This window comes from Podarcis filfolensis, assembly GCF_964270895.1.
Source record: "Podarcis filfolensis genome assembly, chromosome: 13".
NCBI classification, from domain to species: domain Eukaryota; kingdom Metazoa; phylum Chordata; class Lepidosauria; order Squamata; family Lacertidae; genus Podarcis; species Podarcis filfolensis.
Window position 1 is genome coordinate 4,104,583 of NC_139615.1, and position 133,926 is coordinate 4,238,508.

General features: G+C 47.5%; 4 protein-coding genes and 1 long non-coding RNA gene across 9 annotated transcripts; 3 read left to right on the top strand and 2 right to left on the bottom strand.

The window, feature by feature from the left end:
* The first annotated feature begins 10,648 nt into the window (after window positions 1-10,648).
* Window positions 10,649-30,028, top strand: TNFSF12 (TNF superfamily member 12). 2 transcript variants are annotated; one of them, XM_083581208.1, is made up of 7 exons: window positions 10,649-11,088; window positions 17,766-17,804; window positions 20,000-20,084; window positions 23,732-23,794; window positions 24,427-24,462; window positions 26,546-26,670; window positions 28,466-30,028. In XM_083581208.1, exons 1-7 carry the CDS (start codon window positions 10,912-10,914, stop codon window positions 28,715-28,717), a joined length of 777 nt encoding a protein of 258 aa, XP_083437334.1. In that variant the 5' UTR covers window positions 10,649-10,911; the 3' UTR covers window positions 28,718-30,028. The 2 variants fall into 2 exon arrangements, with proteins under 2 accessions (XP_083437334.1, XP_083437335.1); XM_083581209.1 differs by lacking the exon at window positions 10,649-11,088 and adding an exon at window positions 14,193-16,584.
* A 3,427-nt stretch (window positions 30,029-33,455) lies between these two features.
* Window positions 33,456-57,479, top strand: TNFSF13 (TNF superfamily member 13). Of its 3 annotated transcripts, none has more exons than XM_083581224.1 (7): window positions 33,456-33,778; window positions 39,572-40,771; window positions 45,787-45,889; window positions 49,773-49,820; window positions 52,953-53,071; window positions 55,063-55,204; window positions 57,172-57,479. In XM_083581224.1, exons 2-7 carry the CDS (start codon window positions 40,538-40,540, stop codon window positions 57,279-57,281), a joined length of 756 nt encoding a protein of 251 aa, XP_083437350.1. In that variant the 5' UTR covers window positions 33,456-33,778; window positions 39,572-40,537; the 3' UTR covers window positions 57,282-57,479. The 3 variants fall into 3 exon arrangements, with proteins under 3 accessions (XP_083437350.1, XP_083437351.1, XP_083437352.1); XM_083581225.1 differs by lacking the exon at window positions 33,456-33,778 and having other exon boundaries at window positions 39,435-40,771; window positions 57,172-57,284; window positions 57,315-57,479; XM_083581226.1 differs by lacking the exon at window positions 33,456-33,778 and having other exon boundaries at window positions 39,456-40,059.
* Window positions 57,480-57,818: 339 nt separating this feature from the next.
* LOC310747019 lies at window positions 57,819-60,507 on the bottom strand. The gene is made up of 3 exons (XR_014540841.1): window positions 59,417-60,507; window positions 58,155-58,472; window positions 57,819-58,026 (listed from the first exon to the last, which is right to left on the bottom strand). It is a non-coding gene; the product is annotated as an uncharacterized lncRNA (long non-coding RNA).
* A 10,558-nt stretch (window positions 60,508-71,065) lies between these two features.
* LOC310746987 (thialysine N-epsilon-acetyltransferase-like) lies at window positions 71,066-82,511 on the bottom strand. The gene is made up of 6 exons (XM_083581273.1): window positions 82,189-82,511; window positions 80,045-80,096; window positions 76,572-76,655; window positions 75,374-75,475; window positions 73,006-73,046; window positions 71,066-71,441 (listed from the first exon to the last, which is right to left on the bottom strand). The coding sequence occupies exons 1-6, from the start codon at window positions 82,249-82,251 to the stop codon at window positions 71,265-71,267; spliced, it is 519 nt and encodes a 172-aa protein (XP_083437399.1). The 5' UTR covers window positions 82,252-82,511; the 3' UTR covers window positions 71,066-71,264.
* Window positions 82,512-85,464: 2,953 nt separating this feature from the next.
* WRAP53 (WD repeat containing antisense to TP53) lies at window positions 85,465-109,155 on the top strand. 2 transcript variants are annotated; one of them, XM_083581043.1, is made up of 11 exons: window positions 85,465-85,566; window positions 88,512-88,973; window positions 90,927-91,025; window positions 94,101-94,209; window positions 97,226-97,314; window positions 99,446-99,536; window positions 101,060-101,192; window positions 103,115-103,323; window positions 104,684-104,787; window positions 105,297-105,449; window positions 108,218-109,155. In XM_083581043.1, exons 2-11 carry the CDS (start codon window positions 88,696-88,698, stop codon window positions 108,414-108,416), a joined length of 1,464 nt encoding a protein of 487 aa, XP_083437169.1. In that variant the 5' UTR covers window positions 85,465-85,566; window positions 88,512-88,695; the 3' UTR covers window positions 108,417-109,155. The 2 variants fall into 2 exon arrangements, with proteins under 2 accessions (XP_083437169.1, XP_083437170.1); XM_083581044.1 differs by having other exon boundaries at window positions 85,474-85,661.
* Window positions 109,156-133,926: the final 24,771 nt, after the last annotated feature.

Sequence of the window (133,926 nt, forward strand, 5' to 3'; positions counted from 1 at the left end):
CGACAATAGCTGCCAGGATGCTCATAGCAAAAAACAGGAAGGGGGTGGGGAGTCTCATCAATAAAAGAATGGCAAATTAAACTTTGTGAATATATAAATTTGGCAATATTCACAGCATTCTTAAGGGGGCAATCGGACCAAAAATTAGCAAAAGAATGGGATTGTGTTAAAGAATATACGAAAAAACATTGTTCTGGAGTAAGTATATCGGTATGAAATGAATGAAGCTTTGCAGGGTTAAAGAAACTCAGGAATGGTGCAAAAGGTATAGACACAACAGTTCAGAAAGATTAAAAATTTTGAGGTCTCAAAACAGAGGAAGGAAGTCAATATGTGTATATGTACGTAAAGATTATTATGATGGCATGATTTTCTCTGTAGGTGTGTGGGTTTTTTGCTTTGTTTTTGTTTTGTTTTTATTTTATTTTTGTAAGTTTTGTAATTTTGCATTGGGGAAAAATTTATTTTTTTAAAAAAGGACACAGGTCTATAAAAAAATCTCGCTTTGGAGCGTGCCAAGCAAAACACTCCACAGAGACCGTTTGGCCGCAGTGCTATGGACCGAGACTATCTGGGGGATAGTCTCCCCGAGGCAGATTGAAGTTTGGTAATGTATATACTGCTTGCTGTTCGGAATAAAACCTGTAACCTTCTCACCACTTGCGTTAGTATTGCTTCTGAATCTTAATTTTAAAAGAACCATCTTGCATTCAGCAAGACACATGGCAATCCATGCTGCAAGCTGGCGTAACAGCCACCAAGTTAAGGCAGGTTTTTAAAGAGGAGGTTATTCACCAGCGACAAGATTTGCCTGTGTTTTGCCTCGCTGGTCACGGCGACTCTTGAATCAGCCTCCAGGATCAAATGCACCGTTCCTCTAGATTCCAGTTGTTAGAGCAGCAGACCTCCTTTTGCCTTAACAGTAGAATATCACGGAAATTCAGTGAAGCATGGAAAGATTTAGGACGGAAAGGAAGGAAAGACTTCTTCACGTTGTTGTTTAGTCGTTTAGTCATGTCCGACTCTTCGTGACCCCCTGGACCAGAGCACGCCAGGCACTCCTGTCTTCCACTGCCTCCTGCAGTTTGGTCAGACTCATGCTGGTAGCTTCGAGAACACTGTCCCACCATCTCGTCCTCCGTCGTCCCCTTCTCCTTGGGCCCTCCATCTTTCCCAACATCAGCGTCTTTTCCAGGGACTCGACTCTTCTCATGAGGTGGCCAAAGTCTTGGAGCCTCAGCTTCACAATCTGTCCTTCCAGTGAGCACTCAGGGCTGATTTCCTTCAGAATGGAGAAGCAGGCGTCTTTTAATTTTGTGGCTGCTGTCACCATCTGCAGTGATCATGGAGCCCAAGAAAGTAAATCTCTCACTGCCTCCATTTCTTCCCCTTCTATTTGCCAGGAGGTGATGGGCCCAGTGGCCATGATCTTCATTTTTTTGATGTTGAGCTTCAGACCATATTTTGCGCTCTCCTCTTTCACCCTCATTAAAAGGTTCTTTAATTCCTCCTCACTTTCTGCCATCAAGGTTGTGTCATCTGCATATCTGAGGTTGTTGATATTTCTTCCGGCAATCTTAATTCCGGTTTGGGATTCATCCAGTCCAGCTTTCACATAGCAAATAGTTAAAACAAGAGGCAGGGGTGGCCACCCAACTTGGGACAGCTTTAAAAGAGGAAGAAGCAATTCTAGGCATATGGCAACCTTTAAAAAAAAACCACAGTCCTTTTTGTTGGGGATAATTCAGAATGAAATCCCCAGGTGTCAGAAAAGGTTATTTATGTATGCAACAACTGCGGCCCGTGTTTTGTTAGGCCAAAAATGGAAAACGAGCGAGGTTCCAACTGAAGTTGACAGAATATGCACAACTCACAGACTTAACCTATAGAATAAGAGAGCAAGAAGAACAGACATTTAAAGAAGATTCGGAAACGTTTGTAGAACATATGGGAAATCTGTACAATCTTGCTTCTCTGATCATATCTTCCAATAACCATCCATATTCTTTTTCTAGTTGTATATTAAGGTTACCAGTTTCCCCCCCCTAATGAATCCAGGGACACACTTCAACTTCTTATTAAATAGATAGATTTTGTCAGGGGACTGATTTGTAAATCCGGGGACTGTCCCCCGGGAAATGGGGACGTCTGGTAACCTTATTGTATATCCACTAGTCCCAGCTGGAAGAGTTCTAGTTTCCATTGAACATTAACCTTCAAAATCTCCTGTGTCCAATATTTTTTAGCTTTGTGTCCAATATTTTTTAGCTTTTTTATCCTTCTAAAGGTAAAGGGACCGCTGACCATTAGGTCCAGTCGTGGCCGACTCTGGGGTTGCGGCGCTCATCTCACTTTATTGGCCGAGGGAGCCGGCGTACAGCTTCCGGGTCATGTGGCCAGCATGACTAAGCCGCGTCTGGCGAACCAGAGCAGCGCATGGAAACACCGTTTACCTTCCCGCCGGAGCGGTACCTATTTATCTACTTGCACCTCGAAGTGCTTTCGAACTGCTAGGTGGGCAGGAGCAGGGACAGAGAAACAGAAGCTCACCCTGTCACGGGGATTTGAACCGCCAACCTTCTGATCGACAAGTCCTAGGCTCTGTGGTTTAACCCACAGCGCCACCCGCGTCCCTTTATCCTTCTACCAAGCGTTATAAAATGACCGTGTGGCTTTCCTGGTGCCACTGGACTCCCAGTCCCATCAACCCCGGCCAACAGGGGCCAGTGGCCGACAATGATGGGAGTTGTACCTGAAGAGCCACAGATTCCCTCTCCCTCCCACTTCTGCACTTTGAATAGAGGAGGGAAAACTGTTACAGTCCAAAATATGATTCCAGGCCTACCTGCTGTGGCATATAGGATATTTTTTAGGTTTTAGCATTCCAGTTGAGTTGTGTGGGGGGGGGGTTTGGGGGGTGTCCTCAGCTCCTGTTCTCCTGTGATTTATTTTATTTATTTGTTTGTTTGTTTATTTGTTTGTTTGTACCCCACCCATATGGCTGTGTTTCCCCAGCCACTCTGGGCGGCTTCCAACAAAGATTTAAAATACATCAAAATGTCACACATTAAAAACTTCCCTGAATAATGTGCCCCCCTCCCCAAAAAACCCCAGGCTGTTGCAAAACGCACAGCTGGCATTTCTCTAGTCTTTTTCCGACGATTTGCTTCCACAATGTCCTATTTTAAGGCTCCCGGCTCGAGAGGTCAGTGTACGCAACAGTTAACTCGTGATCGGCCTAAAAGTAGAGAGGGGGAGCATATGCGCTGCATCTCTTGAGATCATCCCTGTTCCGAGGAAGAGGGAAGTGTTTTGGGGAAAGTGGGTGGCATGGCATGCATATTGCTGACCTGGCGACCAAGAAGCGGAACTATCTCTCGTGTTCTGGAGGAGGGCGGTCAAGTCTTCCCCGTTTTCCTTGAAATGTCTCCCTGGAGTGCTGTACAGTGGTACCTTGGGTTAAGAACTTCATTCGTTCCAGAGGTCTTGATATGTGATATTTGTTATAATTGTGGAAAACCCAATAATTAAAAATAAATAATTAAAGAAGAAGAATTCAGGTCCAGAAGTAACATAGAAGAACTGGAGGCGGCTGCAGGTTCTTTTTGAGAAAAGGATGAGACGAACTCAAGTATGGGGTATAAAGCAGGCGAGGCAATCGTTCTATATAAAGGATGGTTTCTATGAGGTCAAAGGGCCCACAAAAGGAAGAGGCTGCTTGTTGCCTCTCTGTGTGAGTCTCTGCTCCTTCCCATCAGCCTGTGCCGCTGAGCGTGGCGAATTTCCCTTCATCCCTATGCTGGGGGAGATTGGAGCATCTCTTTAACTCCTGGCCCAGAGAGGCAGAGTCGTGCGCTTTGCACCTCTTTGCAAGCCGATTCCTCCGGGCTTGTCTCCTCCTAACATGCTTGTTCTGTTTAGGAGTTTGCTGTAACATCACACACACACAAGAGTTGGCAGCCTTTAAAAGCGAGTTGAACACCTTCAGTGCAGAAGGCTAATCCATGATGGAGCCTTCAAAGTCAGGAGCAGTCTATCCAGGAACACAATTTAGCATGGGGTGGCTTTTTCTGCTCAGTCTTCTGCCCCAAACCATTATTGTTGCTCTGATCACAGGACACTCCGCCTGAAATCCGGCGATCAGATTCCTTCTCCTTGTTTTCAAAGCCCCCCTGCTCAACATGACCCTCTTATAATCCCCAATTATAATAATTATAATAATTATAATTTTTATTATTGGTTTTGGGCTGGGTTGCCATCAGTATGCCAATGACACCCAACTCTATCTGTTGATGGATGGCCATCCCGACTCGGCCCCAGACACACTGACCAGATGTTTGGAAGCTGTGGCTGGATGGTTACGTGGGAGCCGGTTGAAGCTAAATCCTTCGAAGACAGAGGTCCTGTGGCTGGGACGGGACGATATGGGATTGGGGGGGGCAACTCCCATCTCTTGCGGGGGCGCGATTAGTGCCAGCACCGTCCGTTAAGAGTTTGGGTGTAATCTTCGACACCTCCCTTTCCATGGAGGTGCAGATTGCAGCTATAACAAAAGCGGCATTTTTCCATCTCCGCCAAGCTAAGCAGTTGGCTCCTTACCTCTCTCGCCCTGACCTAGCCACTGTGATCCACGCGACGGTCACCTCCAGACTGGATTATTGTAACTCGCTCTACGTGGGGCTGCCCTTGAGACTGACCCAGAAACTCCAGCGGGTGCAGAATGCTGCAGCAAGACTCCTTACGGGGTCTTCGCTGCGAGATCACATTCATCCGGTGCTATACCAGCTGCACTGGCTCTCGGTGGAGTACAGGATCAGGTTTAAGGTGCTGGTTTTAACCTTTAAAGCCCTATACGGCCTAGGACCCTCGTACCTATGGGACCGCCTCTCCTGGTATGCCCCACAGAGAAACTTACGGTCTTCAAATAAAAACATCTTGAAGGTCCCAGGCCACAGAGAAGTTAGGCTGGCCTAAACCAGAGCCAGGGCTTTTTCGGTTGTGGCTCCGATCTGGTGGAACACTCTGTCCCAAGAGACTAGGGCCCTGCGGGACTTGACATCTTTCCGCAGGGCCTGCAAGACAGAGCTGTTCCACCAGGCCTTTGGCCAGGGCACAGCCTGACTCCCTCCCTCGGCAATCTTCGCGGAGCTCTGGCCCAATGGTTGCCAGTGGCTTGATTTGAATTAATTTTATAATGAATGGTTTTAGAGTGTTGTTTGTGCTGTACTTTTGTACTGTTTTATTGTTGTTAGCCGCCCTGAGCCCGGCTTCGGCTGGGGAGGGCGGGATATAAATAAAAATTATTATTATTATTATTATTATTATTATTATTATTATTATTATTACTATTTATACACTGCCCTCCCCAACCAAGGCCAGGCTCAGGGTGGCTAACAAGCAATAATAAAAACAAGTTGAATGAATACAACTTAAAAACAATATTAAAATACAATTAAAATATTGAAACATTAAAATATTAAAATGCAGCCTCATCACAGGAGGAGAAAGGAAAAAGGAAAAAGAAAGAGGGGGAGGAAATCAATTTGGCTCCAAGCCAAAGGCCAGGTGGAACAACTCTGTCTTACAGGCCCTGTGGAAAGAAATCAGCTCCTGCAAGGCCCTGGTCTCATGAGACAGAGCGTTCCACCATGTCGGGGCCAGTGTTAAAAAGGCCCTGGCTCTGGTTGAGGCTAATCTGACTTCCTTAGGGCCCGGGACCTCTAGGGTGTTGCTATTTATGGACCTTGAGGCTCTCCATGGGGCAGACCGGGAGAGGCGGTCCCGTAGGTACAAGGGTCCTAGGCTGTAAAGGGCTTTAAAGGTCAAAACCAGCACCTTAAATCTGACCCCGTACTCCACCGGGAGCCAGTGCAGCTGGAAAAGCACTGGGTGAATATGCTCCCCTGGCAGAGACCCCGTGAGGAGCCTCGCTGCAGCATTCTGCACCCGCTGGAGTTTCTGGGACAGCTTCAAGGGCAGCCCCGCATAGAGCAAATTACAGTAGCCAAGCCTGGAGGTGACCGTCGCATGGATTACTGTGGCCAGGTCGGGGCGGGAAAGGGACTTGTGGACATCCATGGGCAACAACTCTCTAACCATTGAGCATTCTGGCTGCGGCTGGTGGCTGCAGAAGTCCATCAAATGGTCTATCACTCCAGCCTCCCCTGTTGAACTGCGGATTGTAAGCTCCTGAGGGCAGAGTCCTTTTGTACTCTGAAATGCTCTCGTGCCCAATGATCTCCTTTCTCCATTCAGGTTGCAAGAAAGGCGACTAAATGACAGGAAGACCTTTGACTCAATGTGACTAAATGACAGGAATGGATTTGTAAACTAAACGAATATTTAATATCGGCAAAATCAACTGCTGTAATAAGAAATCAGTCGAATCCAAAATGTAAAAAGGAGTGGATATGTTTTGATGAATATGTGGCAAAATATTGCTTAAAAAAAGATACGCTAATATGCCTAGATTAAAATGTGAAGTGATGGATGGAAGAACAATTAGTAAGGAAAGATAATAAGAATATATAGATGATTTGAGAAGGTTGTAGAATGCAAAGATTATTGTAAATTTTATAGTGTGGAGGAAATCGAGTGGAGGCGGAGGGAAGTGGGAGGAAGGAGAAAAGAATAATATGATGATAATAATAATAATAATTTATTATTTGTACCCCGCCCATCTGGCTGGGTTTCCCCAGCCACTCTGGGCGGCTTCCATAGAAACCAAGAATACACTAAAATATCACACATTAAAAACTTCCCTGAACAGGGAAGTTTTTAATGTGTGATATATGATGGACTGAGGAAATGGAAATGTATGGGGGGGATGGGGAGGAAATGGTGTTGGCTTTGGTACATCTGTATTGTAATGCAATATGTGAAAAACAATTTTTAAAAATTGGGGGGGAAATCAGCACTAAAAAAAAAAAAGGGAACACCTGAAAGACCTTTTCTGCCAGTTAAGATCTCCTGGACAGTGGAGCAAATGGTCCTGGGAGGTTTTTAAGCAGAGGTTTGTCTGCCCATCTGTCATGGATGGTCTGGTTGAGATTCCTGCATTGCACAGGTTTGGACTAGATGACCCTGGGTGTCCCAACTCTGTGCAATCATAATATTGGGCTGCATGGTGTGCCTTTTTTGCAAGTTGCATCCTGGGCCAAATGAACTTAGTCCTGATGCATCAGGGGGTCTGCGGGTGCGATGGGAAGAGGTTTTTGTTTTTGCATTTCCTTAACAATAAATAAGCACTTGTTGTTGCTGTTTAGTCGTTTAGTTGTGTCCGACTCTTCGTGACCCCCTGGACCAGAGCACGCCAGGCACTCCTGTCTTCCACTGCCTCCCGCAGTTTGGTCAGACTCATGTCCGTAGCTTCGAGAACACTGTCCCACCATCTCGTCCTCCGTCATCCCCTTCTCCTTGCGCCCTCCATCTTTCCCAACATCAGGGTCTTTTCGAGGGAGTCTTCTCTTCTCATGAGGTGGCCAAAGTCTTGGAGCCTCAGCTTCAGGATCTGTCCTTCCAGTGAGCACTCAGGGCTGATTTCCTTAAGAATGGAGAGGTTTGATCTTCTTGCAGTCCATGGGACTCTCAAAAGTCTCCTCCAGCACCAGAATTCAAAAGCATCCATTCTTTGGCCATCAGCCTTCTTTATGGTCCAGCTCTCACTTCCATACATCACTACTGGGAAAACCAGAGCTTTCACTATAGGGACCTTTGTTGACAAGGTGATGTCTCTGCTTTTTTAGATGCTGTCTAGGTTTGTCATTGCTTTCCTCCCAAGAAGCAGGCATCTTTTAATTTCATGGCTGCTGTCACCATCTGCAGTGATCATGGAGCCCAAGAAAGTAAAATCTCTCACTGCCTCCATTTCTTCCCCTTCTATTTGCCAGGAGGTGATGGGACCAGCGGCCATGATCTTCGTTTTTTTGAATAAATAAGCACCCCCTCCCCCAAATTGTTGGATTGAAGCTTTGGAGAAAACCTCGATAATCCTTGTTTGCATCTCGGGAGGGTGGGGGGCGTTTGCATTTTGCAAAAAATCAACATCAATGTTAAGGGAGCAGTGGAATTAAAAAAAAAAACATGAAATAAAAATTTAAAAATCTGCTGCGTTGGCCGGGAATCGAACCCGGGTCAACTGCTTGGAAGGCAGCTATGCTCACCACTATACCACCAACGCTTGCTGGGATTAAGTAAGCTGCCGGGAGCCAGAAATGGAAGGATCGCCTGTGCTTTTCTCCTTTCCATTTTTTCCCTTTTGCAGAAGAGGAAAAGAATGCGGCGGGGGTGGAGGGAGGAGGAGCCAGCCAGGAAAACAGCGAGCTGCGTTTTTTCCCCATCCCAAGCCTGGGAAGCGCCGCCGACTCAGCAAAACCCTGCGAAAAACATCTGGCAGCGGTGGGATTCGAACCCACGTCCCCGGAGAGACTGGAGCCTAAATCCAGCGCCTTAGACCGCTCGGCCACGCTACCTTCAGTGGTGGGTGGGGGGAGGGCAAAGGGAGACGAAACCACAAAAGCGGTTTTGAAAAAAGGAGGAGATGCACCTAAGCACGTGTGAACACGCCGACACGTGTTGACCCCCGGATGTCCCCGCTCTTTCCAGACAGAGATGCCGTGCGAGGAAAGCGGACTCACTTCCTTCTGGTTTGCACGCTGTGCAAAGGAGAAGCTGCGGGGTTTTTTGTTAAATAACCATTTGCAACATCCGGAGCAAAAGACATTTTTTTGCAAGCTCGCTTTGCACGGGATGTCTCCGTCTTTTTGCTGGAGTCGGCGGGCAGAAGTGAAAGCAGGAAATTGCCTGCTTTATTTTATTTTATTTTGCCCCTTTTCCAACTGGGATCTCTCTCCTGGGTTGATGGTCGTCTGAACGGAGCCGCTGCATGACCCGGGTTCGGTTCATGCTAGCGCAGGAATTGTGCATAAAAAATAATCCCAAAATAAAAGCATTTTTAAAAAATGAATTTTTTTTTCCGCGCTGTCCGCCCGCAGAGAAAGATTCAACCGAGAAGTAGGATAATTGTAACATTTGTAACTCCAAACTCCAAATCCTCACTTCGCAGGATGTATAGGAAAGTGACGCAATCGGGTTCCTATCACGACCTTTCATTCCCCTCTGACATCACTGTTGACAGCCTCCCCCCAATGCCACACACGTGTGTGTGTGTACACACGAGATGACACATGATAACACTTCCTGCATGGGACGGACTGTATTCCTCGAAAGCTATTGCCACCACTAAGCAGTTCCGCCTTCAAGGTGTTACAAGACTCCTCGCTGTTTCCGAGGTGACCCGTGCTTTATTCCGCGACGTTCACACGCCCAAAGCTAACACGTGTCGACGCCTCAACTTTAAACCTATACCTTGAAAAGAAGTGGAGCGGGAAAAGGCTCGATCGTTGATTCCCAAGTCCTGCGAGATCGCCCGCTTGGGCAGAAACTCGGGTTTGTTGAATTGACGTCCCACCCCGGCCGCTAAAAAAAACAAAACCCGTAACGTGTGAAGCTACATCCTCGCAAACCACCCCCAGGCAATCTAAGTACGTGTTGGGTAGAGGTGACGGAGTTACACACAACCAAGAGGGCGACACTCGCGCACGCGATCTCCTTCTTCGGGATGCGTTAACCTGCGGAACTCCCTGCTACGTGGTCCCCAGCAGCTCATTCCAGCCCGTCAGCTTCGGCTATCCAGAAGCTGCCAAGCTCTATAATGAATCGAAAAAAAATGTTGAAATATACATTTATAAAGAAACCAGAGGCCTTTCTTCTTGGAATAACAGATTTAGAATTGCCCGAGAAAGATGTTCAATTCTTTTTGTATGCCACAACTGCTGCCCGTATTTTGTTAGCTAAAAAGTGGAAAACCCAAGAATTACCAACGATAGAAGAATGGCAGAGGAAGATGATGGATTTTTCGGAGCTAGACGACCTAACCCGAAGAGTCCGCGACCAGGAGGAGGAGGAGTATCAGGAAGAGTGGGTTAAATTTAATGATTACTTAGTTAAATACGTTAAGTTAAATTAACTGAAAACAGTTTGCAGATACTTAATTGGCTTAGGAGTTTATTTATGTTAAGTGTCGAATTAATATGTTTCATTTCATAATGTGAAGATCTAAGGATGTTAATGTTTAAGTTAAATTTGATAAGAACCGTGATTTGGAAAACCGTTAAAAGGACATGCAATGAAATTCAACCAAGGGGAAGCGAGGAAGTCACTGAACAATGTTAATCAGTGTAATTTTCCATAAGGCTATGACTGATGTTTGTTTGTCTTATGTGTTTGTTTGTTTGTTTATAATGTTGTGAAAACCAATAAAAACTTTTTTGAAAAGGAAAAAAAGAGGGCGACACTCGCGCGCGCGCTCTCCTTCTTCGGGACGCGTTAACCTACGGAACTCCATGCTGCGTGATCAATCCAGCAGATCAATCCAGCCCGGCAGCTTCTATCCAAAAGCTGCCAAGCTGGGCCGGAAAAAAGCAGCCAGGCAGGAAGTCAATAGTTCTCCACCAGCATCACCGGCCCCTGGGCTTCGTCTCCATTCCCTAAGATAGATTGCCACCGAAGCTGGAGGCTCTACTTTGCGCGCTTGGAGTAGGCGGCGGCCGCGGCTTCCTGTGCCGGCGCCCCCGGCCGGGCCTGCTCCGCCCTCGGCGCGCCGCAGCTCCGGCGGGCGTTTCCTGTCCGGATGCTGCTGTTTTGGTGCTGCTGCTCCGCCTCGGCCTCTCGCCGCCGGGGCTGCTGCTGGCAGGCGGCCGAGCGCGGCCTCCCCTCGACGGCCTCGCTGTTGCTGCAGCCGCCGCCGCCGCCGCCTCCTGCTCGTTCTCCGGCGCCGCCTCTCCGTGCCCGGTCGCTTCCGCGCTTGCAGTCGCCGTTCGCCGGCCTGGTCCGCTCTCTCCTGCCCCGGCCATGGGGAGGCGCCGCCGGGCCCGGGAGCCGCCCGCCCGCCTGGTGCTGCTGGCGCTGGCGCTGGCCTCCGGCTCGGCGTTGCTGCTGGCCTCGCTCAGCCTCCTGCTGGCCGCCTGGCCCCGATCCAGCGCCCGCGCCGCCCAGCAAGAAGCGCCGCCCGCCGCCGCGGTGCCACAGGTGAGGGGCGCACGGCGAGCGCGCAAGGCTCCAAGCCGCGCGTAATGCCAGCGAGGCGCACGGAAAGGTCCTTGGGGAGGAGGAGGGGGGACCCAACTCGGGACCCCCCAGATCGCAGAGTTGCAAAGAGATTCGCACCGAGGGCGGCGAGGCGGACGGGCGGGGAGTAGCGGGAGGGAAGGCACCCTTAGGTGCAGCCACCAGCACCCATCAGGCGCAGCCAGGGCTGGGCGAAAGCAGCGCAGGGCGTGCGTCCGGGAGGGCTGAGGAATGCGCTCCGCTGTGCGCACTTTAAGTCGGCGATAATCCGGCCACCTGCTGTAAACGCAGGAGACCCGAGGCAGAGGGGAGGGGCGCCTGCCTTGGAAGATGCATATCTGCCAACAACACACACACACACACACACGTGTGACACTTTGGAGGTGAGCAGATTTATGGTTGCAGGAACTTTATCAGGCGCACAAAGAGTGATTCTGAACAGGCATTGCAGAGGGTTGAGGTGGATGATCTTTGGAAATCCCTTCCAGCTCTACAGTCCTGTATATAAATAAATGGAAGGGAGGAGGGAGATTGTAAACAGTGAGGCCAAGAGGCCGAGCGAGGCAAGAGCTCAAACGCAAAGCTCAAATATGCCCAAGATAAGCATTTGACAGCGAGCGATAAGGCACAACCTTATTAGCTTTGCCCAGCTATTTCCAATCCTGTCGTGGGAGAGGAAGAAATTAACTCAGTGGGTACCAAACTTTTGGGGGGACCATTGCTCCCCCCAACTCTGCAATTCTCAGATTCCAAACAGCAACGATTAATTGCTACCCAATTAAAACTCTTGAACTGCGGTGATTAATTTGACCCAGCAATTCCAGCTTGTGGAAGTCATTTACAACTCCGGTGCCCCACGCCTGCCCCCTTTGCCCCTTGGCAATCCCACTGCTGCCCGCCCGGGGGATGCTGCCTATTTTGGGAGGCCCAGCACTAACTGATTCCTCTGGAAATGGTGCAGGAGGCTGTCTGCACCTCCAGGGTCAGAGCAGAACAATGGGCATAAGATCTAGACCAGCCTTTGCCAACCGGGTGCCCTCCAGATGGGTCGGGGCTACGACTCCCCTCTGGAGGGTGCCCGGTTGGCAGAGCAGGCTGGTCTGTACCCAGCCAGTAAAGAGTGCAAAGATCTGCATTGCTGGGAAACATTCCTAGACCCCTGAGGCAAAGCACACTGTTTGCCGCCTTGCGGGCGTGCAGCACTTGACCACAGACCGCCACATGCCTGCCAACCCCTGCTGAGCCCTGGGCTGTGGGAAGAAGCCCAGTAGTTATTATGGTCTGCAGAGTGGGCATAACACTTCCTCCAAGTCCTTTAAATAGCTCTAAGTGGGTCATGTTCCCGCACCTTTCAGCAACCGCGGCGCGGCAGGCAGGAATTCAACCGGTGTAGCCTCTTCTCAGCACGCTGGTGCGTTGGGGAGAGAAACCGGGTGAAAGCAGGCGACCCCCTTTAACATACCATGCTTGAAACAACAGATGCATTTACTTAGAGAGGCAGGGTGGGGTAGTGGTTAGAGTACTGGACTAGGGCCTGGGAGAGACCAGGGTTCCAGATGCTAATCTTGACGCCTCTCATTTGTCTTTCCCTGTGCAAATGGCTCTGTTTTAATGCTGCCTTTCTCGCTCCTGCATGGCTGCGCTCAGGAGGGGTTTGCCGCAGATAAAACCTGAGGCCGCCCCAGCTGCCGGGCGCGAGGATGGGTTCGGATTCGGGTGGGGAGAGGTCACCCGAGAGAGATCTCCCCGCCCCCAGCCCGCCTTTCAGGTGGGGAAAGCGGAGAGCCTTCACAGCTTGGCCAAGCCCACCCAAGTGACTCAGTCGTTGGCCCGAGATTCGAACCTGGATCTTGCCAGAACTGCATGCTCTGAAAGCCTCTGCTTTTTCTCTGAGTGGATCTCTTTGAGGCAGCCTGGATTCTTTGACGACCTTGTGCCCTCCAGATGGTTCTGCCATGTACTAGTAATAAAACAGCCAGGCTGGGTTGGAGCAGCGGTTTTGGGGAAATGGACCCTTTTATTTGGAGCCGAAACCCCCAAATGAGTGGGGTGTGACGTGTGGTTCAGAGGTGAAGCCTCTGGTGCACCTTTTTCCCACCCCACCCGCTGGACCCACCCGCCCAACAGCTGGGCTGGCCCCCCTGAGGCTGGAGGCCGGCCTGTCCTGGCTGCCTCTCCGTAGCAACCTCCCGATCTTTCCCTTCCCAGGCCTTTGCAAATAAAAACAAAAAGCCATCGCTGAGTGCTCCCATCTGTTAGATTCGAACGAGGCCCAGTAGAGTCCTCAAAAACACACAGGCTGTGCTAAAGCCCCAGGATTCCTTTGCAGCCCTCCCACCTGTCTGCACATGCAAATAGCCTGGCTGCAGGATCAGACCCGTCTGGTCCAGCCCCCTGTTCTCACAGAGGCCAACCAGATGCCCCTTGTGGGAAACCCACAAAGCAGGATTCGAACTCTCTTCCCTCCTGTGGTTTCCAGCAACTAGTATGCCAAACAATTGCTGCATTCTACGATGGGCCCAGAAGCCCCCCAACCCCCTAGCCTTCCCCTCCTCCATGAATTTGCCCGGTCCTCTTTTTAAATCCATCCAAGTTACAAGAACTGATATTACGACGAAACATCAGGAAGAACTTTGGGACAGCAAGAGCCATTTAACGGTGGGATGCATTCACTCGCAATGTGGTGGGCTGTCTCCTTCCTTGGCGGTTTTTAAGCAGAGGTTGGGCGGCCATCTGCCATGGATGCTTTAGTTGAGATTCCTGCATCGCAGGGCGTTGGACTTGCAATAAACGAAAATCTGCGCTTATTCCCTTATGGGGGACATGAGAGCCCTTATAGAGTCCTTTGCAGGTTCTCCATCAGTCGGAGAAAATAACAGACGCCAGCCAGAGAATATCGAGAAGCAAAGCAGCTCATAAGCCTGATCTTTATTGATCTCTTGCAACAGGGTGCCCCCCTCACACGCAGGAAAGGAGGAGGACCCAGAACCAAGGTGTACCTGCCCTTATATAGACAGTTTAAATTGCCTGTCCTGGAGTCCAAGACCACCCCCAGAAATATCATACCTACATCACAGAAGAGGCGGTCTACAACAGAAATCTGAGTGCGTTGTTTACCTCCTGTCTGACAGGTCACCTGTTAATGCTCACTTGATTGGATACCCTGGGGAGCCTGGCCAGTCTTTTGTAATGATAAATACTTAGTTCCTGAGCCAGGTCACAGACTCACACCCTATTCATACACAGACATACCCTTAAGACAGGATTTGTGAAGGAAAAGACAATGGGGAGGCTTTTCCATTTTCCTTGACATTGCAGAGAAATCATTTGGTCAGTTTGGGAGTCAAAATGGTTTCCAGGCTGTTTTCCTGTGCTGCTTCAGACATGTGGTTTATATATTTATGTACGTGTTTGCTTGGTACATTTATTATATATATAAGACCTTAATTTTTATATTTCAGACTAGATGACCCTCGGGGTCCCTTTCCAACTCTCCGATTCTCCCGATTCTAAGTTGGTGGCCATCCCTGCCTCTTGGAATCCCAATAGTTTAACTGTCCTGATGATAAAAGGAGCACCTCAAATGCATTGTTTAATGTTTTCTCTTCTGTATGTGATGGCAAACGAGAGAGAGCTTCTGAGCATGCGCAGAGTTGTTTTACTTTAAAATAGAGCAATTGCGTCTTGCTCATCCTCCGCCCATGAGACGGGGACGGACGGACGGACGGACATTCTTCTCCAGGTCAAAGGTCACATCCTACGAAGTCTCATCTGGGAGTACTTTGCAAGAATGACCTCCTCAGTTAATGCAGTTGACTGGTTCTTTGGGAACTTTTCTTTTTTCTAATGGGATGAAGATGAATCTACATTCTGAAAATTACCATAAGAGACAGGTTTGCGTGGATGCGATAAGAAAACATACATTTCGCACAGTGCTTGTCTTTTCTGTGGTTTTTTTCTAGCCATACTGGACCAGAAATGTTCTAACTGACTGATGAAGGACACTGCTGCTTTTGGCCCTAAGATTCCCTCGGGCAAATCGTGGCATTGGCACTTGCAAGGGTATCTCTGAGCATGCTCTGAGTGCTGCGTGGCGACAGGTGTGGGCTGTGCACAACCCCGCTTCAGAAATTTGGAGTGCCGCCAAAGCTAGCCCTACTCAGGGTAAAATTAACAGGCCTTCCTGAGTTGTTGTTGTTGTTGTTTAGTCGTGTCCGCCTCTTCGTGACCCCCTGGACCAGAGCACGCCAGGCACTCCTGTCTTCCACTGCCTCCCGCAGTTTGGTCAAACTCATGCTGGTAGCTTCGAGAACACTGTCCCACCATCTCGTCCTCCGTCGTCCCCTTCTCCTTGTGCCCTCCATCTTTCCCAAGATCAGGGTCTTTTCCAGGGAGTCTTCTCTTCTCATGAGGTGGCCAAAGTCTTGGAGCCTCAGCTTCAGGATCCGTCCTTCCAGTGAGCACTCGGCTGATTTCCTTCAGAATGGAGAGGTTTGATCTTCTTGCAGTCCATGGGACTCTCAAGAGTCTCCTCCAGCACCAGAATTCAAAAGCATCCATTCTTCAGCGATCAGCTTTTTAAGATGCGGTCTAGGTTTGTCATTGCTTTTCTCCCACGAAGCAGGTGTCTTTTAATTTCATGACTGCTGTCACCATCTGCAATGATCATGGAGCCCAAGAAAGTAAAATCTCTCACTGCCTCCATTTCTTCCCCTTCTATTTGCCAGGAGGTGATGGGCCCAGTGGCCATGATCTTCATTTTTTTGATGTTGAGCTTCAGACCATATTTTGTGCTCTCTCCTTTCACCCTCATTAAAAGGTTTTTTAATTCCTCCTCACTTTCTGCCGTCAAGCTTGTGTCATCTGCATATCTGAGGTTGTTGATATTTCTTCCGGCAATCTTAATTCCGGCTTGGGATTCATCCAGCCCAGCCTTTCGCATGATGGATTCTGCATATAAGTTAAATAACCAGGGAGACAATATACAGCCTTGCCGAACTCCTTTCCCAATTTTGAACCAATCAGTTGTTCCATATCCAGTTCTAACTGTAGCTTCTTGTTCCACATAGAGATTTCTCAAGAGACAGATGAGGTGATCAGGCACTCCCATTTCTTTAAATTTGAGCGTGTCTGTTCTGCAGATTCTACAGCACTGCGCTCAATATCAGATGGTTTCCTATGTTCCTGAAATGGTGACTGGCCGTTCTCACACCTCCTCTCCCCCAAATGTACTCCCCACCCTGCTATTTCCCCCCTTCCTAATGTTCCCCTTGACAGCAGAGAGGAGGATCAGAAATGCTACTTTTAAGAAAGGCGTTAGCAGCCGGGATGTTGGGAGAGACGTGTTTTCTGGGTTTCCGGGGCAACCATCTCCAGGCTGAACTCCCTGCTCTCCAAAAAAAAGTACATCTCAGGGTTGCATTTTTGAACACTTCCCAAAACCGTCCTCTCCCACAGGTACGGAGCAATAAATCAGCCTGGAACTTTGCATCGCTATCTTCTTAACATCCCTGAGTTAAATCTGCAGAGTTATATATTGAAATAAAAAAAATTAATGTTCATAAATGCACCAAACAAGCACGTGCATATGTCTGGAAAAGCACAGGAAGACCGCCCTGAAACCATTTTGACTCCCCAACTGACCAAATGTTTTCTCTGCAAGGAGGGAGGGGGTGAGGCAACCTTCCCATCGTCTCAGGAATTGGGTAATCACCATCTCAAAGGAATGGGCAGACTAGCAGGAAAGGCAATCAGGTAAGGCATTATCAGATAACCTGGCAGACAGGGTAAAAAACAAGGCACTCGGATTTCTGTTGTAGACCGCCTTTTCTGTGATGTAGGTATGATGTTTGTGGGGGGTGGTCTTGGGTTGCACCCCTTCTGTGATGTATGGAGGGGTGGTCTTGAGCTCCAGGGCGGGCAATTTAAATGTCTATATAAGTGTGGGCACACCTTGGTTCTGGGTCCTCCTCCTTTCCTGTGTGTGAGGGGAGCAACAGTTCAATAAAGATCAGGCTTACGAACTGCTTTGCTTCTCAATATTCTCTGGTTGGCCTTCGTTCTTTTCTCTGACCAATGGAGAACCTGCAAAGGACTCACCCCCAGACACATCATACCTACATCACAGAAAGGGCGGTCTACAGCAGAAATCTGAGTGCGTTGTTTACCTCCTGTCTGGCAGGTTACCTGTTAATGGTCACTTGATTGGATAGCCTGGGGAGCCTGGCCAGTCTTTTGTAATGATAAATACTTTGTTCCTGAGCCAGGTCACAGGCTCACCCTTTTCATACACAGACATACCCTTAAGACAGGATTTGTGAGCAAAAAGACATTGGGGAGGCTCCCCCACCTCCTCCCTCCTTGCAGAAAAAATGTTTGGTCAGTTTGGACTTCAGGTTACAGACTCCGCTAACCCAGAAATACTACCTCGGGTTAAGAACTTTGCTTCAGGATGAGAACAGAAATCGTGCTCCGGTGGCGCGGCAGCAGCGGAAGGCCCCCTTAGCTAAAGTGGTGCTTCAGGTTAAGAACAGACCTCCGGAACGAATTAACCTGAGGTACCACTGTGTGTGTGTGTGTGTGTGTGTGTGTGTGACCTTAAATTTTTTATTTCACTTTTCTTTCTCTTTGGTCCTCAGGAGCTGCTGTCCGAAGATGACGCCGAAGAGCTGGACCCGGTATGTGGCTCTCTCGCAGGGGTCTGACCCAGTTGAACCTGCACGAGGGGTGTATGTTTGTTTGTCCGTTTCGTTTTGGAACAGCTCTGGAGCAGGGTTTCCAGAAAACCCCTTCTCCTCTGCAGCGGTTTCTGCCGGAAAACAGATTGTCTAAGGCCATGGGGAGGAACCAGGGGCCCTCTCTGGATATTTTCTGGAAAAGACTCCAGCTACCATCACCCTCCACCATGGGCCACGCCAGCTGGGGATGAAGGGAAATGGAGTCCAAGAACATCTGGGGGTCCCTGGTACAAGGGAACAGAGCCTGGCTGGATCAGGCCATGGTCCCACTTAGTCCAGCATCCCATTCTCACAGCGGCCACCCGGATGCCCCAAATGGGAAACCCACCAGCAGGATCCGACCCAAGAGCCCTCTCCCCTCTTGCGATTCGCAGAAATTGGTATTCAGAGAACTAATAATAATAATAATAATAATAATAATAATAATAATAATAATGCCATCCATTTGGGTGGCTTCCAGGAAAATATAAAAACGCAAGAGAACATCAAACATCAAATACTTACTGTCTCCGACCGTGGAGGCAGAGAACATCCATCCTGGCTAGTAATAATAATAAATTTTTATTTACCGTATTTTTCGCTCTATAAGACGCACCAGACCACAAGACGCACCTAGTTTTTGGAGGAGGAAAACGAGAAAAAAAATTTCTGAATCTCAGAAGCCAGAACAGCAAGAGGGATCGCTGCGCAGTGAAAGCAGCGATCCCTCTTGCTGTTCTGGCTTCTGGGATAGCTGTGCAGCCTGCATTCGCTCCATAAGACGCGCACACATTTCCCCTTACTTTTTAGGAGGGAAAAAGTGAGTCTTATAGAGCAAAAAATACGGTATACCCCGCCCTTCCTGGTTCAGGAAACCAGGCTCAGGGCGGCTAACAACAAATTTAAAACACTTAACTGATGCTACAAAAAAACCCAGCATAAAATACAGTATAAAGCGTAAATAACCATAAAATCAAAAATCAATTTAGTAGCTCTTTCCTCCGCCGTGAATTTATTGAAACCTCCTTTTTGCTGCCTCAAGTGGCAGGGAGTTCCATAGTTCAGCTACGCCTGAATCTTTCAACATTCAGTGTTGTTGGGTGTTCACGAATTCTCGCGTCATGGGAGAGGGGGGGAAGGATTCCTCTATCCCGTTTCTACGTTTTATAAACTCCTGTTGTGTCTCCTTTTCCTTGCCTTTTCCGCAAGCTGAAAATGCCCAAACTCTGTAACCTTTATTTGTGGGACAGCTGCTCCAACCCCTCGGTCATTTTGGACACCCTTTTCCCTGCCCCTCTCCCAACTCTACAGTAGCAGGTGGATGGATGGATTGCGCTGGGGTGAGGGTGCTGATTTTGGAAAAGAAAATGTTTGATCCAAATATTACCTGGTAATGGGACAGCATGCTGATGCCTCAGGTGAGCCTGGCACTGCCATCCTTTAGGGATTTGCTTTTTACAGAGAACCCAGATGCAGTGGTACCTTGGTTCTCAAACTTCATCCGTTCCAAAACCAAAGCGTTCCAAAACCAAGGCACGCTTTCCCATAGAAAGTAACGCAAAACGGATTAATCCGCTCCAGACTTTTAAAAACAACCCCTAAGACAGCAATTTAACATGAATTTTACTATCTAATGAGACCATCAATCCATAAAATGAAAGCAATAGTCAATGTACTGTACTATAAAATAAATAAGACAGTATTGTAGGTGATAAATATTTAAATAATTTTGTTCCCCTTACCTGCACAGATGATGGTCATTGTTTGGATGGGGGGCTTTTATCCATTTCCACAGTCACACAACCAGTCAATCAGTAGCTGAACTGGGTTCCACACAGTCACAAAAAACTAATTAACCGAAAAAACCTCAAAAACGCAAAATAAATAGCAAAACCAAAAGTGCCAAACTTAATCCGTTCCGAAAGTCCGTTTGACTTTCGAACTGTTTGAAAACCAAGGCGCGGCTTCTGATTGGTGCAGGCGCCCCGGAAATGATAGCCAACAGCCGCATCGGACGTTCCGCTTCCGAAAAACGTTTGAAAACCGGAACACTTAATTCTGGGTTTTTGGAGTTTGAGAAGCAAAGCTTTTGAGAATCAAGGTACCTGTAATTTCGCCTGCCCTCTGTGTCTTGCATTGTCCCTCTCTCCCTCTAGGTGGTGCTGTCTACCGGCTGGAGCAGCCAAGGCAAGTTCCTGCACCATTTTGCCCAGCAGGGGGCGCTGCGGCAGAGGAGACAGGGTGAGTGTCTCCCTCAATGGAGTGGACGGGGAGGGGAGCAGGCGAGGCACCTGATAGGCCAGGGAATGTGGCAGTTGTACAGGTGAAACTCGAAGAATTAGAATATTGTGGAAAAGTTCGTTTATTTCAGTAATTCAACTTAAAAGGCGAAACTAATATATGATATAGACTCGTGACATGCAAAGCGAGGTATGTCAAGCCTTTATTTGTTATAATTGTGATGATCATGGCATGTTGTTGTTGTTTAGTCGTTTAGTCGTGTCCGCCTTTTCGTGACCCACTGGACCAGAGCACGCCAGGCACTCCTGTCTTCCATTGCCTCCCACAGTTTGGTCAGACTCATGTTTGTAGCTTCGAGAACACTGTCCCACCATCTCGTCCTCTGTCGTTCCCTTCTCCTTGTGCCCTCCATCTTTCCCAACATCAGGGTCTTTTCCAGGGAGTCTTCGCTTCTCTTTTTTTTTTTTAATAATTTTTTATTAAAGGTTTTTATAATAATAACAAACATATAACAAATACATAAACAGACAAAAACAAAAACAAAACAAAAAAACATGTACCATTTCATGTCTTAATTTCTTATACCTTTCTTCCCCGACTTCCTCATGCCTCCCTTTTCTGTATTCCAAATTCTTATCAATTACTCAGCAAATCTTCCCTTATTTTAATTTAAATTTAATCTAATCTTCCTTATTCTCCTTGTCTTAACCCTTGCTAATAGTAACCGTTTACTTTCCAGTCCAACATCATTCTAACTTTCATTAATTTTGTAGTATTTCTTTAAATAGTCCTTGAACTTTTTCCATTCTTCTTGCGCTGCTTCTCTTCCCTGGTTTCGGATCCTGCTCGTCATTTCTGCCAGGCCCATGTAGTCTATCACCTTCATCTGCCATTCTTCCAGTGTGGGTAGTTCTTGTGTCTTCCAGTACTTCGCAATAAGTATTCTAGCTGCTGTTGTAGCGTACAAAAAGAAAGTTATGTCCGTCTTTAACACCCCCTGTCCGACAATACCCAAGAGAAAGGCCTCTGGTTTCTTGGAGAAAGTATATTTAAAAACCTTTTTAAGTTCATTATAGATCATTTCCCAGAATGCCTTAATCTTCGGGCACGTCCACCAAAGGTGAAAGAATGTACCTTCCTTTTCTTTACATTTCCAACATTTATTATCAGGCAAATGGTAAATCTTTGCAAGCTTGACTGGGGTTATGTACCACCTATATATCATTTTCATAATGTTTTCTCTTAGAGCATTACATGCCGTAAATTTCATCCCGGTGGTCCACAACTTTTCCCAATCAGCAAACAAAATATTATGACCAATGTCCTGAGCCCATTTAATCATAGCTGATTTAACCGTTTCATCTTGTGTATTCCATTTCAGCAACAAGTTGTACATTTTTGACAAATTCTTAGTACTGGGTTCTAACAATTCTGTCTCCAATTTTGATTTTTCCACCTGGAAGCCAATTTTACTGTCCAATTTAAACGCTTCATTTATTTGATGATAGTGCAGCCAATCTCTCACCTTCCCTTTTAATTTCTCAAAACTCTGCAATCTCAATTTATCCCCTTCCTTTTCCAAAATTTCCCAGTATCTTGGCCACTTCGACTCCATGTTTAACTTTTTAACTGCCTTAGCTTCCATTGGCGACAGCCACCTTGGAGTTTTATTTTCCAGCAGATCTTTATATCTAATCCAAACATTTAATAGTGCTTTTCTGACAATATGGTTTTTAAAACTTTTGTGTGCTTTAACCTTGTCATACCACAAATATGCATGCCACCCAAAAATGTTATTAAAACCTTCCAAATCCAAAATGTCTGTGTTTTCAAGAAGTAGCCATTCTTTCAGCCAGCAGAAAGCTGCCGCTTCATAATAGAGTTTAAAGTCTGGCAGGGCAAACCCCCCTCTTTCCTCAGGGAGTCTTCTCTTCTCATGAGGTGGCCAAAGTCTTGGAGCCTCAGCTTCAGGATCTGTCCTTCCAGGGAGCACTCAGGGCTGATTTCCTTCAGAATGGATCAGTTTGATCTTCTTGCAGTCCATGGGACTCTCAAGAGTCTCCTCCAGCACCAGAATTCAAAAGCATCCATTCTTCGGCGATCAGCCTTCTTTATGGTCCAGCTCTCACTTCCATACATCACTACTGGGAAAACCATGGCTTTTACTATACGGACCTTTGTTGGCAAGGTGATGTCTCTGCTTTTTAAGATGCTGTCTAGGTTTGTCATTGCTTTTCTCCCAAGAAGCAGGCATCTTTTAATTTCGTGGCTGCTGTCACCATCTGCAGTGATCATGGAGCCCAAGAAAGTCAAATCTCTCACTGCCTCCATTTCTTCCCCTTCTATTTGCCAGGAGGTGATGGGCCCAGTGGCCATGATTTTCCTTTTTTTGATGTTGAGCTTCAGACCATATTTTGCACTCTCCTCTTTCACCCTCATTAAAAGGTTCTTTAATTCCTCCTCGCTTTCTGCCATCAAGGTTGTGTCATCTGCATATCTGATGAAAACCCCAAATTAACAATCTCAGAAAATTAGAATATTAAATGAAATCAGCAAAACAAGGGCTGCAAATAGAGCAATATTGGACCTCTGAGAAGTAGAAGCATGCACATGTACTCAGTACTAGGTTTGGGCCCCTTTTGCATCAATTACTGCCTCAATGCGGCATGGCATGGATGCTATCAGCCTGTGGCGCTGCTGAGGTGTTATGGAAGACCAGGATGCTTCAATAGCAGCCTTCAGCTCTTCTGCATTGCTCGGTCTCATGTCTCTCATCTTTCTCTTGGCAATGCCCCATAGATTCTCTATGGGGTTCAGGTCAGGCGAGTTTGCTGGCCAATCAAGCACAGTAGTCCCATGGACATTGAACCAGGTTTTGGTACTTTTGGCAGTGTGGGCAGGTGCCAAAGTCCTGCTGGAAAATGACGTCAGCATCCCCATAAAGCTTGTCTGCGGAAGGAAGTATGAAGTGCTCCAAAATCTCCTAGTAGACAGCTGCGTTGACCCTGGACTTAATGGAGCACAGTGACTAACACCAGCTGATGACATGGCTCCCCAAATCTCTTTTCTGATGAGAGCAGCTTTTGCATCTCATTTTGAAACCAAGGATCTAGAGTCTGGAGGAAGAACGGGGAGGCACACAACTAATCCAGAATGCGGCAGCTAGACTGGTGACTGGGAGCGGCCGCCGAGACCACATAACACCGGTCTTGAAAGACCTACATTGGCTCCCAGTATGTTTCCGAGCACAATTCAAAGTATTGGTGCTGACCTTGAAAGCCCTAAATGGCCTCGGTCCAGAAGGAGTGTCTCCACCCCCATTGTTCAGCCTGGACACTGAGGTCCAGCTCCGAGGGCCTTCCCTCCCTGCGAGAAGCCAAGTTACAGGGAACCAGGCAGAGGGCCTTCTCGGTGGTGGCACCCGCCCTGTGAAACACGCTCCCAACAGATGTCAAGGAAACAAACAGCTATCTGACTTTTAGAAGACATCTGAAGGCAGCCCTCTTTAGGGAAGCTAATGTTTAATAGGTTATTGTATTTTAGTGTTTTGTTGGAAGCTGCCCAGAGTGGCTGGGGAAACCCAGCCAGATGGGCGGGGTATAAATAATAAATTATTATTATTATTATTATTTCTCCCCATTTCACAGCTGCCAAAGGCAAGCGTTCCCGGCCTCGGAGACCCAGCAGTGTCTCAGCTGCGCACTACGAAGGTGAGAGAACGTGTGGCATGCTCCCTTGCGCCTTGCGCCCAGATCTGGCCCCACACAGCCCACCTGTCGGGGGAAGAAAGTGGGGACCCTTTCCACAGCCCCCCCTGCTTTTATTTCATAGAATCATAGAATCATAGAATCATAGAGTTGGAAGAGACCACAAGGGCCATCGAGTCCAACCCCCTGCCAAGCAGGAAACACCATCAGAGCACTCCTGACATCTGGTTGTCAAGCCTCTGCTTAAAGACCTCCAAAGAAGGAGACTCCACCACACTCCTTGGCAGCAAATTCCACTGTCAAACAGCTCTTACTGTCAGGAAGTTCTTCCTAATGTTTAGGTGGAATCTTCTTTCTTGTAGTTTGGATCCATTGCTCCGTGTCCGCTTCTCTGGAGCAGCAGAAAACAACCTTTCTCCCTCCTCTATGTGACATCCTTTTATATATTTGAACATGGCTATCATATCACCCCTTAACCTCCTCTTCTCCATTTGGAAGGGACTGCTTTGGGTTTTTTGGGGGGGGTCTTCTTTCTCGCCAAACGGTGCTTCTCGCACCCTCAGGAACCCACTCACGGTCCCCTAGAGAACCCAGGAGTCCTGCCTGACCCCCGTCTTTTATTTTTATTATTTCAGTGCATCCCACCGAAGGACGAGCTGGGATTCAGGCAGGTAACACTTCTTGGGCTGGGGCTTCTGTAATGGCTGGGAGGGGAGAAGAGGGGAAGGCTTCTGAGACCCTGTCTGCACCCTAATAATAATAATAATAATAATAATAATAATAATAATAATAATAATTTTATTTATACCCCACCCTTCCTGGTTCAAAAACCAGGCTCAGAGTGGCTAACAACAACTTTAAAACACTTAATTATAAAAGCAGCATAAAATACAGTATAAAAACATGAATTAACAATAAAATTCAAAAATCAGGGCTAGCTGGCTGAATTGGTCCTACTTGGGCCAGCGAGGAGGCCAGGGGAGAATTAGCTGTGGGGTCTCAGAGTGGGTGATCTTCATAAAAAGGGGAGGAGGAGGGAAGAGTAGGGAAATAAAAGATCAGGCTGAATTCAAATTAAAGGCCAGGCGGAATAGCTCTGTCTTACAGGCCCGGCGGAAGGAGGTTAAATCCTGCAGGGCCCTGGTCTCCTGGGACAGAGCATTCCACCAGGTCGGAGCCATCACTGAGAAGGCCCTGGCCCTGGGGGAGGATAGTCTGACTTCCTTAGGGACCTCTAAACTATGATTATTCATGGACCTTAAGGTCCTCTGCAGGGCAAACCAGGAGAGACCGTCCCGTAGATACGAGGACACTAAGCAGGCCACTTTAAACAGTCATGGCTTCCCCCAAGGGATTCTGGGAGCTGTAGTTTGATAAGGGTGCCGAGAGTCGATGGAAGACCCCCTATTTTCCCCTCACAGAGCTACAGTTCCCCGAGTAGTTTAACAACCAATCCCTCTTCGCAGGGAATTCTGGGAAACGTAGGTCAGGGAGTGGAATGGGGCCTCCTCTCGGCGCCATAACAAACTACAGCTCCCAGAATCCTTCGGGGGAAGCCAGGGGTGTTTAATTAATGTGGTACGATACTGCTTTAAACGTGTAGTGAAAATGGGGCCTAGGTAATATTTCAACAGGACTTCCAAAGTGGGGATTTTTATCCCGGGATACATCTGCATCAAGTGGGATTGTACCACATTAAACCGTCAAGGTTTCCCCCCTCCCAAGGGAACCCTGGGAACTGTAGTTTGCTAAGGGTGCGGAGAGTTGATAGGAGACCCTGTTCCCCTCGCAGAGCTATAATTCCCTGGGAAGAGGGATTAACTGTTAAACCTCTCTGAGAATTGTATCTCAGCGCCTTTGGCAAACTACAACTCCCAGGGTTCTGTGGGGGAAGCCACGGGCGTTCAGAGGGGTATCAAGGCACTTTAAATGTACGGCTGTGAATGTGTGTGTGTGTAGTTTTTTTAATATCCACAAATATTTTACTGTATTTTCGCTCCATAAGACGCACCTAGTTTTTGGAGGAGGAAAACAAGAAAAAATATATATTCTGAATGAAACAGTGGGTGTATGATTTTTGCGGTTCATTCTGTGGCCACAGACATGTGATCTGATGGTGAATTTGGGGTGACCCAATGCAAAAATCCTGAGGATCCACGTGGATCCGTTCTCATTTTTTATATATGCAGTTGTTAAAAAAGGTAAAGGGACCCCTGACCATTAGGTCCAGTCGTGGCCGACTGGGGTTGCAGCGCTCATCTCGCTTTATTGGCCGAGGGAGCTGGCATACAGCTTCCGGGTCATCTGGTCAGCATGACTAAGCCGCTTCTGGCGAACCAGAGCAGTGCACGGAAACACCATTTACCTTCCCGCCGGAGTGGTACCTATTTATCTACTTGCACTTTGTGCTTTTGAACTGCTAGGTTGGCAGGAGCAGGGACTGAGCAACGGGAGCTCACCCCGTCATTGCGGGGATTCGAACCGCCGACCTTCTGATCGGCAAGTCCTAGGCTCTGTGGTTTAACCCACAGCGCCACCCGCGTCCCTATATGCAGTTGTTACATACATACATATACACGTATGTGTGTGTGTATGGCACCATTCACATAACAAAAACTACTGTAGATATTTTATCAAAATTTTCAAAAGCGGGACCCCGCTGGGAAATCTAACCAAAGGGGGGTAATTTGGAGAGATGCTTTTCCAGCCACAAACTCCTCAACCGTTTCCTTCTCCCCCCACCCTGCCCCATAGATGCCGACGGGACCATCCGCGGGTGGGTGGAAGCTAAACTCAACACGACGAGTCCCCTCCGTTACGACAGCAGCCGGGGCGAGTTCAGGGTGGCCAAGAGGGGCCTGTATTACCTATACTGCCAGGTGAGGGCTTGAAAAGGTAATCTGGGGCCAGGGAGGGGCCAGGTGGTTTTTGGGTTCTTGGGGGGGGAGGAAGCGGAGACTTGTGGGTAAAAAGAGCAAGGCATCCTGGGAAATGATGAACTTTGGTTCTTGGGGGGGTGGGGAGACGGAGAAAGAACATTTCCCAAAGTTTTCGGTATTGATCTCCCGGGGTCGGTGGGGCTGCGTAGAGGTGAATAAAGGTCTAGAGGCCAAAAGGGGGTTTACGAGACTCAGCAATAAAGGGCACGAGCATGTACAGAGTGCCCCTGTCTGGCCAACCCTCCATATCCCATCTCTTTAGGTGAGATAAAAATATCATTATTTTGACCTATTGCACTTCCTTTTTTAAATACACATTTTATTATTGATAGCTAACGGTGACGAGTGATTAATGTGAATTCTAAATACAGTTGTCATTTTTCCCGTCAAGGCCCTATTTCATCATGTGTTTCCTGGCGACTTTCCGCACAGCTAAATAAAATGACTTTTATTTTTAGTGCTCTGTCGGCGCTAGATCGAGGCAACCCATCCCCAAGTGAGAAAAATAAATGAGCTTTGAAAGAACTACTTTAAAAAAAAGAAAAGCTTTCTCCAACCTAGGTTGCTCTGGATATTTTGGACTATAATTCCCATCAGCGGGTCCAAAGAGCAGCCCGGGTTAGAGAAGGCTGACTTTAAAGTACAGTGGTACCTCGGGTTACATACGCTTCAGGTTACAGACTCCGCTAACCCAGAAATAGTGCTTCAGGTTAAGAACTTTGCTTCAGGATGAGAACAGAAATTGTGTTCCAGCAGCACAGCAGCAGCAGGAGGCCCCATTAGCTAAAGTGGTGCTTCAGGTTAAGAACGGTTTCAGGTTAAGAACGGACCTCCGGAACAAATTAAGTACTTAACCCGAGTTACCACTGTGCTGACATTTCTTGACTTCTTTCTGGTTGCGAGTTCGGACTGCGAGCAAGGATTTGGATTGGGGCTGGTGACAGGTGTAGGTTAAGCCGATCAAGGGGTTAGCTGAACTCAGAGGTTTGGGAAACAACAACAACAACAACAATTTATTATTTATACCCCGCCCATCTGGCTGAGTTTCCCCAGCCACTCTGGGTGGCTCCCAATCGAGTGTTAAAAACAATACAGCATTAAATTTCAAAAACTTCCCTAAACAGGGCTGCCGTCAAATGTCTTTTAAAGATAAGATAGCTGCTTATTTCCTTCACATCTGAAGGGAGGGCGTTCCACAGGGCAGGTGCCACCACCGAGAAGGCCCTCTGCCTGGTTCCCTGTAACCTCACTTCTCGCAGGGAGGGAACCGCCAGAAGGCCCTCGGAGCTGGACCTCAGTGTCCGGGCAGAACAATGGGGATGGAGACGCTCCTTCAGGTATACAGGACTGAGGCCGTTTAGGGCTTTAAAGGTCAGCACCAACACTTTGAATCGTGCTTGGAAACGTACTGGGAGCCAATGCAGATCTCTCAGAACCGGTGTTATGTGGTCCCGGCGGCCGCTCCCAGTCCCCAGTCTGGCTGCCACATTCTGGATTAATTGCAGTTTCCGGGTCACCTTCAAAAGTAGCCCCACGTAGAGCGCATTGCAGTAGTCCAAGCGAGAGATAACCAGAGCATGCGCCACTCTGGCAAGAGTTCAGGCAGCTGCCTGCGAGGGATTCTTTAGCTGAGATTCCTGCATTGCAGGGGGGGTTGGGCTGGATGGCCTTTGGGGGTCCCAGACAATTCTGCGATTCTGAGCTTATTCTCCGTGTCCCCCGTCCCCCTTGCCAGGTCCATTTCAACGAAGGGAAGACCATCTACATGAAGCTGGACATCATGTTGGACGGTGAGCTGGCCCTGCGCTGCCTGGAGCAGTTCCCCCCCACCAGCTCCGGGCCCCAGGACCCCGAACTTCGCGTCTGCCAGGTCTCCGGCCTGGTCCTGCTCCGGCCCGACGAGTCCATCCGGGTCCGCACCATTGCCAACGTCCGCCTCAAGGCTGACCGTTACCTCACCTACTTCGGTCTCTTCCAAGTCCACTGAGACGAGGGGCGCTGGGGATCCGTCGAGAGGGAGGAGCTGGATGGTGCGCCCTCGCCCTTCGGGGAGCCGGATGTGGGGGTTCGGAGAGGAAGGGGGCAGGAACCACTACGGACTCGATTCCTGCGTTGTGCGGGGTTGGACTGGATAACCCTTGGGGTCCCTTCCACTTCTATTGGACTAGGACTCCCTGCGTTCCGTCTTCCGGCCTTCCTGGCTCCCAGATCGGAGCAGCGCCGACAATTCGTTCCCCCTCCGCTCCCGATCTGGAACTTCCTGTTTTGGTCCCGCTAAAAACGCCTCGGTCCATTTTTGCGGGGCGGAAAAGCTGCTCACCCCGCTGCGGCCAGAAGGCGCCTTGCCACCCGTCCCAGGCTTGGTATCCCGTCGTTGCGAACAGGTGGGCCTCCGCCATTGCGATTTGTGATTCCTGCGTCGCATTGCCGGGGTTGGTCTGGATGACCCTTGGGGTCCCTTCCAACTCGATGAAAACAGAAGCCACAAACCAAAAAAAGAGAAAGGAAAGAGGAACTGGTTCATCTGCATGGGCTCCCTAGACGGTCGCTGCCTTTCCTTCTGGGAATTGTATTTTTCGCTGCTACACTTCTGCCTCTGCCGGGATCTGTGCCTTCCTAAATTTACGACGCCTCGTGTTTCCTACGTTATTTTGCTTTGTTTTCCGTTTCGTTTTCCAATTTTGTTTCTTGGAAGCTGCTGGGTGTTTGCCGTGGGTTGGGCTAGACGCCCCCCCAAAAAACTCTGCAATTCTACGATTGTTTCAAAAGCCGTCCTGCTAGCACGGAGAGAAATAGACGCTGCTGAGGACCCTGCCAGCTTCAGCCCTTCTGACATATATACTGCTTCATGCCATGCGCAGTATATAACGCAAAGTTTAGAGGCACATCTTGTACATAGAGACTGCAGTTCGGGCAGCGGCCAGCAGGAGGCGACAAAGACACCCACAGGAACAGGAAGCGGCCTGCTTTGATGGATCCCGCCCATTCCAGCCAGTCGAGGGCCAATGGGATTCAAAGAAGCTTCCCATTGGCCGCGGAGAGCAAAAGGGGATTTTTCAAAGGACAACGCATAGGCTGACGTCTCTGTCCCTGCAGATAGATAGATATACAGTATAATCTCTGCTAGCCAGTGCCGGACTTGGATAGGGGAGGAGGGTCTGTTCCTGATGGACGGGAAGAGATGCTGCTGTTACATTACCTGTTCATACCTGGGGCAGTGGGAGGGGCTGGGGTTTTAATGACCTGTTAATAACAGAAGAAAAGCCTTCTTTTTAAAAAAATAACATGAACATGTTTATTTCCTTTTCAGTCGCAAAGTGGGGCACACAAACACGCATAGCTTAGTTCTCAGACCTTACCCCCCAGGCCAAAGTCCGTTTCGGGGACCTAATCCCGCCCTGTGGCTGTTTATTTCCTGGGGTAGGTAAAACCCTAAAAAAAGTTCCAACAACTCCAATCTTAAAAAAAAGGCCAACAGCTTTGGTTGGCCCTCTGGTCAGCCCTCACGGCCCTTCACTTCATCAAATCTGGCCCTCTTTGAAAAAAGTTTGGACACCACTCAAATAGGATGAGGTTGTTCCAAATGCCTCAGACCCACACGATTTGGAGCTTCCGAGTGCTATGGAGCAAGGGCAGAGGGCATTGCAGGGGATTGGGCTAGATGGCGCTTGGGTACCCTCCTAACGCTGCAATTCCATGTCGCCGCCTCATTACAGAGCCCCACATTTTAGGGGGGCAACAGGGAGGATTCATGGCTGATTGTCTCCAGTCGTCCGCAAGGGATTCCCACGCAGCAGGGTTGATGTTTCCGGCCTTGGTTGTCGAATTTGCAGACCTATTTGCAACGTGGAGTTGGCCTGGCAACAGGCCTGGTGTCTGAAGCCAGCTCTCCACAGAGCACATCGGTGGGGATCTTGCCATCTTCCATTCTGTAGGAACATGCTGAGAACATGGGTTCAGGAGAACACACTGAAATAAAAAAATTAAGGTTGTATATAAACCACAAGTCTGAAGGAGCACAGGAAAACAGCCCGGAAACCATTTTGACTCCCAAACTGACCAAATGTTTTCTCTGCAAGGTCAGGGAAAATTGAAAAGCCTCCCCATTGTCTTTTCCTTCACAAATCCTGTCTTAAGGGTATGTCTGTGTATGAATAGGGTAAGCCTGTGACCCGGCTCAGGAACTGAGTATTTATCATTAGAAAAGACTGGCCAGGCTCCCCAGGGTATCCAATCAAGTGAGCATTAACAGGTAACCTGCCAGACAGGAGGTAAACAACACACTCAGATTTCTGTTGTAGACCACCCTTTCTGCGATGTATGTATGATGTTTCTGGGGGTGGTCTTGGACTCCAGGGTGGGCAATTTAAAATGTCTATATAAGGGCAGGCACACCTTTGTTCGGGGTCCTCCTCCTTCTCCTGCGTGTGAAGGGGGCACCCTGTTGCAAGAGATCAATAAAGATCTAGCTGCTTTGCTTCTCAATATTCTCTGGTTGGCCTCTATTCTTTTCTCTGACCGATGGAGAACCTGCAAAGGACTCTATAAGGGCTCTTGTGTCCCCCATAAGGGAATAAGGGCAGATTTACCGGTACGTTTATTACAACACCTTTCTTTGTGACTCTTTCTTTGAGGCTCTGTCCTGCCAGGTGACGCCTCTTTGCTTTGTTGTTAAACTGCCCCGATGGTGATGGCAGTTTGGAGGATGGCGAAGGGGTGGAATACCCTATCTTTGTTCCACAAGTGGGGGGAAAGAAACTCTTGCAGATAAACCTGAGTGCGTTATTTACTCTTGTTAAAAGAAAAAACTGCCCCTTTCCCTTATGGGGTATTCCGGAGCCCATATAGAGTCCTTAAGTGGGTTACCTATCAGTAGGAGAAAATAGCAGAGGCCAACCAGAGTATATTGAGAAGCAAAGCAGCTAGTAAGCCTGATCTTTATTCAAGGAACTGTTGCAACAGGTTCCTCACTCAGGAGGAGAACCCAGAACAATGGTGCACAAGCCTTTATATAGACTCTAGAAATTGCCCACCCTGTAGCCCAAGACATCATGCATACATCACAGAAGGAAGCGGTCTACAGCAGAAATCTTGTCTGCCAGGAGACCTAATAATGGTCACTGACTGCATTACCAGGGCAGCCTGGCCATTCTTTTGTGGTGGTTAATACTTTAGTTCCTGAGTCCAGGTCACAGGCTCACACTATTCCTACACAAATACGCCCTTAAGACAGGATTTGAAAGCGAAAAGACAACGGGAAGGCTTTTCCCATTTGCCTCTCTTACTGCAGAGGAATGTCTGAGGTCACTGGGAGAGTCCAAATGGTTCAGGATTGCTCCCCCGTACCATTTCAGACACATGGTTCATATATTTAGATATGTGCGCATTTATGAATATTTATTCTATATTTGAGACCTTATAATTCTTGTAACACTCTACAGCGAGCTCAGCCGTCTTGTTGTTTGTTGTTGTTTAGTCATTTAGTCGTGTCCGACTCTTCGTGACCCCATGGACCAAAACACGCCAGGCACTCCTGTCTTCCACTGCCTCCCGCAGTTTGGTCAAACTCATGCTGGTAGCTTCGAGAACACTGTCCCACCATCTCGTCCTCTGTCGTCCCCTTCTCCTTGTGCCCTCCATTTTTCCCAGCATCAGGGTCTTTTCCAGGGAGTCTTCTCTTCTCATGAGGTGGCCAAAGTCTTGGAGCCTCAGCTTCAGGATCTGTCCTTCCAGGGAGCACTCAGGGCTGATTTCCTTCAGAATGGATTGGTTTGATCTTCTTGCAGTCCATGGGACTCTCAAGAGTCTCCTCCAGCACCAGAATTCAAAAGCATCCGTTCTCCGGCGATCAGCCTTCTTTATGGTCCAGCTCTCACTTCCATACATCACTTCTGGGAAAACCAGAGCTTTAAATATACGGACCTTTGTTGGCAAGGTGATGTCTCTGCTTTTTAAGCCCTCTACTCACCTGCAAAGGCTGTGAGGAGACTTACGCACAGCACAACAGCCTTGCAAGGAAGGCCAGCGGCTTCCCAAACCATGGCAATTGCTGTCATCACCACCACCCTGATTAAGTTCTACAACTCCCTGCCCCGGGTGCGTTCTGGGAGGCCAAAGCAATCATTTCTGAAGGGGCCGCCCTGCAAGGGGTTGGAGCAGAGGGCCCCAATCCCTTCCAGCTCTACCTGCTGTGAAACCGAGACACCTCGCTCACTCTGCCCTTATCAGCCAGGTTCCTCTCAGTTTATCAGGGACCAGAAGGCTTGCAGCAGCCAGCTGACTTCCCCACTCCTGGGGTCCATCGCAGCCCTGCAAAGCCCCCTCTTCCACCCCAAAAGGATGCCCCCAGGAGATTGCAAGGATCCAGACCCCAACAGCCAAATGGCAACGGTGTTTTATTAAGAACAGAAAAGGGAAGGTAAAGAAAGGAGAGAACAAAGCGGCAAATCAGTATGTTCAAAAACAAAAGGGACTCTCCAAGATAAGTCTCTCTTATCTTAAACAAACAGGCTTCCTTATGAGTAACGCAGGGTAGGTAGGTAATGAGTCGCTGGGTTTGTTTTATTTTTTTATGATAATTTTTATTAATTTTAACATATAAATTATAATACATACCACAAAACTTCACCACTTATACAATCTTTTTTAGACTTCCATCGGCACCTCTGATGATCCACCATTTTAACCACTTTTTATGCATTTCTTAAATTCATATTGCCTTTAATTATCTTAACTAACCATCCTCCCCTTTAGCCATTTTTGCAACAGTTCCAGTAATTCACCTCACAAAACTTCTTGCAAACCTACAAACGTAGTCTGATCATCACGATTACTTTTCAAATAGTCTGTAAATTTACACCAGTCTTCTGTGAATTTCTGGTCCCGCAGATTTCGAATCCTTCCTGTTAATTTATCTAGTTCTGCATAGTCCAGAGTTGCTGGGTTTTTTAATGGTTGATAAGGGACTGCTGGACTGCTTAAAGGTCTCCTGCCCAGGCTGGGTTGAGTGGCAATACCTTTGCAGGAATTGGGCAGCGAGGAATGTCTGGCACGTGGCGGTCCAAGCTTGGGGATCTGGGAGCGCTGGGGACTGAGATCTCTTGGCAAACCCCTGTAATCTCGCAAACCTGAGCCAGGGGGAAGCAGTCCCACCCCCTGCCGTGCCAGAACCAAGCCCACCATTTATCCCATAACAAAGAACCAAGCATCTGGGATTCGGTGCCAAGTTGATTCCCAGAAGCCACACCAGGATAAACGCATTGTTTTATTGAGGAGGTTGTAAAGGTAAGATCTCGGTGCCAAGCTCGTTCGCATCCGTCTCGAGAGACAATGGAGTGCGCCTCTGGGGGTGAAGTCAAACAAGCAGCCCCAAAGTGACTTTCCGGGGCCCCAAGCCTGGGCATTGTGGCTGGAGATCCTGGGCTGCCCAGATGGCAAGACCCCCATCTCTGCCCTACTGATGGCATCCAAAGGAAAGCAGAGCAAGACGTTTGGCACCAGCTTGGCTTGGAATTGCCGGAAGGAGGCGTACAAGGTGTCATCCAACCGCCTTAGGGGCTCCGCTTTGGATTTGTGTAGGGTTTACGTGGGTGGCGCTGTGGTCTAAACCACAGAGCCTAGGGCTTGCCGATCAGAAGGTCAGCGGTTCGAATCCCCGCAATGACGGGGTGAGCTCCCGTTGCTCGGTCCCTGCTCCTGCCAACCTAGCAGTTCGAAAGCATGTCAAAGTGCAAGTAGATAAATAGGTACCGCTCCGGCGGGAAGGTAAATGGCGTTTCCGTGCGCTGCTCTGGTTCGCCAGAAGCGGCTTAGTCATGCTGGCCACATGACCCGGAAGCTGTATGCCGGCTCCCTCGGCTAATAAAGCGAGATGAGCGCCGCAACCCCAGAGTCGGCCACAGCTGGACCTAATGGTCAGGGGTCCCTTTACCTTTAGCTAGCAGGTAAAGGTACGACCTAGCAGGATTGGTTTTTTTCCTGCTCACCAATCACCCAGCATCCTTCAAAGCCAGTGTGCTGTAGTGGTTAAGAGTGGTGGACTCGTAATCTGGTGACTGGGTTCGCTTCCCTGCTCCTCCACATGCAGCTGCTGGGGGACCTTGGGCCAGTCACACTTCTCTGAAGTCTCTCAGCCCCACTCACCTCACAGAGTGTTTGTTGTGGGGAAGGAAGGGAAAGGAGAATGTTAGCCGCTTTGAGACTCCTTCAGGTAGTGATAAAGCGGGATATCAAATCCAAACTCTTCTTCACAGCAAAGGAACTCCTTGGGGTGGGGTTAAGGCTGTTTCCGGTCAAAGGAGCTGTCCCGGGAGAATCCTTTACAGCTGCACGGGCACCGTAAATTTCAAGCACACTCCACACACAAAATACTGGGAGCTGTAGTTTAAGGTGCTGGGAATCGTAGTGTAGCACCCTGCTTGTGGTTAACGCTTAGCTGGAATGAAATATTCAACGCAGCAATAGAGAAATTAAAATAATAATTTATTTGTCAGACAAATAAAAGAGAGACACAGTGGTATATGGTTACCAAAGCTCTGCCCACTCCAGCCCTGATGGTCAGCACTTATATTTCCTCAGCCCAGCCCCCTTGCTCCTCCTTTGGCTGCCTCTGTCCAATCAGCCTGGTTGAAATTCCTATTGGCTGTTTGCTAGAACCAATCATAAAAGATACACCCATTTCCTATTGCCTTTTATGGGAGACAAAGAGCTATATTTCCTTCTATCTATAAATGGCAAATAAGTAGTCATATATCTTAGATTAACATTATTATACCTTAATTATTATACCTTAATTAACATTTCACCTTTTGCCCTATTGCCCTATTCACTGCAAAACAGATGGCTAAAACAGATGGTGCATGGTTTTTTTAATTTTTATCTTAAAAGGACCTTGGGTTCTCCTCTCACACATTATCAATGAAATATCTCCTTCTTTGGAGGTCTTTAAGCAGAGGCTTGACAACCATATGTCAGGAGTGCTCTGATGGTGTTTCCTGCTTGGCAGGGGGTTGGACTCGATGGCCCTTGTGGTCTCTTCCAACTCTATGATTCTATGATTCTATGAAATAAGAATCTAACATTTCTTACTTTCTAAATCTTTTGCATAATTACATTTAAGCCAATATATTTCATACATTAACATATATAGCTTTTTAGAAGGAAAGGAAAGGCCTTTTCAAAGTAAAAAAGGAACTTAATAAAAACAGTTTTGAAAGCAACCCCTTAGATCTACACCCCCCCTTTCAAGCCAGCTGCTGTTTCTATTAGCTCTTTCCCTTTTAACCTTAGGAAGATGTGGCTCAAGTTTAATGGGAGGCACAATAATTATTACTATTTACCAATTCTTAATTGTGTTTTTGTAGCTTGATTGTATTCTATAATTTGTATGGTCAGTGTGACCTTTTGCTCCCAGCCTGTAATTTCCTTTTACAACCCTGAAATACTGCTATAGATCAATGGGGCCGTTGAACAGGAAGATAAACAGCTGCCAGAGTATTCAGCCACCTGCTTTATGCCTGGCATGAGAGATACAAACATTTGCAAATATATTTTTTAAGCTCATTTTAAAATACAGATCTTGATCAGATGCCTCATAATACAGATCTTGATCAGATGCCTCAGTAGCTCTGCAAGGAGTCAAGTGAAGCGCCCGCAATTCTTTGCAGGCGAGTGTGGTTTGTGTGCTCTTAAGGGGTGGCATCTACGCAGCAAATTCAGAAGCTTTCATTAGGCATCCTGTCTGGGTCCGTGAGTAGAAGAAAAAGGCTGAGGATCTCAAGGGTCAAAGGCCGAGATGGAAAGAGGGCGCCTTCAGCCTTTGCCAAATCCTGAGCAGCGATGGTGCTAGGTGCACCTCTGAGGGGAGGGAGTTTCGAAGCTTAGGAGCCACCACTGAGAAGGCCCTGTCTTGGCATGCCGTACATTTAAGGAGAATGTTATGAAAATGGCGCACAGGTGGTATTTAACACCAGTTAAACTGGCCAAAATGTATAGAACAAAAAATGAATGTTGGAAATGTAAGGAAAAGAAAGATACTTTTCTGGTGGACACACAAAGAGGTAAAAGCTTTCTGGGAAATATATATAATATAATGAGCTAAAGAAAACACTTTTGTTAAAAAAACCAGAAGCTTTTTTACTGGGGATAGTGGGTAGAGAGGTACTGGCAAACTGGCGAAACTGACCGGAAGAATCCGGAACCAGCGAGACCAAGCATTCCAAAAGGACTGGAACAAATTTATATTATGTATTTTTTTCTTTTTTTATTAAAGATTTTCTTTCTTTCTTTATATTATATGTGAAAGACAACTGTCAGCAATTACCATCACTAGCAGGGTTATCTGAAGATTTGTAAGATGAAATTGCTACCTATCCAGGGTTGAGTAATATAATATTTTCGGTAGCGATATAACAAGGATAGGAAACAAAGCGAAATGTAAAGATGCCAAGTTTAATTTTGTAAACCGTCATACAAGAGGGAGGGAGGGAGGGAAGCCGCCAGGCTCAGTTGAGCCAAAAAGATAAAATAAGAGGAGACGGTGTTACATAATGTGATTACAGTATATGCAAAACCAAGAATTATTTTATTTTATTTTTTAAGAGAAGGCCCTGTTCTGAGCTGCAGCTACCAAGAGGGCCTCTTTTGCTGATCTTTGCACCCAATGGGTCTGTAGGTCTTGCCGCCCCGGAGGCTACCTTTCCTTTCCCTTTCCTCTTTCATCGCCACTGGATTTTCTGCCCGCCTACTAATAGGCGTTTATTAATTGCATCTGTGCCCAGCCCTTCATGGGGCAACGTTCACCCTGCCCCTCCCCACCCACCTTATCCCTTACATTGAGCCTCTCGCTCTCTCATAGTCCGCATTCAAACCCCACATTCGGTGCCTTTAAACGCCACAAAGAATCGTGGGAGTTGTAGTTTCAGGAGGGCGCTGAGAATTGGGAGAAAACCCTTTCCCCTCCCCTCACAGCTCCTAGAGTTCCCTGGGAATGGACTGTTAAAACAGCCATGGCTCCCCCCCCCCCCCGCCAAGGTGTTAAGTTGTGGGCGAACATGTCAGACGACACAGTGATTCTTCTTTTTTTTTTAATAAATGTTTATTAAAATTTTCCATCTTAGTAAAAAAAATCAAAAAAAGAAAGAACAAAATAAATAAATAAATTAAAAAACACATAAAGTTTACAATCCGTATTTTCAATGACATATTTCCCTGACTTCCCCGCACCTCCCCTTCTTATATTCCAATTCAAATTGTTAGTTCAACAAGTTCTTATCCCCAATTTTTAACCTTTTTATATTTAGTTCATTTTAAAGAAAAAACCAATTTTCACTTATAAACATCCATATTTATACATCAGTACTCATTCTTAAAACCTTTTTCTAAAGTCAACCCAAACTCCCTTCCACGAATTCCCCAATTTTCTTACCAATAACAAAACAAAATAAAAAACCAGATTATAATTATACACCCTTTGGATTCCCAAACCCCACCACCTCCTTTCCCGGTTTCGATCCCCAACAGATGTCCATCAGTCTTAATCTACTATCAGCCTGGAGACCTCACATCCACGACACAGCGATTCTTTAAACAGCTCTTCTTTATTCAGATGCCAGAACAGAACTAGGCTGAGGAGCTCAGTCACCCTGCTTATATAGAGCTCCAGAACAATGCAACTGTTGCCATTTTCTAAAACTATCCAATCACTGAACGTCACTTTTCGATCCTTCATTTGCATATAAAACTATCCAATCACTGAACGTCACTTTTCGATCCTTCATTTGCATAACTATCTACAGTATCCCCCTGCTGGCCCAGGGTGAGAACTTCAGTACATAACACAAGGAATCCTGGGAGTCGTAGTTTTGCTGAGGGCGCTGGAGTTTTTCGGAGACTCCCGTCGTTCCCCCTCACAGTTCCTGGAGAAGAGGGACTTGTTGTCAAACCGCTCTGGGAATTGTAGCTCTGTGAGGGGAAGCTGGGGGTGCCCATGTACCCTTAGGAGGCTTTGCCCTCGGGTGGGGAAAATATTGCGCCCGGGAAAGGGAGATGGGAGTCAACAGACACTCAAGGAATAGTTCCGGAGAAAAAGCTTTTATTTCTACCATCCATGAACTGGTAGAAGGAGCAAGTGTGATAACTCACAAAAAGCATGCACGAGTTCACAGTCATGTGCACAAGCATATACCGTATTTTTCGCTCTATAACGCGCACCAGACCGTAACACGCACGTAGTTTTTAGAGGAGGAAAACAAGAAAAAGAATATTCTAAACGAAATAGTGGATATATGATTTTTGTGGTTCATGCTGTGGCCACAGACATGTGATCTGACAGTGAGTTTGGAGTAGCCCAATGCAAAAATCCTGAGGATCCATGTGGATCCATGCTTTGTAACCACGGAGGAGGGAAGGAAGGGGAACCATGGATTCTCTGCTCACGACTGCAGCAGATCCCCCCCGCCACCCGCCACACGCACAGACATTTCCCCTTACTTTCTAGGAGGAAAAAAGTGAGTGTTATGGTGCAAAAAATACGGTATGCGCTTCCAGTTCCCTCCCCCTTTCTCCTCCTTCTTCCAGAGTCCTGCCTCGAGTTCCTCTGAGCATGAACAGAAAGCTCCTGTCTTGGGACTCTTGGACTCTTGGCGCCCTTCCCAGGAAGAGGGAATGAAAGCGGTTAAGCATGTCCAGAGATGTTGCAACTAGAGTGAGATAAGATTCGTTTCTCAGGTCTGAGTATTCTTGGCATTGACAGAGGCTATTCATTAGCCTTTAAAAGGAACATTTTGCCTATGCACAGCATCTTGTGATAGAGCAGAGAAAAGCTGTTTTGGATTTTTAGAAGACAAAAGGAATTCTGGACAGTTTTGAAGCCTGGTGTGATTATTGAAGCCTGGGGTGATTTCACAGACAGGATTTGGGTATTCTGTCCCTTCACCCTCTAACTTCAGGAAACTACAGTTCCCAATACTAGCCGTGAAGGCTTCAGGTGGCACCACAGCGCTTTAAAGGCATGGTGCCAATGTGGCCTATCTTGCAGGTTTGCCGTGAGGCTCCTTGCAAAGAAAAGGAGTCCCTTTGAGAAACTGGCATGGGAGGGTGCCAAGCAGTGCCAACATGCTACCCTACTCTGAGATCTGGGTGCTGGACGACCTAGAGAGAGCTGCCTCTTGGCCTCTCTCCACGCTGGGCGCCGAAGGCAGCAGTCTGTGAGCCTGCTTCCTCAAAATCTTGCACAACCCTCTCGGCTGTTCTTGGCACGGGTTCAGATCCCGCCCGGCGGAACAAGAGGCAGAGACGGCCAAAGCCAGATGCATGCCAGCGCTGCCGGAGGTAGGGAGACTGGGTGTGGGTGTGGAGGATTGGCACCCCGTCGCCTTGAGCACCCAGTGGACGCCGGGCACAGGGAGGGCTGGCTTTTGAGGGTGCCCAGAATTCGGGTATCAGATGGGCAGAGGCTGAGTTTCAGCTGAACGGGCAGCAGGTGTCCTTTGGGGACGAAGAACCTAGGGCAGACCGGGGGGGTATATTGTGTTTGGAGGGCATGCAATGGGGATGTTTTCGTGCCCAGGGGACCCTGGCCAGCAAAAAGGGTCTCCTTAAGAGGAGGGGTGGTTTTTGTGTGTTTTTCCCCAAAGGCCAGCCCAGGTTCTCCAAGGAAAGGAGCAGTAGAGGGTGCAGATTTCCTGGGTTCTGCCCCTGAGAATTGCGGCTCTGGGGCGCCTGAAGTCAAGGGGGTCACCAATTTTGGACCTGCCAGGCCATTTTTGAAGAGCAGGGACGGTCCGGCTGTATATCCAGGCCCCCCCATATGGCAAAGACAAGGTCGCAGCGAGGGTCCTCTGAACAGCACCCCTCTCTGCCCGCCGCGGTCTGGGTGGGTGGGTGCTCCCTGGGGGTGGGCTTCCTGGCCTGCCTGCTCGCTTTGATCTGCACCCAATGGCGCCTGGAAACTCTGCGCGGAGAACTGTCACAGCTGCGAGGGGAGGTGCGACCCGCCATTCACGGGACAGTGGGGGGCCAAGACGCCCCCAGGCCATGCCAGGTAAGCGGGAGTCGAGACGGGCGCAGGGGGGAGCCTGAAAGGGGCACAGCAAGAAGGGAGGTGGTGGGTGGGTACTGCCACGAGGGGAAATGGACTCTGATGGAAGGGACCTGGGAGTCATCTAGTCCAACCCCCTTTCAATGCAGGGATCTTTTTGCCCAATGTGAGATTCGAACCCACAACCTGTCCTGTGCTCCACCGAGCGAGCTCTCCCCGGGATCTGCTCATATTTTCAGCTTGAGGAGCAAACTTCTCAGTGCCTGGGAAACCGCCAAGGAGCAAAGAGCATGGGCAGAGTGCCTTCCCCACACCATGGTTTGGTTTTGTCGGTTTGTTTCTGACCTAAATGTCTGGGCGAGAGGCGAGGCCCGCGGAAGGTCAGAAGCGATGTGATATTTGAATTCTGGAGAGCTCTGTCGTTTCGAGCGTGTTGCCAAGGTTGTGGGTTTGATTCCTCCATATTCCTGCCTGGCAGGGGGTTGGACTAGATGACCGCCAGGGTCCCCTTCCAACTCTACAATTCGGTGATTTCTGCCAGAATCGGTTAAGGCAGAGCATCTTAACAGGATGAGGGCAAGAGGGATTCCTGCTTGATAGCAGGAGGAAGGAGATTGAAAAAGCTTGGGAAATGTTTATTGAGTATACGGGGGGGGGGGAATTGTGTACACCGGAAAACGTTGGCAGTGTTAAGATAAATCCAACAGTGTAATTAAGTTTAGGTGGCTGAAATAATGGAATACTGAATGGTTTAGTTTTTGTAAAATATGCAGGGGTTTATGATATGCAAAACGAACCACGGAAAGAGAAGAAGGGAAGTCGCTGGTATTATCAGGATGTTAAAATGAGTGTTTTAAATTTAATAACATTTTGATATAATAAAAGAGAGAATGGAAAAGCTCTGTGTTACAATGGCCTTGTGCGATTTTGGGAACTTCAGAGTTCCCAAAATGGCGTGGATTTATTGAATTGGGGTTTTAAAAACCTTCCCCAAAACAGTCCTTTCCCTCCTGTTCCCTCCCCCCCCCCCGCCCCCGCAAACTAAATTTCTTTCTTTTTCCAAGCAAAAGCTTACATTTTTTTCTGGTGGGGTTTTCCTCAAATCCCAACTGGGCGCAAATCCAGTCTGGGCAGGAAAGAAGGCAGAGATTCCCAGAAACTGTGCAATTTCAAAAAATCCAAACTTTTTTCAAAGAGGGCCAAATTTGATGAACTAAAGGGCCGTGAGGGCCGACCAAAGTTGTTAACCTTTTTTACGGATTGAAGTTGTTGTTGAGCTTTTTTTAGGCTTTCACCCCAAAGTTCTTAAGCTTTTTTAAGGATTGAAGCTGTTCTTGAGGTTTTTTAGGATTTTGCCCCAAAGTTGTTTAAGTTTTTTTAGGATTTTAACCCAGGAAACAAACTGCTGCAATGGCTGGATTAAATCGACCGGCAGGCCGATTTAAGCCCCCAGAACGGACTTTCGACATGCCTGATTCTGGGGAAAGGAAGAGAGAAGATAGAATAATCCTCCAGGAATATGTCAATTATAGGAACAGCTGTTAACGTCAGAAGTAAATAAAAGAGGGAAAGATCCCTCTGAGCATGTGCAGAGTCAAGCCTTCAGTTCTTTCTTCCAAGCTGCTTTCCTCACAAGCTGTAGGTTGCCTGCCTCCTAATATGTGTGCGTGGGTGAGGAGAATGCACTCTGCACATGCTCAAGGCCACTGTTGTTGTTCTGTCACATATTTCAAGATTAGGTTTGGGGCTTGGCCTCCGTGTCTGACACTGACTGCAAACTTGCGGAGAGGACCCAGGAGTCCGGTCTTCCAGTCACCTCCCCACTCGCCCACTAGATTCTCCTCCGGGAGGCAGAGATGAGGAATTTTATCCATTCTGTTTCTCTCAGTTTTTCACGTTTCAAGTCTTAAGTTCCATTCCCTCATCCGTCTGCAGCTTATTTATTTTAGTCCTCGTGGAGATTCATCAAGAATTACAACTATGCTGTTGTTACTATTATTGTTATTCCTGTCATTTATTCCTATTATTAACTAGCTGCCCTTCACCTTAAGGTCCCAGGGTGGCTCACAACATTAGAAACAGTTTAAATAATCGCAAAAATAAGGTAGGTCGTAAAAATATACGCCTCAAGTGCCAAGAGAAGTCCGGACAAAGGGGTGTAAATTTCTCCCGATATTCTTCCATGCATTTTTTGCTTGTGATTCTCACCAAATTATACCTGTTTTTACGCACCCTTTACCCCAGCAGATGCATTTTTGCAAAGATTCCCTTGGGCTAGGAGAACAGCTCTGCAAAATTTGGAGAGGCCCGAATTTCAGAGAGTTTGCATATTGTTGCAGAAAGTACAGATGGGGTAGGCTTGCCTTCTCACCCCATCCCTTATCGCATCTTACCTCCTTCCCTTTTGAACTTCCTGTTCCCTAGTTCGTTGGAAAAAGGGGGAATAAACACACACACACACACACAACACATTATCTGTGTGAAGACGGAAGCAGGTGTTCTCGTAACCTGAAGGCTACAAGTCCCCGGTTGCCTCTCCCTCCGTCCTGAGACCAGGAAACTGCCTCCTCTAAAGCAGGTTGCCAACTTCCCCCGACTGGTCCTGCTGCTGCGCTCTTATCCAAACCCCGACACGCAGAAATTAAGCCGATTCACCTGCCTTTCCATCATCTTCACGCCTGGGAAAATTGCACAAGCCATTTTCCTTTGCACGTCAGAGAACTGTGCTGCTCAAAAGCACAGGAGCATAGCCGGTGAAGCCAGGCAGGAAGCTGGCAACCCTTCTCTCAAGCGAGTCTGCAGACCTAGGATTGCCAAATGTCCTCTTTTTCACGACGAGCGTCGTCGCTGCGGTCCATAGTTAAAAGTAGAAGTTGGCAAATGTGTCCTCTTTTTTGCTCTTCGAAACATGGCGGCCGCTTTTTAAAATGTGCTTTTAAAAGCCTTGTTTTGTTGCTGTGGGGAAGGAAGAAAGAAAGGCCGCAGACAGACAGAGGCTTATTGTAGGATCAGCGTTGCTCATGCACAGTGTTTTTCTTTCGTTTCGCCTTTGTTGCTCTCAAGATGCCAGCCTGTGCTTTTTATTTACCATCATCCGGATTTCCTCCTGCTGCGGGAAAACCCTTTATTTAAAAAAAAAAACAATAGGTTACACATCCACAGTCACCGCCGATGTGGAAGCAGTAATGTTGGCGCTTTTGTGGTGGGGACGAGTTGGGGCTGTTTGTTGTGTGTGTGGAGTAGGGTTGCCAGTTCAGGAGCATCGCAAGACTTTGAGATGTCAGGTCCCTAAACTGCCCCTGGTGATATCATGGGGGGGGGGGGGTAGCCTTTGGAGACGGAGGTTAATTGGGAGAGGATCCCCGAAGAGTGTCTTTGTAAAAACTGGCATACTACAGAAGAAAACACACAATCCAGCTGGGGGGAAGACAACACCCACTCTGCAAAATTTAATTAGCTCCCAAAGGCTACGGTTCGGTTTCTTAAAGCCAGTTTTTAAGACCTGTTTTAAAATTAGAAAGGGTTTGCCTTCTCTCGCCTGGGTATTTTATTTTATTTTTGTGCGGGGGAATGGATGGACTGCTGAAAAAAGCCAATAAGATTGCCAAGTCAGGACAGAGCATCCCAGACCCTGAAATTTCAGGGCCCAAAACTGATCAATAGGGCAAGTCCTGGAGATGGAGGTTAATTGGGAAGGAGGGCAGACCTGCCCAGAATGCCTGTACAGTGGTACCTCGGTTTAAGAGCAGCCTTGTTTACGTACTATTCGGTTTACGAACTCCGCAAAACCGGAAGTAGTGTCCCGGTTTGTGAACTTTACCTTGGTCTAAGAATGGAAGCCGAACGATGGAAGGGCGCTGGCGGCTGGAGGCCTCGTTAGGGAAAGCGCACCTCAGTTTAAGAACGGTTTCGGTTTAAGAACGGACTTCCAGAATGGATTAAGTTTGTAAACCGAAGTACCACTGTACAGATTGTGAACGGGATCCGTTCTGGAGGCCCGTTTGCAACATAAAAAGAACTCAAACCACAGCGGCGTGTCTGTGCACACGCTGGTTGTGATTCGCCACTTCTGCGCATGCATGTGACGTCATTTTGTGCGTCTTCCGGGTTTCCACGGGATGTATCCTGAAAGAACGTAACATGAAGAGGACGTAACATGAGGTATGACTGTAATATAATTTCATTCCTGGCTGAAACTTGCAAGATGCGTGCATGTTGTTGTTGTTTAGTCGTTCAGTTGTGTCCGACTCTTCGTGACCCCCTGGACCAGAGCACACCAGGCACTCCTGTCTTCCACTGCCTCCCGCAGCTTGGTCAAACTCATGCTGGTAGCTTCGAGAACACTGTCCCACCATCTCGTCCTCCGTTGTCCCCTTCTCCTTGTGCCCTCCATCTTTCCCAACATCAGGGTCTTTTCCAGGGAGACTTCTCTTCTCATGAGGTGGCCAAAGTACTGGAGCCTCAGCTTCAGGATCTGTCCTCCCAGTGAGCACTCAGGGCTGATTTCCTTCCGAATGGAGAGGTTTGATCTTCTTGCAGTCCATGGGACTCTCAAGAGTCTCCTCCAGCACCAGAATTCAAAAGCATCCATTCTTCGGCCATCAGCCTTCTTTATGGTCCAGCTCTCACTTCCATACATCACTACTGGGAAAAGCATAGCTTTAACTATACGGACCTTTGTTGGCAAGGTGATGTCTCTGCTAATTATAATTATAATTATAATTATAATTACCACTACACACCTGGAGATTGACGCCTGCCCCCTGGAGGCAGCCAGGCAAACCTGGTGATGTCATGTCAGACCTGGAGGTCCCTATTGTGGTGACATTTCGGTGGGTGGCACCCGTTGCTACTCCCCTCTTTCCACTTGCTCCTCACCTGAACACAACCACACCCTTTGCTTCCAAAGGCCGAAAAGGACACGGCCGAGGGAACTGACGGGATGGTTGAAGGCAAAACAGCACTCTTTTTAAGCCAAACACCCAAGTTAAGGCCATTCCTCTCTGGTCTGGTTTCAGAGTCCTGGAAATCTTCCGGAGAGGTCTCCCACACATCTGGAAAGGAGGAGGCGAGGGCAAAGGGATACTGGAAGAACCTCCCAGGACTCGCCGCGTCCCTGCAGTAAGTAGGCCATTGTGAGATTTCCCTCCTCTGAAACCATGCCCTATGGAGGAAAGCAGAAGAAGCCGGAACTCGTGTGCCATTCCGGTGCATATCGCTCAAAATAAAGCTTTGGGATGGTAATTTCTCTGGGCGCAGGAACAGTCACTCCCTCTTCCCTCTCCACAAAAAAATAAAAACCTTCAGGGAGCAGAGAGCATAACCTGCCTGTGCACTGTATCAGTTGAATGCCTGCCTCTTGCTCTGCTATTAAAAGCCCAGGAGCTCCCCCAAGGGGGAAAAGGTGGCAATCAAAAGCCTAATGATGACATAAAGGTAAAGGGATCCCTGACCATTAGGTCCAGTCATGGCCAACTCTGGGGTTGTGGCACTCATCTCGCTTTATTGTCCGAGGGAGCTGGCGTACAGCTTCCGGGTCATGTGGCCAGCATGACTAAGCCGCTTCTGGCGAACCAGAGCAGTGCACAGAAACACCGTTTACCTTTCCACTGGAGTGGTACCTATTTATCTACTTGCACTTTGAAGTGCTTTCGAACTGCTAGCTTGGCAGGAGCAGGGACTGAGCAATGGGAGCTCACCCCATCGCGGGGATTCGAACCGCCGACCTTCTGATTGGCAAGTCCTAGGCTCTGTGGTTTAACCCACAGCGCCATCTGCGTCCCAAGTATCTGGGTAGGTTTGTGCAAATGAAAATGTTCTTGACAGGCTCTGACAAGGGTACCGTGAAGGTGCCTATCAAGGGGCAGGGAGTTCCAAAGTCCTGCCGCGCTGGGAGTTCGAGTTCTTACGAACACAGCAGCGGTGCAGTAAGGAACTGTGAATATTCATGCTGTTGCAAATACTAAATTCGCATTGGAGAGGGAAATGATAAGAGGGACGTGATGGGGAAGACGGGAAGTGACCTTACGCTGTGTCAGGCCCTCTAGCAGTTCTCCAAAATTCTGGATTAGGGGACATGGCCAGCAGTTATTCTGTCGCTGAGTTATGACCCTACTGCTATAAGGGGAAGAAACTGCTCTCTTTCCCTTATGGGGTATTCCGGAGCCCGTATAGAGTCCTTAAGTGGGTTCCCTATCGGTAGGAGAAAACAACAGAGGCCAACCAGAGTATATTGAGAAGCAAAGTGGCTAGTAAGCCTGATCTTTATTCAAGGAACTGTTGCAATAGGGTCCCTACTCACCACACGCAGGAGAGAGGAGAACCCTAAACAGTGGTGTGCATGTCCTTATATAGACACTTGAAATTGCCCACCCTGTAGCCCAGGACCACCCCCCAAAACATCATGCATACATCACAGAAGGAGGCGGTCTACAGCAGAAATCCTGTCTGCCAGAATACCTGATAATGGTCACTGATTGCATTACCTGGGCAGCCTGGCCATTCTTTTGTGGTGGTTAATACTTTGGTTCCTGAGTCCAGGTCAGAGGCTCAACCTATTCATACACAAATGCGCCCTTCAGACGGGATTTGCAAGCGAAAAGACAACGGGAAGCCCCCGTTTGCCTCCCTTACTGCAGAGGAATATTTGAGGTCACTTTGGGAGAGTCCAAATGGCTCCAGGATTGCTCCCTCTTACTATTTCAGGCCAATAATAATAATAATAATTTTTATTTATACCCCGCCCTGACCCAGCCAAGACCGGGCTCAGGGCGGCTAACACCAGATATAAAAACAATTGATTGAAATACAACTTAATAACTTGATTCCAAGCCAAAGGACAGGCGGAACAGCTCTGTCTTACAGGCCCTGTGGAAAGAAATCAGATCCTGCAGGGCCCTGGTGTCATGAGACAGAGCGTTCCACCAGGCCGGGGCCAGTGTTGAAAAGGCCCTGGCTCTGGTTGAGGCTAATCTGACTTCCTATGGGCCCGGGACCTCTAGGGTGTTGCTATTTATGGACCTTAAGGTCCTCCGTGGGGCATACCGGGAGAGGCAGTCCCGTAGGTATGAGGTTCGTATATTTAGCTATGTGTGCATTTATGAATATTTACTCTATATCTGAGACTTTAAAATTCTTATAATACTTCCTTCGGGCCCACAGCGCACTCTCCCAGCTTTTACAGACACCTGTGTGCAGGAACACAGTGAGGGTCACAGCTGGCTAGACGGGTGGGCAAGCTGGGTCTCCCCCTTCCTGTTTCTTGCTCTCGGCCCCACAGAGCGAGGAGAGGAAGGATGGAGAGGAAGTTGGAGGGGAAGTGAAAGTGATATTTAAATTAAACAGTAGAATATGCAAAGCCAGCTCTTTGATCCAGAGCCCCCTCCTGAAGATACATGGCCATAGCTGTCAACTTTTCCCTTTTCTTGCGAGGAATCCTATTCGGAATAAGGGAATTTCCCTTAAAAAAAGGGAAACGTTGACAGCTATGTACATGGCTAAGCAGAGAGAGGGCCTTCCTGGCTACAGGGCCCTGGATGTTGTGCAGAGATTTCCGCTCCATGCCAAATTTGGTGTATTTTTGGCCCCGGCTATGATAGCATGGCAGTGTTCGCACTTTGGAACTCCCTGTTACTTGAAATCAAGCGCTCTGTTAGAAAGATGCTGGAATGAAGTTATATGGCTTTAGCAGAAATGTTACAAAGAATTAAGGACAAATAGATTGTTAATGGATTAAAGGGAAAAATAAGGTTAGAATGTGTTAAGAGAAATTACAGGACAGAAAACTGAGGAAGGTGGAAAGGATTTGCTGAAACAGTTAATTGAAGTGGAATACAAAAAAGGGAGGTGTGAGGAGGTCGCTGAAACAAGTGAATGAAAGATAAGATATTGAAATTATTGGATGTGTTTTTAATTGTCTTTTGTTTTGTTAAGATTAGTGTATATGTAGTGTTTTTGTTTCTGTATTGTATTGTATTGTTTTGTTAATTTTTTTTCTTTTTTTGTAATCTTTAAACTCTTAATAAATATTATTTTTTTAAAAAAGAAGAAATCAAGCGCTCTGTTTGGCGCCTGCTAAAAACATTCTCATCTAGACAAACTTGCCCAGATGCTTAGAAGGCGGAGGTGATTTTAATCTGTTTTAGCATTATGGCTTCTGTGTCCTTTACGGTTGCAATCTTTTCGTAAACTGCTTCGACGTATGTGGTTATTTTTCCTTACAATCAAGCGGCGTGTACATTTTGCCCTGTATACCTGAAAGAGCGGGTGGCACTGTGGGTTAAACCACAGAGCCTAGGGCTTGCCGATCAGAAGGTCGGCGGTTCGAATCCCTGTGACGGGGTGAGCTCCCGTTGCTCGGTCCCTGCTCCTGCCAACCTAGCAGTTCAAAAGCACGTCAAAGTGCAAGTAGATAAATAGGTACCACTCTGGCGGGAAGGTAAACGGCGTTTCCGTGCGCTGCTCTGGTTCGCCAGAAGCAGCTTAGTCATGCTGGCCACATGACCCGGAAGCTGGACGCTGGCTCCCTCGGCCAATAAAGTGAGATGAGCGCCGCAACCCCAGAGTCGGTCACGACTGGACCTAATGGTCAGGGGTCCCTTTACCTTTTACCTGAAAGAGCACCTCTGCCTCCATCGTTTTGCCCGGACACTGAGGTCCAGCTCCGAGGGCCTTCTGGCGGTTCCCTCCCTGCGAGAAGTGAAGTTACGGGGAACCAGGCAGAGGGCCTTCTCGGTGGTGGTGCCCTCCCGTCAGATGTCAAGGAGATAAATAAACAGACCTGTCTGTAGACATTTGAAGGCAGCCTTGTACGGAGAAGATTTTAATTTTTGATGCTTTATTGTGTTTTTAAAGTTTGCTGGAAGCTGCCCGGAATGGCTAGGGAAAACCCAGTCAGATGGGCGGCATATAAATAGTAAAAATGTTTATTATTATTATTATTATTATTATTACTATTATTATTATTATTATTATTATTATTATTATTATTATTATTACCTGCCAGGAAAGCAGTCCGTCCTGCATTTGGCTCCCCTCCGACAGTCCAACAGTGGTGAGTTTTGGTCTCTCTCTTCCATGGAGCTGTGTGGCTTTCTCATTCAATCTTCTGACTGTTGTTAAGATCTGTGTGGAATGTGTGTCTGCCCCTGTGTATTGTTCTAAACAAAATCAATCTGCCCCTTTCCCCTTATGGGTTATTCAAGAGCCCGTATAGAGTCCTTACGTGGGTTCCCTATTGGTAGGAGAAAATAACAGAGGCCACCCAGAGAATATTGAGAAGCAAAGCAGCTAGTTAGCCTGATCTTTATTGATCTGTTGCAACAGGGTGCTCCCCTCACATGCCGGAAAGGAGTAGGACCTCGAACAATGGTGCGCAAGGCCTTATTTAGACATTTTAAATTCACTGCCCTGGAGCTCTAGACCACCTCTCCATACATCATACCTACATCACAGAAAAGGCGGTCTACAGCAGAAATCTGAGTGTGTTGTTTACCTCCTGTCTGGCAAGTTACCTGTTAATGCTCATTTGATTGGATACCCAGGGGAGCCTGGCCAGTCTTTTGTAATGATAAATACTTAGTTCCTGAGCCAGGTCACAGGCTCACCCTATTCAAACACAGATAGACATACCCTTAAGACAGGATTTGTGAAGGAAAAGGCAATGGGGAGCTTTTCCATTTTCCTTTGACCTTGCAGAGAAAACATTTGGTCAGTTTGGGAATCAAAAATGGTTTCAGGTTGGTCTTCCTGTGCTATGTACGTGCTTGGTTGGTACATTTATGAACATTTATTATACATCTAAGACTTTAAAATTCTTATCACAGTATAAAACTGTGCAGTCCTCTCCAATTCCTTCCTCTCTCGTTTTCTTTTAATGACATGAGACTGCAGAAATCCGCCATCCTTAACTTTTAAAATCCCCGAAAATGCATTCTCTATCGCCATCACCCTCACAGTTCAAAAACACTGATCCGTTGTTTATAATTATTTCCTGGCTCAGCTGCTGCAATTCTCCTTCCAGGTTTCTTATTTGTTGCATTCGTGATCGTTTTGTACTTGTGCGCTGTTCCGCTTCCAAGACTCTATGAGCCTGCAAAAGATTTGGGGTGGACTGGCTGCTTCATTTACGACCATCATATGCTGAAATTCCTTTAACTTTTCATGCCATTTTTGTTAGAGCATCACGCAAGAGTTGCTCTCTAAATGGCACTCACGTGGCATCCCAGAACAATTAATAAATTTGAATAATGGATGGATGGTCCCGTATAAATCCACCACAGATGCATGGAGAAACTGCAGGAGATAGTGTTGGCAAGAGATGAAGTTCTAGGTGGAACAGACAAAATAAAAACTGTCAAATCATTGGGTTTGGCTGGCAATAACGTTCAAAGACCTCAAACGTGAAATTGATGGTCTTCAAACAAAAAATATGTAACGTCTCCCTCTGATTAGCCTGGAAGTAGCTAATGTAACACCAATTATTATTATTATTATTATTATTATTATTATTAATAATAATAATAATAATAATTTATACCCCACCCATCTGGCTGGGTTTCCCCAGCCACTCTGGGCAGATTCCAACAAAATATTAAAATACAATAGTCCATCAGATATTAAAAGCTTCCCTAAAAAAAGATCGAGAGGCAAATTACAGGCGTGCTAGCGTAACATGGTGGAAAGTATTGTTAAATATCTTACCGATCAGCTGCTTCCTTTCAACACTCCCTTCCCTCTTGTTTGCCTTAGTGTCTGTTCCTTAGCTGGAGCAGTTTTTGCTCCTCCTTTTCTTCCAATTTCTCTCCTTGTTGCTTTAGTCTTCCTGTCTCCTCTCCTTGCAAGTTCGCTGTCTTTACCTCCCCCCTCCCAGGCAGCCTCCTTTATTGCTAGCGTCCCTTATCTCGCTCCCGATCACTTGCCGATCAGCGGCTTCCTTTCAACACCCCCTTCCCTCTTTCTAAAACAAAACAAAACAAAACATGATCTGCTTTTCGCCCCTGGGCAATTCGGCTCCAGGGACCACACATTTGCTCCATAAGACGTACAGACATTTCCCCTTACTTTTTAGGAAGAAAAAAGTGTATCTTATGGAGCGAAAAATACGGTATTTTGTGTGGAGGGGGAAGCTTTCCCAATAGTCCTTTTCACTTGCAAAACCCTTCAAATCCTGTGTAAATAGATGAATGGGGTAGGTCTGTCGAGAAATACTTTTTTACCTTTTCAAAAGAATGGCCAGGATAAAGCAATCGGCACTGATGATCAAGTATCTCTCAAATTTATTGTTGTAGACTGTTTCTTTTCTGTGACATAATGATGCTTTTTCTGTGATCTTTGGCTAAGGGGTTGGGGCAATTTCTGAAGCTTTTAAGGGTGGTTACACAGCTTTTGTTCTGTGTTAAGTTGTGGGCGAACATATCAGACGACACAGCGATTCTTCAAACAGCTCTTGTTTATTCAAAGGCCAGAACAGAACAACGTAACTGTAGCAACTTTCTAAAACTATCCAATCACTGAACGTCACTTTCGATCCTTCATTTGCATAACTACAGTGGCGTAGCGTGGGGGGTGCAGGGGGGGCCGGCCGCACCGGGCGCAACATCTGGGGTTAGGGCAAATCCACGGGTTAGGGGGCGCAAATTACTTGCCTTGCCCCGGGTGCTGACAACCCACGCTACACCACTGCATAACTATCTACAGTATCCCCCTGCTGGCCCAGGGTGAGAACTTCAGTACATAACATTCTGGGTCCTCACCTCCTTGCAAAGAGGGGGGGACTCTGTTGCAACAGAAAACAAAAATATGCCTCATATTTTACTAGTTCCTGCCTCCAGCTATTCTTCTCTGATTGACAACGAACAGGGGATCTCCTTGATGGAGAGATGGGCTATAAAAACCAACCCCATTCCCCCCCCCACCTAATTTCAGAGGATGGGGCAAGGGAACGACCAGACAGGGGTAATGCCCCACTTGGAAAAGAAGGGGTGGTGCGCTTGTGTTAAAGATTTAGTTTATGGGGACAGCTTTACCCTTTGAATGTCTGCCTGGCTTGGGAAGCGACCCAGGAGTCGTGCGTAAAGGAAAACAAAAGGTTGGCAACTCATTTGGGGGGGGGGATGGACTGCCACGGGTGAGTTTTAAATGGGACGGCAGTGTAATAATCTTTTTCCTGTCGCCCGCATTTTAGAAGATGGATTTGCCACAGAAATATGGTGGGAGCCTTTCCTCCAGCAAGGCCGAGCCCTGGAGCTCAGCGGACGGGACGTGGTGGTGAGACACATGGGGCTTTACTTCGTTTACAGCCAGGTAAGAGGGCAGGGCAGGATCCTGACCCTAGTTTGCCAGTGGTGGGGGCCACCCGGATTACGTAGGGCTGGGAAGGAGGAGGTCTCATCACAACACACAAATGCACCCTCTTCTACTGGGCTGTGGTACGTGGCTCAGTGACCGAACCATCATTTCAGTCCCCGGTGGCATTTCATAGAATCGTAGACTTGCAACATTGGAAAGGACCACGAGGGTCATCCAGTCCAACCCCCTGCCATGCAGGAATATTTTGCCCAACGTGGGATTCAAACCCACAACCTTGAGATTCAGAGTCTCAAACTCTAAGGACTGAGCTATCTACTGACGGAGCTGCAACCCTGGAGAGTCGCTGCCATCCAGTCAGTTTAGACCAGGAGCAGGGTTCGGATCCCTGCGTAGCCATGAAGCTTCCTGGGTGGTCGGGTCAGTTGCCAATTCTTTGTTGTTGTTGAGTCGTTTAGTCGTGTCCGACTCTTCGTGGCCCCCTGGACCAGAGCACGCCAGGCCCTCCTGTCTTCCACTGCCTCCTGCAGTTTGGTCAAACTCATGCTGGTAGCTTCGAGAACACTGTCCCACCATCTCGTCCTCTGTCGTCCCCTTCTCCTTGTGCCCTCCATCTTTCCCAACATCAGGGTCTTTTCCAGGGACTCTTCTCTTCTCATGAGGTGGCCAAAGTCTTGGAGCCTCAGCTTCAGGATCTATCCTTCCAGTGAGCACTCAGGGCTGATTTTCTTCAGAATGGATGCGTTTAATCTTCTTGCAGTCCATGGGACTCTCAAGAGTCTCCTCCAGCACCAGAATTCAAAAGCACCCATTCTTCGGCAATCAGCCTTCTTGATGGTCCAGCTCTCACTTTCGTACATCACTACTGGGAAAACCATAGCTTTAACTATACGGACCTTTGTTGCCAGAGCTTTCCAAACTTTTCATGCTGGTGGCACACTTTTTAGACATGCATCATTTTGCAACATAGTAATTCAGTTTCACTAGCAAACCAGAGGTTAGACGAACGCCTTTCCAGCCCCGGGAGGAATGCAGGGAAAGTTGGTGTTACAGGTCCACACCCTGCAGCCGACACAATCGCGTGTTGCGACACACAGATTTGGAAAGCACTGTGTTAGCCCAACCTTCCTCGCAAGGTTGTTGTGAGGGGGAACTGGGGGGGGGGGAGGAGAACCAGGTACCCCACCTTGGAAGATAAAGGTGTTCTATAACTGAAATCAATAAGGAAATCGATAAAATTTGTCTTCTTCTTCTTCTTTGGCGATCACTCGTAGCCGAGTAAGATTGTCTTCCATAAACACGGTTTTCACAATGACATGATTTTCACCACTCGACAGCTTCAAGAAAAATGCAGAGAGCAAAACCAACCCCTGTGTATGGCGTTAATTGACCTGACGAAGGCTTTTGACACTGTATATCGTAATGCCCTTCTGTCCTTCTGAAAACTGGATAAAAATTGTACACATGTGTTGGGAAGACATTTTTTAAAAAATCATTTTTATTGATTTTCCAGTAAAAACAGCCAATCAACATATCCACATCATAATCCAATTAAAAACAAGAAACTAAAATTTAAAAAGACCAAATTGTAATTATTAATTTTTCTGGGCTCCTGATAGTCTGGACCTCTGAAGCATATCTCCAAACCTTCAGTCGTGCCTCTTCTTTTTCGTATTTTCCGCCTTCTGATCTTAACACTTTAAAGTTCTCCTTCGCTGGCTATGCGATTCTCAATCGTGTCAAAAATCATATGTCCTTTCATCCACCGAACACAGCTTTATTTGTAAATATATGTGTGTTGGGAAGAAATTTGTCCCAGCCTTTTAAGGCTGACGGCACCACACAGACGCTGCGGGAAATATTTGTGCGTGGGGAGAGCGATGTTGAGCACCCTTCAGGAAGTGTCCGGATTACACCCCGCTGCCTTTTTCCCTTCTTCGCCGCTGGGCCAGCGAAACCGACCCACACACCCCTTTTCTTCCCCCTAGGTGCTGTTCCATGACCCCACCTTTACTATGGGGCAGGTGCTGTGGCGGAAAACTCCCGGGAAGCCCGGCCAAATCCTGTTCCGCTGCGTCCAGAGCATGCCCCCAAACCCAGAAAAGGCCTTCAACAGCTGCTATAGTGGAGGTGAGAGGAGAATCAGACCTGGCTGGCGGGAGGGAGAGCTGCTATCCAGGACTCCTGGGTTCCCTTGAAAGGGGAGCGGGATTTGGGTTGGGGTGTTGGCGTCAAATGGTCTTGGGTTGCCACCTCTCTCCTGGGCAGAAATCCCCCCCCCCAGCATTTTCTGGGGCTTCACCTGTTGAACCTCAGCAAGTCAGTCAGCTGTCAAAGGCCAGACTGGGGACCGGGGGGGGGGGGTAACCTTTGTGTATTCCACAGGGCTTTATGGTACTCAAGAACATTGTTATAGGGGGGAAACTGCTCCCTTTCATTTATGGGGTATTTCGGAGCCCTCCTATTGGTAGGAGGAAATAACAGAGGCCAACCAGAGTATACTGGGAAGCAAAGCGGCTAGTAAGCCTGATCTTTTTTAACTGTTGCAAAGGGGTCCCCACTCAGCACACGCAGGAGGGAGGAGGGACCCCGAACAATGGTGTGCAAGCACTTATATAGACTCTAGAAATTGCCCACCCTGTAGCCCAAGACCACCCCACAAAACATCATATATGCATCACAGAAGGAGGCGGTCTTCAGCAGAAATCCTGTCTGACAGGGTACCTGATAATGGGCCCTGATTGCTTTACCTGGGCAGCCTGGCCTTTCTTTTGTGACGGTTAAAACTTTAGCTCCTGAATCCAGGTCCCAGGCTCACTCTATTCATACACAAATATGCCCTTAAGACAGGATTTGTGAGCCAAAAAGACAATGGGAAGGCTGTCCCCATTTGCCTCCCTTACTGCAGAGGAATATTTGAGGTCATTGGGAGAGTCAAAATGGCTTCAGGATTGCTCTCTGATACTATTTCAGACACATGGTTTATATACTTATGTATGTGTTTGCCTCATACATTTATGAACATTTAATTTATATTTGAGACCTTAGAGTTCTTATAACAAAGGGGAGTGGGATTTGGTGAGGACACATGGGGTGTTGGCGTTGAACGGTTTCAAGTTGCCCCCTCTCTCCTGGGCAGAAACCCCACCTGGCATCTTCTTGCTGGGCCGGAGCTTCACATGTTGAACCTCGGCAAGTTAGCTGTCAAAGGCCAGACTGGGGACGGGGTGGGGGGTGGGAAGCAGGGGCAACCTTTGTATATTCCACGGGAATTAATGACGCTCTGTCTCGCCAGAGTGGCGCATGCTCTGGTTATCTCCCGCTTGGACTACTGCCATGCGCTCTACGTGGGGCTACCTTTGAAGGTGACCCGGAAACTACAACTAATCCAGAATGCGGCAGCTAGACTGGGGACTGGAAGTGGCTGCCGAGACCACATAACACCAGTCCTGAAAGACCTACATTGGCTCCCAGTACGTTTCTGAGCACAATTCAAAGTGTTGGTGCTGACCTTTAAAGTCCTTAAGCGGCCCAGTAGACCTGAAGGAGCGTCTCCACCCCCATCGTTCTGCCCGGACATTGAGGTCCAGCTCCGAGGGCCTTCTGGCGGTTCCCTTGCTGTGAGAAGCAAAGCTACAGGGAACCAGGCAGAGGGCCTTCTCGGTGGTGGCACCGGCCCTGTGGAACGCCCTCCCACCAGATGTCAGAGATAAACAACTACCGTACTTGACATTTTGAAGACATCTGAAGGCAGACCTGTTCAGGGAAGTTTTTAACGTGTGACATTTTAATGTATTTCTAATCTTTGTTGGAAGCCACCCAGAGTGGCTGGGGAAACCCAGCCAGATGGGCGGGGTACAAATAAATAATAATAATAATAATAATTATCATTATTAATATTGTTATTATCATTATTATTACTCAAATTGAAATACTCCAAAGCCCCTATTCCTACCAATCCTGCAAGACAATTTGCTAGCGTCAAATTCAGCAGGATGAGGTCCTGTCAGGTGCCAGGGGAACCAGAGGCCCTTGAGAGGAAGGGGTTTCTGCCCTGCTGTATCTCTGCCTGACCCTCCTCGTCCTCCTCCTCTTAGGGGTTTTCCACCTGCAGCCTGGAGACCGGCTGAACCTCCGCATCCCTCGTTTCAACGCATCCTTTGACCTGACTGCCCACGGGACCTTCCTGGGGTTTCTCCGTCTATAGTGGTCTTCTCGGGGGGCCCCGCCGTGAGAGACTTCGGGGCCAGAGTGTCAGTCAGCCAGAGTCAAAGACTTCTACGTTCTGCTCCGAACTTTGAGGGTCTGATGGGGAAGATGCTCTGGGGACCAGGGGGATGAGCTGGTATTTGCTGCAGGAAACGAGGTAAAGAGCTTAGGCCAAGCTGAGCTGCTTGAGAACGTCTCTGACTGTTATGTACTGAGTTGAATAGGATCCAAACTGCAGCAGTCTGATTGGTCCTAGAACAATAGGATCCAAAAGGCAGCAGTCTGATTGGTCCTAGAACAATGCAGCAGTATGATTGGTTGGCAGGAACCACCCAATCATGCTCCAGATAGAAGTGAATCCGCAACCTGATTGGCTTACAGTAGAATTCCGGAATTAGCCAATCATGTGCAGCCCATTGTGTAAATAATGTATATAAAGCAGATGCTTTGAGGGGACTTTCATTCATTCCTCCTCACCACTATGAGCTGAATAAAGAGCATGAAATCACTTTGCAACTCTGAGTATATTTCACTGACCCTCCTTTTTCCAAGATGCCAGAGTCTTTCCTGGCCCTCAGTGAGAGCACACAAGGCCCCCGGGATTATAAGAGCAACAGCATGTTCTTTCGTGGCCGGGAAGGGTTTGCCATCCTGGCATTTGCCAAGGACAAAAATGGATTTTCCCGAGCCCTTATGGTCGCTACTTCGAGCTTGGGAGGATAAAATACCCAGTACAGTGTTACCTCGGGTTACATACGCTTCAAGTTACATACGCTTCAGGTTACAGACTCTGCTTACCCAGAAATAGTACCTCGGGTTAAGAACTTTGCTTCAGGATGAAAACAGAAATCGTGCTCTGGTACAGTGGTACCTCGGGTTACATACGCTTCAAGTTACATACGCTTCAGGTTACAGACTCTGCTTACCCAGAAATAGTACCTCGGGTTAAGAACTTTGCTTCAGGATGAGAACAGAAATCGTGCTCCGGTGGCGCAGCGGCAGCAGGAGGCCCCATTAGCTAAAGTGGTGCTTCAGGTTATGAACAGTTTCAGGTTAAAAACGGACCTCCGGAACGAATTATGTACTTAACCAGAGGTACCACTGTATCTATTACGCAGCAGCATAAAGACCTTAATGCCTTGGCTCCACTGGAACGCACTTTCTATAAACACCGTTTTCATTGGGACACCTTTTCAGACATTTTTTAAAAAAAATAGTATTTATTACTTTTCCAACAATTTAAACATTACAGACATTACAAAACAAAATAGAAAATACAATACAATACAAAAACACCACATAACACTAACATATTAAACTAACACAACGAAATAAAAACAATTTACAACACATCATACAATTTCATCATCCTATCCTTCATTCGCTTATTTCAACGACCTCCTCACACCTCCCTTTTTGTATTCCACTTCTGTTAATTGTTTCAGCAATTCCTTTCCATCTTCCTCTGTTTTCTATCCTATAATTAACATATTCTAACCTTATTTTTGCTTTTAATACTCTAATAATCTATTTATACTTAATTCCTTATAACATTTCTACTACAGCCATATAACTTCATTCCCACGTTTTTCTAACATTCATTAATTTTAAAATATTTCTGTAAATAGTCTTTAAACTTTTTCCAACCTTCTTCCACCGACTCTTCTCCCTGGTCTCGGATTCTGCCAGTCATTTCCGCCAGTTCCATATAGTCCATCAACTTCATCTGCCATTCTTCCCAGGTGGGTAAATCTTGTGCCTTCCAATACTTCACTATAAGTATTCTTGCTGCTGTTGTTGCATACATAAAAAAAGTTCTATCCTTCTTTGGCACCAGTTGGCCGACCATGCCCAGGAGAAAGGCCTCTGGTTTCTTCAGGAAGGTATATTTGAATACCTTTTTCATTTCGTTATAAATCATCTCCCAGAATGTCTTAATCTTTGGGCATGTCCACCAAAGGTGAAAGAATGTACCTTCAGTCTCATTACATTTCCAACATTTATTTTCGGGCAAATGGTAAATTTTTGCAAGCTTGACTGGTGTCATGTACCACCTATAAATCATTTTCATTCAATTTTCTCTTAGGGCATTACATGCCGTGAATTTCATACCTGTGGTCCATAACTGTTCACCTTTTCAGACATTTGGACGGCGTATACTGTCTTGTAAACTAAGATGGATATACAGTCATACCTCAGGTTACAGACGCTTCGGGTTGCGCGATTTCAGGTTGCGCGCCGTGCCGAACCCGGAAGTACTGGAACGGGTTACTTCTGGGTTTTGGCGTTTGTGCAGAAGTGCCGAATCGCAACCCGCGCGTGTGCAGACGTGGCACTGCAGGTTGCGGACGCTGCGGGTTGCGAAGATGCTTCCCACACAGATCATGTTCGCAACCCGAGTGTCCACTGTACTGCAATGTTGGTTATTGTTCTGTTAAAAGTAAACTTACAGAGGGTTGTTTTCCCCCTCCCTCCCCCCCCTTTTCCCCGCCAAATAATTTTTTCAATTAAAGTATGATTTCAAAGCACATGCAAACGGCGTCCTCCGTGTTTTGGACTACAATTCCCATCATCCTGAGCGAGCGCAGCCCAACTCCCTGGCTCTGATGGGTTTTGTAGTCCAAAACATGGCAAGCACCAGCTTGGTGAAGGCTGATTTAAGAACATAAGAACAGCCTGCTAGATCAGTCCAGTGCAGGACCTGAACACTGATACGGAAGGGGGGAGCATGTCTTCTTCACCCCTTCCGCCGGTCCCCAGAGGGTCCGAGACGATGACCTCAAGGGCACCCGGCCCTACATGGACCCCTCAGCCCCCACACTGTTACACCAGCACCACATTTTACCCCAAGCCCCATAAATAAAAGTGCCTTTCTCCCTTCCCTACGCCCATTCGCTACATTGGTAAACCGTGTGTACTAATGTTTTGCATCTCTTGAATGTTCTACCCAATCAGAACCATGTACTGAGGACTAAAATCTATAAAAATCCATAGAAAATCAACCATAGCACCGATTTTCTTGCTTTTGGTGCCAATCTGCTTAATTTCCCTAGGACTCCATGACACCTTCACTGTCCACCATAATCCCTCAAGTGAGGTGTCACGTACACACAGGAAGACCCTAATCCCGTCAAATCACTCTGCCAAGCCTTTCCTCTAGGCAGGGCCAGGTGGCAGACTATGCATACCTGGACCATTGTCCTTTCATCACCCGTACTCAGGATGTACTTTGTTGTTGTTGTTGTTGTTTAGTCGTGTCCGACTCTTTGTGACCCCCTGGACCAGAGCATGCCAGGGACTCCTGTCTTCCACTGCCTCCCGCAGTTTGGTCAAACTCATGCTGGTCTCTTCGAGAACACTGTCCCACCATCTCGTCCTCTGTCGTCCCCTTCTCCTTGTGTCCTCCATCTTTCCCAACATCAGGGTCTTTTCCAGGGAGTCTCCTCTTCTCCTGAGGTGGCCAAAGTATTGGAGCCTCAGCTTCACGATCTGTCCTTCCAGTGAGCACTCAGGGCTGATTTCCTTAAGAATGGATACGTTTGATCTTCTTGCAGTCCATGGGACTCTCAAGAATCTCCTCCAGCACCAGAATTCAAAAGCATCCATTCTTCGGCAATCAGCCTTCTTTATGGTCCAGCTCTCACTTCCATACATCACTACTGGGAAAACCATGGCTTTTACTATACGGACCTTTGTTGGCAAGGTGATGTCTCTGCTTTTTAAGATGTTGTCTAGGTTTGCCATTGCCTTTCTCCCAAGGAGCAGGCATCTTTTAATTTTGTGACTGCTGTCACCATCTGCAGTGATCATCTGCAGTAAGTACAGGATGTACTTATCTGTGCATATCTCCAGCTCTGCATATTCCCCCCTCCCTCCTCCATATGTTAATCCTGTGTAACCCAACCTCTTCTTAATGTATTCATGATGTAACCGTGATGTATTTTGCACTGTATCCTGGGACATGGAGGGAACCCCTTCCTCGGGGTTCAATCTCGCCTTGAACCTGTTGCGCAATAAACTTGGATATTCTGCATCTTGCTCCTGTCTCCGGCTGAGCTCATTTTCCTCCGCAGGGACCCGCGGACTTAGTCCGACGAGCTGGGTGGCAGAGCAGCCTCGCACCCAGATTTTACCGTCACACAGCAATTGATATTCAGAAGCGACTGCAGAGAACATAGGCATGTTGGCTAGTTGCCAGCCATAGCTCTCTCCTCCTCCAGGAATTTGTCCCATCCTCTTTCAAAGCTGCAGCAGGGAGTTCCACAATTCTGCTACGCACTGCATTTAAGGCCAAAGCACTGTCCTTTTAAGACCTACACTCGTTGGCCAAAATTGTGGAAACCTTTTTGGAGAAAGTCTTTTTCCGAAGTTTGATGGCTCATAACGCCACTTTCTTTTGGAGTAATACCATCAAATGATATATCAGTGGAAAGATAATTTAATGAAGAGTGTAGTGCAACAAAGTGTGTTCAATTATCTGTATCCTATCAAACGTTATAGCCAAATAACCAGAAAAAGGAGAGTTTAGAGAGCCAATCAGGTGTAATCTTGTTTTGGCAATCATGGCTCATAACACCACTTTTTTGGGAGCAATACCATAAAATTATATATCAGCGGAAAGATAATTTAATGAAGAATGTAATGCAGTATCTTTTATGATGGATTATTTATTACAACAAGTTTGCTACTCTGTCCTCCCCGCTAGCAGTTCCTTGTATTTGGAACAGCAATGAGGAGTTTAAGATTTCCCAACGCTTTGTTTTCTGTTTCGCAAGTACACTGGTAACCATAAACAGCTGCCAATTGCAAATAGGCAAAAACTTGGCAGTTTCAGCAATATTTTTTTTGCTTTGTTTACTAAATACAATGCTAGATTAAGCCACTATCTAGCGCACCAGACAATTTTAGTGATTTGCATAGGAACATTTTATGGGGGGAATACAATTCAGAGTTTTCAAGAAAACCCACATCACTGATCATGAGCTAGTGGTGCAGCCCTTTCTCCTAGGACAGAAACAGAAAGGGCTGCAACAGGTGAGTTTTACCTGCCACACACCTGGGTGGGGGGGGGAGGCCGGGGTTTGCCACTTTGCCTCTGCTTCCTGTGATGCAATTGCCTTTGTAGAAAAATGCTGTGGAGTTGCTCCTTCGCCCCAGTTTGGAATATTCTTCTGCAGGAAACAACAGTCTTGTAAGCTGAGAAGGTGTCCGTGTAATTGTACTATTGTGAAATAGTATTTTATAAGGCCGTTTTTTGCCAGAATCCAATTTTGGAGGGAGCTGTTTCCAGTCTGTTGTGGTTTAAACTATTGTAATATTCTATTTGATTAAATCTTTTATTGTAGGCCTCCTTGGGAACTTATTTGTGGGACAGGGGGACAACTTTTAAAATATAAGAAATGCTGGATGAAGGGGAGGGATATGGTCTTGAACCCAGACTCTGTGGCCTTACAGCAGGAAGCTCTGAGTAACAGGGAACAGCACTTGGTGCAAGCTCAGATATGCTCTCGCTTTGTTGCTCCAGTGGAGGAAAGTCTATAATGATGATGATGATGATGATGATGATTTATTTATACCCCGTCCATCTGGCTGGGTTTCCCCAGCCACTCTGGGCGGCTTCCAGCAAAATATTAAAATACTTTCATTCTCTAAATGCTAAATGTCATCCAAAGAAACGGATAGGCCGTAGACTCAGGGCAAACAAAGGGAATATTATTCGAGGCACAATTGACTCAATGAATCCGTTGTCCTAAGATGCGGTTATGGCTTTCAGTGCAAATCAGCTTCAAGCAAAGGCTTCACATTCATGGGTGGCTATTAGCTATGACAGATTAAGGCTCTTCATCCCAGGTTAACGTTCCCACTTGGCAGAGACCTTGCTGACCCCAGAAAAGCATGAACAGGATTGATCCGCAGAGGAGAACCCCACGCCCCTTCTGAATAGCGGAGGCTATTCTGCGTGTGGGTATGCAGCCTTAAAAAGAAAAGGCAAGCCTGGTGGATCAGGCCCATCTAGTCCAGCATCCTGTCCCTGCAGGATACCCCAAAAGGGAAACCAGCAAGCAGTGCTGGATTTCTGTATAGGCTAAGTAGGCTGAAGGGACGCGGGTGGCGCTGTGGGTTAAACCACAGAGCCTAGGACTTGCCGATCAGAAGGTCGGCGGTTCAAATCCCCGCGACGGGGTGAGCTCCCTTTGCTCAGTCCCTGCTCCTGCCAACCTAGCAGTTCAAAAGCACGTCAAAGTGCAAGTAGATAAATAGGTACCGCTCCGGCAAGAAGGTAAATGGCGTTTCCGTGCGCTGCTCTGGTTCGCCAGAAGCGGCTTAGTCATGCTGCCACATGACCCGGAAGCTGTACGCCAGCTCCCTCGGCCAGTAAAGCGAGATGAGCACCGCAACCCGAGAGTCGGTCATGACTGGACCTAACGGTCAGGGGTCCCTTTACCTTTAAGTTGGCTGAAGTCTAGGGCCTTAGATGTACTTTCTTCAAGAGATAAGTTTAGGATAAAATCCTTTATTCCTATATTAGATGCATGTGAAGCCAATTTAAAAATAAGTACTGTGTACAGTGATGTTGCACAATTGTTTTTCCATTCTTGCTATTCTGATAGCTTCTAAGCAAGAAATTCAGCAAGGTGTTAAACTGTTGACGGAAGCATACCCAGAAGATATTGACCTGAAACTTATTGATGAACTTTTGCACTTTCACCTGTACATAAAGACTTACAGCAGAGCACTCTCTTGTCTCCTACAGACCTTTATCAAATGATATACAAGGGAAAAATCAGATGGCCTTTACTATTGTGGAAGCAATTGTGCGGCTGTTTCTTAGCTTTATGGTCATTAACTGCTCGGGAGAGAGGAGTTTTTCAAGACTCAAAAGAATTAAAAATGAATTAAGGGCCACAATGTCTCAAGAGAGGTTGTCTGCACTGAGCACTGTGTACAGTGGTACCTTTGTTTACAACCATTATCCGTTCCGGAGGTCCAGTTGTAAACCAAAACAGGTTGTAACCCAAGGCGCGCTTTCGCCAATGGGGCCTAAAAAAAAATCAGGGTTTTAATAAAAAAAAAGAGGGTTGTAATCGCAAAAAAGGGACACACACTTCCAGGTTTGACGTGGTTGTAATCCAAAATGGTTGCAAACCAAGGTACAGTGAAAGTGACAAACTTAAGACAAACAAATTTTGATGAAGTTGTCCGATGTCCTTCAGAGGAGAAATTGGGAATTGCAGAATTTTTAAATATCTGTTGTCATCCTTGGCTTCACTCAATTTTGTTTATAACTGTTAAGTTGTGGGTGAACATATCAGACGACACAGCGATTCTCCAAACAGCTCTTGTTTATTCACAGGTCAGAACAGAACTGAACTGAAGGGTTCAGCCAGCCTGCTTATACAGAGCTCCAGTACAACGTAACTGTAACAACTTTCAGTAACTATCCAATCACTGAACGTCACTTTCGATCCCTTATTTGCATATGTGGACTTGAGTGAAAACTATCTGCAGTATCCCCCTGCTGGCCCAGGGTGAGAACTTCAGTACATAACAATAACACTCTTCCATTTTCTTCTAGTCGTGAGGGTGGGGGGTTGGGAGGGGCCTCACAAGTGGAGTAGCCAAGGGCCACTCTTCATCAAAATCCGGCCCTGCCCCGATCACAAGAGCCCTCTGCCCTCCTGTGGTTGCCAGCAATTGGTGTTCAGGTGCATTTGGTGTTCAGATGGTGCCAAAGCATCGCCATTGTGGCTGGAAACCGTTTTCCTCCACTGCTCTTTTAAAGCCACCCAGGTTGGTGGCCATCGCTCCGTTCTCTCCTGAGGCGGGGAGTTCCGTAGTTCTAACCACGCGCTGCTCAAATAAGCACATCCTTCCGTTTATCTGCCCTGAACCTTCCAACATTCAGCTTCGCCGGCTGTCTGCATGTTCTGTTGTTGCGAGAGACGGAGGAGAAACTTTTCTCTAAACACTTCCTCTGTGTCGGGTATAATTTTATGAACTACTTTCTAGAATAAAAGGAGCTCAGGGATTTTAAATATAGATATGGTTTTCCCAGTAGTGATGTATGGAAGTGAGAGCTGGACCATCAAGAAGGCTGATCGCCAAAGAATGGATGCTTTTGAATTATGGTGCTGGAGGAAACTCTTGAGAGTCCCATGGACCGCAAGAAGATCAAACCTCTCCATTCTTAAGGAAACCAGCCCTGAGTGCTCACTGGAAGGACAGATCCTGAAGCTGAGGCTCCAAGACTTTGGCCACCTCATGAGAAGAGAGGACTCCCTGGAAAAGACCCTGATCTTGGGAAAGATGGAGGGAACTAGGAGAAGGGGACGACAGAGGACGAGATGGTGGGACAGTGTTCTCGAAGCTACCAGCATGACTCTGACCAAACTGCGGGAGTCTGTGGAAGACAGGAGTGCCAGGCGTGCTCTAGTCCAGGGGGTCACGAAGAGGCGGACATGACTAGATGACTAAACAACAACAATAACAAATATACAGTGGTACCTCGGGTTAAATGCACTTCAGGTTACAAACTCTGCTAACCCAGAAATAGTGCTTCAGGTTAAGAACTTTGCTTCAGGATGAGAACAGAAATCGTGCTCCGACGGGGCGGCAGCAGGAGGCCCCATTAGCTAAAGTGGTGCTTCAGGTTAAGAACAGTTTCAGGTTAAGAACGGACCTCCGGAACAAATTAAGCACTTAACCCAAGGTACCACTGTATATATGAGTGTGTCTTTTGTTTCTCAATTTGATCCTTTTTACTGGCTTGCTTTAATGTGCTGCAAACCGCTTTGAGATTTTATTTTCTGAAAAATATAAAGAAATGAATTGAACCACAGAAACTTTACTAATTATTAGCACCCCATTTCTCGTTGCCAGCGCCAACCCGGTGCAATGCTTAGGGAAGCTTTTAATGTTTGATGTATTACGGTTACAGATAGGTAGCTGTGTTGGTCTGCCATAGTCAAAACAAAACAAAATTTTTCCTTCCAGTAGCACCTTAAAGACCAACTAAGTTAGTTCTTGGTAATAGCTTTCGTGTGCATGCACACCTCTTCAGGTATCTGAAGAAGTATGCAGGCACACGAAAGCTCATACCAAGAACTAACTTAGTTGGTCTTTAAGGTGCTACTGGAAGGAAAAAAAATTTCTTGTTTTGATGTATTATGGTATTTTAATATTTTGTTGGAAGCCACCCAGAGTGGCTGGGGAAGCCCAGCCAGATGGGCGGGGTAAAAATAAATTATTATTAATAATAATAATAATAATAATAATAATAATAATAATGTACTAAGCAGTATTTAAAGCTGTAAACAAAACACAAAACCAATTTGAACACAAAATACCCCCAAAGCAGAAAGAAAATAGAGCCCAATTTAAAAAATAACCCCTTTCCAGCAAAGGGGTGAGGAACCACAATGGCTGACCCCTGTTGGAGACAGAATACTGGGCTGCGCCAAAGGAGGCGTCTGAAACAGGATCTCGCGGGACTTGAGGCTATAATATCGCGCGACTGGAGGCAGGCGTGAAGCGTTCGGCGAGATCGGACGTCGCGCTCTCGCGAGATCCGAGCAGAAACAAGCGGAGAGGTCGCGCAACCCGCCGCCGCGGGATAAGAACATAGAGTTACAAAAAGGGTAGAGCAGCGTGCTTCCTTTTTTTTTTAAAATCGGAGCTTCCGGGTTCCTTCCGACCCTGTTTTGATTTTGTGTTAAAAAAGAAACCTTGGAAGAAGAAACATACAAGAAGAGTTTGGAAAACAGGACTGGATGGGATTCAGACGTTGATTTGGGTCGTTCCAGAAGTAGAAGGGGGGAGGGCGCACCCCAACAAAATTATGATTGTGATAAAGTTGTACTGCAAAGATCAAAGACAAATTTTGTGGGCATCAGTGAACAGAATAATTGGGAATAAGGTTTCAGATTTACGCCCTGCGAATTCCTTGTGAAATATACTCAGAGTCGCAAAGTGATTTCATGCTCTTTATTCAGCTCATAGTGGTGAGGAGGAATGAATCAAAGTCCCCTCAAAGTATCTGCTGTATATACATTATTTACACAACGGGCTGCACATGATTGGCTAATTCCGGAATTCTCCTGTAGGCCAATCAGGTTGTGGATTCACTTCTATCTGGAGCATGATTGGGTGGTTCCTGCCAACCAATCATACTGCTGCATTGTTCTAGGACCAATCAGACTGCTGCATTCTGAATCCTATTGTTCTAGGACCAATCAGACTGCTGCCTTTTGGATCCTATTGTTCTAGGACCAATCAGACTGCTGCCTTTTGGATCCTATTGTTCTAGGACCAATCAGACTGCTGCAGTTTGGATCCTATTCAACTCAGTACATAACACCTTGCTTTGACAGGGCAAGAAGAACCGTAGTTTTATGATAGATCTCGTGGAAACTCTCAGCACCCTTAGCAAACTACAGTTCCCAGGATCCTTTAGGGGGAGCTGTGCCTCTCAAAGTGGGGCAGGAGTGCTTCAAATGCATGGTGCAGATGGGACTGTAAAGGTAAAGGTAAAGGGACCCCTGACCATTAGGTCCAGTTGTGGCCGACTCTGGGGTTGCGGCGCTCATCTCGCTTTACTGGCCGAGGGAGCCGGCATACAGCTTCCGGGTCATGTGGCCAGCAGGACTAAGCCGCTTCTGGCGAACCAGAGCAGCGCACGGAAACGCCGTTTACCTTCCCGCCGGAGTGGTACCTATTTATCTACTTGCACTTTGACGTGCTTTCGAACTGCTAGGTTGGCAGGAGCAGGGACCAAGCAACAGGAGCTCACCCCGTCGTGGGGATTCGAACCGCCGACCTTCTGAACGGCAAGTCCTAGGCTCTGTGGTTTAACCCACAGCGCCACCCGCGTCCCCAGATGGGACCTTAGGGCTCAGGAAATACATTTGGTTCCTCTAAGATGGCGGGGAGGAATGCCATTTGAAGTAACAGAAGGGACTTTCTTTCACGTGTGGTGGGATTGTAAAATTATAAAGAAATATTGGGAAATGATTTACAGTGAAATGAAGATGATGTTTAAAATAGCCTTTGTTAAAAAAAACCCAGAAGCTTTCCTATTAGGTATTACAGGAACGGACATACCAAGATCACGAAAGAACTTATTTATGTGTGCAACTACGGCCGCACGGACACTGTTAGCACAACATTGGAAAGAAGAAGGCGTCCCATTCAAAGAAGATTGGTAAGTTAAATTAATGGAATATGCTGAAATGGCAAAACTGACAATGAAACTAAGAGGAAGAGCCGACAACGAATTTAAAGAATAATGGGAGATGTTTATTGCATATACGATACGATAATCTTTTATTGTCATTGTCCCCTACAGAACAACGAAATTGAAAAAAATCTACATCAGACATTCAAAAACCAACAAGCCTGCTATCCCAACTATCCCAGCCTGGTTAACCCCCTAAAAACTCTGATAACCCATAATATATGCCCACAGAGACTACCTTACACTGCGTTTAAAACCAAAATCACATTTGGATAGAAACTGTTTCTCAGGCGGCTAGTCCTAGTCTTTATAACCCTGTACGTTCTTCCAGAAGGCAGAAGCGGAAAGAGATCATTTCTGGGTTGCGCACTATCCTGCGGTATCTCTGCAGCTTTCTTATGGCACCTGGAAGCATAGATTTGATCCAAGGTGGGAAGAGTGCACCCAATTATCTTTCTCTCTCTCTCTATATATATATCTACATATCTATAGATCTATCTATATCTATATCTATATCTATAAACAGAAGCATTGTCCCAGGTTAATACATTAGCAGCGTGTTAGGACTAATTGTAATTTGGATATTGTCAGGGAATCAGGAGCAGGAGCACTGGGGAGAGAGGAATTGGAGAGCGAAGGGGAAGAATCCGAGGGAAGCGTAGGGGACTATGACAGTGGCCCGAGAGATTCCATGAGCTTCTCCAGCGAATCAGAAGATTCCCAGAAGGGGGCTCCGATGATCAGGGCAAGGGGGGTCCCAGGGGGGACGCACCAGAAACAAGGAGCCAGAGGGGAACCCCAAAGCAGCAGTGGAGGATCGGGACCAGTTTCCCCACCAGAGCGTAGTGGGGGGGAAGAGTCACATGTGTCAGGGCCAGCGTCTCCTCCAGAGGGGAGGGAGAGTAAGTCAGGGCTGACCACGCCTCCATCGGAGAGTGGGGGAATAGAGGGGAGGTCAGTTGCAGCTAGCCCACCCGAAGGGGGAAGCAGTGACAGCAGCAGTGAAACGGTTAGGAGGAAAACTGCTGGCTGGGCGCGCGCGCCAAGTTCAAATGTACAGGCGCGCGGGACAGCAGGAGACCCGGATGGGGAACCAGCTCCTAAAGCCCGCCGGAGGGAGGGAGACGGCTCAGGAGAATCAGCGGGAGAAGAGGCTAGAAAGGACGAGACCCCGGCAGGCAGGCGGACCCAGAGGAGGAAAGAGCAGCGGAAAAGGTGGAGCAAGGCGAGGGTCTTAAATTGGTGTACAGGGGGAGGAGATTCAGAAGGGTCATCAGCGGTCTGACAGTTGAGACGTAGAGCTGCGCGCTGCGGCTCTGGAAGTGAAACTGAACTTCAATAAAGACTTTTGTATTTAACAACAAAGCAGCGTTGGTCCTTTGTGAGCTGGGACCTTGGGCAGCTCTGACACATATGAATGTACAATAGTTAATTTATATGGTTTTAAAATCGAACAATGGACATGTGGTATGTTGAGTAATAACGGGACCTAGGAAGGGACTAGGAAGGGAAGCCAACTTGATTTGTTTTGGATTTGTATTGTTGTTTTTATATATGTTATTTTTGGAAAATCAAGAAAAGATTATCAAGAAAAGCAGGATTTGCGGGGACAGAAGAAAGCCTAAGGAACCAGGACTCCGGGGTTCCTGAGAGAGACAGACAGGGGTTCGGGGTATAGCACAACCTTCATCCACCAGGCGCCCTCCAGATGCTTTGGACTACAACTCCCATTATCCTGAGTGTTATGTACTGAGTTGAATAGGATCCAAAATGCAGCAGTCTGATTGGTCCCAGAACGATAGGATTCAGAATGCAGCAGTCTGATTGGTCCCAGAACGATAGGATTCAGAATGCAGCAGTCTGATTGGTCCCGGAACAATAGGATTCAGAATGCAGCAGTCTGATTGGTCCCAGAACAATAGGATCCAGAATGCAGCAGTCTGATTGGTCCTAGAACGATAGGATCCAAAATGCAGCAGTCTGATTGATCCTAGAACAATAGGATTCAGAATGCAGCAGTCTGATTGGTCCTAGAACAATAGGATTCAGAATGCAGCAGTCTGATTGGTCCCAGAACAATAGGATTCAGAATGCAGCAGTCTGATTGGTCCTAGAACAATAGGATTCAGAATGCAGCAGTCTGATTGGTCCCAGAACGATAGGATTCAGAATGCAGCAGTCTGATTGATCCTAGAACAATAGGATCCAGAATGCAGCAGTCTGATTGGTCCCAGAACAATAGGATCCAAAATGCAGCAGTCTGATTGATCCTAGAACAATAGGATTCAGAATGCAGCAGTCTGATTGGTCCTAGAATGCAGCAGTATGATTGGTCTGCAGGAGCCACCCAATCCAGCTCCAGATGGAAGTGAATCCACAACCTGATTGGCCTACAGGAGAATTCCAGAATTAGCCAATCGCGTGCAGCCCATTGTGTAAATAATGTATACGAAGCAGATACTTTGGGGGAACTTTGATTCCTCCTCACCACTATGAACTGAATAAAGAGCATGAAATCCACTCTTGACTCCGAGTATATTTCACTGAGCAAGCACAGCCAAGCTCCCTGGGTCTAATGGGAGTTGTAGTCCAAAATTCCCAGAGGGCGCCTGGCTTGGTGAAGGTCCGTCCAGCAGGAATGGGCTAAACCTTTGCCAAAATGGCCTCTAGGGCTTGGAGCCAGGGGCATGAAAAGGAATCCTGAATAATTTTCTGGGCCCAACAATTACTGCCATTCTATCTCGGCTGCTATTTCCTCGCTTGCTGCGCTAGCTTCTGGACATGCGCTCCTTCGATGTGGCAGAGGTGCCAGTGGTCCTGATTTGTGACGTTCACGGCTCCCAACTTGGCGTAGAAATCCATCGCCGGCTGGTTCCACCGGGCACAGATGAAGCGGAATTCGGAACACCCTTTCTCCAACGCAATCTGAGGGGATGGGGGCGGAATTGGAGGCTGTTATTTATTAATTTTATTTCATAAAAATTTTCCATACCTCTTCATTGGGGGGGGGGGCTGAAAGCAGTTTACAAAAAAAAAATAATAATAAAGGATAAAAGCAAGAAAAACAAGTGAAATCTGCAACTCAACTTTAAAACACATGGCGGTTAAAATCCTAAAAGCAGATTAGCATCATCTCAGCCTTCTAAGGTATAAACAGGAATAAAACTGTCCTTTATCAAAAGATCTTAGGCAACGTACAACCTTAAGAACATCTGCCTCAAAGAATTTTGGGTACGGTAGTTACAATCCCTGGGACCTTTACGATACGATAATCTTTATTGTCATTGTCCCATACAGAACAACGAAATTGAAAAAATCTACATCAGACATTCAAAAACCAACAAGCCTGCTATCCCAGCTATCCCAGCCTGGTTAACCCCCTAAAAACTCTGATACCCCATAATTAAATACAATATACTCCTACAGAGACTACCTTACACTGCGTTTAAAACCAAAATCGCATTTGGATAGAAACTGTTTCTCAGATGGCTAGTCCTAGTCTTTATAACCCTGTCCCTTCTTCCAGAAGGCAGAAGCTGAAAGAGATCATTTCCGGGGTGCGCACTATCCTGCGCTATCTCTGCAGCTTTCTTATGGCACCTGGAAGCATAGATTTGATCCAAGGTGGGAAGAGTGCACCCAGTTATTCACTCCGCAGTCTTTACAACCCTGGACAGCATTGTTTTTTCCCTGACCGTGCAGCTCCCAAACCACACACGCAGACCGTAAGTTAATACACTCTCAACAGTACAATGGTAAAATGCCATCAAACGACAGCGGCTAAATAATTCTTTCAGCAGAGAAATGGGCTTTGAATAATAATAATAATAATAATAATAATAATAATAATAATAATAATTTATTATTTATACTCTGCCCATCTGGCTGGGTTTCCCCAGCCACTCTGGGCGGCTTCCAACAAAACACTAAAATACAATAACCTATTAAACATTAAAAGCTTCCCTAAACAGGGTTGCCTTCAGATGTCTTCTAAAAGTCTGGTAGTTGTTCTTCTCTTTGACACCTGGTGGGAGGGTGTTCCACAGGGCGGGTGCCACCACCGAGAAGGCCCTCTGCCTGGTTCCCTGTAACCTCACTTCTCGCAATGAGGGAGCCGCCAGAAGGCCCTCGGAGCTGGACCTCAGTGTCCGGCCTGGACGATGGGGGTGGAGACGCTCCTTCAGGTCTACTGGGCCTTTGAGGGCTTTAAAGGTCAACACCAACACTTTGAATTGTGCTCGGAAACGTACTGAGACGGTCTCAGCCTGACCTACCTTGCAGGGTTGTTGCAAGGATACGATGAAGAGGAGGGGGGGAACTATGTACACCACCTTGAGCTCCTTGGACGAGGAGGTGTGGTATAAATGTAAGAAACGGATAAATAGTCCATTCACACTCTGGCCTGGTTCAGTCGGGGGTGGCTAGCCAGGCTCCTTCCCAACAACAGCAACACACAGACACACCCACACCCACCCCTGTTCAGCCTCACCTTTGCCACTTTATTCATTAAACTCGTGCCAATGCCTTTGCCTGGTTGGGAAAATGGGGAAAAATGAATGAACAAGTTAATCACACTTAATTTTTAGCTGTGGACATTCTGAACTAGGGTTTGAGAGTTTTCTTGGTTTAAAAAGATCTGCTTGTGTGATGGCCTGGGACTCAGGCTCGGAGCCAGAGGAGTCTCAGTCCGCACCGGAGCCTTTGCCCCAGGTGGCATCTGAACCAAGCCTGGGGCCTGATCCTGAAGAGCCCCAGTCTGCACAGGTTCCCCTGCAACAAGCACCAGCTGGGCCGAGTCAGGGGCCTGAGCCTGCCCTGGATCCAGATGTGGGGATAACCTCGTTGCCTCCAGCTGGGCCATCACTTACAGCTACTCCACTACCAGTTCGGTCAGGGGAGGCTGAGGCGGCCCCTGGGTCTAGTAACCCACAGACGCCTCCTGAGCTGCAGAGACTGAGGTCGGAGAGAAGGAGAGACCTGAGTACTCGCAGGAGGAGTGCTCACCTTCGGGCGAGACAGGGAGGCGAATCACCGGGGGATCAGGACCGGCCGTTACCCCGACAGAGATAAAAGGCTGCTGGACCCCACCCCAGGTTGCAGGAGCAACGTTGCTGTATGCTAGATCCTGCCTGAGATCCTGTACCTGCCCTTGCCTGGTCTCCTGCCTTGGCTCTGTCGGACTGATTCCCAGCGGAACCTTTGGATTCTGAACTGGTCCTGGACTGCATTTCACAGGTTACCAGCACAGCTTGGTTCAGTTAATATTGCCTATATATATATATAGGTAAAGGGACCCCTGACCATTAGGTCCAGTCGTGACTGACTCTGGGGTTGCGGCGCTCATCTCGCTTTATTGGCCGAGGGAGCCGGCGTACAGCTTCCGGGTCGTGTGGCCAGCATGACTAAGCCGCTTCTGGCGAACCAGAGCAGCGCACGGAAACGCCGTTTACCTTCCCACTGGAGCAGTACCTATTTATCTACTTGCATTTTGACGTGCTTTCGAACTGCTAGGTTGGCAGGAGCAGGGACTGAGTAACAGGAGCTCACCCCGTCGCGGAGATTCGAACCGCCAACCTTCTGATCGGCAAGTCCTAGGCTTTGTGGTTTAACCCACAGCGCCACCCGCGTCCGGGTTTCGCCGTGGACGCATGCGCAGACGCTCAAAATGATGTCACACGAATGCGTGGAAGCACCAAAAAGCAACCCGCAGACGCGCGGACACATGTTGCATTCGATTCAGGACTTTTAAAAAAATGCAGTTGCAGTGTGAGCCCTTTTTTTAGTCTGAGGGCGAGATTCCCATGCGCACAACCTTCTGGGGGCCACTTACCAGAGAAGGGCAGGGCCAGAGGCAAAACTGGGTGAAAAAACTGTTGCAGGAATTTATGTATGAGGACCCTGTTGCAACAGCTTTAATAAAGATCAGGCTTACTAGCTGCTTTGCTTCTCAATATTCTCTGGTTGGCCTCTGTTATTTTCTCCTACCGATAGGGAACCCACTTAAGGACTCTATACAGGCTCTTGGATACCCCATAAGGAGAGAAGGGCAGATTTTCTTTACAACAGAACTGACTCTTATCTTGACAGTATGGCAGGCAACTATCCAGACACTTTATTGCAACTGCAACAACCACATCCCCAACAGTCAGACCATAGCTGTCAACTTACAGATTTGAAAATAAGGGACCAGCAGCCTCGAAAATAAGGGATCAGCAGCCAAAATAAGGGATTTTCTGGGCAAAGGTATGTTCAACTTCTGAGCCCCTCTGAGCCAAAGACAGAAAGCCCAGCCAGCAGCCAAACGAAGCCTCAAGCGGTGGTTCCCAAAGCGCAGCAACCCAGCAAAGGGGATACAGCAAGGAAAACCACCGTCACCTCTCCGCTGGGAAGCGCTGAGCAAAGGCGAGTCCCCAGGCAACGCGGCCGATTTGATTGGCACAAGGCATGCAAGCTCCACCCCCCAGTCATTCTTAGACTCCTTATTGGGTGAGCAACGCAGCCAAGCAACACAGTTGGAGCCTCCCTCCTCCCTGGCCGGCAGGGAGGGAGGGAGAGGAGCTGCTTCCTTTGAAACCCGGGAAATTTAAGGGACATCATCAATAAGGGACAGCAGCGGGACACAGCGCTGGGATAAGGGACTATCCCGCCAAATAAGGGACGGTTGACAGCTATGAGTCAGGCCCATCCAGCAAACCCATAAAATGGACCCAAAAAAGGCTATGAAGTTTTTCCCGCTTATCTGCCCTCCGATCCTTCACTATTCCTCATCCTAGTTTACTGATTATTGTCTGTGCACTCAGTGAGAAGGGAGGGGGTGCACTCTGCACATGCTCAGAGGCACCCAACTTCCTGAGTACCTCGGAATTCCGGCACAACGTAGAGATCTTCGCCGAAGAGGATTCCGCCGTGCCACGTGCAGTAGGACAGGTAATGGAACTGGTACCCGACTATTGTGCGACCTGGAGAGCAAGGAGGAGGAGCAAAATTAAAAAGCATATTAAAAGGGAATGGGCTGGGCGGTAATTCCCAACACCAGCGGAAGCCCAAATTCAGCATCAGTTCACCTCCAGTTTTATGATTACCATATTTTTCCGTCTATAAGACACCCCCTGTTTTTTGGGATCCTGATTTAAGAAAATGGGATGGCCCTGTGTATAAGACGCCCCCAAATTTTGGACATTATTTTTTAGGGGAAAAACCTAGTCTTATACAGTGGATGCTCGGGTTGCGAACGTGATCCGATGCACGTTCGTAACCCGCAGCGCCCACAACCTGCAGTGGCGCATCTGTGCAAGTGCGGGTTGCGATTTGGCATTTCTGCGCATGTGTGAGCGCCGAAACCCAGAAGTAACCCGTTCTGGTACTTCCGGGTTTCGGTGGTCCGCAACCTGATAAAACGCGACCTGAAGCGTCTGTAACCCGAGGTATGACTGTATACGGAAAAATACAGTAGTTTTTGTTTTTATTTTTATTTATTAATTAAATTTGTATATCACCCTTCATCTGTAGATCTCAGGGCATCAAAATACAAGATAAAAACAGAAAATACATACATAAGAAAAACAAGAACAAACCAAACCAATAATCTGAACCTCCCACAAACCCATTTAAAATGATATTATGGGATGTTAACCAGCCAAAGGCCAGGTTGACTTAAAAACAAGATCAAAACACAACATTAAAATGCAGCCTCATTTCAGTAGAAACTCAAATCAAAAACTTTTTGGGAATGAAAACGTCAAATCATCAACAATGGCCCTCTCTTCCTCCACGAATTTGCCTAATTCTCTTTTAAAGACATCCGGCTTAGTGGCCGTCTCCACCTCCCTTCACCCCGCAGCGTATCGCGTAATAAATCGACAACCCCGACAGTCGTTCCTCATCTTGATAATCATCCCAGTTTTGTATTTCTGTCCCTTACCTGCCGAGCTATATATATAGCCAGCTTCCTTGGCTTTCCCCACCCACTAGGCAATGCTGCTCCACTTTCCCGCCCACACTATAAAGAAGTTTAGCAGTTTCCCTTGCAAGGCTCAGTCCGCCTCTTTTGCTTACCATCTTTGCTCTTCTGTTCCGGGGGCAGCTCAGCTACGAGGCACCCAAAGGTGGAATCTTTCTCAAACCCATCTTTTCTGAGAACTAGGAAGAAAAGGACAGATTTATTTAAAACACTGTTATGATTCATTGGGCTATAGACATTGGTCATAATATACAAAAAATTATGGAACAGGGAATAAAATTTACTGCATGTAGTGCATTGAAAGAAAACATTATGAAAATGATGGTGGTATATAGAAGGATAGATAGTAAATAAAAGGAAGGAACTTTTTATCACATGTGGTGGGAATGTAAAAAAGTGAAAAGCTTCTGGGAAATGATATATAATGAGATGAAAAAGATTTTGAAATATACATTTATTAAGAAACCAGAAGCATTTTTACTTGGCATTGTAGGAGATGATATTAATAGACCGACAAAAGAAGAATGGAGGATGAAGTTGATGGACTATGCAGAATTACGGTAGATAAATTAACAGGAAGGATTCGAAACCTGCGGGATCAGAGATTCTTAGAAGACTGGAATAAATATATGAACTTTTTGAAAAGTAATTGTGATGAACAGACTATGCTAGTAGGACTGCAAGAAGTTTTGAAAGGTGGACTATTTGAAATACTGCAAGAATGACTGTGAAAAGAATTATTAGTTAAGGACAATTAAATGTAATATAGAAATTAAGAACTGCAGAATAAGTGATAAAGAACGGAAAATCACCAGAGGTGGTGACGGAAGTCTATAATATTGTTTAAGATGAGAAGATATGTTGTATAACTGTTGGAACTGATATGTTTAAAAATGAATGAAAAGAAAAGAAAAGAAAATGATGGTGGTATATAGGTATAGAACACCAGCGAAATTAGCCAAAATGTGTAAAATAGATAATAAATGTTGGAAATGTAAAGAAAAAGAAGGTACCTTTTACCATATGTAGTGGGAATGTAAGAAAGTGAAAGACTCCTGGGAAATGATTTATAATGAGGTGGAAAAAATGTTGAAATATACATTTGTTAAAAAAACCCAGAAGCCCTTCTATTGGGTATTGTGGGTACAGAAATTCATAAGAACAATAAAAAACCTGTTTTTATATGCGATAACTGCAGCAAGGACACTATTAGCCCAAAGATGGAAACAAGAAGACATACTGTCAGGGAACTGCCATCGGAACTAGAGGAGGAGGCGAGGCTCCACAGCGATGCTGGAGAGGGGCCAAGCAGGGAGAGAGGCAGGTCTCCGGTGGGGGAAGAAAATCAGCGCTACACCAGGGATAGAGGGGGGCCAATGGGGGAAGCAGAGAGCAGGCTCCGGGACTCTTCACTGGACACCAGCGGGGAGAGCACAGGTCCTCCGCTACCCACGCCCTCCCTGTGCAGAAGACTTCCGCGCAGGGAGAGTAGGAGGAGACTGGGCGTCAAACAACTTTTATGTTGGAAAAGGTTTAAGAAACGCCCACTGACGGATTCTGCCAGCGACTGAACAGCCACGGAGTGGATGGCTGTCCAGCGAGAAATGGTTTAACCAGCCAACCTAGCCCAGAGCGGCGGCAACTTACGCACAAGCAACCCCTAAAGCCATTATACATACCAACTAAAGAAGAGTAGCAAGAGAAATTGATGAACTATGCCAAGATGGCGAGACTAACAGGGAAAATTGAGAACCAGCAGGACCAGACTTTCCTAAAGGAATGGAAGAAATTTTTGACATATCTGGAAAGCGATTGTAATCAATTGACATCGCTTGTAGGGTTAAAATAAGTTTTGCAAAGAGTAATTTATAAATTATTGTGAAGAGAATTAAGAATAGATGTATTGGAAATCTGAGTTTATAGCAATAACTATAGTAACAAAATGCATAATTTGTTGTTGTTGAGTCGTTTAGTCGTGTCCGCCTCCTCGTGACCCCCTGGACCAGAGCACGCCAGGCACTCCTGTCTTCCACTGCCTCCCGCAGTTTGGTCAAACTCATGCTGGTCCCTTCGAGAACACTGTCCCACCATCTCGTCCTCTGTCGTCCCCTTCTCCTTGGGCCCTCCATCTTTCCCAACATCAGGGTCTTTTCCAGGGAGTCTTCTCTTCTCACGAGGTGGCCAAAGTCTTGGAGCCTCAGCTTCAGGATCTGTCCTTCCAGTGAGCACTCAGGGCTGATTTCCTTCAGAATGGAGAGGTTTGATCTTCTTGCAGTCCATGGGACTCTCAAGAGTCTCCTCCAGCACCATAATTCAAAAGCATCCATTCTTCGGCGATCAGGCTTCTTTATGGTCCAGCTCTCACTTCCATACATCGCTACTGGGAAAACCACAGCTTTAACTTTTACCTCGGTCTAAGAACAGAATCTGCACGGTGGAAGGGCACCAGCAGCGGGAGGCCTCATTAGGGAAAGCGCGCCTCGGTTTAAGAACGGTTTCGGTTTAAGAACAGACTTTCAGAATGGATTAAGTTCATAAACTGAGGTACCACTGTAGACAGACAGACAGACGATAGATAGATCAATAGATCGATAGATTGATATTTGTTATGGAGATCGGGGTGAACCACATCCCAGTTTGTGACAGCCATTTTGCTTTCTACTAGAATCCGAAGGTCTTGCAAAAGGCAAAATTCAGAAACAGGGGGAAGGCTGAGAATCCTACAGGCATCCCATTTATAGAGCATTTATCTTGATTTGTTGGCAGGGAGGTTAGACGGCGGTTCATCAAAGCGAATCTTATCTCATTCTTTCCCACTGCATTTTCCCATCACTTTCCTTATTGCAAAAAAACCACCCCTCTGATCTTTCGGGGGGAATCTCCACCCCAAAACAGTGACAGTCTGGAAGCACCTAGGGCTGCTGTCAAGGAGGGTGTGGGGAAAGATGCCATCCCTCAAGGTTACAGGGCAGTGTGCCAGCTGCAATCCATTTAAATACGAAACGCTGCCATCATCAGTTCCCATCATTCCTGACCACTGGTCCTGTTAGCTAGGGATGATGGGAGTTGTAGTCCAAAAGTGGCTGGAGAACCAAGTTTGGAAAACCCTGGGCTAAATACAGTGGTACCTCGCAAGACGAATGCCTCGTAAGACGAAAAACTCGCAAGACGAAAGAGTTTTTCGTTTTTTGAGTTGCTTCGCAAGACAAATTTCCCTATGGGCTTGCTTCGCAAGACGAAAACGTCTTGCAAGTTTGTTTCCTTTTTGATTTTCAATGCATTCCTATGGGAATCCGTGCTTCGCAAGACGAAAAATTCGCAAGACGAAAAAACTCGCAGAACGAATTAATTTCGTCTTGCGAGGTACCACTGTAATGACTCATTGCTGAAAACCTGAGTGATCTCTTCCGGCAGAAAATGAAAACCGAGAACTCAGCGGAGCGATGTATTACTTGGTATCTTTGTAAGCATTTATTTTCAACTCTTTTAAGACTGTTCTGCAGTAAAGCTTTGAAAACAAAACAAAACAAAACACAAAACGCTGCCATCGCCGCATAATTTTCCTTACGTTCTGGGGTGGTTGTCAGCTGGTCCAAAGCTTTGTGGAAAGCTGCCGATTCCTGGAAGAAGCAAAATGTTGTGTATGAGTCATGCAAGACCCTTGGATTACAATGCCAGCCCCATCGTAGGGACATAGGAAACTGACTTCTACTGACTCCGACCATTGGTCCATCCAGCCCAGCATTGCCTACACTGAATGGCAGTAGCATCTCTCCAGGATTTCAGACCCGAGGAGCCATGCCTGCCTTCCGAGTGTGGCATAGTGGTTACTGCATTGGCCTAGGACCCGGGAGAGCAGGGTTCAAATCCTCCACTCAGCCAGTCGCAGTCTCCTTAGCCTAGCCCAGGCATAGGCAAACTCTGGCCCTCCAGATGTTTTGGGACTACAACTCCCATCAGCCCTAGCTAACAGGACCAGTGGTCAGGGATGATGGGAGTTGTAGTCCCAAAACCTCTGGAGGGCTGAGTTTGCCTGTGCCTGGCCTAGCCTACCTCACAAGGTTGTTGTGAGCATGAAATGGGGGCGGGGAGAGAACTATCTACAATGCCTTGAGATCCTGGGAAGATCAAAGCGGTCAGTAAATGTGATACATGAATAAATAGCAAATGTTCACCACCTTGAGCGGGTGGAATGCAAAGTTAATAAACGAATGGTTTGTTTATCTTGAGAGACAATGGAGGCATACAAGGCCTCATCCAATCCTCTTAGGGACTCCGCTCCAGATTTGTGTAGGGTTTAGTCCTGAGCCTTTTTTTCTTCTGTGTGATGGCCTGGAACTCGAACTCGGAGCCAGAGGAGTCTCAGTCCACACCGGATCCTTTGCCCCAGGCAGCAGCTGAACCAAGTCTGGGGCCTGATCCTGAAGAGCCCCGGTCTGCACAGGTTCCCCTGCAACAAGCACCAGCTGGGCCGAGTCAGGGGCCTGAGCCTGCCCTGGATCCAGATGCGGGGATGACCTCGTTGCCTCCAGCTGGACCATCACTTACAGCTGCTCCCCTACCAGTTGGGTCAGGGGAGGCTGAGGCGGCCTCTGGGTCTAGTAACCCACCGAAGTCTCCCGAGCTGCAGAGACTGAGGTCCGAGAGAAGGAGAGACCTGAGTACTCGCAGGAGGAGTGCTCACCTTCGGGCGAGACAGGGAGGTGAGTCGCCGGGGGATCAGGACCGGCTGCTACTCCGACAGAGATAAAAGGCTGTCGGACCCCGGCCCAGGTTGCGGGAGCAACGTTGCTGTTTGCCAGAACCTGCCTGAGACCCTGTGCCTGACCTTGCCTGGTTTCCTGCCTTGGCTCTGTTGGACTGACTCCTCGCAGAACCCTTGGATACGGGACCGGACCTGGACTGTGTTGTTCAGGTTACCCCCGGGCCCAGCATATCCTGAAGATATCCGGCAAGGCAGAGGAAGTTGAGGATCAGAGTTTTACTTCTCCAAGATGGGCTCCTTTCCCAGGTGGATAAGCCCCATTTGCCCCTCATTCCCTCTCGACCGTTAGACCCACTCCTGGTCTCGTCTGCTCCATCTTCTAGAGTCTGTCCTCACAGGCAGAGGATGTCCCTAACTCCCCGAGGGTTTGAGACCCACCGGCTCCCCTCGCCTGGTTCAGCCGGCCGGTTGAAGCCGTTCCCGGTGTGTGGCCGCTGTTGCACGCCGACAGCTTCTCGGAGCCGCAGGAGAGAGCTGAGCGCAGGATGGGGTCCAGAGGTGGACATACCACCCCAGAAGGAGCATGACGTGTCCCTCAACAGAGGTACTGTATTTTTTTCTCTATAAGACTCACTTTTCCCTCCTAAAAAGTAAGGGGAAATGTGTGTGCGTCTTATGGAACGAATGCAGGCTGCGCAGCTATCACAGAAGCCAGAACAGCAAGAGGGATTGCTGCTTTCACTGCACAGCGATCCCTCTTGCTGTTCTGGCTTCTGAGATTCAGAATGTTTTTTTTCTTGTCTTCCTCCTCCAAAAACTAGGTGCTTCTTGTGGTCTGGTGCGTCTTATAGAGCGAAAAATACGGTAATTTCCCTTTCCCGAATGCCCCGTACACCCCAACCATAAATGGGGTGGGGAGAAATCCAGCTCTGGGTTTAAGGCACTCCCTGTACCCAAATCTCCTGCTTTCTAGGTGCTCTCCTGCCCCCCACCCCCAAATCTCTTACCCTAATAAGTCGCATGATGGCCTTAAGGTCTCCTGCGACCCAGGGGCGTATAATGTAACTCATGCTGGCTCCTCCGAGATCCTTGCTCTCTGCTCTCCTGGCCTGGACTCTGATCTACTGAAGCGATGGTCTCTCTTTTTTTCTGCTTCGCTGGATTTGACAACGGGAGGGGTCCCTCCCTCCCCCCAAGGCTATGGGTCACTAGGCCATCTCAATTTGCTGACGCTCAGCTGTTTTCTTGGGGAGCTGTGCCGGTTTGCAAACCCTGACCCATAAACAGGCAACAAGGTTCTTCCCCCCCTGGTGAAAATTAACTTCTTTTGGCACGAGTTTGCATCACTTTCACCGCTGCCTTGAAGCAGTCTTGACCCAAGCAGGGCTGAGCTATGGGCAAGCAACCCAGGAGGTCACTTAGGGTGAGGGTTTCGGTCGAAGGGTGGCCCCCTTTAGATGGGAGGGGGGCGTCGCATACCAGCCATGGGCAAGGACAGATAGGAAGGTGGGCAGAGGTTACATTCCGGACATGCAAAAGGCAGAGATTTCTGGACATCCTGTTAACGGAAAAATCCGAGGGCTCCCTTGGACAAAAAACAAAGACACCGACCAGGATTACTTGGAGCAAAACAGTAGGCTTGGCCTTTATTGATCTGTTGCAACAGGGTGCTCCCCTCACCTGCAGGAGAGAGGAGGGACCCATAAAAATGGTGTGCAAGGCCTTATAAAGACTTTTGAAATTGCCACCCTGTAGATCAAGACCACCCCCAGAAACATCATACATACATCACAGAAGGGGTGTAACCTAAGACCACCCCTCAGATACATCATACCTACATCACAGAAAAGGCGGTCTAAAACAGAAATTTTAATATTGTTTTTCTCCTGTTGTTGTTTATCTCCTGTCTGGCAGGTAGCCTGGCCAGTCTTTTGTAATGATAAATACTTAGTTCCTGGGCCAGGTCACAGGCTCACACCCTATTCAAACACAGACATACCCTTAAGACAGGATTTGTGAAGGAAAAGACAATGGGGAGGCTTTTCCAGTTTGACCTTGCAGAGAAAACATTGGCTCAGTTTAGGAATCAAAATGGTTCCAGGTTGGCCTTCCTGTGCTGATCTATGTATGTGCTTGGTTGGTACACTTATGAACATTACCATATATCTAAGACCATAAAATTCCTGTCAGAATCCCACAACCCTCTCCTGCCATGCAAGCAAGTGGCGTTTTCTCAGCGTTCGAAAAGAGCAAGTTGTGTTGCTCGACGGGTGGAAATGGCACTTCTGCCAGGAAACCCCTTTGGCAAGCCGGCAAAATGGGGCATCATAATCGAGTTTTAGAGTTGGAAGGGATAAAACATCAAATATTTAAAAATTCCCTAAATGGCTCGGTCCCATCTCCTAATCCGAAGTAGGAACAACGTACTACTGTGTTGTAAACAAAAATTGCCCTTTTTTCCCTTATGGGGTATCCAAGAGCCCATATAGAGTCCTTACGTAGGTTCCCTATTGGTAGAAGAAAATAACAGAGGCCAACCAGAGAATATTGAGAAGCAAAGCAGCTAGTAAGCCTGATCTTTATTGATCTGTTGCAACAGGGTGCTCCCCTCACCCGCAGGAAAGGAGGAGGAACCCAGAACAATGGCGCGCAAGGCCTTATAAAGACTTTTGAAATTCCCACCCTGTAGATCAAGACCACCCCCAGAAACATCATACATACATCACAGAAGGGGTGTAGCTCAAGACCACCACCCCAGATACATCACACCTATCACAGAAAAGGCGGTCTAAAACAGAAATTTGAATGTTTTGCAGGTTATCTGATTGCCTTTCCTGATAGTCTGTCATTAAAATGCTGATTAGTCAATTCCTGAGACAATGGGAAGGCTCCCTCACCCCCTCCCTCCTTGAAGGGAAAACATTTGGTCAGTTTGGGAATCAAAAATGGTTCCAGGTCGGTCTTCCTGGGCTGATCTATGTATGTGCTTGGTTGGTACACTTATGAACATTGTTGTTGTTGTTTAGTCGTTTATTCGTGTCCGACTCTTCGTGAGCCCATGGACCAGAGCATGCCAGACACTCCTGTCTTCCACAGACTCCCGCAGTTTGGTCAAACTCATGCTGGTAGCTTCGAGAACCCTGTCCCACCATCTCGTCCTCCGTCGTCCCCTTCTCCTTGGGCCCTCCATCTTTCCCAACAGCAGGGCCTTTTCCAGGGAGTCTTCTCTTCTCATGAGGTGGCCAAAGTCTTGGAGCCTCAGCTTCAGGATCTGTCCTTCCAGTGAGCACTCAGGGCTGATTTCCTTCAGAATGGAGAGGTTTGATCTTCTTGCAGTCCATGGGACTCTCCAGAGTCTCCTCCAGCACCAGAATTCAAAAGCATCCATTCTTCGGCGATCAGCCTTCTTTATGGTCCAGCTCTCACTTCCATACATCACTACTGGGAAAACCAGAGCTTTAACTATACGGACCTTTGTTGGCAAGGTGATGTCTCTACTTTTTAAGATGCTATCTAGGTTGGTCATTGCTTTCCTCCCAAGAAGCAGGCGTCTCTTAATTTCGTGGCTGCTGTCACCATCTGCAGTGATCATGGAGCCCAAGAAAGTAAAATCTCTCACTGCCTCCATTTCTTCCCCTTCTATTTGCCAGGAGGTGATGGGTCCAGTGGCCATGATCTTCCTTTTTTTGATGTTGAGCTTCAGACCATATTTTGCGCTCTCCTCTTTCACCCTCACTAAAAGCTTCTTTGATTCCTCCTCACTTTCTGCCATCAAGGTTGTGTCATCTGCATATCTGAGGTTGTTGATATTTCTTCCGGCAATCTTAATTCCTGCTTGGGATTCATCCAGCCCAGCCTTTTGCATGATAAATTCTGCATATACACACACACACACACACACACACACACACACATAATATAATATATATTATGAACATTACCTAAGACCTCAAAATTCCTATCACAACTGCAAGGTTGTTGTAAGCCACCCTGTTAGCCACAGACTTCCTTTTTTCATTTTCCATTTCGCATTGCCCTTGGGCCGACCTCGGCACCCTCCTCCTCCCGCCACCTTTTTTGTTCGGGACGGGGAGAGCGGACACGCGACTGCCCATTCACACGCCTCTGGCAAAACTCGCGGGTTCCATTCCCACCCACCCCGCCTACCCCGTTGCAAACCCGGAACTTCCCCCTCCAACCACCGAGGCGCCGCGCGCCGCTCTAACGGCTTTTCGTATCTCTATGGGTAGGATGGTGGGGGAGCGTCTCGCGAGAGGGAGCCCGAGCCTTCCAGCTCTCGCGAGACGCGAGTGGGCGGAGCCGGCGGGGTGTCATGGCCGCCTCCAGTGGCTGCCCATGAGTTGCTGTTGGGGAGCTGCTGGGAGGTAAAGGGGTGCTCCTGTTCTCTGGGCGGGGGGAGATGGGGGGGCTTTTTTCTGTGGTTGCAGCCCCCACCCTCCAGCCCCTCCCCTTAAAATAGGTAATTTATTTACTTTTATTTATTGCGGCTGCACTTTGTATTTGTTTTTTTTAAAAATATAATTTTTATTAATTTTCCATTTTATAATATATAATCACATCATTATTCTCCACTTTCTGGCTCTCTAGAGCCTGTCGACTTCCTTCCCTCCCGCCTCGTGGCTTCCAAAATTGACCTTTCTATCATAGCATTTAATACGTTTTAATTAAACTCTTAATTAATTTTAATTAAACTCGTTGCAAGGTACCTCAAGATTTAAATAAACGTGAAAAGGAAGATGATTTCTCATTGCAAGTCTTCAGGCAACCCTAAGCCATGTTAATGGCTTACAATGTTTTTTCAAATACTGGATAAATTATTCCAATCTTTTTGGAATACTTGATCGTGCTGGTTTTTGATTTTTTTCCCGTCAGCTTCACCACTTCTGCAAAGTCCATCATTTTCGTCGTCTTCTCTTCTGTTGCACCTGTACTTTGGAACTCCCTGCCTGTTGACATCTAGAGTTCGCTGTTCTCTTTTTAAAAAAGCCCAAAACGTTCTCGTTTTCACTTTCGTATGTTTCAAAGTACGTCTGTGATCTTTCCTTCCCACAATTTTATTGCTCTTTTTGTGAAGCAGTTTGAGGTTTGTTCGTTTCACTTTCTTGGATTTTATCACTTTTTGTGAATGGCTTTGAAGTTTGTTTTCTTTCATTACAATTGATACATCATTATTGTCCGTTTCCTTTCAACGCCACTTTCTCTTTTTATGTGTGTGTGTGTGGGGGGGGAAATCTCAGAGCGGTTTGCTAGCCTTTTATATATTAAATTTGTATACCGCCTCAGGGTGGGTCAGAACATTAAAAATACAAAATAAAAACACAGAGCCCACATTAAAAAATCCATGTAAAACAACCCAGAATAAAACATCACAGAAGAAAGTCAAATATAAAGTAAGCAACATAATTAGCGGAAAACTGAAATATTCTCTTGAAAGATTTCAAAATAAAACAAGCAGCATAGTTAACAAAAAAAGTTATCATAAAAACATTACAAAGGAGGTCGAGTACAGAATGCGCATTTAATGCAGCAAAGTTAACAAAAAATTATCATAAATGTTTCAAAAGAAAACATTACTAAAGGAAGTCTAATATAAAATGCACATTTAAAACAGCATATGTAGCAGAAGAATGAAAAATTAATATTATGAATATTATGAAATAAATAATATTCCAGCTTTTCTGCTCGGAATATGTAGTTCTCCATGTCATTTAATCCCCAACAACAACCCTGGGGGGGGGGTAAGTTAGGAGGAGAGAGGCAGTGACTCAGTGAGGTGCTTCATGTAGCAGAGTGGGGGAATTTGAACCCTGGTCTCTCTCCTAGGTCCTAGTTCAGCACTCTTAACAACTAGCCCACCACTGGCTTTCTTTGCAGTTATTATTTACAGCACCCTCAGTGGGCCTGGGGAGCAACAGGAGTACAAGGGAGGCAGGTCTCCCCCACCCCCAAGTAGCTTAAATGCTAAAACTTAGCACACGGTGACTTTAAAAAACCTGCGGGAAACTGTTCTGTTCCTTCAATCTTACTGCAGCAATTAAGAGTACATCTTCCACAATACAGCTATCTGATTCCTGATTTTGATGTTTTTTGTTTGGCTTTATGTGTAAATCTTGTAACCCAATCTGGTATTTTTTCTATGAATAGAGGTATATGCTAATTCACAGCTAATTCTCCCCTGGTCTCCTCGCTGGCCCAAATAGGACTAATTCATCCAGCTAGCCCTGGTGATCATCTAATGTTTATTGGATGGATTTCCCCCCTAAATTGATTTTTGAATTCTGAATTTATTATTCACGTTTTATAATGTATTTTATGCTGTTTTTTGTTGCACCAATTAAGTGTTTTAAATCTGTGGTTAGCCGCCCTGAACTGGGAAGGACGGGGTATAAAGAAAAATTTATTATGATTATTAATTATTATTTTTATCCATAAAATAACAAAAAGCACCTTGAGCTTGGCCCAGCAGAAAATTGATTCCTGAGTGCTAGAAGTCTACTCCCACCCCTTGCCGAAAAAGCTTTCCCCGCCCCCAGATTCATTCCCCTGAGGACGTGCTTGTGTTTCTCTTAGTCATGAGGTGGGTTAAAAAAAATTTAAAATGCCTGGCAGGGAACCTGTGCCAATTGGAAATCCTACTCAACAGTTCCCTTTCATGTGGACTAGCAACTTGATTTTGTTTTGTTACTTTTGAAAGAAAAGCTGAGACTGGCAGGCTACCGTATTCTGTGGTTGCTGCAGAATACGTTCAGTCCTAATGATGGCTGGAATATTTGGGTATCAGTCTGGGCTATAGCTGTCAACCGTCCCTTATTTGGCAGGAAACTCCCTTATCCCAGCGCCGTGTCCCGCTGCTGTCCCTTATTGATGATGTCCCTTAAATTTCCCAGGTTTCAAAGGAAGCAGTTCCTCTCCCTCCCTCCCTCCCTGCCGGCCAGGGAGGAGGGAGGCTCCAACTGGGTTGCTTGGCTGCGTTGCTCACCCAATAAGGAGTCTGAGAACGACTGGGGGGTGGAGCTTGCATGCCTTGTGCCCATCAAATCGGCCGCGTTGCCTGGGGACTCGCCTTTGCTCAGCGCTTCCCAGCGGAGAGGGGACGGTGGTTTTCCTTGCTGCATCCCCTTTGCCGGGTTGCTGCGCTGTGGGAACCACCGCTTGAGGCTTCATTTGGCTGCTGGTTGACTAAAATCCCTTATTTTGGCTGCTGATCCCTTATTTTTGAGGCTGCTGGTCCCTTATTTTCAAATCTGTAAGTTGACAGCTATGGTCTGGGCATTCTTATTTATTTTGCAACTTTTTCCTTTCCGTGCAGAATCCTTCCTCCCTCTCGGCAACCTCCACCTCCTTACGCTGGGATGAATGAAGCACCCGGCGCTGCGGTACACTCAAGCTTTCCCTGGTGGTCTGGCTTACATAAACACTGTCCTCTTAGTATTAGTAGTAGCGGTGGTGCCTCTTAGGAGCAGGGCGTAAGGAGACACTCCGAGGTTTGTGTGATGGATGCCAAGCCGCCCCTTGACCATCAGGTTGTGCTGGAGCTGGGGCAGCCAGACGACAGCAAGGTGGACCCTGGGGCCATCTCTGGACCTGCGGCGAAGGTGCCAAGGCTAAATGGGAGCCAGGAAGACGAGGGGGCTGCTCCAGAGGCAGTTCCTGGGCCCAAACCCCTGAAGGAAGAACCTGAGATCGGGGACACAGCGCATCACCTCAAGGAAGAAAAGGAGGAAGACGCGATTGATGGAGGAGAAATGTTGGCAGAGGAAGGAGAGTATTAGTGAGTGTCTGGTGTTGCCTTGCAGGCAGATGGGTGGAGGTCCAGCTCAGATGGGTCCTTTGCCCAGTTCAGGGAGGGGAAATAATAATAATAATAATAATAATAATAATAATAATAATAATAATAATTTATTTATATCCCGCCCTCCCCAGCCAAAGCTGGGCTCAGAGCGGCTATCATCAAATATATAACACATTAACATAAAATCAGACAATCAATTAAAATACATCCTCAAATCAGATCAGGATCAGAATAAAATCCAATTAGATGGCAACCCGCAGATTAGGGTTGGGGACCTGAAATGCTCACCAGGCCCAGCTGTTTGTGCTGAACTTGTATGGGCCTGTGAGAAAAATTGGGAGGCCACTTTCATGCAAGTTCTTATGAAAGGGGGGAGGGAGTCAGACTGAACCCCAACGAAAGGCCTGGCGGAACAGCTCCGTCTTGCAGGCCCTGCGGAAAGATGTCAAGTCCCGCAGGGCCCTCGTCTCTTGGGACAGAGCGTTCCACCAGATCGGGGCCACGGCTGAAAAGGCCCTGGCTCTGGTTGAGGCCAGCCTAACCTCTCTGTGGCCTGGGACCTTCAGGATGTTTTTGTATGCAGACCGTAAGTTCCTCTGTGGGACATACCAGGAGAGGCGGTCCCGTAGGTACGAGGGTCCTAGGCCGTATAGGGCTTTAAAGGTTAAAACCAGCACCTTAAACCTGATCCTGTACTCCACCGGGAGCCAGTGCAGCTGGTATATAGCTGGTATAGAAAGATGATTTTTTAAATTACTGATTTAATATTTGTGTTCCGCTTTCCCAACAACAAATGTTGAGCTCAAAGCATCTCACAATAATCACAATAGCTTCTTCTTCTTTTTTAAAATGCATTTGCTATACTATTAAACACAGCATTGGCTAAATGCACTTAAAGGCATGAGCTGCCAGCGTGGCTTCTCTCACCAAAATTGCTTAGAAAAGTGCCTGCACATTTTGTTTCATAACTTTCTTTGTTTTACTTGAAAAAAGAAGTAAACTTAGCCTTTGCTCTCTTGCAGGCATGAGCCCTAGTGCATTTGCTCTTTTTGCACTGTTATAAATCTGGCCGTGCAAATAAAAGCAGGTTCAGTTGCATAATCCAAGATCACTTAAGGATTTACACAGTTCAGGCCCGCAGGCTCTCACTCCTTAACATTACAAACAGGATGCTTAACTTCAGTTTACTTGTACTCAGTTTGCCACACTAGTTGTGGTGTTTAACGCACAAGGCCAGAACAATAGCAGCTCCTGGGAAACCACAGAAGCCAGCTTCACGGACCTTTAAGTTACGCAGGTTTAGGAATTCCATCGCCTTTACACATGCGTAGAAATTAAGCCGCATGGTAAGAAGGGTTGCAACGGCCTTGTCGGAAGAGCAAAAGTAGCGTCGTAGGTACAGCCTTGAGTGAAAACAAGGCCATAGATTCATCTATCAGTGCTAGAAAAATCCCTCACTCATCTTCACAGGCAGCTTGAAACCCTTACACCATCCTTTCATTCACTGTTCTCTTCAAACTTACTCTTACTGCTTATTCCACTGTGTATATCGATACTTTGATCCACCACAAATTGCAGGGGGGCTGGATTTCAGAGTTCTCTTTCTGAGGGTGAGGTGCCAGCGTGTCTGAGCGAAGGGGGTGGTCTCCTGTATCTATTATTATTATTATTATTATTATTATTATTATTAGGGATAGGGATTAGGGAGCTGCCCAGAGTGACAGGGGAAACCCAGCCAGATGGGCGGGGTATAATTAATTAATTATTATTATTATTATTATTATTATTATTGCAGTATTCCTATAGAAGCTCCTGCCCTTCCTTTCGGGTTGGATCCTGGGAGGGGAATGGGATGTTAGCAAGCTTCGTAAGGGGGTGGTTGGGTGTTCCTGGCTTAGCACAGCGTGACTTTCCTTTTCCTTCCCCTTCTAGCTTCCCGACCTACGATTTTTCGCAGGCCCCCAAACCTCTGACAGGCTCCTGGGTGGAGTACAGCCACATACCGGAGAATTTCCTTAAAGGCTGCAAATGGTGAGTGGACTGGAATCGTAGAACTGTAGACTTGGAAGGGACCCCTAGGGTCATCTAGTCCAACCCCCCGAATCGCAGCTGAAGAACCCCTGACCGATGGCCGTCCAACCTCTGCTTAAAAACCTCCAAGTAAGGAGAGTCCACAACCTCCGGGGGGAGAGCGTTTTCACTGTTGAGCAGCTCTCACAGTCAGAAAGTTCTTCCTGGTGTTCAAGTCAGAATTTCCGTTTCTTGCCACCCAGTTCTTCTGATTTCCTGGCTTTTGTAAGGAGCAAAAGCACGCACTGCTCCCTTCGCTCTCCGCCTTCGTCACTGGCAAATGTTGAAGCTGAACTACAGTTGTCCAGAATAGTTGGATTTTGGGACACTCCCATCACATGTGGAGGTATGTGCCTGTTGAGGTGCACCCTCTCCAGCATTTTGGTGAGGTTCCTGGGCGTATTAGCGCTAGTTTTCTTGGTGTTAGGTACCACCTGTAGGTGATTTTCAGAGTGAGTTCTTTTCTTTTTGTTGATATGGATTTAAAGGGGGGTTTAGACCACATTCTGGTCTATTGAATGGGGTTAACCTCGTAGCCTATGTCATCCTCCCATTGTTTTTTGATTGTGTCTAGAGAGTTTGTGAGATTTTGTAGTAATATTTTGTATATTGCGGATACCATCCCTTTACCGTGTCCTTTTGTTGTTAGGAGGTTTTCGAAGGTTGTCAGGGGCCTAGCTGCTGCTGATTTTACTACTGGATTGTTTAAGAGGGCATGTAATTGGTGATGCGCTAACCAGGGCATTTGGGTGTCTTCTAGTTTGTCTTGAATTTCTTGTGTTGACAAAGGTTTGTTATTTTTATAGAAGTCTACTATAGAAGTCTGTTAGATGATATATACGCGGGTGGCGCTGTGGGTTAAACCACAGAGCCCAGGGATTGCCGATCAGAAGGTCGGCAGTTCGAATCTCCGCGACGGCGTGCGCTCCCGTTGCTCGGTCTCTGCTCCTGCCAACCTAGCAGTTCGAAAGCACGTCAAAGTGCAGGTAGATCAATAGGTACCGCTCTGGCGGGAAGGTAAACGGCGTTTCCGTGCGCTGCTCTGGTTCGCCAGAAACGGCTTAGTCCTGCTGGCCACGTGACCCAGAAGCTGTACGCCGGCTCCCTCGGCCAATAAAGCGAGATGAGCGCCACAATCCCAGAGTCGGTCACGACTGGACCTAATGGTCAGGGGTCCCTTTACCTTTACCTATTAGATGATATAAGCCTTTGGTTTGCCAGGTTTTTATCTGGAGGTTTTGTGCTGCGTGATGGAATAATGGGTGGTACACCAGGGGAATTAGTGGGGATGGGGTTGGGGAAGCTGAACTATAGTTGAACTGTGGAACTCACTTCCTCAGGAGGCTGTGACGGACTTTAAAAGGTCTGGACAAATTCATGGAGGGGGAGGGGGCTATCGATGGCTCCTAGTCAGGATGGCCGTGTTCTGTTTCCCCAGTCAGAGGCAGCTATACTCCTAGTTTCTGGAAAGCACAGGAGGGGAGAGCTGCTCTTGTGCTCAGATCTTGTTTGCAGTTTTCCTGCAGGCATCCGGTTGCTCACTGTGAGAACAGGACGCTGGACTAAATGGGCGATGGGCCTGATCCAGCCGTCTCTTCTTATGGTGTTCTCTTCAACCCTTTCATAGCTTATGAAAAGGCCCCTTCCTTCTAATAACTTGTTCTCTTGTTGGTTTCTGACTTGAGTAGAGTCTGAGAACTCTTTTTAAAAATAATTTTTATTAATTTTACAATTCAGAATACTCATTTAAACATCCTTAAAATATCAGTGACTTCCCCTCTTTTTCCGTGGTTCGTTTTGCATATCATAAATCCCTGCATGTTTTACATAAACTAAAGCATTCAGTATTCCATTATTACATCCATCAAAACTTATTTACCGTATTTTTTGCTCTATAAGACTCACTTTTTCCCTCCTAAAAAGTAAGGGGAAATATGTGTGCGTCTTATGGAGCAAATGCAGGCTGCGCAGCTATCCCAGAAGCCAGAACAGCAAGAGGGATTGCTGCTTTCACTGCGCAGCGATCCCTCTTGCTGTTCTGGCTTCTGAGATTCAGAATATTTTTTTTCTTGTTTTCCTCCTCCAAAAACTAGGTGTGTCTTGTGGTCTGGTGCGTCTTATAGAGCGAAAAATACGGTACATTGTTGAATTTATCTTAATGCTGCCAGCGTTTTCTGGTGTACACAATTTCCCCCATATATTCACTAAACATTTTCCAATCTTCTTTAAACATATGGTCTTGTTCTCTTATTCTGTATGTTAAGTCCGCAAGCTGCGCATGTTCTGTTAACTTAAGTTGCCATTCTTCTTTGGTTGAGACCTTGCTCGTTTTCCATTTTGGGGCTAACAAAACACGTGCCGCAGTAGTGGCATACATAAATAACTCTTTTTGATGCCTGGGAATTTCCATCTGAATAATCCCCAACAAAAAGGACTATGGGTTTTTTTTGAAAAGTACTTTTAAACGGTTTTTTCAATTCATTATGAATTATTTCCCAACACTCTTTTACCCTTTCACAGGTCCACTACATATGAAAGAATGTTCCCGAGTTTGGGAACTCTTGATGGACAGCAATGGGCTGTTCCTTTGGGGGGGGCAGGGAAAGATGGGATGGGCTAACCATTGTTTGGGCCCCGTGGGTAGCAAACTAAGGCCCGGGGGCCAGATCTGGCTCAATTGCCTTCTAAATCCGGCCCATGGATGGTCCGGATCTGGCCTGCAAATGGTTTTTCCATGAGTAGAATGTGTGCTTTTATTTAAAATGCATCTCTGGGTTATTTGTGGGGCCTGCCTGGTGTTTTTACATGAGTAGAATGTGTCCTTTTATTTAAAATGCAACTCTGGGTTATTTGTGGGGCATAGGAATTCGTTCATTTCCCCCACCAAAAAAACATAGTCCGGCCCCCCACAAGGTCTGAGGGACAGCGGACCGGCCCCCTGCTGAAACAGTTTGCTAACCCGTGGTCTGGACAAACAAGGGAATAAGTTGCCACTCTGCTCAATAACAGTGTGCCCCTTCCCACCTCTCTCCCCAGGGCTCCTGACGGGACTTGCCTGCTCACCAACAGTGCTGACAATACCCTGCGGATCTACAACCTCCCTGCTGAGCTGTACGCGGAGGAATGGGGGACCATCTCTGAAATGGTTGGTAGTGGTATGAGCGCCGAGTGTGTGTCTTGCCTCCCTGCCAGCGCATGTTTGCGTGGGGAGGGGAAGAGGCAAATTCTCCTGTGGCAGGAATCAGGGGGCCTTTGGCCCTCCCAAAGTTGCTGGACTCCCCTTCCCAACATCCCAAACCATTGGCCATGCTGGGGGGCAGTGTGGTGGTGTTGGGGAATTGCAGCCCCATAAATACCTGGAGGGCTGTAGGTGTCAGGAGCTCGTCCCTACACTCGAGTAGGACCCTGGCAGAGACACATGCCCGCCTGGCAAGTTCCCTCCCTCCTGGTCGATCGTTTGGGAGCTTCAAAAGCTTTCTTCAGCCCGAACATCACAGCGACCGGTGCCAACAGAGACTGGCACACTGAGGGATCCACAGAGTCTTCGTATTTTGCATGACAGACCTCAGCAACTCAGCATTTTGGCTAATCTAGTTTATTTACATATAAACACACACGGAGCACTGCAACATGGCTCCCTCTCTCTAGCAGCAGACAGCAAAGAGAAATAAAGAAATAATAATAATAATAATAATAATAATAATAATAATAATAATAATAATAATAATAATAATTTATTATTTATACCCCGCTCATCTGGCTGGGTTTCCCCAGCCACTCTGGGTGGCTTCCAACAAAACACTAAAGTACAGTAACCTATTAAACATTAAAAGCTTCCCTAAACAGGGCTGCCTTTAGATGTCTTCTAAAAGTTTGACATCTGGTGGGAGGGTGTTCCACAGGGCGGGCGCCACTACCAAGAAGGCCCTCTGCCTGGTTCCCTGTAACTTGGCTTCTCACAGCGAGGGAATAATAATAATAAATTTTATTTATATCCCGCCCTCCCCAGCCGAAGCCGGGCTCAGGGCGGCTAACAACAATCAAATAATCAAACAGTCAAATAATCCAACATTCTAAAAATATTTCATTATAAAAATTAATTAAAATCAAGTTGATGGCAACCATTAAGCAAAATTCTGTGCAGGTTGCCAGAGGAGGGAGTCAGGCTGCGCCCTGACCAAAGGCCTGGTGGAACAACTCTGTCTTGCAGGCCCTGCGGAAAGATGTCAGGTCCCGCAGGGCCCTAGTCTCTTGTGACAGAGCGTTCCACCAGATTGGAGCCGCAGCCGAGAAGGCCCTGGCTCTAGTTGAGGCCAGCCTAACCTCTCTTGAGGCCTGGGACCTTCAGGATGTTTTTATTTGCAGACCGTAGGTTTCTCTGTGGGGCATACCAGGAGAGGCGGTCCCGTAGGTACGAGGGTCCTAGGCCGTATAGGGCTTTAAAGGGAACCGCCAGAAGGCCCTCGGAGCTGGACCTCAGTGTCTGGGCTGAACAGTTCCACTTCACAGTAACACAAACATCCTGTTTCCGTCACTTCCCACTTTGTGGAGCCAAAACATATACCATCATGTGAAAGACAAAAATCCCATGACTGCAATCATGGATCAGGAATTCTAACAGTAGGTTCCACGTTGGGGGTGAGCGGTGAGATTCCAGAGTTTGCCGGCGATGCTAAATGGTCCAGGGTCTTTGAAACGAGACGGGGCTGAGCTCCAAAAAGACCTCTCCAAAGTTAGTGAATGGCGTGGTAAAGGGACATAGGCAGTTCAGTGAAAACAGGTGCAAAGCGGTGCGTGCAGGGGCAGACATATTCCTAACATCCATGGGTCTGAACTGGCATGATTGGCCGGGAATGAGGTCTCGGGCAGGTAGCAGGTCACTCAATGAAGATATGGATCCAGAACGCGGCAGGGTGCAAGCTGTGAAAATAAGGCAGATTCTGTGACCATGAGGGAAGGAACTGGAAACAAAATTGCTGATAGCGTAAAGCTGTTACACAAATTATTATTATTATTATTATTATTATTATTATTATTATTATTATTATTATGAACTGTGTGGAACAGGTCTCGGTATTTCGATTTCTGGGAATGGAGTTGAGAGATGACCTAACCTGGGGAGAAAACAGTAAAGACCTGATGAAGAGAGCACAGCAGAGGCTATATTTTCTGAGAATCTTCCGGAAAAACAATCTCTCAAAGGACCTTTTGATGGCATTTTATCATTGTACTGTTGAGAGTGTATTAACTTACGGTCTGTGTGTGTGGTTTCGGAGCTGCACGGCCAGGGAAAAAACAACACTGACCAGGGTTGTAAAGACTGTGGAGAGAATAATTGGGTGCACTCTTCCCACCTTGGATCAAATCTACGCTTCCAGGTGCCACAAGGAAGCTGCAGAGATAGTGCAGGATCGTGCGCACCCCGGAAATGATCTCTTTCAGCTTCTGCCTTCTGGAAGAAGGGACAGGGTTATAAAGACTAGGACTAGCCGCCTGAGAAACAGTTTCTATCCAAATGCGATTTTGGTTTTAAACGCAGTGTAAGGTAGTCTCTATGGGAGTATATTGTATTTAATTAGGGGGTATCAGAGTTTTTAGGGGGTTAACCAGGCTGGGATAGCTGGGATAGCAGGCTTGTTGGTTTTTGAATGTCTGGTGTAGATTTTTTTCAATTTCGTTGTTCTGTAGGGGACAATGACAATAAAGATTACCATATCGTCTTATTATTATTATTATTATTATTATTATTATTATTATTATTATTATTAAGATTTATATACCACCCTTCATCTGAAGATCTTGGGGCGGTTCACAAAATAAAAACTCAGGATAAAAGCACAAGATAAATAGTTAAAACAAAAACAAAACAGTGTGTTTGGAATACGGTTCTGGTCGCCTTGCCTCAGAAAGGGTTTTCTGTGGAGCTGTGAAAGGTCTCGACAGCCTTGCACTTCACTAGAGCGCAGAACAGAGGAGGATTCTGGGAAAGACCTTGTGTCACTTTCCCAGGCGCGAATCTTCCTTTGTGGGGGACGTCAAAGAGTGTGGGGGCAGGAAAGACTGGGTGGGGGCCAGTCTTCCAGACTAACGCAGGTGGCCACTTTGGTTGCGATCGCTGCTCCAGACAGGGTGCTCATTTCTCGCTCTCTCTCTCACACCAGAGTCCCGTCTTGCGCATGGCCGAAGGAGACACCGTCTACGATTACTGCTGGTTCCCGCTGATGAACTCCTCCGACCCGCAGACTTGTTTGTAAATCCATCTTTCCCCTCTCCCCCCCCCCCCGCCTTCCTCTTCTTCCCCAGTTGCTGGTGGGAATAAAAAAGAAAGAAAACATTTTGCCAAGTAGCAGGAAGAGGCTCGAGTTTTGAACAGCCCCAGGAGAGGCGTCCGGAAAAGCCAATTGCCGAAATAATTGAACGCTGCCTTAATTAAATTAACTGAATCGATATTAACCACCGCCTAATTAGAAAGATAGGGCTTTGGAAAGGGAGCTGGAATCTGTATGTCCCCTGCCCTGCCCTTGTGGTTTGACAGGTGGGCGGGTAATAATTAGACATCAGTTACAATAAGGAATTACTCATCTATAATCGATTAAAATAGCAGCAAATCACAATGCATAAAATACCGCAAATCATACAAAAGGATGTAAAAGGATTAAATTTAAGAAACAAACACACACAACTTATAAAATTATTTTCAAAACAAAACAAAACAAAAAAACTATCCTTGAATTCTCCTCTCAGCTGCCTCTGCTGTTCTCAAAGTCACGGTTGGGGAATGGCTCCCAGGGTGGGGGGGCAGGCAAGGCAGGTGGAAGCGATTGCCTGCAGACAGTGGCCCACTCCTCGTCCTGTTCTTGCAGCTGCCAACCACATGCCCCAGTGGGAGACCTCTCTATTAGCTGCGGCCAGCAAAATTCTTGCAAGGATCTTAGCAAACCGTCTCTCAACAATATCCGATTTGACCCTTCCTGAATCCCAAAATGGTTTTCGGCCTTCTAGGGGGACAGCGGAGGTGATTTTCACCGCTCGACAGCTCCAAGAAGAATGCAGAGAGCAAAACCAATCCCTGTATATGGCGCTTATTGACTTGACCAATAATAATAATAATAATTTATTATTTACCGTATTTTTCGCTCTATAAGACGCACCAGACCACAAGACGCACCTAGTTTTTGGAAGAGGAAAGCAAGAAAAAAATATTCTGAATCTCAGAAGCCAGAACAGCAAGAGGGATCGCTGCGCAGTGAAAGCAGCGATCCCTCTTGCTGTTTTGGCTTCTGGGATAGCTGCGCAGCGTGCATTCGCTCCATAAGACGCACACACAATTCCCCTTACTTTTTAGGAGGGAAAAAGTGAGTCTTATAGAGCAAAAAATACGGTATACCCTGTCCATCTGGCTGGGTTTCCCCAGCCACTCTGGGCAGCTTCCAACAAAATATTAAAATACCGTAATGCATCAAACATTAAGAACCAATCAGATTTCCTCCGAGCATTTAAAAAAAACACCCACGTGGGGACAAAGTTTGATCAGAAGAAATTCTTTTAACTACATTGACTACTTGGAGCATGCATAATAATAATAATAATAATAATAATAATAATAATAATAATAATAATAATAATAATTTATTATTTATACCCCGCCCGTTTGGCTGGGTTTCCCCAGCTACTCTGGGCGGCTTCCAACAGAACCCTAAAATACAATAACCTATTAAAGGTTAAAAGCTTCTCTAAACAGGGCTGCCTTCAGATGTCTTCTAAAAGTCAGGTAGTTGTTTACATTTCCTTGATGGGAGGGCGTTCCACAGGGCGGGCGCCACCACCGAGAAGGCCCTCTGCCTGGTTCCCTGTAACTTGACTTCTCGCCGGGAGGGAACCACTAGAAGGCCCTCGGAGCTGGACCTCAGTGTTCGGGTAGATCGACACTGTGGATCGTGATGCCCTGTGGACTGTCCTCCTGAAAATTGACTGCCCAAATAAATTTGTGGACGTCATTCGGCTCCCCCATGATAATACGACAGCAACCATCGCAGATAACAATGGCTCTCAAAGCGAACCATTCGCAGTGGGATAAGGTGTTAAACCTCCAAGCAGGACCCCCCAGCGCAAGAGCACACTCCCCCCCCCTCACTATTAATTCAGAAGTATCGCTCCCTCCAGTTGCAGAGGCAGGGCACAGCCACCATCGCTAGCCCTCTCCACCACGAATTTGCCAGGGCTCATTCAGGGTTTGTCCTTGGCTTGGATGCCCAGGTGCGAGGCGGCGCTGGGAAGTGATCAAGCACTGCCGACCCTTTTGCCTGCCTCTTCCTTTCTAGCTCCCCCGGCCCCCCGGCTGCCCCTCACTGGCCCTCCTTCTGCTTCTCTGCCCCTTGCAGTGTCGCCAGCAGCAGCCGAGATAACCCCATCCACATATGGGATGCTTTCTACGGAGACCTGCGCGCCACCTTTCGGCCCTACAATCACCTGGTGAGCATGTGCCCGGGGGGGTGGGGGGGTGGGGGGGTGTGGCCGGCTTTGCCCGGCAGACGTGGTGTGGGCCGTGTGGTAAATTGTGGTCCGAGTGTCAGACCTCGAGTGGCCAGGGTTCAAACCCTCCCACTGGGGCACAAAGTTTGCTGGGTGGCCTTGAGGCTACTAGACATTGCCTCTCTCAGCCTCAACTCTCTCGCAAGGTTGTTGTTATTGTTGTTGTTGAGTCATTTAGTCGTGTCCGCCTCTTTGTGACCCCCTGGACCAGAGCACGCCAGGCCCTCCTGTCTTCCACTGCCTCCCGCAGTTTGGTCAAACTCATGCTGGTAGCTTCGAGAACACTGTCCCACCATTTCGTCCTCTGTCTTGGCTGGGGAGGGTGGGGTATAAATAATTTTTTTAATAATAATTTTTAATAATAATTTATTAATAATACCCCGCCCATCTGGCTGAGTTTCCCCAGCCACTCTGGGCGGCTCCCAATCAAGTGTTAAAAACAATACAGCATTAAATATTAAAAACTTCCCTAAACAGGGCTGCCTTCAGATGTCTTTTAAAGAGAAGATAGCGGCTTATTTCCTTCACATCTGAAGGGAGGGCATTCCACAGGGCGGGCGCCACTACCAAGAAGGCCCTCTGCCTGGTTCCCTGTAGCCTCACTTCTCGTAATGAGGGAACTGCCAGAAGGCCCTCGGAGCTGGACCTCAGTGCCCAGGCTGAACAATGGGGGTGGAGACACTCCTTCAGGTCTACTGGGCCTTTGAGGCCGTTTAGGGCTTTAAAGGTCAGCATCAGCACTTTGAATTGTGCTCGGAAATGTCCTGGGAGCCAGTCTCAGGACTGGTGTTATGTGGTCTCGGCGGCCGCTCCCAGTCACCAGTCTGGCTGCCGCATTCTGGATTAGTTGCAGTTTCCGGGTCACCTTCAAAGGTAGCCCCACGTAGAGCACATTGCAGTAGTCCAAGTGAGAGATAACCAGAGCATGCACCACTCTGGTGCGACAGTCTGCGGGCAGGTAGGGTCTCATCCTGCATACCAGATGGAGCTGGCAGACAGCTGCCCTGGACACAGGATTGACCTGCACCTCCATGGACAGCTGTGAGTCCAAAATGACTCCCAGGCTGCACACCTGGTTCTTCAGGGGCACAGTTACCACATTCAGGACCAGGGAGTCCCCCACACCCGCCCACCACCTGTCCCCCAAAAACAGTACTTCTGTCTTGTCAGGATTCAGCCTCAATCTGTTAGCCGCCATCCATCCTCCAACCGCCTCCAGACACTCACACGGGACCTTCACTGCCTTCACTGGTTCTGATTTGAAAGAGAGGTAGAGCTGGGTGTCATCCGCATACTGATGAACACCCAGCCCAAACACCCTGATGATCTCTCCCAGCGGGGAGGGCGGGGTATAAATAATTTTTTTATTATTATTATTATTATTATTATTATTATTATTATTATTATTATTATCATTATTCTCCTGGAGTTGGTTCCCGCTGACCCTCCCATTTTCTCGCCAGGATGAGCTGACGGCCGCCCACTCCCTGTGCTTCACCCCGGACGGCTCGCAGCTCTTCTGCGGCTTCGACAAGATCGTGAGGGTGTTTGACACGTCGCGGCCCGGGCGCATGTGCGAAAACAGGCCCACCCTCGGTGAGTCGGCCTCAGATCCGTCCAGGGAGTTTCTGGGCGAGGCAACATCTCCCCTTATCGGGTGCTTTGGGGCTGAGGGACCCGTTGGCGTGTCTCGATGGGGCCAGGAGCAAAACGGCGGAGGGAGGGATCTGGGCAGTGTGGTGTCCTGGTCGGAGTGTTTGGACTACGACCCGTGAGACCAGAGTTCAAATCCCCCTCAACCCATAAAGATCAATGGGTGGTGACTTTGGGAGCCAATCCCTGCTTCTCTCAGCCTTGCCTACCTCACTGGGCTCTCATTGGGATTAAATGAGGAGGGGGTGTACCATGAGCTCCTTCGAGGAAAGAAGCTGGGATACTAATAAGTCCCGGTGCCAACAGCAGCCAGTCATAACCTTAGAAAGGTAAAGGTAAAGGGACCCCTGACCATTAGGTCCAGTTGTGGCCGACTCTGGGGTTGTGGCGCTAATCTCGCTTTACTGGCCGAGGGAGCCGGCGTACAGCTTCCGGGTCCTGTGGCCAGCAGGACTAAGCCGCTTCTGGCGAACAACAGCAGCGAATGGAAATGCCGTTTACCTTCCCGCCGGAGCGGTTCCTATTTATCTACTTGTAATGGCATGCTTTCGAACTGCTAGGTTGGCAGGAGCAGGGACTGAGCAACGGGAGCTCACCCCGTCACGGGGATTCGAACCGCCGACCTTCTGATCGGCAAGTCCTAGGCTCTGTGGTTTAACCCACAGCGCCACCCGCGTCCCCCATAAGCTTAGAAACCTTGGCTCAGATCAGATGTGTGTCTTTTTAAAGGAGGTAAACGGCTGTTGCACCGCTTTGGGAAGCCTAACAATTGCGTGTTGGTGGTGTTATAAGAAAAAAACTGTTCCCTTTCCCTTATGGGGTATTCTGGAGCCCATACAGAGCCCTTAAGTGGGTTCCCTATCGGTTGGAGAAAATAACAGACTCCGACCAGAGTATATTGAGAAGCAAATCAGCTAGTAAGCCTGATCTTTATTAAACTGTTGCAACAGGGTCCCCCGCTCACCACACGCAGGAGGGAGGAGAGAACCCAGAACAAGCCTTTATATAGACGCTTGAAATTGTCCACCCTGTAGCCCAAGACCACCCCCCAAAGCATCATACATACATCACAGAAGGAGGCAGTCTACAGCAGAAATCCTCCCCGCCAGGATACCTGATAACGGTCACTGATTGCATTGACTGGGCAGCCTGGCCATTCTTTTGTGATGGTTAATACTTTAGTTCCTGAATCCAGACCACAGGCTCGCCCTATTCCTACACAAATACGCCCTTAAGGCAGGATTTGCAAGCGCAAAGACAATGGGAAGGCTTTCTCTATTTCCTCCCTCCTTGCAGAGACATACATTGAAGGTCAATTTGGGAGAGTCAAAACAGCTTCAGGATTGCTCTCCTGTACTATTTCAGACACGTGGTTTATATACTTACGTATGCGTTTGCCTTGTACACTTATAAACATTTATATTTGAGACCTTCGAATTCTCATAACAGTGTTGATGCGCCTCCTCTGGAAAGTTGTCCCATAACCTTGGGGGCAGTTGCAGAAAAGGCCCTGCTGCATCCTTCATCTCTCCCGAGCACAAGAGCAGCCTGTTGGATCAGGCCGACGGCTCACCTAGTTCCGGCATCCTGTTCTCGCAGAGCGACCAGCCTGTGGGAAACCCAATGAGCAGGATCCGATTGCAAGAGCCCCTTCCGGCCCCAGCAACCAGGATCCAGAAGCATCTCTGCCTCCGACCATGAAGGCTAGCAGCCCTTGATAGCCCTCTTTGAATTTGTCCAGTCCTCTTTTGAAACCACCCAAGCCGGGGGCCACCGCTGTCTCCTGTGGGAGGGAGTTCCGCAGGTTAACGCTGCACAAAGAAGCCCTTTCTCTCCTCTAACCTCTCCCCTCTCCGGTCCCCCAGTGAAGAAGCAGGGCCAGAGCGGGATTATTTCCTGCATTGCCTTCAGCCCGACGCAGCCCATCTACGCCTGCACCTCGTACTCCAAGACGGTGGGCCTCTACTCCCAAGCAGAGGGCGACCCCCTCACCATGCTACACGGGCACCAGGGGGGCGTCACCCACGCCCTCTTCTCCCCGGACGGCTTCCACCTCTTCACCGGGGGGCGCAAGGTGAGAGCTTACCTGGGGGGGGGTAAGCTGAGGGCTGGGCGCAGGCGAGAGGGGCATTGTGGGCCGGGCCCTTAAGAACCCATTGAGTCCAGCATCCTGTTCTCACAGTGACTAATAATAATATTAATAATAATAATTTATTACTTGTTACCCCGTCCATCTGGCCGGGCCTCCCCAGCCACTCTGAGCTGCTCCCAACAGGATATTAAAAATACAATACAGTGGTACCTCGGGTTAAGAACTTAATTCGTTCTGGAGATCTGTTCTTAACCTGAGGTACCACTTTAGCTAATGGGGCCTCCCGCTGCTGCTGCCACATGATTTCTGTTCTCATCCTGAGGTAAAGTTCTTAACCTGAGGTACTATTTCTGGGTTAGTGGAGTCTGTAACCTGAAGCGTCTGTAACCCGAGGTACCACTGTAAAACATCAAACATTAAAAACTTCCCTGAACAGGGCTGCCTTTAGATGTCCTCTAAACGTCAGATAGTTGTTTATTTCCTTGACATCTGACGGGTGGGCGTTCCACAGGGCGGGCGCCACCACCAAGAAGGCCCTCTGCCTGGTTCCCTGCAACCTCACTTCTTGCAGTGCGGGAACCGCCAGAAGGCCCTCGGTGCTGGACCTCAGTGTCTGGGCTGAACGATGGAGGTGGAGATGCTCCTTCAGGTCTACTGGGCCTTTGAGGCCGTTTAGGGCTTTCAAGGTCAGCACCAACACTTTGAATTGTGCTCAGAAACGTACTGGGAGCCAATGTAGGTTTTTCAAAACCGTTGTTATGTGGTCTCGGCGGCCGCTCCCAGTCAGCAATCTAGCTGCTGCAATTTTATTTATACCCCGCCCTCCCCGGCCAGAGCCGGGCTCAGGGCGGCTAACACCAGTAATATTACAATAAAAACATAATAGGAAAAAACCCCAATTTAAAATACAGGTTAAAATGCAATTTAAAATGCAGCCTCATTTTAAAAGTAGCCCATAAATCAGTCCTCTACTCTATGAATTTGCCTAATCCTCTTAAAGCCGTCCAGGTTGGCTGTCCTGTGGGAGTGAGTTCCACAGTTTAACACCCACGCAAAATGCTTCATTCGCCCAGCCTTCAGTTATTTCTGGCAAGTGTGGACTTTATCCCCTCTTTCCTGGGAATATGTGGGGGAACAGGAATGAGACATCAGGTTCCCCCATCTCCCTCAAAGTCTGGGGCAGCATTCCCCAACCCGGTGCTCCCAAGCTGTTTTTGTCTATCGATCCCATCAGCCCCAACCAGCACAGACCAAAACCAGCTGGAGGGGGCGCCACCTTGGGGAAGGCCGGCCTGGGGGAAGCGGCCTATGATGGGCGTGTGCTATTGCCTCTATTTTCCAGGACACTGAGATCCTCTGCTGGGACCTTCGACAGCCAGGCGAGGTCCTGTTTTCTGTGTCCCGGACAGTTGCCACCAACCAGAGACTCTATTTCGACTTAGATCCGTGAGTGCACCCTTCTCCCCCTACAAGATGATATCCTTTTCTTTGTTTATTTATTTTTGTTTAAATAATACAGGAAAAAACAACAACAACAACAATGAAATAAAGGGCCTGTAAGACAGAGCTATTCTGCCTGGCTTTCAATTTGAACTTAGCCTGATCTTTTATTCCCCTTCCTTCCCTCCCCCTCCCCTTTTTATGAAGATTACCCGCTCTGGGATCCCACAGCTAATTCTCCCCTGGTCTCCTCGCTGGCCCAAATAGGACTAATTCATCCAGCTAGCCCTGGTGATCATCTAATGTTTATTGGATGGATTTCCCCCCTAAATTGATTTTTGAATTCTGAATTTATTGTTATTCACGTTTTACACTGTATTTTATGCTGTTTTTTTCTGCATCAATTAAGTGTTTTAAAATTGTTAGCTGGCCTGAGCCCGGTTTTCTGAACCGGGAAGGGCGGGGTATAAATAAAAAATCTATTATTATTATTATTTATTATTTTTCCTCCACAGGAGTGGGAGGTTTCTCCTGAGCGGTGACACAGAAGGACTGGTCAGTGTCTGGGACACGGCTCAGGCCCCCAGCGGCAGCAACAACCTGGGTCACCCCCTGCTGGAGCCCATCTTGCAATTCCAAGCTCTGAGCGACTGCGTCAACGGGATCAGGTACTTATTGGGGGGGTGCTGAGGCCCTGCCCTTAATTCAGAGGTGGAAACGGGGTTTTAGGACCCCTGAGGGTTGGGATTATTGCAGATATTTCAAGATGGCCCTCATCTCTCCTCTCGGTTTCTTCTTCCCCAGGCTAATAATAATAATAATAATAATATTAATTTATTATTTATACCCCACCCATCTGGCTGAGTTTCCCCAGCCACTCTGGGCGGCTCCCAATCAAGTGTTAAAAACAGTACAGCGTTACACATTAAAAACTTCCCTGAACAGGGCTGCCTTCAGATGTCTTCTGAATGTCAGGTAGTTGTTTATCTCTTTGACATCTGGTGGGAGGGCGTTCCACAGGGCGGGTGCCACCACCGAGAAGGCCCTCTGTTTGGTTCCCTGTAGCCTCACTTCTCGCAATGAGGGAACCGCCAGAAGGCCCTCGGAGCTGGACCTCAGCGTCTGGGCAGAACGATGGGGGTGGAGACGCTCCTTCAGGTATCCAGGACCGAGGCCGTTTAGGGCTTTCAAGGTCAGCACCAACACTTTGAATCGTGCTCGGAAACGTACTGGGAGCCAATGCAGATCTCTCAGAACCGGTGTTATGTGGTCCCGGCGGCCACTCCCAGTCCCCAGTCTAGCTGCCGCATTCTGGATTAATTGCAGTTTCCGGGTCACCTTCAAAGGTAGCCCCACGTAGAGTGCATTGCAGTAGTCCAAGCGGGAGATAACTAGAGCATGCGCCACTCTGGCAAGATAGTCCGCGGGCAGGTAGGGTCTCATCCTGCGTACCAGATGGAGCTGGCAGAGAGCTGCCCTGGATACAGAATTGACCTGCGCCTCCATGGACAGCTGTGAGTCCAAAATGACTCCCAGGCTGCGCACCTGGTCCTTCAGGGGCACAGTTACCCAATTCAGGACCAGGGAGTCCCCCACACCCTCTGCTCCCTGTCCCCCAAAAACAGTACTTCATGCCCAAATCTGTCAGCCATTCCTCCTCAGGCCTGTTGATGGACTGGCACTGAGGGTGGGTGGGTGGGTGACACTCCCCTCACCCTTACTTGCCCACCCGATGTCGGGGACTGGACTGAAGGGGAATGGTGGGGACCGCCCCCCCTGCACTTCCTGAGAAGAGGGAGACAGTATAGATTTAGAACACTGATTTGCAGAAACTCCAGCGGGTGCAGAATGCCGCGGCGAGGCTCCTTACGGAGTCCTTGCCGCGGGATCACATTCATCCAGTGCTTTACCAACTACACTGGCTTCCGGTGGAGTACAGGGTCAGGTTTAAGGTGCTGGTTTTAACCTTTAAAGCCCTATACGGCCTAGGACCCTCGTACCTACGGGACCGCTTCTTCTGGTACGCCCCGCGGAGAACCTTACGGTCTTCAAACAAAAACATCTTGGAGGTCCCAGGTCACAAGGTGGTTAGATTGGTCTCAACTAGGGCCAGGGACTTTTCAGTACTGGCCCCGACTTGGTGGAACGCTCTGTCCCAAGAGACCAGGGCCCTGCGGGACTTGACATCTTTCCGCAGGGCCTGCAAGAGGGAGCTGTTCCGCCTGGCCTTAGGTTTGGACTCAGTCTGCCCCTTATGTTTCCCTCCCCTTATGGTTTCAATCTATGGGCTACTTTTAAAATGAGGCTGCATTTTAAGTTGTATTTTTAACCTGTATTTTAAATTGTTTTCCCCCCCTATTATGTTTTTATTGTAATTTTACCAGTGTTAGCCGCCCTGAGCCCGGCTCTGGCCAGGGAGGGCGGGGTATAAATATTATTATTATTATTATTATTATTATTATTATTATTATTATTATTCAGAGGCTGCAGAGGGGAGAAGCTGGGAAATATTGGGAGGGGAGCAAGAGGAAGAAGGAGAAGAATCACAAGGGGAGAGACAGCTGACAGACAGCGTCTTTAGAAAGCATTCTAAAGTCTTTAGGCATTGAGAGTAGGAGAACAGAACCTTTATGCACATGTGGTAGGACTGCGTGAAGATAAGAGAATTTTGGCATATAATATACAATGAACTCAAAAAGATCTTTATAATAGTAGGAATAATAATAATAATAATAATAATAATAATAATAATAATAATAATAATAATTTATTATTTGTAACCCGCCCATCTGGCTGGGTTTCCCCAGCCACTCTGGGCGGCTTCCAACAAAGATTAAAAATACATTAAAATGTCACACATTAAAAAGTTCCCTGAACAGGACTGCCTTAAGATGTCTTCTAAATGTCAGGTAGTTGTTTATCTCTGGTGGGAGGGCGTTCCACAGGGCGGGCGCCACCACCGAGAAGGCCCTCTGCCTGGTTCCCTGTAGCTTTGCTTCTTGCAATGAGGGAATAAAATACCATGGTGAGAACTTCTTGTTTCCCCAACCGCGAGGGAGGGGGATCGGACACTGAGATCCAGCTCCAAGGGTCTTCTGGCGGTTCCCTCATTGCAAGAAGTGAGGTTACAGGGAACCAGACATAGGGCCTTCTCGGTGGTGGCGCCCGCCCTGTGGAACGCCCTCCCTCCAGATGTCAAGGAAATAAGCAGCTATCTTCTCTTTAAAAGACATCTGAAGGCAGGCCTGTTTAGGGAAGTTTTTTATATTTAATGCTGTATTAACACTTGATTGGAAGCCGCCCAGAGTGGCTGGGGAAACTCAGCCAGATGGGCGGGGTATAAATAAATTATTATTATTATTATTATTATTATTATTATTATTATTAGGTTCCCTGAAGCCTGACCCCCCCCTGACTTTCTGCCTCCTTCTCTTAGCCTCCACCCCAGCCTTCCCCTTCTGGCCACGGCTTCTGGCCAGCGCAAATTCCCTGACCTGTGGGACAGCGAAGACGACGACCAGGAGAAAGGGAGAAGGCCGTCCGCTCGCCACCAAGACCGCGGCGACAACTCTCTCCAGCTCTGGTGGTGCTCCCCGGGCACCGGGGCGGAGGAGAAGCCCCAGGCCCACCCGTAGCCTCGGCCTCCTTCCTCGTGCCTGCCGGGGTTTGCAAGGGGGCCCAGCGCCAACGCTTGATACTGCCACAGGGCCGCGAGGGTGCGGGACCTCTGGCGTGCCGAAGGTGCCCCCGGCCCATGAACATTGCCGTGTTTATATGTTTCTACTCGTGGCGCTTTTGTACCAAAGAGAGAATGCGCGTCGTGCGAGGGGACGTTTGAAAACGCTGCGTTTTTTGAGAGAATGGAGCTGGGTGTTTCCGTGACTAGATTTTGTGCATGCTCTGACGGAGAGATGTGGGGTCAGGGCAGAATTGTCACTGTGTCTCTAAGTCGGGGGCACAAGGGGAAGGAATCTCTCCTGTCCCCAAAAAACCAGCATTTTCCTTCTCTCGCCCGGCTAGCGGAAGCGCTAGCTGCACGTGGGGAAAGATTTTGGTTCATCTGTTTGTCGATCTGAGTCTTGTGCTAGGGAACTGTATGTATGTATGTGTGTTTGCTTTTTTTTATATAAGGGGAGAATAATTGCTTCTTTTTGGATTTTTCCATTGCCCCCCACTTTTCTGTGCTCTGTAAATAGTTTTCCACCCCTTGCCCAACGGGTGGGCCGTGGTGCTGACTCGCTTGGGGGAGGGCAGGGCTGTTGTGGTGGGTTTTGTGAATGTTCGTCACCAGTTGCCGTTTCCTGGCGAAAGAATACGTCCTCTCGTTGGCAAGTAAGTGATGCAGGTGATTAATAAAAGTTTATGATGATTGTAGCTCTTGGTTTTTTTTCTAAGTCTTTGCCTTTCTGGAGGGGGAGGGCGTTGGTGCGAATTCCGACGCAGGATTACGAAAAGATGCAGAGAAGGTGCTGTTTCTGCGCATGCGTGCGGTGCGGTTTAGCGCTTTTGCGCATGCGCGTGCGACGAAACCCAGAAAAACACTTCCGGGTTTGCCATGTACATATCCCGAAGGATATGTAACCAGAGGTGAACGCAACTAGAGGTACCACTGTACTTTGAAAGGTCGTAAGACTTTTCCTGCCTGTTCTGAAATTAGGATTTTTAATTATTTTTTAATCTTAAAAACAGAGAACCTTGTTTCATGCAAACATCCGCTGTAAAAATGTATGTTAGTCCTGAAATGTAAGTTAATGCAGAGAAGTTGCATGGGTTTCTGTTGGGGTGGAGAGAAATTGGGGCTTGTGATCATTGCAAATCTTGGCCCTCACTTTTACATGGAAATAGGTAAACAAGGGATGAAGCTTGAAGCATGTTGTTGTTGTTGAAAAGGCCCTTGCTCTGGCTGAGGCTAATATGACTTCCTTAGGGCCCGGGACTTCTAGGATGTTGCTATCCCGCCCCCTTCTTTACAAGACTGTTTATTTCATTGAAATCATTTCTATATATTTTAAACAGCTTACAATTTAACTTAAAGCATCAAATAAAGAATGACAGAGTAGCAAAACATTACAGTTGTTGTTTAGTCGTTTAGTCGTGTCCGACTCTTCGTGACCCCCTGGACCAGAGCATGCCAGGCACTCCTGTCTTCCACTGCCTCCCGCAGTTTGGTCAAACTCATGCTGGTAGCTTCGAGAACACTGTCCCACCATCTTGTCCTCCATCGTCCCCTTCTCCTTGTGCCCTCCATCTTTGCCAATATCAGGGTCTTTTCCAGGGAGTCTTCTCTTCTCATGAGGTGGCCAAAGTACTGGAGCCTCAGCTTCAGGATCTGTCCTTCCAGTGAGCACTCAGGGCTGATTTCCTTCAGAATGGAGAGGTTTGATCTTCTTGCAGTCCATGGGACTCTCAAGAGTCTCCTCCAGCACCAGAATTCAAAAGCATCCATTCTTCGGTGATCAGCCTTCTTTATGGTCCAGCTCTCACTTCCATACATCACTACTGGGAAAACCATAGCTTTAACTATACGGACCTTTGTTGGCAAGGTGATGTCTCTGCTTTTTAAGATGCTATTTGAAGCTACCCACATTTTAAAATGGCCATTGTGGATGAGATAAGGGGGGAATATTCTTGGTGCGCGAATAATTTCTAGTCCTTTATCTCAGATAAGCAGGAATCATTGTTTGAATTGCTTGTTTTATTGGCTATTATGGGAAGGGTGCTGCAAGACTCGCTAAGTACCATAAGGGGGCAGCCTCTCCCCACAGATTTCTTGCTTCTGTAAATCTACGAGATTCCACAGTTGGGTATTGTGGTTGCAGTTGAGGAATTTGAAGAAAAAATCTGTTTGTTCCCTTCCCGCCCCCCACCCGACATTATTTCTGAGCCGATCACCCAGTTCCCCCGTCTTTTTGCAGAATATATTAATGGGAGGTGGGGGCGAGAAGGAAAGCAGTTCTGCGCATTTGGGGCAGCCTAGAAGGTCTTGCCTCGGGAAGGTTTTCCAGAAATTTGGAAAGGCAAACAATCCTAGTAAGCTTATTATTCATTAAATTTGTTAGTCCTTTATGGGGGGGGGTATTGGATGGTTGTTTTTATTTTGATCTTGTATTTAAGATTTTATATTTTGATTTTATTCTGTGAACTGCCCCGAGACCTGCGGGTATAGGGCGGCATATAAATTCAGTAAATAATAATAATAATAATAATAATGGGACGCGGGCGGCGCTGTGGTCTAAACCACAGAGCCTAGGACTTGCCGATCGGAAGGTCAACGGTTCAAATCCCCGTGACGGGGTGAGCTCCCGTTGCTCGGTCCCTGCTCCTGCCAACCTAGCAGTTTGAAAGCACGTCAAAGTGCAAGTAGATGAATAGGTACCGCTCCGGCGGGAAGGTAAACGGCGTTTCCGTGCACTGCTCCGTGCACTAAGCCAGAAGCGGCTTAGTCCTGCTGGCCACATGAGCCGGAAGCTGTACGCCGGCTCCCTCGGCCTGTAAAGCGAGATGAGCGCCGCAACCCCAGAGTCGGCCACGACTGGACCTAATGGTCAGGGGTCCCTTTACCTTTACCTTTAATAATAATAATAATACATTGCTCAGGTCAACCCAAAGTGACTTACAACTAGATAGACAGACGAAATCCTCCACAGAGAGATGTTAAAACCAACGGGGGAAAAATGCATCAGAAACATTCCTCCCACTTCTGAAAGTTGGGGAAAACATGGAGATAAGTGTCTGACTGGGGTTTCATCCACCGTTCCCTTTTACTCTGCATTTCAAGGCACACAGCCATCTAAGTCTCCTCTCCAAGGCTTTTTCCAAGCAATCAGAGACTGTGCCTGCGTTCAGCCAACCTCTCTGCCCTTTTCATGCCTCTCCTTGTCCTGGGTAAAAAGGTAAAGAACCCCTGGACAGTTTCGTCCAGTCAAAGGCGACTATGGGGTTGCGGCGCTCATCTCGCTTTCAGGCCGAGGGAGCCAGCCTTTGTCCACAGACAGGACTAAACTGCTTCTGGTGCAACGGGACACCGTGACGGAAAGCAGAATGCACGGAAACGCCGCTTACCTTCCCGCCACAGCAGTACCTATTTACTCACACTGGTGTGCTTTTGAACTGCTAGGTTGGCAGAAGCTGGGACGGAGCAACGGGAGCTCACTCCGTCGCGGGGATTCGAACCGCCGACCTTCCGATCGGCAAGCCCTAGAGGCGTGGTTTAGATCACAGTGCCACCCGAGACAAGGGTGAAGGGAGGAGACCCCTGTGATTCTTCATCTGCCTCTCAGCCTCCCTCCTCTCCTACTTTGTTCTTCTGCCTCTTGATTCTGGACTGCTCTCTGCCACAGATTCCTCCCGCTCACTAAGCCCTGTTGCCCCTCAGCTTCTGACACCTCTTCCCAGTCTTCTCTCTCTCTCTGACCGCTCGTCGTCGTCCCACCACCATTCCCTGACCTCTGAGCCTTCTTTCTTTGGGGGTTCCCAAACTGGTTCCCCCCCAGCATCCCTCTGCATTCAGCCAGTCCTTGACACGCAGTCGGCGATGGACCTGGGCATCGTCTGTGTGCCAAGCAGATGATCTGATTTAAGGCTCCTTCCCCAGAGTCGTAGCCGGGTGATCTTGTGCCCCTGGCGGAACCGTCCAGATTGCGCCCCTAGCCGCAGACAAATCACCGTATTTCTCCGTGTATAACGCCACCTATTTTTGGGGACTCCAAATTAAGAAAATGGGGGGAGAATGCCCAGAGTTACTGAGCTTTTTTGAGGGAGGGAGGGGGTTGCCCGCCCAATTTCCGCAGCCAAAACGAATCAATGACAGCCCTTGCCAAAGCAATGACCGATAGCCGCTGACAATCTCCGGCTCGCTGCAACGACCAATCCAACGTCCCCCCTCTGCGCTATCCGTGTATAAGACGGCCCCGCAATTTTTAACGTCGTTTTTTAATTAAAAAAAACCTCGTCTTATACACGGAAAAGTACAGTAGCTTTTCTCACACATTAATCAGTATTTTTATTTATAGACATTATTTATGGACATATTTTTTAGCCGATTTTGCACGCACCCCTGGCGGGGGCCCACCTCGCCACCCCCTAGCTACGGCTCTGCCCCCAAACCGCCATTCCCTTTTCCAAATCACGACACAGCTCCGAAGGATGAGTCTCTCAGGCTAGATTGGTGAGGCAGGGTTTTACTGGGATCCTTGCTTTTGTCAATGAGTCGGACATGACGAATCCAGCAGCCCCTTTTTATCCCATCTTGGTGAATGACGGCAATGCGGTTTTGTCTCTGCACGGATCCAGTTCTCAAACTGGCTGTGGGGGCCCTTTCCAGGCAGGCAGGCAGGCAAATAGATAGATTTACAGTTTATTTTTCTTGCATTTTTTTCAAGGCCGCTCTCATCCATGGAAGAGTGGAGGAACGCATAAATAGCAAAGTAAAAACGGTGAAAAGCTACGAGCCGTAGCAAGCGTTCAAGAACTGGGACGAAACAGATAGGTGTGTCCCTTCGGATTTAGCAAACTGGGCTCCGTCAGGGTTTTCCAAAGCTAATGAGGAGTCACCACGAAAAAGTCCGCCTCCTCGGATGTCTAAAGTCTGGCGGTGGAAGCCGGAGAAGATCTCCAGGTGATGTTCATCACAGGTGAGGAGGTTCATATTAGGTCAGGCAAGTCCTTCATCACATTTGGGGCGGGTCCTGCACTTCTCTCGTCTCCCAATTAACTTCCATCTCCAGGGCTGGACCCCATGAAATCACAAGGGCCGCCCCAAGGTCTCAGGTTTGGGACTTGAAATCTTAGGATCTGGGATGCTCTGGACTTGACCACCCTATTAGTAGGTGACCCAGAAGAGGGTGCCCTTTTCAGCCATCTCCCTGCCGCCGCCCCCCAAACAAAATATGGATTTCAATTCCATGTGAGATGCTAATGTTCCAACGGGCCTTTTTAAAAACCACAGCCTTGGACACAAATTTAAATCTGCAAATTAGGTATTGAATTTTTTTCTTCGCCAGCATGCTGGTTTGTGCACCTCGGTGGGGGTGGGGGTGTATGTGTGTGGAAGTGGATTTTGAACATTTGAACATTTTTACTGTTGCGTCTTTTGTAGCACCAGCAGGTGCGAGCGGCTCTTGAGGACTGCGTCCTCCTCAAAGAAAACCAGCCTGCGGGTGAATTAAAAGCAAATTTAATTCTCCGTCCCTGATTATCGCCGTAAAGAAATAAAAATAAATCCCGGCTTCTTCGCCCAGGCTGAACGTAACTAGGTTTCAAACCGGCCGGTAAAAGGTTTTTTTTTATTATTTTTGGGGGGGTGTGTGGTGGTGAGCAGTATTTGCACGCACAAACCCCGGCTCTCTCGTCTCTTATCCTGCTGGCTCTGGGCCCCCCCCGCCCCGTGCCATTGTGGTATAAATAGATGCTGTTAATGGGCCCAAAGTGAATTCTTGCACGGAGAGGCGGTTGCCCGGCAACCGTGTAAACTGAACTGGCCCCGGTGAGCGGGTGTGCGTGGCTTGCCTGTGTATGGGGACATTTCCTCTCTCACTAGGCCTAGCCCAGCCATTTTCGCCTCCCGCCCCAAGGCCGAAATGATAAAAACGATCTCAAACGGGTCCAGTTTCTCGGACGCACAATGAGGCCTCCCGGCCTACGTGCAAGCGATGCCCTTCTGCCTCCAGCAAACCGGTTGGCTGGGCTTAATCCTGGCTCCCAGGCCAGGATAAGGCTGCTTCTGAGCATGTGTGGGGTGCATTTCTGCAGGAGACCGCAGGCTGACTTTGTTCAGCCAGAGCGTATCAGAAAAGGAGGAGCGGTAAATTTGGTGACCGCCTGTATTGTTAGCGTTGGCAATGAGAACGCTGATTATTTGCATCCCATGTATTTATTTTTAAATTTTTATTAATTTTGTTGGAATGATTTAGAACAGAAATCAATTAAACCGACAACAAAAAAACAGAACAAACCGCTACCCTTGAACCCCCCAAAGCAAAACAGGAAGATTTATGGTTCTTAGGTTACAATTTGGAAAAATCGTAAAAATAATTCAAAAAAGAGGCAGTTGAGAAGGAGAAAATAGAAAACCATGTACAGGATGAAGGAGGTCGAAAAAGAAGAATTTGGAATGAAAATATGGTGTATATATATGTGTGTGTGTGTGTGTGTAAAAAAAAATTCTTTTTATTTTTTGTTTTGCTGTTTGGTTCTGTTTTACTGTCTTGTTTGTTTTGCATCCCATATTTTTCATCTCAGGAGCCTGTTTCACTGGTCAAACAGCACTTGCCACTTTCCCTTTTCTGCACAATTTTTTCATCAAAGCTTTTTACGACACACAAAACCCTTCAGATAAGGCCAGATCTTTATCTCTCCCCCACCCGTGGGCCAACTTTAGGAGGTGGGCAGGGGGCACCCATCTGCCAATAAAATACTTTGTGGTGACGTCTAAAATGCTCACCTGTCAGAGCTGGCCTGCGGGGCGAGGGGTCTGCTGTGCCAGCGTGTTCATGCTGGCAAAACAGCGCCCATTTAACGCCAGCTGATTGGCAAGTGGCTGTCTTTTTGGCACCCAAGGATGTACTAATCCAGGCACGTCCAACAGGTAGAGCGTGATCTCCCGGTAGATCACTGGACCATAGCTGTCAACTTACAGATTTGAAAATAAGGGACCAGCAGCCTTGAAAATAAGGGATCAGCAGCCAAAATAAGGGATTTTCAGGGCACAGGTATGTTCAACTTCTGAGCCCCTCCGAGCCAAAGGCAGAAAGCCCAGCCAGCAGCCAAACGAAGCCTCAAGCGGTGGTTCCCACAGCGCAGCAACCCGGCAAAGGGGATGCAGCAAGGGAAACCACCGTCCCCTCTCCGCTGGGAAGCGCTGAGCAAAGGCGAGTCCCCAGGCAACGCGGCCGATTTGATTGGCACAAGGCATGCAAGCTCCACCCCCCAGTCGTTCTTAGACTCCTTATTGGGTGAGCAACGCAGCCAAGCAACCCAGTTGGAGCCTCCCTCCTCCCTGGCCGGCAGGGAGGGAGGGAGAGGAGCTGCTTCCTTTGAAACCCGGGAAATTTAAGGGACATCATCAATAAGGGACAGCAGCGGGACACGGCGCTGGGATAAGGGACTTTCCCGCCAAATAAGGGATGGTTCACAGCTATGCACTGGACGTCTGCGGTAGATCACTGGCTCTCCCCAAAGAAGCTAAACAACTTTGGCTCCCCTAAAAGAAGCCCAGCAACCTTGACCTGAACCCCAAAAAACGGTTTTCTTTCCTAAAAATAAAGGTCAACAACTTTGACCTGAACCCCAAATAAAGAGGTAGATCACTTCCAGTTTTTAACTCTTTTGAATGTGTATATCTTTATTGTTTTAAAATACATACATTTATGCCAGGAAAGCAAACCAACCAACAGACAAACATACAATCAAATAAACAAACTATAAATTGACAGACAGACAGTAGCAATATATGAAACAACACAATTCTTATAACTAACATCCTTTGTACGCCCAATGATGTGAACGATTGTAAAACAGGAAATTAAAAATGACTTCCAATTAGTCTCGCTGTACTTTATCTGTTGATTATCTTATACCGCACAGTTACCTATTTCTTATATAGTTTCTGTTAACTTCCCTACAAACTTATATTTATGCAATGCAAGGTTCAGTCTAATTCTGCCAAGAAGTTTCCTTTTATACTGTAATTTTTAAAGTATTCTTAAAGTATTCTTGCCAGTTTTTAACTCTGTGAGTAGATCGCAGTCTCTTGGGAGTTGGCCACCCCTGTAGTGGCCTTCTCTTAGTCTCTTATTTCCCCCATTCCTAAACCTTCCAGTCTCAAAACCACATTTCTGCGTCACTCTACAATTTATTTCAAATGCCCGCAAAAGTCTGCCCAACAGTTAAGTGTGTGTTTCTCCTAATGCACGCATTTCCCCCTATTATAATTCATTTCTGTATGTTGTTTTCGCTCATGCATGCACTTTTATTTATGCTAAATGCATATTTTTTTTGCACCTGTTATTTGGGCTGGGTTGCAAAACCTGGAGAAGCGTGGATCTGGAGAAGGACAGCTGTGTTGCGTTTTGGGTGCGAATTGCGCAAGTCAACATTAAAATGAACCCAACCGGATTTCTTTCTCCCCTGTCCATACCTGAGCACTGAAAAGAAGCTCTGGGAGGGTGGTTAGGTAATAATCCAGCAGCCATCGTACTAGAAATGGACTCTTGCAGGAACTCAACGTGGGGAACTCAAACCGATGGATTCAAGTTACAAGGAAGGAGATTCCGACGCAACATCAGGAAGAATTTTCTGACCTAAGGTCTGTCTGACAGTGGAACGGACTCCCTCTTGAGATGGTGGACTTCAGGGGTCAGCAAACTTTTTCAGAAGGGGGCCGGTCCACTGTCCCTCAGACCTTGTGGGGGGCCAGACTATATTTTGAAAAGGAAAAAAAAATAGAGTGAATTCCTATGCCCCACAAATAACCCAGAGATGCATTTTAAATAAAAGGACACATTCTATTCGTGTAAAAACACGCTGATTCCCAGACTGTCCGTGGGCTGGATTTAGAAGACGATTGGGCCGGATCCGGCCCCCGGGCCTTAGTTTGCCTACCCATGTGGTGGACTCTTCCTTGGAAGTTTCCAAGCAGAGCTTGAGGGGGGTTACCTGTCATGCATGATCTAGTTGAGATTCCTGCATTGCAGACAGCGCCAAATTTAGGTTTGACAACAAGCGTCCCTGTGAGGGGGAAGGGACTGAAAGTAGGGCTCCCTCAAAAATCCCTAGCCCCAGTTTTTATCAACTATTTTCAAATATATATATATTTGCTAACAGGAGTGTTCTCCCCGCCCCCCCCCCCAATGTATCAATAGCACATTTATGGGTAGAATTAGATTTCCAGTCCTCACTTCTCACAGGTACGGGATCAGAGGGTGATAGTTACTCTGGATTACCTAAAACCAGAGTAAACGGTTGGAGGTGTCTCAGGTTAGGGACAGGTTGGGATTTCCTTCCTACGGGGATTTTTCAGACAGGCTCAAGCGCGGTACAGAACATCCTGTTTTGGACGCCGAGGGTTAGCTAAGATGCTACGAAGACTCCTTCTTCCTCTCGAGATTGCAATTTATTTTTCTGACAGTTATCCCTCTGTGAACATGCTTCTCAGGCCTTTGAGAGGGTTGGGGGATGAACTTCCCTGCTCCTCTCCTGACGCTGGCGAGAAAGAGAGGGGGAGAATCTCGCTGCTGAAAGAGACCATCCTTGCAGTTTCACTCCTTTAGGAGGGGGAACTGGCAAGTAAGAACAGAAGAATAGCCTGGGATAGCTTGGGCGGTAGAGCATGGGGCTTTTGATCTCGAGGTTGTGGGTTCGAGTCTCACAGGGGGCAAAAGATTCCTGCTTTGCAAGGGGTTGGACTTGAAATAAAAAAAATTAAGGAGCGTCTCCACCCCCATCGTTCTACTCGGACACTGAGATCCAGCTCCGAGGGCCTTCTGGCGGTTCCCTCCCTGCGAGAGGCCAAGTTACAGGGAATCAAGCAGAGGGCCTTCTCGGTAGTGGCGCCCGTCCTGTGGAACTCCCTCCCACCAGATGTCAAAGAGAACAACAACTACCAGACTTTCAGAAGACATCTGAAGGCAGCCCTGTTTAGGGAAGCTTTTAATGTTTGATGTATTACAGTATTTTAATATTTTTTTGGAAGCTGCCCAGAGTGGCTGGGGAGGCCCAGCCAGATGGGCGGGGTATAGATAATAAATTATTATTATTATTATTATTATTATTATTATTATTATTATTATGTTCATAACTGCATATATAAACCACATGTCTGAAACCCCACAGAAAAAGGCCTGAAACCATTTTGTCCCTCCCAAATTGACCTCAAATATTTCTCTGCAAGGTCGAAGGAAAATGAAAAAGCCTCCCCATTGTCTTTTCTGTTCACAAATTCTGTCTTAAGGGTATGTCTGTGTATGAATAGGGTGTGAGCCTGTGACCTGGCTCAGGAACTAAGTATTTGTCATTACAAAAGACTGGCCAGGCTCCCCAAGGTATCCAATCAAGTGAGCATTAACAGGTAACCTGCCAGACAGGAGGTAAACGCACTCAGATTTCTGCTGTAGACCACCCTTGCTGTGATGTAGGTATGATGTTTCTGGGGGTGGTCTTGGACTCCAGGGCATCATCCCTGACCACTGGCCCTGTTAGCTAGGGATGATGGGAGTTGTAGTCCCAAAACATCTGGAGGGCCGAGTTTGCCTGCGCCTGATTTATAGTCCCCATCTATTCTGCCTTGGACAGACCACACCTGGAGTCATGTGTCCAGTTCTGGGCGCCACAATTTAAGGAGGGCGTTGAGCAGAGGAAGGCAGCCAAGACAATCAAGGATCTGGAAACCAAGCCTGATGAGGAACGGTCGAAGGAGCTGGGTATGTTTAGCCTGCAAAAGAGGAGATGTAGCCATATTCAGTATCTAAAGGGCTGCCACATGGAAGATGGAGCAAGCTTGTTTTCTCCTGCTCCAGAGAATAGGACCTGAACCAACGGATACGAGGAAGAACTATCTGGTGGTAAGAGGTGTTTGACAATGAACTCTTGTCGAGAGCCGTTGGGACTCCCCTTCATTGGAGGTTTTTAAGCGGAGGTTGGGTGGCCAGCCATCTGAGTGTGATTCCTGCATTGTAATAATAATAATATATAAAAAAATATTTATACCCCGCCCTCCCCGGCCAGAGCCGGGCTCAGGGCGGCTAACACCAATAAAATTCACAGTAAAAACATAATAGGGGGAAAAGAGAGGGAGGGGGGGAACCAATTTAAAATACAGGTTAATATGCAATTTAAAATGCAGCCTCATTTTAAAGTAGCTGATAAATCAAGACCATAAGGAGAGGGAAACATAGGGGTCAGACCGAGTCCAAACCAAAGGCCAGGCGGAACAGCATTGTAGGGGGTTGGACTAGATGACCCTACGAGGTCCCTTCAAACCATAGCTGTCAACCGTCCCTTATTTGGAGGGAAAGTCCCTTATCCCAGCGCCGTGTCCCACTGCTGTCCCTTATTGATGATGTCCCTTAAATTTCCCGGGTTTCAAAGGAAGCAGCTCCTCTCCCTCCCTCCCTGCCGGCCAGGGAGAAGGGAGGCTCCAACTGTGTTGCTTGGCTGCGTTGCTCACCCAATAAGGAGTCTGAGAACGACTGGGGGGTGGAGCTTGCATGCCTTTTGCCAATCAAATCGGCCGCGTTGCCTGGGGACTCGCCTTTGCTCAGCGCTTCCCAGCGGAGAGGTGACGGTGGTTTCCCTTGCTGCATCCCCTTTGCCGGGTTGCTGCGCTGTGGGAACCACCGCTTGAGGCTTCGTTTGGCAGCTGGTTGACTAAAATCCCTTATTTTGGCTGCCGATCCCTTATTTTCGAGGCTGCTGGTCCCTTATTTTCAAATCTGTAAGTTGACAGCTATGCTTCAAACTACAATTCTACGTTCCCATGCTATCGGCAATAGTACGTAAGAGCACATGCGAAAGAGACTCACCCTGTAGCCAGGCCCCTCCCCACTAAATCGACTGGAAATATAGATTTCCTTGTGAAATTGAATCTAAGATGAACGTATTGCAGAGCTGTTGACAAGGTCTCCCTGCGTTTCCATCGCCGCACTGTATTGTATTGTTATTTCTGTCAATTACACGGAGTACTTCCTGCACTATTTACGGGCCTGGTTGACTTTACCTGGGGAACCTTACCTTTGTGTTCGTGGTTAATCTGGCATAGAGAAACTTTCTATTTTCCTGTGAAAGCACTCAGGCACCCTTGAGCTCTGGGAGAATCCAAAATCGCTCCAGTTATGTCTCCTTCCGGTTTTGTTCTTCGGTGGTTCACTGTTTCTTTCCCTCGGGACTGGAAAAACAAAGCAAAAAGTGCTTTCCTCATGTAACGATTGCAACTGTTTTAATACAACAGGGCAAGACGTCCCATATTTCATCCGATATATAATTCCGTCTCCCTGCCACCTGTAAAACTGATCGACGAGCCATTGTTTCAGGATCAAAATGCAATATACACCCTCACGTCACAGAAATAAGGTTCTTCGAAAGCTACTTGGGCGTTTCGATCCCTTCTCTGGAGTTGTATGTTTCACCCCACAAAACGTACAACGTGCAAAGTAAATAACCCAATGTCCTTGTCATTTAAGAACAGCCATTACTTTGTCTAATCCTCTTTTAAAGCCATCTAAGTTTGTGACCATCACTGCCTCAAGTGGCAGGGAGTTCCATAGTCTGCGCTGTGTGGAAAAAAGGACGTTCTTTCCTGAATCTCTCAACACTCAGCTTCGTTGGAGTTCTAGTGTTAGGAGAGAGGGAGAAAAAACTTCTCTCTACCCAGGATGCAGTCACAAACGGGGTGATTTGGGACCTCCCAGCTCCTGTACCCTAGACCTTCCTCCTATCGAAAGTTATCTCAGCAGAGGAAGAAAGGTCTTTGCCTTCCCCTGCTTATTGCAGAATCACAGAATGGCAAAGCTGGAAGGGTCCCCAAGGGTCATCTAGTCCAACCCCCTGCAATGCAGGAATCTCTTGCTCGACTCAGGACTCGAACTCGCGGCCCCAAGGTTGAGAGTCTCGTACTTTGCCGACCGAGCTGCTTCGACTGTTCCTTATAAATGGATCCTCATAACCGGAGATGGGATTCGACTTGGGGCGTTCTGAATGCCATGTCATCCTGTTTTGTGCTCATGCCAACTACGTGCCTGAGTTTTGTGCATTGTGCGCTGAGCACAGCGCCAGTTAATCTGTTATTTTGATCTCCCAGCAGGATTTTCCTCTTTCAACACAACGCCTTAAATCTGCAGCCTCGTTCTTAAGCATGGGAGATTCTTGCCTAGTCTCTGCATGGGGCGATGTGAGGAGCGCTAAGATCATCCCTTGGTTCTCAAACTTAATCTGTTCCAGAAGTCCGTTCCAAAACCAAAGCGCATTCCAAAACCAAGGCACGCTTTCCCATAGAACGCAACGCAAAACGGATTAATCCGTTCCAGACTTGTAAAAACAACCCCCGAAACAGCCATTTAACATGAATTTTACTATCTAACGAGACCACGGATCCATAAAATGAAAGCAATCAACAGTGTACTGCAGTCACACAATCATAAAAAAGAGCCGCAAAAACAAAAACACAAAATAAATAGCGAAAACAGACAGACTTCACCCAAAACTGAAGTGTGGCACTCAAATTGGAAGTGTGGCACTCAAAACGGAGCACGTTCGGCTTCCGAAAAAAGTTTGCAAACCGGAACACTTACAGTTTGCAGTGTTTGGGTTCAAGTTGTTTAAGTACCAAGGTGTTTGAGAACCAAGGGACCCCTATATTCCACCTTTACTCATTCATTCGTTTGTTTGTTTGTTTATCTAGATCTATCTATCTATCATCTATCTATCTCTATCATCTATCTATCAATCATCTATTATTATTATTATTACAGTATTACCACCTTCCCACCTTCCCCCCCTGAAACTCAAGGCAGTTTATGGATAAAAACAGGAGATTTCTGTATGACCTGAAAGCTTGCATCGTTTTAAACACAGTTTGGTCTGAATGAAAGATATGGGCTTGGATTTGGATTAAGTCCGCTCAAAAGGCTCAGACTGCGGACCCCAACAGTACAGAGAATCATAAAGAGGGGCGTATGTGTGTCCCACACAAATGTGAAACTTGGTATAAGCGCAGAATTCAACACCCAGGTGGGGGTTATTTCTTGCGATGCAAATTTACAGGACTGCCACGAAATCTTAAGGCGCCGGAGCAATGCAGAGATTGAGAGGGTGGGGTTTTAGCGCTGGCGGGAGACAGACTTATGCAAAGGAAGCACAGTTGCATATATCTTGCACAAACTATCTAAGCTGATTGTTAAAGGCGTGTGCCATAGCTGTCAACTGTCCCTTATTTGGCGGGACAGTCCCTTATCCCAGCGCCGTGTCCCGCTGCTGTCCCTTATTGATGATGTCCCTTAAATTTCCCGGGTTTCAAAGGAAGCAGCTCCTCTCCCTCCCTCTCTGCCGGCCAGGGAGGAGGGAGGCTCCAACTGGGTTGCTTGGCTGTGTTGCTCACCCAATAAGGAGTCTGAGAATGACTGGGGGGTGGAGCTTGCATGCCTTGTGCCGATCAAATCGGCCGCCTTGCCTGGGGACTCGCCTTTGCTCAGCGCTTCCCAGCGGAGAGGGGACGGTGGTTTTCCTTGCTGCATCCCCTTTGCCGGGTTGCTGCGCTGTGGGAACCACCGCTTGAGGCTTCGTTTGGCTGCTGGCTGGGCTTTCTGCCTTTGGCTCAGAGGGGCTCAGAAGTTGAACATACCTGTTCTCTAAAAAATCCCTTATTTTGGCTGCTGATCCCTTATTTTCGAGGCTGCTGGTCCCTTATTTTCAAATCTGTAAGTTGACAGCTATGGCGTGTGCATCTCTAAGAGCCAGGGAGATGGACAAAAAATATTATTGTCAAAAGCAGTGCTCTGTGTGTTTCGTTGCGAGAGAATGTGAACACGGGTGGAAATTATCGCAGTCCTGGCCTACCTTGTCAGGCTGTCGCAAAGATCTTTATCAGATTGCGATTGGGAGTTCCTGGAAGCATCTGAAAGCACATAAATAGCTGTTTTTTGGGGTGGGGGGAAACCAAGCAAAACAGAACCTGAGAATATGTTGAGGGCTTGACCCCCGAAGGCAGGGAAAAGAATTCAAAATACTCTTCCCCCTGTTTGTTTCAGAGATCACCTCCAAATTTGTAAAACTGTACACGGCGCGGAGACAGTGAAAAGCTTTTCTCCCTCTCTCATAGCACTGGAACCCATGAACATCCAACACATAATAATAATAATAATAATAATAATAATAATAATAATAATAATATATTTACACCCCGCCCATCTGACTGGGTTTCCCCAGCCACTCTGGGCGGCTTCCAACAAGAGATTAAAAATACATTAAAACATCCGTCATTAAAAACTTCCCTGCCTTCAGATGTCTTCTAAATGTCAGGTCGCTGTTGATTTCTTTGACATCTGATGGGAGGGCGTTCCACGGGGCGAATGCTGGAAGATTCGGGGCTGAGAAAAGAAAGCCGTTTGCCTCTGAAAGTTGGAGGCAACCATGCTTCGGAATACCTGTTGCAAAGAGAGAGAGAGAGAGAGAGGAAAAAAAGAGATGGGTCTTGAGTTCGAATCCTGATTGCGGGTTTCCTTTGGGGGAATCTGGCTGGCCACTGTGAGAACAGGACGCTGCCGGACTACATGAACCACTGGCCTGATCCTGCAAGCTTTTCCTGTCTCCTTCTAAGCGATTCTCTCTCTGTTCTTGCCCAGCCCTGCTCAGCATGCAGACAAATGTATTAAACATTCTTTTCCGCCACCTGCCTTCGCCTCTCCTGTTCTCCATCAGGAATCTGTCTCGGCCCAGAGGGAGGAGGACCGGCTGTGTGTGTGTCTCTGTTTCTTGGGAGGGGGGCTTGTCTCCCCAGTGGGGACCCGAAGGTTTTAGTCTTCGGCTCTGGGCAACCAGCAGGGAGCCTTGCCTGCCCAGGCTGTGTGAGCATATTCATTGGCTATTTGCATTCAAATGCCCAGGCATCCTAAGGGGAGCCCAGGTAAAGGACAAAGTTATTATCTTTCCCGGTTATTATCTTTCCAGGCGGAGGGGAAGCGGAGCCCAATGGTCAGAGTTCGGTTGACAAGAGAGGGAGAGAGAGAGAGAGGAGAGGATTTCCGAAAACGGGGCGGATTTCAGGCCCAGTGTTTGGTAGGCTTTTCTTGCGCTAGAGAAACCTTTGTTTTTTAAAAATCGGAAATTTGATAAAAATTATATTGGGGTGGGGGGATAGAAACCTTTGCCAAGATCCTCGGCTAGGGTACCAGCAGGAGAATTGCTGCTTTGGTAGGTGCTGGCTTGGGTCTCGCATTGCGGAGAGGGAGGTGCGCTCTGCATATGTTCAGAGGCACTTGTGTCCTATCCACGTGTTCCAAGGGTGGGACCCTGGTTCAAAAGCAGCCCGTGACTCACGCAGCATAAACAGGGACTGGTGTTTCTTAGCCCCACAAGGTGTGTGGCGAAGGGATCTCGCTCGTAATTCCTGCATTGCAGGGGGTCGGACTAGGACCCTCGTATTTACGGGGCCCCCTCTCCCGGTATGCCCCTTGGAGGACCTTAAGGTCCATAAATAGCAAGAAGGGGAAGAAATGGAGGCAGTGAGAGATTTTACTTTCTTGGGCTCCATGATCACTGCAGATGGTGACAGCAGCCACGGAATTAAAAGACGCCTGCTCCTTGGGAGAAAGGCGATGACAAACCTAGACAGCATCTTAAAAAGTAGAGACATCACCTTGCCAACAAAGGTCCGTATAGTTAAAGCTCTGGTTTTCCCAGTAGTGATGTATGGAAGTGAGAGCTGGACCCTAAAGAAGGCTGATCGCCGAAGAATGGATGCTTTTGAATTCTGGTGCTGGAGGAGACTCTTGAGAGTCCCATGGACTGCAAGAAGATCAAACCGATCCATTCTGAAGGAAATCAGCCCTGAGTGCTCCCTGGAAGGACAGATCCTGAAGCTGAGGCTCCAAGACTTTGGCCATCTCATGAGAAGCGAAGACTCCCTGGAAAAGACCCTGAGGTTGGGAAAGATGGAGGGCACAAGGAGAAGGGGATGATGGAGGACGAGATGGTTGGACAGTGTTCTCGAAGTGACCGGCATGAGTCTGACCAAACTGCGGGAGGCAGAGGAAGACAGGAGTGCCTGGCGTGCTCTGGTCCAGGGGGTCACAAAGAGTCGGACACGACTAAACGTCTAAACAACAACAACAAATGGTTTAGGGCTACAAACCTAAAAGCAACAATCCACCCCTGCAATAAATCTGCCTGCTTTAAGAGATCCAGTCATGAGGCCCTCCAGTATATCTTTCTATCTTCCAAGGTTTGCACGGTGAGGATCTGAGAATGTGCCTGTAACATTGCGACAAACTGAACTTTAAGAAAAGATCTTTAGCCAGCTGAAACACCATACTTGGCGTTTAACTGCAATGTTCTATGTTCAAGTTCTTTGAACATTTATGTTCAACATTTTGTTTTCCTGTTAACCTTCCTGCTTTAAACATCACCTTGCCAACAAAGGTCCGTATAGTTAAAGCCGTGGTTTTCCCAGTAGTGATGTATGGAAGTGAGAGCTGGACCATAAAGAAGGCTGATCACTGAAGAATTGATGCTTTTGAATTATGGTGCTGGAGGAGACTCTTGAGAGTCCCATGGACTGCAAGAAGATCAAACCTCTCCATTCTGAAGGAAATCAGCCCTGAGTGCTCACTGGAAGGACAGATCCTGAAGCTGAGGCTCCAAGACTTTGGCCGCCTCATGAGAAGAGAAGACTCCCTGGAAAAGACCCTGATGTTGGGAAAGATGGAGGGCCCAAGGAGAAGGGGACGACGGAGGACGAGATGGTGGGACAGTGTTCTCAAAGCCACCAGCATGAGTTTGACCAAACTGCGGGAGGCAGTGGAAGACAGGAGGGCCTGGCGTGCTCTGGTCCAGGGGGCCACAAAGAGTCGGACACGACTAAACGACTAAACAACAACTGTAATGTTTTGATACTCTGTCATTCTTTATTTGATGCTTTAAGTTCAATTGTAAGCTGTTTTAAATATATAGAAATGATTTCAATGAAATAAACAGTCTTGTAAAGAAGGGGTGCGGATAATAGCAATACCTTAGATGTCCCGGGCCCCAAGGAAGTCAGATTAGCCTCAACCAGAGCCAGGGCCTTCTCAGTGATGGCTCCAATCTGGTGGAACGCTCTGTCTCATGAGACCGGGCCCTGCAGGATCTGATTTCTTTCCGCAGGGCCTGTAAGACAGAGTTGTTCCTCCTGGCCTTTGGCTTGGAATCAACTTGATCCCCTCCCCCTCTTCCTTTCTCCTTCTGTGATGGAACTCCTATTTGGGGACTTCCCTGGCCTTTTTCTGGCCCACGTTGGACCAGTCTGGCTTTGGTGAAGACTTGACGTTTTCATCCCCAAAAAGTTTCAGATTTGAGTTTCTATTGAAATGAGGCTGCATTTTAATGTTGTACTTTAATCTTATTTTTAAGTTGTGTCTTAATCAATTGTTTTATATCTGGTGTCAGCCGCCCTGAGCCCAGTCTTGGCTGGGGAGGGCGGGGTATAAATAACATTTATTATTATTATTATTATTATTATTATTATTATTATTAGATGACCCTTAAAGCCAGGTTCCCACCTAGGCAAATCCCAGAGACCCCTGAACTTCTGCTCCCACCCTTGATTTCATTGCAATTTTAGATTTCTTGGAGTAGTCCTGCCTTTGAGATATGTATATATATATATATATAGAGAGAGAGAGAGAGAGAGAGTTGCTACTAGGGGCGGTTTTGAATCTGCGCCTGGGGTGAAACTGGGTGGCAGTTCCATCCGTTGCAGGTGATAACGGAGTCCTTCAATAAGAACACCTCATGGATTGAGCAGAAAAGGTGTTTTTGTTTTTTTTAGTGTGTGGAGACGAGTCAATTCCACTCTGCACATGGTCAAAGCCCCTTTATTTCCTTCAGGAAAAACCTATTGCGGTTGTTTCAGGGGTTTCTTATGAACAGGGGTCTCGGTTAAAAGTCCACTTACAGGACTGAGCCGCAGCTGTCAATGTTTCCCTTTTTAAAAGGGAAATTCCCTTATTCTGAATAGGATTCCTCGCAAGAAAAGGGAAAAGTTGACAGCTATGGTCTGAGGTGAGTTTAATTCTGAATATCACCAAATTTTACTGGTCAATAGAAATACAGGTTACAACAAAAGGAAGGAAGGAAGGAAGGAAGGAAGGAAGGAAGGAAGGAAGGAAGGAAGGAGTAGACAAACAGGCCTCAAAAACATATTACAGCACATATGATTAAATCATTATAATACTGCTGTTTAATTCTGTGGTATCTTTGTTCCTGGTGTCCTTTCGCTTCTTCGCCTCTAGATGGTGCTCTTTTGCTGCTTGAACTTGGCTCACCTTGATTCCCTGCAAAGTGGAGGTCAGGACACTCTGTGTGGAGATTTTTGTGTGTGTTTTTGTGTGTGTGTTGGGGACTTGCAACTCTCTGTTCTCTCTCCCCCCCAACCCCCCCCCCCCACAAAGCTAACACACCTTTGCAGTACTGTCTCCTTAAACAACCCCACTGAAAAATCCCTGGCCGCATTTTCTGAACGACCTAACCTAAACAGGCACCAAATTCCCTTTAAAATAAGAGGGGTTTTTTTTTCAAATATCTCGTTTATTTTATCCCACCCTGTCTCGAGAGCTCTGGGCAAGTCAACATCACTTCCCTTCCCCACACTGCTGTTCCCTTTCGCTTCCTCTTGCCCTCGGATTTTCCATGAGGTCTAGAAACTTTGCTTAAGCCAGCATAAAGGTAAAGGGACCCCTGACCATTAGGTCCAGTCGTGGCCGACTCTGGGGTTGCGGCGCTCATCTCACTTTACTGGCCGAGGGAGCCAGCGTACAGCTTCTGGGTCATGTGGCCGGCATGACTAAGCCGCTTCTGGTGAACCAGAGCAGCGCACGGAAACGCCGTTTACCTTCCCGCCAGAGTGGTACCTCTTTATCTACTTGCACTTTGATGTGCTTTTGAACTGCTAGGTTGGCAGGAGCAGGGACCGAGCAACAGGAGCTCACTCTGTCATGGGGATTCGAACCGCCGACCTTCTGATCGGCAAGTCCTAGGCTCTGTGGTTTAACCCACAGCGCCACCTGCGTCCCTAAGGCAGCATAGAATCATAGAATTGTAGAGGTGGGAGGGACCGCCAGGGTCATCTAGTCCAGCCCCCTGCAATACAGGAATCTTTTGCCCAACGTGGGATTTGAACCCACAACCTTGAGAGTAAGAGTCTTGCACTGCTTGTGTACGCAGGCAATATATTGGGTCCTTTTGGAGGGATAGAGGCCCACACCTGCCCAGCCTGTAGGCAGCAGGAATATTGATTTTGAGGCTTCCCCAAATCTGAGGATTGATTTTCCAAAGTGTAGGCCTTCGGGGAATACTTTCCACATCCATTGTCCTGGACGGTGCAGATGATACTGGGGGGATATTTTAAGAGGCACACACTCTGTTCACATGGCCTGTTGGAGTCTCACTGCCACCTGTGAACTGAGAGCGCCCTGTTAGAACGAACTCAATTTTCTTTTCCTGGGGGGCAGGGAAGACTGGTAGCGGTGCGGAAAGTCGTCCTTTGCAACTGGACTTTTAACAGAGAGACCCCTGTTCATAAGAAACTCCGACCCCCTGAAACCACTGTGAAAAACAACCATTTTTCCTAAGGAAAAAACCAAAACAGGGCTTTTATAATTTGCAGAATTGGGCATCTTGACCAATCATTTTTCTTCCCCCTCACCATTGTTCTTTTTTATTAGAAAAACCAGACCACAAACTCAAGCAGGTTAGAGTCATGCTGCAACAATGCAAACGCCAGCGCCACTAGCCCTCATGATTCTAAAATGAACTGAAATTGCATGAACCCCTTGCCTGTGGCAACCTCACGAGGTAGACTAAGGGGAAGGGGTGGCAGCTGGAAGAAGGTTCCCAGATATTTTCGGGATGGTGGAGGGGAGGAATTCTTCCGTCCCTCTTTCCTCCTCCTCTGACCAGCAAGGAAACTGATCAGATTGCGCCCAATAAGCAGGGGTGCAAATTTGCTTAACTTGCACGTTTGCCGTGTCGGATGCTAGAAGTGTAAGGTGTGCACATTCTTGTACGAAAGTCTGGTTCCCAAGGCGTGGCTCGAATGAGCTGCTTATATATTTAGGAGGGCGTGTGTGTGTGTAGGGGAAAGTCCACGGAGGTGATGCAAAAGGCTTGAGCCTTTCCACACCTCCGAAAGGAAGAACAAGCAGAACACCTGGAAAATGGAGCAGGCAGGTGTTGACATCAGCCTGTCCATCTTCTGGGTCAAGAATGGGAGCAGCACAAATCTTCTCCAGCTTTTGCCTATAGATTTAAACCTCAGGGGACATTTTATCATATGTGGTGGGATTGTAATGTACCGTATTTTTTGCTCTATAAGACTCACTTTTTCCCTCCTAAAAAGTAAGGGGAAATGTGTGTGCGTCTTATGGAGCGAATGCAGGCTGCGCAACTATCCCAGAAGCCAGAACAGCAAGAGGGATCGCTGCTTTCACTGCACAGCGATCCATCCCTCTTGCTGTTCTGGCTTCTGAGATTCAGAATATTTTTTTTCTTGTTTTCTTCCTCCAAAAACTAGGTGCGTCTTATGGTCTGGTGCGTCTTATAGAGTGAAAAATACGGCAATTAATTTTTTTTGGGAAATGATATACAATGAATTGAAGAAAATGTTCCTCTTAACATTTGTTTAAAAACCTGAAGCGTTTTTGTTAGGGATTGTAGGGAAAGACCTGCCAAAAAAGCTGAAAAACATCTTCATGTATGCGACAACAGCGGCGAGAGTCCTAATAGCACAAGGATGGGAGACTGAAGAAACCCCAACTAAAGAATCATGGCAAGAAAAATTGATGGACTATGCAGAGCTGGCAAAATTGACACATAATCTGCGGGACAAGGATAACTGTGACTTTAAAGATGAACGGGAACCCTTTACAAAGTATTTGAAGAGGCAACGAAGTGACTTGGACTCCTTGGCAGGTTTTGAATAAACATTCACAAACTTTTAATTGACAATAATTAGTTAAACAATTTAAGGATTTATACAACTTTGTAACATGCAGAGAAGAGCATTCACAGAGAAACCAAAGACTGGAACTGAGGGAAGTTAGGGAGGAAAATAAGGGAAAAATTAAGGATGACATGTTTTTGGATAATACGTTTTCTTTAAATCTTTAATAAAAATTATAAAAAAAATAAAAACATCAAGTCATGTTTTAGAAGGTTTTCATCTAGGGACAGGCTGTCCTGCCGTCCAGAAAGCTGAACGTTGCTTGAGCCTCTTTTCTTTCACAGAGTTGGGACCTTGGGGCCATCTAGTCCAACCCCCTACAATGCAGGAATCTCATCTCAAGCATCCCTGACAAATGGCCGCCCCACCTGCGCTTAAAATCCTCCCAAAGGATGAGAGTCCATCTCCCGAGGGAGTCCGTTCCACTGTCAAACAGCTCTTGCTGCCAGATGTTGAGTCGGAACCTCTTTTCTTGAAGCCACGGGTTCGGGTCCTGCCCTCCGGAGCAGGAGAAAGCAAGCTTGCCCCATCCTCCAGGTCTTTAGATATTTGAAGATGGCTCCTCTCTGTCTGCCTCGACTGTTCCTCACAAGGCTTGGCTTCCAGACCCTCGATCGTCTTGGTTGCCCTCCTGTGCACACTTTCTGGTCTTCTGAACTGGGTTAGGCCCCCGACCCCTCATGGAAGCAAAATAACCTTAAGAAGGCACGGACTTCTTATGAGAAATGAGTGGCCCCTTCCATTCCTCTTCGCACCTTCTTCACTGGTTGCGGACAAGAAAGCTACCCTAAGTCTTGCCCAGGTGCGGTTGTTTTCCTTTTCATGTACCTGTACATAGGTGTCCATCTGATGATCTCAGAGCCCAGGGGCTCCTCTGAGAATCAGTTTTATTGTGCGTTTGTGATTATTTGTGTTCATGATGGTATCAGGGCAGTTATACGCCCTCCCATTGTTTGTGCCTGCAGAAGTTCAGGGGTGGCTGTACAGTGGTACCTCAGGTTACATACGCTTCAGGTTACAGACTCCGCTGACCCAGAAATATTACCTCAGGTTAAGAACTTTGCTTCAGGATGAGAACAGAAATCATGCTCCGGCGGCGCGGCAGCAGCGGGAGGCCCCATTAGCTAAAGTGGTGCTTCAGGTTAAGAACAGTTTCAGGTTAAGAAAGGACCTCCAGAACAAATTAAGTACTTAACCTGAGGTACCACTGTACTGCTTTGTTCTCAACCGGTGTTTGTGCTGTAGTTTCCTCCTGAAAATCGATAATATTTTCACCCCAGAAATGTTCCAGTTTCCCCCCCCTTTGTCGCCCTTTGCTGCACAATAGTTGCCCCTCTAGATGGCAATAATAATGTGATGCTTGTGGAAGCATCACAAAACCATGAAAAACCCCAGACTGGAGGAACCCTAAGTAGGTTCTGAAGGTGGACCGACTTTCTCGCTTCCGTACTGAGGAGCAGAAGTTTTTAGAAATATAGAAAGCAGGGGTCAAAATGTTAAGAGCTCTTCTGCTTTGCAATATTCCATCTTAAAACCAAAAGAAAAACGGCGAGGTATATTCTGAGAATGAAGCTACATTGGCTGTTTTGCTTTGAAGCTGGTAGTGGAGTTATATAAATATATATAAATTTTTATTTATACCCCACCCTCCCCGGCCAGAGTTACCACCTTGATGCTTGTTTAGTTGTTCTTAAGGTCTAGTTTAGTGGTGTTTTGTAACATCTTGTGGTAGGAGGTTCCACTGGTTAATTATTGTGAGTGATGAGGAGATAAGGCGAATTCCTTTTGTATTTGTTAGCCCTGTGGAGGAAGCCCAAGGGCTAATAAAAAGGAGGCCTTCTCACTGGCTTGGGATTTTTGCAGTGCTTTGAGCTCGGAAACAAAGGATTTCTCACAAGTCATTCGCTCTCACCCATAAGGCTTTCCGTTTCTTACCAGGTTCCGGGATTATCAGGCTGTGGTTTCCGGGTGCAGGCGGGGAAAGCACTCTGTATATGCTCAAAGGCACATTAGCCTCTGTAATTATTGGTTATGGGTCCCCCAGCTAGGCCTCTGCTGTCACTTAAAGAGAGTGTGAGGTTAGTTCCGTGGAACATTTTGGAATTTCACCAAGATGGCTTCACCCGTACCATTTTGTCTCGTAAGACTTCTTATCTTTCCGGAGAAAAGCTCTGTGAAACTGGAAAACACGCAAAACAAAAACAACGCCCTCCTCCCTTTTATTGAGTTCAATTGGCACAGGAACGTGTGAGTTGCTGGTATCACAGATCTCTTCATCTGAGAGTGCTGCCTCCTCCATCTTGCACAACCGACACCACAACACATTGTTTGCAACTGAGCCTTTGTCAGTTGATCTGTTATTTTTATTTAATAACCTGTCAGTCGTGCTACCGTACAACTGGCTTTGTCTGCAGCGGCAGCTCGGTTTCGAAGCAAGCTTTGCCTCTCTGGGCCTGCCTTCCTCCACAGCGTTCCTGCGTTCTGGAGGAGGAGAGCTGCCGGACAGGCCGAAATTCAACAGGTGTGGCTTCCTCCCCAGGCATGCAGAGAAGGGACAGGGTGCCCCTGTTGAATGCTGGGTTCTCCTGGGATCTTTTCCTTAGAAATTAAAACAAACTGCATCTGCGTGGCCTTCTGGGGCTCTCTGTGGAAATGAATCTCCACATCTCCTCAGCCAAAACTTCCTCGGCCAAAGGGGCTGTTTTCTGGATGGGTTTTGGGAACACAAAAGTTCTTGAGCCCAGTTCCCACTAATGTGCTGATTTCTCTCTTGATTTGACCCCACGGTGGGGCACATCTCTCTGGGCCACCCTTTGGCGATGCCCAACGTTGCCAGCTCACCAAATGGCCCCCTCTCCGTGTGTGCAGAGACAGCAACATCCCACCTCCTTGAACCTTGCCCAAATTTGGCCAACCTTCCTCTCTCCCCCCCCACTCCTATTTCTATACATAATTATGCTGACTCCTTTCAAATTAGCAATTCCATTAATCTACTTCCAATTCTATTCACCTGGGGGTGGAGAGAGAGAGGGGGAAAACCCCACAACATTATAGAGTTTTTTAAATTTATTTTTTACCATTTCCCACTTTTTAAAAGCAGCCACACAAATGCACCCCAAACAAACCCTGCAAGGGTAAAAAGAAAACGTGTTAGCAAATCTCCACCTTGAGAGATGGTTTTGGGGGGTGTGGAGAGTGGAAACTGGGGAACAAAACGTTTCCTCTTCCTTCAAAGGAGTCTTTTTGTGGCGTTCCGGGGGCATATTTTTCTCTCTTCACCTTCCTGCTCTTTCTCCCTCCTTTATTCCTACCCCCCCGGAGGTATTTGCTGTCTCTTTTTTGCATTGGCAACGTGCAAGATTGGATTCCGGAGTCCATATCTTCTTTCATCTCCTGACTCCGGCTCCCCTGCGTGGCGTTTCAGAGTCTCTCTTCGTTCCAGAATTTCACATTCACCAATT

Coding starts and splice junctions, on each gene's coding strand:
- TNFSF12 (XM_083581208.1), top strand. CDS start 10,912: ATGGGGAGGCGCCGCCGGGCCCGGGAGCCGCCCGCCCGCCTGGTGCTG. Junction 17,805..19,999: donor ACGCCGAAGAGCTGGACCCG/GTATGTGGCTCT, acceptor CTCTCCCTCTAG/GTGGTGCTGTCTACCGGCTG. Junction 23,795..24,426: donor CTCAGCTGCGCACTACGAAG/GTGAGAGAACGT, acceptor TTATTATTTCAG/TGCATCCCACCGAAGGACGA.
- TNFSF13 (XM_083581224.1), top strand. CDS start 40,538: ATGGCAAAGACAAGGTCGCAGCGAGGGTCCTCTGAACAGCACCCCTCT. Junction 40,772..45,786: donor ACGCCCCCAGGCCATGCCAG/GTAAGCGGGAGT, acceptor GTCTGGTTTCAG/AGTCCTGGAAATCTTCCGGA. Junction 49,821..52,952: donor CCTCCGACAGTCCAACAGTG/GTGAGTTTTGGT, acceptor CCCGCATTTTAG/AAGATGGATTTGCCACAGAA.
- LOC310746987 (XM_083581273.1), bottom strand. CDS start 82,251: ATGAGTTACATTATACGCCCCTGGGTCGCAGGAGACCTTAAGGCCATC. Junction 73,047..75,373: donor CGTTGTGCCGGAATTCCGAG/GTACTCAGGAAG, acceptor TTTCCCAACCAG/GCAAAGGCATTGGCACGAGT. Junction 71,442..73,005: donor TAATGAATAAAGTGGCAAAG/GTGAGGCTGAAC, acceptor CCATCCCCTCAG/ATTGCGTTGGAGAAAGGGTG.
- WRAP53 (XM_083581043.1), top strand. CDS start 88,696: ATGGATGCCAAGCCGCCCCTTGACCATCAGGTTGTGCTGGAGCTGGGG. Junction 91,026..94,100: donor TTCCTTAAAGGCTGCAAATG/GTGAGTGGACTG, acceptor CTCTCTCCCCAG/GGCTCCTGACGGGACTTGCC. Junction 97,315..99,445: donor TCCGACCCGCAGACTTGTTT/GTAAATCCATCT, acceptor TGCCCCTTGCAG/TGTCGCCAGCAGCAGCCGAG.